The 140,780-nt window shown below is 43.3% G+C and overlaps 4 protein-coding genes, 1 long non-coding RNA gene, 7 other non-coding genes and 2 pseudogenes across 13 annotated transcripts; 11 read left to right on the forward strand and 3 right to left on the reverse strand.

The window, feature by feature from the left end:
- The first annotated feature begins 9,943 nt into the window (after positions 1-9,943).
- On the forward strand, positions 9,944-16,697 carry LOC148669918 (uncharacterized). The gene is made up of 2 exons (XM_088632437.1): positions 9,944-10,552; positions 13,240-16,697. The coding sequence occupies exons 1-2, from the start codon at positions 10,165-10,167 to the stop codon at positions 14,898-14,900; spliced, it is 2,049 nt and encodes a 682-aa protein (XP_088488563.1). The 5' UTR covers positions 9,944-10,164; the 3' UTR covers positions 14,901-16,697.
- A 17,021-nt stretch (positions 16,698-33,718) lies between these two features.
- Positions 33,719-33,812, reverse strand: trnai-uau (transfer RNA isoleucine (anticodon UAU)). The gene is made up of 2 exons: positions 33,775-33,812; positions 33,719-33,754 (listed from the first exon to the last, which is right to left on the reverse strand). It is a non-coding gene; the product is annotated as a tRNA-Ile (tRNA).
- Positions 33,813-34,619: 807 nt separating this feature from the next.
- Positions 34,620-34,692, forward strand: trnae-uuc (transfer RNA glutamic acid (anticodon UUC)). Its single transcript has one exon. It is a non-coding gene; the product is annotated as a tRNA-Glu (tRNA).
- Positions 34,693-45,277: 10,585 nt separating this feature from the next.
- LOC148669921 (uncharacterized) lies at positions 45,278-52,385 on the forward strand (annotated as a pseudogene).
- Positions 52,386-52,649: 264 nt separating this feature from the next.
- Positions 52,650-61,233, forward strand: LOC148669922 (uncharacterized). The gene is made up of 5 exons (XM_088632603.1): positions 52,650-52,807; positions 54,797-55,075; positions 55,191-55,304; positions 55,591-55,647; positions 60,419-61,233. Exons 1-5 carry the CDS (start codon positions 52,750-52,752, stop codon positions 60,580-60,582), a joined length of 672 nt encoding a protein of 223 aa, XP_088488729.1. The 5' UTR covers positions 52,650-52,749; the 3' UTR covers positions 60,583-61,233.
- An 8,369-nt stretch (positions 61,234-69,602) lies between these two features.
- LOC148669923 (uncharacterized) lies at positions 69,603-79,502 on the forward strand. The gene is made up of 4 exons (XR_015937026.1): positions 69,603-69,765; positions 73,501-73,798; positions 77,682-77,990; positions 78,983-79,502. It is a non-coding gene; the product is annotated as an uncharacterized LOC148669923 (long non-coding RNA).
- A 218-nt stretch (positions 79,503-79,720) lies between these two features.
- Positions 79,721-87,699, forward strand: LOC148669924 (antigen WC1.1-like). Its single transcript, XM_088631011.1, has 13 exons — positions 79,721-79,822; positions 79,952-79,990; positions 80,428-80,742; positions 81,669-81,971; positions 82,468-82,779; positions 83,098-83,136; positions 83,487-83,630; positions 84,006-84,104; positions 84,398-84,469; positions 84,928-85,014; positions 85,512-85,598; positions 85,787-85,892; positions 87,603-87,699. Exons 1-13 carry the CDS (start codon positions 79,798-79,800, stop codon positions 87,697-87,699), a joined length of 1,725 nt encoding a protein of 574 aa, XP_088487137.1. The 5' UTR covers positions 79,721-79,797.
- A 2,821-nt stretch (positions 87,700-90,520) lies between these two features.
- Positions 90,521-90,592, reverse strand: trnaa-ugc (transfer RNA alanine (anticodon UGC)). Its single transcript has one exon. It is a non-coding gene; the product is annotated as a tRNA-Ala (tRNA).
- Positions 90,593-101,406: 10,814 nt separating this feature from the next.
- Positions 101,407-101,525, forward strand: LOC148669926 (5S ribosomal RNA; annotated as a pseudogene).
- Positions 101,526-102,062: 537 nt separating this feature from the next.
- Positions 102,063-102,181, forward strand: LOC148669927 (5S ribosomal RNA). Its single transcript, XR_015937773.1, has one exon. It is a non-coding gene; the product is annotated as a 5S ribosomal RNA (ribosomal RNA).
- Positions 102,182-114,464: 12,283 nt separating this feature from the next.
- On the forward strand, positions 114,465-114,536 carry trnae-uuc (transfer RNA glutamic acid (anticodon UUC)). The gene has a single exon. It is a non-coding gene; the product is annotated as a tRNA-Glu (tRNA).
- Positions 114,537-114,981: 445 nt separating this feature from the next.
- trnav-cac (transfer RNA valine (anticodon CAC)) lies at positions 114,982-115,054 on the forward strand. The gene has a single exon. It is a non-coding gene; the product is annotated as a tRNA-Val (tRNA).
- A 4,488-nt stretch (positions 115,055-119,542) lies between these two features.
- Positions 119,543-129,359, forward strand: LOC148669930 (uncharacterized). 2 transcript variants are annotated; one of them, XM_088632516.1, is made up of 3 exons: positions 119,543-120,171; positions 127,164-127,393; positions 127,521-129,359. In XM_088632516.1, the coding sequence occupies exon 3, from the start codon at positions 127,529-127,531 to the stop codon at positions 128,498-128,500; it is 972 nt and encodes a 323-aa protein (XP_088488642.1). In that variant the 5' UTR covers positions 119,543-120,171; positions 127,164-127,393; positions 127,521-127,528; the 3' UTR covers positions 128,501-129,359. The 2 variants fall into 2 exon arrangements, with proteins under 2 accessions (XP_088488642.1, XP_088488641.1); XM_088632515.1 differs by having other exon boundaries at positions 127,164-129,359.
- Positions 129,360-134,538: 5,179 nt separating this feature from the next.
- On the reverse strand, positions 134,539-134,596 carry LOC148669931 (U7 small nuclear RNA). The gene has a single exon (XR_015938920.1). It is a non-coding gene; the product is annotated as a U7 small nuclear RNA (small nuclear RNA).
- Between the last annotated feature and the right edge of the window lie 6,184 nt (positions 134,597-140,780).

Here is a 140,780-nt window from a genome sequence, read left to right on the forward strand (position 1 = left end):
TCTCTTCACAGTCCTGTGTGTTTTTTTTTTTTTAGATGTTATATTTGTATGAAAAGCCCCCCGGGCTCCGGACAGGAGTCTCCTCCAGCTCTGCTCTGTCAGAAAGAGCGCTGTGACGTCACAGACACCAGCCAGAGCGTCGGGATCAGAGAGCGAGACCGCGGGAGACGCGCGGAGGGAACGGAGGAGAATTATCGATCACTTATGTATCGACAACCAATTTATTCAACTGAAGGACCATAGAATAATCGATTAACTTCACTGATTGGTGAGTACTGATTCTTTTCTTGACCTTGTTTAAATATCTAGAAAACAGTCAATAAAGACTGTATCGATCAATTACCATAGTGCGTTTAGTGTTAATAATGTTCAATCCAAAATTAAACAATGATTATTCATATTATTATTTAGGTAACTCTATCCTAGAGCTAGAAAATTATATTCCAAGTTGATAAATGTATGTAAGTAACAGTTTAAATGCATTTTTTCCAGTGTTTATAAATAACAAGTATGGTAACCACGGCAACAGCCGGCAGGTCACTGTATGTGTCTAGGTGTCTCGCATTCGTCACAGAGAGCGTATGTGACGTCACGGGCAGCAACTAATACTACTACTAGTGTATTCATTTTAACATTAGTGAGAGTACAACTGGTAGTTTTAATGGTAGTGTCATGTGAGCATTAATAACAACGCGCTACTGACAGTTTCAGTTTTAATGTTCATATTAATGTTAATATTAATTATAATTATAGTGTTACTGTTAAAGTATTAAGAGTAGTAGTGTCCACTGGTGTGTCTGACAGAAGTGACCCATCAACAGGTGTTGAGGTCCAGAGCTGCTTGCTAATAAAAACACTTTCAAGAGTCCAGACCGACATCCAGAGAGCTGTGAGTCTTCTGTTTTTATCACTATTACTAGTAATGACAGCAGAAATTCCCACGTCAATCATTATTAACCAAAACAGCCATCAGAAAATATCGCATTTGCAATGATGTCACTCCTCTTCTTTATGAATTTTCTTTAATGACAGGACGTTTCTGTGTCTGAGTGCCTGCTGCCAATAGTGTGACAAGCCATTTCTCTCCAATATTTTCCGGTGTGGAAATTTATCACATATAAAACATTGCTCTCATTATGAATACCTGCAAAGTCACAGTGAAACTGCTATTGTGAATTAACTTTTTATTGGTGGAAAATGTTCAGAAGGCTTAATGGCTCCAGGGGAGGCTTGAACTCACAACCTCAGCTAGACTCAACCGTACACAGCTAAGCAAGTACTACACACTGATCGATTGCACCACTTGACCTCTGCAAGTCAGGCTCCTACTCAGATTGTAAAACTGGCACAAACACAGGGTGAAACGGGGTTTCGGATGTGGATACATCTCCACATGGGGGAAAGGGACAGTAAAATAATAAGGAAAATACAAGAGAAGAAACTGAAATAATTGTGTTCACTGAAAAGTAGGAAGAGGAGATCGGACAAGCAAAATAGCTTTGTGGACAATGTGAAGCAATATTGTTTTGTGTCAAATGCACACATATTTCTCTTCATGTGCCTTAAGCTGTGCAATTTGTATGGTCATTGAATGAGATTGATTTCTTCACAAGCCGGTCAATTGCCAGTGGAGGGCTAGCCAGCGCATGCCTTCATGAAGACTCTCGTTAAGATGATCACACCTTTCATTTTCAAGTCGCTTCCTTTGCATACAATAGGAGCACTGACACTAAGAGAAAGGATGAGAAATGGCTTTTATCAAGCGATTGCAGCGTTTGTTTGCCTGAGGATCCTTGTGTGCTGAACTGGCTCCTGCAGAAGTGCAAAGCAGCACCACAGAAGGTTTGTGTCACTCAAGACTGTAACAGAACAGAACTTTCATAATTTCTAACTACGAACATGATTTAAAATGCGACACTTATCATTCAACTAGAGCTCAAAATATCACAAGGATCCTCAAGAGCACAGCAAAGACTGTATTAAAAGATACTTGTATGAGATACATGAGAATCCAGGCTTTTTTTATCGATGTTTTCTTTTCCGTATACCAGATTTTATGGAACCACTTCAGAAGGGTGTCAGCCAGTCAGATTCCAGGAATCGGTACTTTAAAGGAAAAATACACACCGGTATTCCATTTCTCCCTAAACATTTCAAGCATCGAAATATTTAACTAGCATGTGAAATAGCGTGTGAAAAAGTGGTAGTTTTAAGCTTTTCTGCTAATATAATATGGAATCGCGTATCTAAAGAATTTAATAACGATATGATTATATTCGTGTACTGCGACAGGGCTGTGTAGGGCTGTTTCGCCTCTCTCTTCATGCGACTGTACCAGGAAGAGGATTTCTTTCTATTTGAAACGTGTATTTTAAAAGTTTAAGAAGTAAAAACCTTACAGCGTACATAGATTTCTAAACTGATCAGGATCGTTATCTTTGTCTTATGCATAATAATGTTCACCGCTCTGTCCAGCAAATTAATAATAAACTTTATTTTATATAGCGTTTTAAACGAATAAGTAATTAGATTGCTCATAAACCTAATCACTTGCTTTTTCTTTTTATACCAACCAAAAACATAGATAACGACCACAATACAAATATATCAAACCATTATACTCTCGCAAATTCCTCCAATTATCATAATCCCACCCCTTATGCAAAACCAAACCCTCCTCCCATCCCAGTTTATCCTCTTTATCATAAACAAAATCCACATCAATTTTCAAAATAAGGCAGTACTGCTTACTGGGTTTTTGAGGGGTGGGGGAGGTGTCTTTCGCTGGAAATCTCGCCTGCTTCTACTTTACGAGTACAACCCCCTCTCTGCAGGAGTGCTGGCTGTGACGAATTAAACCGGTTTCACAGGTATTTTCAAAGTAGGAAGTACAGTGTTAACTGGTAGCTGGGCTCCTCAATGAAATCGCTTTAACATGCTAATGCGTTGGTGTAACAGTCCGGGAGTGGCAAGCTTCTAATGTCAACTCGACTCGATTGGAAGACAATGAACGTATTTTAGCCCTAAATGAATTAATAGCAAACATGGTTTACATAAAATACATTTTTCCAAGAAAGTTTATAATAATGTGATCTATAGTTGAAATCTTAGCCTAAATATAAAGGAAAAGCATTTTCAGAGAGCAATCACGCTGTGTTTATGTAGAAAAAGCGATTAGGTTTATGAGCAATCTAATTACCTATTCGCCTAAAACGCTATATAAAATAAAGTTTATTTAGAGATGAATGATCAGTGTCGCAGTTTAAATAATTTTCGTAGGAGGGCCTGGACAGATTCCAAGTGCATTTTTGCAATTTACGTTGTAATACAGTTTAGAATACAGTTAGTCTAAGCTTTATCAGCTTTATTTATGGGTTGCAATTTAGAAAAAGTAAAAAACCGCACTCAAAATGCAATTTAGAGCTTTCTGGCAAGGGGAGACACCCAAATTATAATGTAACATGCCACTGTTTGTGCATGAACAAAGTTATACTGCAATTTTCCTTAGATACGTGATTAAAAAAAATAAATTTTTTGAATCCCCGGCGGAACACACTCCATAAGAATCAGCGCTTTTATACAGTATATCGCCTTTAAACACATATATTTAAACACGTGTTTACGATTTAAATCAAAACGCGATTCAAATCAATATAAATGTTTATTTTGTAACGCATAGGTGACTATTCATTGTTATTAAAAAGACTTAAATTCGATCATGTTGTGATATTTAGAAATATAAATTTGTTTGGTGCGAGTGAGGTTTTATTTAATCTCTGACCAAGGGAAACGTTTCATTTTTTCAAAGAAATGTTTGTTAAAATATAAAGTCATACTGTAGTTCCATGGGATTCAATCACAGACCATGTGACATGGGAGTCAGGAAACTAACACACAGCGCCACCAGATTTGATAACGCTATAAAAACGCTATAAAATAATGTGACTAGGCACAGAACAAGTTTACAGCACAGTACAATAATAAATGCTGACCATGACTTTAGAAGCATAAATTACCTTACACTCAATTTAAACACAAGCTGTCTTTAGCCCTCTAAGCTGGTTCATACAGAAATGTAGAGATCCAGGCTCAGAACACACAGCTTCATTAGCGAATACATATGCAGGACAACTAGAGAAGACGTTTTACAGAGGATGGATTTTTAGAAACATCCCATCAGTGACATCACTGAAGTCAACTCCTATTGTAGGTAACTGTCGTGTGGATAGTTTCACAAGAATCAGACAAAGGTTTAAGCATCGCTTGTTCTAGATAAAACTGCAAAAAAAAACAACAACCCATAATACCGCTAGCAAAATAATAGTATCCGGAATTTCCGCAAGGTGGAGCTAATAAAGCTCAACCTCTCATGTTTGAGCTGTAGCCATCAAAGTCTTTAACAAAGATATTACTAATAGTATTAATAATGAATGACCTTGGACAAGCTGTAAACTCAAAGTATTGCCCTGGTCCACATTCCTTTTTTCATTGACCGTCTTTGTAAAAGTAACACCACAGCATTTCGCAATCTCGCATTTGTTACCAATCATGCAAAGTACAGTAATTTTTGAGAATCGATTCACCATGCCTTTCACATGCTCATAAAAGAGATTGATTTAGGAACATAAACATATTACGTATGCAAACTGTACTGTATACAGTAGGTATATGTATATTTAATGTCTTAACTGTGCCCATTTAAGTATTGAATATCTATATGGAATTTTACCACTGAAGGGAAATCTTAGTACCTGAGCATAAAAAGAATAGGAGCATACTGTAACGCGTGTGAAGGCCATAAACGATATTAATTTTGGAACTTAAACATACAGTATATGGCTGGTCTCAGTACTTTAAAGAAAACTGAAAATCTGATCATGTTTCTCTATAACAATAATAAAAAACATTATTTTACATATCACCTTTATGTGATATCAACTTAAGGACAGCACATACAAGGGTTAATTGCACAATGGACCGCGCAAAGAAATTTAAAATAGTCTTCTTTAGGTGTGAGGGCAGGAGTGGATCGCAGAAGGCATAATCAGCAAATTAGGAAACAAAGAACAGGACAGGTGAGACGTTTATCCAGAGAGCGAGTGATCAGAAAAAGGAACAGCTGTTACGCCCAGGTTTTACGCTCTCTCTCTGCTGAATGAATAAAAGCATTTTATTAAAAACGTGTTTGCGTTTGTCTGGGTATTTACTTTGTAATCTTTGGTTTACATCTACTGTATTGCTTTGAGATGCCACTTTTAAAGGTGATATGTAAAATAAAGTTTTTTATTATTGTTATAGAGAAACATGATCAGATTTTCTCTGGTTCAGAAAAAAGATGATTAAAATCTGTAATCTTTCCACTTGTATGTCATCGGAAAATACAAGAAGTTTCTGCTTTGTGTAAGGATGGTATCAAAAAGTAATCTAAGTGGTGAGAAAGCTGTGCTCCTCAAAGCACTTTACAGGATAAAAACAATGACAACAATAGTGTTAGGCTGGGCAAACGATTTTTTAATAGAAATACAAAATGAGATATAATGATGTGTTCCGGCTACATTAACGAGTACAACCCCCCTCTCTGCGGGAGTGCTGGCTGTGATGAATTAAAACCGGTTTCACAGGCATTTTCAAAGTAGAAGGGAGCGAGATTTCCAGTGAAAGACACCTCCTCCCTCCAAAACCAAGGAAGTACAGTACTTACTAGTTAAGAAAGCTAGGCTCCTCAATGAAATCGCTTTAACGTGCTAATGCGTTGGTGTAACAGTCCGGGCGTGGCAAGCTACTAATATCAAGTCGACTCGATTGGAAGACAATGAACATATTCTAGCCCTAAATGAATTAATAGCAAACATGGTTTATGTAAAAGACATTTTTTTCCAAGAAAGTTTATAATAATACGATCTGTAGTTGAAATCTGAGCCTAAATAAAAAGAAAAGGCATTTTCAGAGAACAATTACACTGTGTTTATGTAGAAAAAGTGATTAGGTTTATGAGCAATCTAATTACTTATTCATTTAAAACGCTATATAAAATAAAGTTTATTATTAATTTGCTGGACAGAGCGGTGAACATTATTATGGATAAGACAAAGATAATGATCCTGATCAGTTTAGAAACCTGTGTACGCTTTAAGGTTTTTACTTCTTAAACTTTTAAAATACACGTTTCGAATAGAAAGAAATCATCTTCCTGGTACAGTATGTATAGCAAACCGGCACGTCTTTTTTCTCCAATCAGAGGGGTTATACGCTCGGTTAAAAGCGAAGGAGATTGTCTGTTATAGTTGACATAAAAACAAGGGTTCGCTGGCATTATATCCTAGAAGACACAGACCGGCGCCAGGCCGGGAGAATGCCGGCCAGCGTAAAAGAAAATGCCTGATGAACTAGGGATTGGACAGTTTCCAAGTGCTTGTACAATCGATGGAAATCTTCAAATAAATGTGCAAAAGAAATAAACAAAATAATAATTTATTTCTTTATCATATTGGCTAGCTAATGTCCTCTCTTTGCTAGTTAGTGGCTATGTTTCTGCGTTGGGTAGCGACGGGTGACTGTTCTCAGGCGGAAGATGTAAACAGCTTAATTTTCGTGTTAAATCATTTTTTTAAATTAAAATTCATTCTATACAGCAATCGCATATTTGGGTACCGTTTCATAAAACTTTCATACTTAAAATGTTTAGGGAGAAATGGAAGACTGGTGTGTATTTTTTCTTTAAACTACCAAGACCAGCCATACACAGTACAGTTTACGTACATACAGTAATGTTTATGTTCCTAAATGAATATCGTTTATGACCTTCAGATGCATTATGCTCCTCTTCTTTTTATGCTCAGCTACTAAAATTTCCCTTTAGTGGTAAAATTCCATATAAATATTCAAAACTAAGCGGATTAAAATGTGCACAGTAAAGACATTAAATGATTAAATCTTTTCACTACCAACCAATGCACCACGAGTGCCCCTGTCGGTCATTTTGGCCAGCCAATCACTTGTGGGTAGATTACCGTACCGCGGGTCTGTACCGCGCATTTTTAATGGATGCATCTGTACATATGAGTACAAAATTGCCTACAAACCGGGCAAAGACCACAGCAATGCAGATTTACTTAGTAGACTTCCAGTTCTACAGAAAAAGGTGAGGACGAAGAGTTACAAGGCTAAGATCTAATGTTGGACATGATGTTGGACCAGTAAACATGGCACAAATCAACGTCACACTGTCACAAGTGCATGAATACATCTAACGAGGATGGCCTCGTGTAACAGGTCCCCAACTCACACTGTACTACTCACGACGACTGGCTCTGAGTGTACATGATGCATGTATTCTGTGGGGAGCGAGAGTAGTCATCCCTCCGCAGGGACAGTCTTTTAAAAATGTTACATCAGTCGCATCCAGGGATGTCTAAGATGAAAGGCTTAGCCCGTTCTTACTTGTGGTGGCCACGGATGGATCAAGATATAGAGAGAGAAGTTAATAGATGTAGCAAATGTCAGCAAAATAGGAAAGTGCCACCGAACACACCATTACACCCCTGAGAATGGCCTGAACAGTCATGGTCTCAGATTCATGTGGACTACGCAGGATTATTCCTTGGACATATGTTTCTTGTGATCATCGATGCCCATTCAAAGTGGATGGACGTCTACCCCATGAAGACTTCCACCTCACAGGCAACGATCGAAAAGCTGAGATGAAGCTTCAGTACCCATGGATTACCGCAGATGTTGTGTCAGACAATGGCACATGTTTCACATCATTCAGAGTTTACTACATTCATGAAGCAAAATGGAATCCACCATGTAACATCTACACCCTTCCATCCTTCTTCTAATGGGTTGGCAGAACGAACTGTCCAGACCTTCAAGGAGGGGATGAGAAAAATGCAAGGAGATAGTATGGAGACAAGAGTTTCGAGGTTCTTGTTCAGTTACCGTATCACGCCTCAAGTAACAACAGGATTATCACCTGCAGAAATGCTGATGTCCAGAAGACTAAGATCTGCATTTGATTTACTCAAACCAGACCTTAAGACTAAAATAGAATGGAAGCAAATATAACAAAGATTGAATCATGACAAAACAGCTAAAAAGAGAAGTTTCTCACCAGGAGATCCTGTGTTCGTGCAAAACTTTGCTGAAATGGTTTGGGGCCAAAATGGATACCTGCTTCCATAGAGATGTGCTCAGGCCCTGTGTCATATACAATGATTCTAGGAAATGGACAGAAAATGTGGTGACATGTTGATCAAATAAGAAAATGTTATTTAGATCCCAGTCCATCACCGGATAGATCCTCAGAACGAGATAGAGAATGCCAAGAAGAGCTGGAGCCTCTTCCAGAAGAACTCGTTGGGTCTCAGGAGAGTTCTGATACAGAATGTGGTCCTGCTGGGGCACCGCAGGAACCAGAGAAGGCATTCCCAGAGAGTGGAGACTTACCGGCTGCACTGAATGAGATGTTCTCCCACCTCCTTGAAAGACTATGTTACATTGGAGTGAGATTGTGTTCCGGAAAGGGCAAGAATGTGTTCTGATCTCACGAAGTCAGGCAGTCTACCCTGAACTTCCTAGACTATGGAATTTGCCGTTGTGTAAAAAAAAAATCTGCTATTCCATACTCTGAACATTTATTGAGAAACAAGAGTTGTTAGCTTTAGAAGGAGGGAGCGTAGTAAAGTGATATATATATATAAATTAATGTAAAAGTAATATTGGAATTACAAGTAATAGTTCATCAGATGGCTTTACACCATTTTCCTAAGTTGTAACCTGGCTGTTATAGTTCTGGCGCCAGTTGAAAGTTGAAGTTGAAGAGAACTAGTGTGAGAACTAGTGTGAGAGTAAGATGTCGGATCGGTAGTGTAATGTTCTCTACAACCAAACTTTACTTTAATATATAGTTCATTGTTCCACACCCACCTCTGTGTCATTCTTTGCTTCATGTGAAGATACAAAAATGTGAACTCTTACTCTTCAGATGGAAAGAGATTGCATTTGGAATTGCATGTAATTAGATGGTAATAAGAATATGCTCAGTAGAAGGGGTGTAATTTTTTGTCTGTTAATCATAAAACATAATCAGCAATTATGGACCACAATTTTTATATGCCAAGGTTGTGAATATTATGATACCTCTGAAGTCACATTAAAACTTCCTGTAAAATAAAAAACACAGAAATACAAGAGGGCATTGAACTGTGTCCAGGATACTCTAAGGTAACAAATCCTGCCCCAGAAAGTGCCCCTTCTCCCTTTTGAGCTACTGCCCACCAAAAGGTCTCTGCGCGTCTCTGGGAGATATCAAGAAGCTAAGCTTGTGCTATGCTTCAGTGGCGGGTGTAGAAGACATGCTGCTGTACACAGAGAGCACATTGAGCTCCTTGGACATGAAAACTGCCAGATGGTTAAAACTTCTCTCAGTGAACAGGATATCCTGTGTCCGAAATCCTGAGGTGCCTTTCTTCCTCTCTTGTCATACAGAATTTATCATTAAGGACAATCACATATGGCTTGATTTTGTTAAATGCAAGTATTTATTTCCTTTCTGGAACAACTTGTTTTTTGAGGAATTCATACAATTTGCAAAATATGAAATACAAATCTTGCTTAACGGTGCAGAAGAAATACTGCCAGCTAGCAAGAAAAGGACTTTTTATTTTTCTTTAACCAAAAACCTGCATAGGGAGATGTAGAACAAAAATCCACTTGAGACGTTTTCTCAAAAGGAGGGGAGGAGGGTTGTGGAAGGGCAAAAAAATGAATCTGTTTCGTTACGAAAGGCGCATGTCGCAGGTGATTCACTCCTCTTCACTAGGTGGCGATAGGAGGTGCAGTGAAGTTTATATCCGGCTGAAGAAACTCCTCTTTCTCAGCTCCGCTTCTCGGTTGTCTTGAAGCCGCGGCCGCGCTAACGAATGACGTCATCATACTGCGCGACACTGCGTGTATTTCACCCACGTGTGGGTGAGTGAATCATTTTCTTTAGATAATTTGTTAAATGACTTCAGGTTCTGAATACGTAACGTCTCGTCGGCTGTGTTTATGCTTGAACAGAGCACAGCTCTGACAACAGAGTCTGTGAAGAGTAAAAATAAAGAAGCTGTTCTGTTTAAACTTCGAAAGTCAGCCTTTGTTTCTGACCGACTCTGAAGAAGGATGGCGGAGTGCTTGTTAAATCTGCAAACCCAGCTTGACTCTTTCATGCAGGTTTTGCTCAAATCGATCGTGTATGAAGTTTCAGAAGTTTTCCGAAACAGGATTTCTGACTCTGAGGACGAGTTTCAAGACAAACTCCTCAGCGTCTCCCAGATCCTGGTGAGACGGGCCGTGTTTAAAATCACACAGTGTGTGGAGGACAGTGTCGGGAGTGAAATGGCGCAGCTGAAGAAGGAAAACGAGAGCCTGAAGTGGAGACTGCAGCTGTGGGAGAAGGAGACGGGAACAAGAGGAGATCAGGGACAGACAGATCGTGTTGGACACACGCTTCCCTGTGAAGTCACTGCAGAAATAAAAGAAGAAATGGACACGGAACTGCAGCTCTCAGGTCAGTGTGGTGACTTGTATGAAGTCAGAGTGTGTGTGTGTTAAAAACCAGTGTCTATAACTAACTCACTGGTGAGATTTTTTAAATAACAAACTTTATTTTAAAGAAAACATCTCACAATAGTGAACATTCTCATTATCAGTACGCATTCTAACAAAGTATCAAACTGCCATCAAATAAACTTTCCGAAAGAGGTGAGAATATAGTGGAGAGATGCAGAGTGACGTGGGAAAGACGTGTGATGTAGCAACGGGATTCTTTACTGGAAACTGAACTGTTTTGTCCGGTTACGGTGCTGAAAACACCTCGTTCACATTCAACAATTGTTCCACTGAATCAATTTGTAATCCAACGTCATTAGAAAACAACATGTATAAATATTGTTTTCACGTTGTATCGGTCTAGATTTTATATGTATACTAATGATTGTGTAAATAAAAAAATTTTTGATTGGTTTAGATTTTACCGTCCTCCAGGGTCTGTGTCTGTATTAACTCCTCTGGAATATTAATTCAGTGTGTCTGTATTAACCCCTCTCTCTCTCTAAGTGCATTGTTTATGCACTGCACTGTCCAGTCAGTGTGTCTGTATTAACTCCTGTCTCTTTCAGTGCAGTTTTAATGTACTGTTATGCCCAATCAGTGTCTGTATTTACCCCTCTGTCTTAGTGTAGTGTTAATGTACTGTAGTGTGCAAGCAGTTTGTCTGTTAACCCACCTCTCTCTCTCAGTGCATTGTTAATGTGCTGTAGTGTCCAGTCAGTGTCTGTATTAACCCCTCTCTTTCAGTATAGTGTTAATGCATGGTAGTGTCCAGTCAGTCTGTCTGTATTCACCCCTCTCTCTCAGTGCAGTGTTAATATACTGGAGTGTCCAGTCAGCATGTCTGTATTAACCCCTTTCAGTGCAGTGCTAATATGCTGCAGTGTCCAGTCAGTATGTATCTATTAACACCTCTCTCTCAGTGTAGTTTTAATGTACTGTAGTGTGCAGTCAATTTGTCTGTTAACCCACCTCTATCTCTCAGTGCGTGTTCATGTGCTGTAGTGTTCAGTCAGCATGTCTCTATTAACCCCTCTTTCTTAGTGCAGTGTTAATTTGCTGTAGTGTCCACTAAGCCTGCCTGTATTAACCTCTCTTTCGGTGCAGTGTTAATGTACTGTAGTGTCCAGAAAGTGTCTGTATTAACCTCTCACTTAGTGCAGTGTTAATGTGCTGTAGTGTCCAGTCAGTGTCTGTATTAACCTCTCTCTCTCAGTATAGTGTTAATGCACTGTAGTGTCCAGTTAGTCAGTTTGTCTGTATTAACCCCTTTCTCTGATTGCATTGTTAATGTTCTGTAGTGTCCAGTCAGTCTGTTTGTATTCACCCCTCTCTCTCAGTGCAGTGTTGATGTACTGTTATGTCCAGTGTCTGTATTTACCCCCCTCTGTCAATGCAGTGTTAATATGCTTTTATTTCCAGTTTGTCAGTGTCTGTATAAAGCCCTCTCTCTCACTGTAGTGTTACTATAGTGTCCAGTCAATGTGTCTGTATTAACCCCTCTCTCTCTCTCAGTGCACTGTTAATGTAAATGTAATGTGATTGTGATATTATTACAGTAGACTTACTTTTTACATGGTAGTTAGGTTTCTGACAAAGCTAAATCAGAACACCCCCTTATACCCACATATTCCGCTATGTGTAAACAACCCAAATTGATTGTGAGTGTACTTGTATGCATGTGTGTAGTTTAAAGCTTTTTAGATCACATGGCCTCAGCTATCACTACTATGCTGATGATACTCAAATATACATCCATACCAAACCTGACGCTAATGTGTCTGTCTCTATTCTATTTAGTTGCATCTCCCATATAAAATCTTGGATGACTCAAAATGTCCTTCATCTTAACTATGACAAGACTGAAGTCATGCTTATTGGCACCACCCATCAACTTTGTAAAACCAATGCTGTAACTCTATCTGTAGATAATCTTATACTTGAGCTTCAGTCTATATTGAAAAACTTAGGGATGATATTTGACGTTTGACCCATATGTGCAGCAAAAATATTGCTCCACTACGCCCTATGTTATCACTAACTGTGGCTGAAAAGTGTTGTCTAATCTTGAATCGACTACTGTAATGCTCTACTCTCTCCACATTGATCAAACTTCAGTATGTCTAAAATTCGGCAGCCAGAATCCTGACCAGGTCTAGAAGAAGTGTTCACATTACTCCTATCCTGGAGTCCTTGCACTGGCTTCCTGTCAAGTTGCATGTCTCAGTACCTGTCTGGTTTATCACCCTACTCCCCACGTCACAACCTTCGCTCTTCTAATTGTGTTCTCCTATCTGTCCCCCAGTCTGTCTACAATCAATGTGTGACATGGCCTTCTCCTGTTATGCCCCCAAGCTCTGGAACTCTCTCCCCAAGGATATCACAGAGTCACCTTCTCTAAACTCCTTCAAATCCAGACTCAAAACCTTCTTCTTTAGAAGACCCTTCATTGAACTGTTCTGTACCCCTCTGCTCCTACTGTATTTAGTACCGCCATCTACTGTCTCCTCTAACTATGTGTTCTCATCGTGCTTATTTTGTGTTGGCATTCTGTAAAATGCTTTCAGAAGCCACCTTTAAAGGCACTATATAAAATAAAGTTTTTTATTATTATTATAAAGATTTTGTCTTGTTCTGTGTTTACAGGCTCAGAGGCCCGTGCTCTCTCTGAGGCTGGGGAAAGGGCTCCTCTTGAACAGAAGCACAGTGCGGAGGAGTGGGGCTCCAGTCTGATGCAGGAGACAGCGCTCACTGCTCCAGAAGGGAAAAAGACTCTCAGTGAGCAGCACACAGAGAGCAGACAGATTGTTGAGGTTCTGGACTCTGTGCCCATGATGCAGATGAAGTCTGAGAGTGAGACACCTGGACTCTTAGTATGTGATGATTTTACAGAGAAGATGAATAATCTGGACACAAACAATACTACACAAGGTTGTAATGAACTGGGCTGTATCTCTGTACAAGAGCACAAAGAAGAACTGGGTGAGTTTAATCTTACAGAGCAGGACATGGGTCCCCAGTTGATTGACCCTGCAGAGCAGCAGACTGATGTCCCTGGTGAAGAGAACAGTACTGAGATACAGCACCGAGAGGAGAGTCAGTACAGGGAGGAGCAACAGCAGCTCCTACAGGGCTTGATAATTAGGCCTTGTTCTGTTCAAGTGGAGAGACTGTCATTGCAGAGTCTCAAACAACCATATGATCCCTTAGTATCTGATGACTTTACACACAGGTTTAATAATCTGGTTACTGAGAAACTTGTTGAAAGTTTTAATGAACTGGAGAGTATGTCTGTTCTTGAGCAGAGAGAGGAACAACTGAATGAACTGGACGGTTTTAGTTTCAGAGAGCTGGAGAAGGAGCCCCAGATGATTCACACTGCTGAGCAGCACACTGAAGGTCACGGTGGAGAAAACACAGCTCAGTTTCAGCACACAGAGCAAGGCCATTCCATGGAGCATTTGCAGAATAAGAGACCCCAGCACTATCAGAGGATGAGGAAGAATCACTCAAGGCCTTGCTCAGATGGAGTGGACAAACTGCCATTATGGCACAGGGAGAAGCAGCGTTTCTGTCAGTCTAGAATTTCACAACCCTACCAGCACCTTCACACAGGAGAGAGACCGTTCAGCTGCAGTCAGTGTGGGAAGAGTTTTAGTCACTTGCACCACTTAAAACGACATCAGCACATTCACACAGGAGAGAGACCATTCAGCTGCAGTCAGTGTGGGAAGAGTTTTAGTCATTCAAGTAGCTTAATAGCCCACCAGCACATTCACACAGGAGAGAGACCATTCAGCTGCAGTCAGTGTGGGAAAAGTTTTATTCGGTCAGGTGACTTAAAAACCCACCAGCGCATTCACACAGGAGAGAGACCATTCAGCTGCAGTCAGTGTGGGAAAAGTTTTAGTTGGTCAGGTGACTTAAAAAGGCACCAGCGCATTCACACAGGAGAGAGACCATTCAGCTGCTGTCAGTGTGGGAAGAGTTTTATTCGGTCAGGTGACTTAAAAACCCACCAGCGCATTCACACAGGAGAGAGACCATTCAGCTGCAGTCAGTGTGGGAAGAGTTTTAGTTACTTGCATCTCTTAAAACGACATCAGCACATTCACACAGGAGAGAGACCATTCAGCTGCAGTCAGTGTGGAAAGAGTTTTAGAGAATCACATGATTTAAAAAGGCACCAGCACATTCACAGAGGAGAGAAACCAGTCAGGTGCAGTCAGTGTGGGAGGAGATTTAGTCGGTCAGGTGACTTAAAATCCCATCGGCGCATCCACACAGGAGAGAGACCGTTCAGCTGAAGTCAGCGAGGGAATAGTTTTAGTCAGATAAGCCACTTGCAATCACACCAGCACATTCACATAGGAGAGTAACCATTCAGCTGCAGTTAGAATGTTTTTTCCAGTCAGGTGACTTAAAAACACCAATCTAGTCACCAGGTCAGTTATCAGTCAACTAAAATGTCTTTCAGTTCAAGTAGGCATGTGACATCCGAAGAAGGCTCCACAGCCGAAACGTTTATTTTCTTCTCTTTTCAGCATGGAACAAACCTTTACTTGTTCCTAAAATATCTATTAGTCACAGTCACTTTGTACTCACCCACTTTTGAGTTCGTCTGGTCAATTAAATTATGACTATACTATTATTTACGGTTGACTCAAATAGAAATAGCTCTTGTCACAGAGTTTAATTTATGTGTATAATAAAATGTTTTTAGTTTTATTCAATTTTAAAATGAATTAGGTCTAAACTGAATAAATTTCATTGTCAATTGAATTTAATTCCTTATAGTCTTGGAATGTTAATTTTAGTCTTGTTTAATTTTACAATTAAGACTGTTCTCATTGGATAGGCTTGTAATTGTGTAATAGCTTTCAACTTACCATGTTATACACAGAATGTGTATAAAACAGATTAAGATCCTTAACTGTCACTCTTAAGGAAAAAAAAAGTCACACATCTGATTAAATTCTACAAACAAAAGCTCAAAGTCTTTGTTGCACAATCTAAAGTGTATTTTCCCCAGAGAGGATATATATCAAATACAATAAATATTTATACAATAAAGGGTAAATAATAAAGAACAAGATATTGTATGAATCTCTTTTAATAAGAAAATTTATTTTGGCACCATTAGTAATAATTCCATAATAGTAATTCCATATTTTTATGTTCTTTTTTCAATGCAAACTATTTTTTAAACAAGACAAGCAACATATACAGTGCCTTCAGAAAGTATTCATGCCCCATTGTTTATAATGTTAAAATGAAATTAAATATAGTTCTGAAGTCATCTATTAAATAAAAATGGAAAATTACTTAATTGATAAGTATTCACTCCCTTTGTTTTAACAACCTAATTTGGGTCTATTATCTTGAGGTCAAACTAAATTATGTTAACAAGGTACACCTGTGTTCCTTTCAAATTCACTGGTGTTCACTTGCTCGATAAATTGCACAATAAATATCACTAACTGTAAGGTCTCACAACTAAAACAGCAGATCAGATCAGTCCTTCTGTCATGAGGACCAAGGAGCTGCCTGTGGAGCTTTGAGATAAAGTTGTTAGGAGGAGAAAAGCTGGAGAAGGTTATAAAAAGATTGGCAAAGCTTTGAACCTTCCTAAGAGCCCCGTGAAGTCCATTGTAACTGAAGTGGGACGTATATATCTCACTTATCCAGCATCACAGTATCACCACTTAAGCACACTGTGAGAGGTGTTGATGGGGTCTGTTAATCAAGCCTCAAACAAAAGTTAAACTAAGATGCCATAAAGCTGACCTGCTTTAGCAGCCCCAGTGGCTTAATGCTACATAATAAAAGACAGGAACAACACCCACAAACAGGATAAACCAGACCAATGTCTGCTGCATATCAAAGGACAGAACCTAGAGCAAGACAGAGTAGGACAGAGTAGTACAAGAAGTAATTACAAATTAAGTAATTATCAAATAACAGGACAAGCACTCAGATTGTGAAACTTTCTTTTGATTGTATATATAAGAGCTTGGAAACCCTTGCAGTTTGTCTGTTCTGTGGAGCAGACCCGGTGTGCATTTGTTGGACTTATTGAGCTCAATAAAACTGAATCTGTACAAGACTGTGTCCTGCTTCTCTGATGAAGAATTTCTCACAACAGTTGGCATAGTCGACAGGATTCTCCAGGTCTCCGGTAATTCCCAGACGGCACACAGGGTGAGTATATTAGGTTGCCGTAAGGGAAGGACCGGAAACGGAGAATATAAAGAATCATTTATAGGGAAAAGAGTAAGGACACGTCTCTGTGAGATTCAGGGCAAAATCCCTAAACCAAGACAAGACTCGATTCCTCTGAGCTTGATTTCGAAACCAAGACAAGACGTGGTTCCTCTGAGCTTGGGGCAGGGCTCTAAACCAGGGCGCATTCCCCCTGGGGCGAGGCAAAGTCCCTAAACAGAACAAGGTGAGCTGAGAGACGATATTGTGCCAGCAAGATTCCCTCTGAGTCCGGGTGGGCACCCCTAAGGAAGCTAAGGTTAATGATATTATTAAGATTATATTATTAATAATATGAGTATAGACCAGTTGTGCTAGCAGTTAAATCACCAGTGACTGCTGAGCTGAGTGTTAAGCAAGGAGTTGGCCCTGTATGCTAACACCAGACTCATATTCACTGACTTCTTCACAAGGGTATTTGTAAGTGTGCTGGCAGCACTGATAGATCTGGAGATGGTATCTAGTCCAGATAAAACAGGGTCGGTTCTAGACCACTTAAGGAAGACTATTATAAGGACTAAAGAAAAGATGGTAAAGGGAACATGAAAACAAAAGTTTTGTATTAAGATTGAAATAAAGCAGAATAATAATAATTGCTTACACTTTCTGGACACTCCACTCAAAGTGCTTTACAGGTAATGGGGACTCCCCTCCACCACCACCAATGTGCAACATCCACCTGGATGATGCAACAGCAGCCCTAGTGCACCAGAACACTCACCCCACACTCACTCAGCTATCTGTGGGGAGAAGAGCAAGGACACCAATTCATAGATGGGAATTATTAGGAGGCCATGATTGGTAAGGGCCAATGGGAAATTTGGCCACCCCTACTCTTTTTCAAGAAAGGCCCTGGGATTTTTAATGACCACAGAGAGTCAGGACCTCGCTTTTACATCTCATCTGAAGGACGGCGCCTGTTTACAGTATAGTGTCCCCGTCACTATCCTGGGGCATTAGGACCCACATGGACTGCAGGGTGAGCGCCCCCTGCTGGTCCCACTAACACCACTTCCAGCAGCAACCTTAGTTTTCCCCCAGGAGGTCTCCCATCCAGGTACTGGCCAGACTCACACCTGCTGAGCTTCAGTGGGTTGCCAGTTGTGAGTTGCAGGGTGACATGGCTACTGCTAAATAAATGGCAGTAGGTTATGAGAATATGGAAACGGAATTCATACCAATGTCGTTTAGCAATGCTAAGTCAAGAAAAGAAGTCAAACAACTTAATAACCTTCTGCCTTCCACCTCATAACCCTGGTGAGGCGAGAAAGAACAGTACAGCACACAATGCCACAGAACATGTGCTCAAAAGTACGATAAGTAAAAAAAATGCATTCTAACCTGATTGAAAGTAACAGACATTGCTTGTGGATAATGGAATACATGATACTGTGTTTATTAAAAGTTACACAGCTGTTAAAATAGGTACACTTAAAAGTAAAATGCATACCGCGTTCATGTAATGGGTTGTAATGGACACTGTTATTTCGTATAGTTTTCACTGGGATGTTATTTCGTTCAATCTTTTTATCTGTTATCTACCCGTAGAGTCTACAGTTTTAACCGATAATTTTCTACTTATGTCTGTGAAACAGTGAGAGGGAGCTCCGTTGCCTTTCCTCATTCACACTAAAAGCCACTGATGAGCAAACAATGAGTGGAGTGACTGATTATTAAATCATTTCCCTCTTCAGGTAAAAAGTGTATAAAACACGATTATTTGCAGAAACATTATCAATGATTTGTTATTATGACAAAAGTATTTTCCGGTCTTAGTTGAGTGTATTTGTTAAGTTATATCGAGTTATTAGAACAAAGTTAGTAGCGCGAATCGTCGTGGTTAGCATAAAGGCCATGTATTTGGTATGTTAAATGTGAATGTTTTAGTGATTAGCAATTTAGTTCATGTTCAGTAATAGCCTTAGTTAATTTCACTGTTCCCGGTTTTCTATATTTATTAGTGTTTTTTTATATTAATAACCAAAGTGCAATCACATTTATATTGCTAGTGAACGTTACATTTTTAAAGAAATACTAACGTGGTCTCGCGATATTGATATGGACCTGATCGTACTGTCACTGTTAACTGTTAACCCAGCGCAATTAGATGAACATCCAGTAGAACATAAATGCCAAATTAAACAGACAAAACAAGACATGTGGTCACAACTGAAAAACCTTGGGGAAGACATTGCACAGATCAAAGAGACTATTACAACACAGCAGTCTGGGTCAGCGCCTCAAAAATGCTGTATAGTTTAAAGTAAAGTGAAAAACATACAATTGCAGCAGCCCAGCAGCAGTCACAATATCCAGAACCTGGTTACCAGCCAATGCAGGAACAGTTGTGGAGTCCATACACAGAGAGATATGAGTAGCAAAGGGAGTATGGAACAAGAGCAGCAATCAGGGCTGCAAGGTCACATAATTGACAGAGCTTTGCATCAACAAATACAATGGTAGTCGTATTTATGCTCACCACCGTGTTCAGTACAGCTCCAGCAGTGTCCGGCACCATTGTACTTCCCGGGGAAACCACAGCAATACACAGTAGAGCAGCCATACCTGGCAAAAACTCAAATATAGCAGCGCTCAGCAACGATATACGGTGCCATCTCAGTAGTACACACCACCACCACAGTATGCAGTTCAACCATCACACTATGCTGAACCACGGAATTATTTAGCCCTGCCAAGACAGCTCCACCCAGTACGAGCAAGACAGTGCTTCCATTGTCAACAGACAAGGGCAGTGGATCCTTGTTCAAACTGTTACAGCTGCGGCAGTAGTGAACACTTTTCATCAGGTTGTAGGGTCAGAGGAACTAAACCATACAGAGGCTCCTCTGAATGAGAACAGGCTACCCCCGCGGGACAAGGAGTAACTAATGCTGTAGAAGTGTCAAACCAATACAGATGCAGCCATTCAAAGTGCGCGGTACAGACACCGCAGTACAGATACCGCAGGTAAGATGACACGCGATACCGCGGTGCGTGATTGGTTGACCGACAGGGGCACTCGTGGTCCGTTGGTCTGTCGTAGAAAGACTTACTGTAAACGCCTTTACTGTGCCCGTTGTAGATATTGAATTTTACCACTGAAGGGAAATCTTAGTAGCTGAGCATAAAAAGAATAGGAGCATACTGTAACGCGTGTGAAGGCCATAAACGATATTAATTTTGGAACGTAAACATACAGTATATGGCTGGTCTTGGTACTTTAAAGAAAAAAATACACACCAGTATTCCATTTCTCCCTAAACATTGTAAGCTTCGAAGTCTTTAACTAACGTGATACCGGAGTCAACAAGCATACTTTTAGAATTTGATTAAAAGGGAATATAATATGGAATCGCGTATCTAAAGAATTTAATAACGATATAATTATATTCATGTTGCAAAAGAACTGCAACGGACATAAAAACTCCCTTGCATGGTTTCATTACGACCAGAATCGGTCTTGAGATATTTTTAACTTGATTTACAGTATTTGAGAGGTATGTCTTAACACCGATACTACAGTGCTTAAGTACTGCTCACGTATATGTTTCTAGGTTTATATTATGCATTTCATACGGTCAAATTACTTTTGAGCAATAAGAAGCGAGAAACGGTATGCGTTTTACTTTCGTTTTGTGCTGGGACCCGTGGATTGATTAGAGATATCAAGTACATACAAGTCATTTTTTAAATGTTGTAGTTCGTCTTGAAAAAATGTTACGAGTACATCATCTATCAACAATTACACAGGTTCTGTTTCCATATTGCGGATTTTGGTTACGTAATATTATTTTCTAGATTTCACGTTGTGAATATGATGGGATGTCTGATGGGATGTTCCTAAAAATCCATCCTCTGTAAAACGTCTTCTCTAGTTGTCCCGCATATGTATTCGCTAATGAAGCTGTGTGTTCTGAGCCTAGCCAGCTTAGAGGGCTAAAGACAGCTTGTGTTTAAATTGAGTGTAAGGCAATTTATGCTTCTAAAGTCATGGTCAGCATTTATCTTTGTACTGTGTTGTAAACTTGTTCTGTGCCAAGTCACATTATTTTATAGCGTTTTTAAAGCGTTATCAAATACGGTGTTACCGTAGTTTACCGAGTCCCATGTCACATGGTCTGTGATTGAAACCTGTAAAACCGGTTTGATTCGTCACAGCCAGCACTCTTCAGGTGTGAGGGTCTTCTGCTCAGAATGAAACGCTAAAATGTTTGTGTATATTCTAATGGTAGTGGGGGCGGGGTGTGTGGGAACAGGTTTGGTTGAAACATTTTCTCTGAAAGCATTTTCTTCTTGTAACCGATCTTGTTACAGCATGTTACAGTTTACTATTATTAACCATATTAATTTTAAGTGCTTAATGTAAAATCTTGTAAAAATATATTTTCATTGTTCAAATATACATTAAGTCTGACTATCATATAAGTCATATATATCATATATTTTTGTTTTTTTTTAACCCAATCTCCGGGAAACCATTAGTACGATGGTGAATCGGAGATTCTCAACCCTTGCTGCGTACGACTGGAAAAGAATTCGTGATCGGATCAACGAAATGCTTCGTAGGAGGAGGCGGTCTTTTCCTCTTGTCTAACAGTCTGTCCACAAACAAAACATTCCTGTTAGACAAGAGGAATTGAAAAAAAAACAATGTTGTCAATGAAAACCGGTGTGTGTGTCTCCCTGCTGGATGTCCCTCTCACAAACTGCTGAATTAATAAAATAATTTTATTGAAAACGAGTTTGTGATTGGCACAGAACAAGTTTACAACACAGTACAAAGATAAATGCTGACCATGACTTTAGAAGCATAAATTGCCTTACACTCAATTTAAACACAAGCTGTCTTTAGCCCTCTAAGCTGGCTAGGCTCAGAACACACAGCTTCATTAGCGAATACATATGCGGGACAACTAGAGAAGACGTTTTACAGAGGATGGATTTTTAGGAACATCCCATCAGACATCCCATCATATTCACAACGTGAAATCTAGAAAATAATATTACGTAACCAAAATCCGCAATATGGAAACAGAACCTGTGTAATTGTTGATAGATGATGTACTCGTAACATTTTTTCAAGACGAACTACAACATTTAAAAAATGACTTGTATGTACTTGATATCTCTAATCAATCCACGGGTCCCAGCACAAAACGAAAGTAAAACGCATACCGTTTCTCGCTTCTTATTGCTCAAAAGTAATTTGACCGTATGAAATGCATAATATAAACCTAGAAACATATACGTGAGCAGTACTTAAGCACTGTAGTATCGGTGTTAAGACATACCTCTCAAATACTGTAAATCAAGTTAAAAATATCTCAAGACCGATTCTGGTCGTAATGAAACCATGCAAGGGAGTTTTTATGTCCGTTGCAGTTCTTTTGCAACATGAATATAATTATATCGTTATTAAATTCTTTAGATACGCGATTCCATATTATATTCCCTTTTAATCAAATTCTAAAAGTATGCTTGTTGACTCCAGTATCGCGTTAGTTAAAGACTTCGATGCTTAAAATGTTTAGGGAGAAATGGAATACTGGTGTGTATGTTTTCTTTAAAGTACCGAGACCAGCCATATACTGTATGTTTACGTTCCAAAATTAATATCGTTTATGGGCTTCACACGCGTTGCAGTATGCTCAGGCACTAAGTAAAAGGAGATGCTTCGTATTGCTTGACTAATTTTAAAAACTAAGTTATAAATATAAAAATTGCAGGCGCTGCTCTGGTGCGTCGGCTCCTACACAGTGCCTGTCTGCCGTAAGCGTTACAATATACATACAGTACCCAACACTGCTTGTACCCATCTGTCATGCAAATAAAACACCTTGAACTGAATTGAATTGAGGGGAGAAGGGGGGGATACTAAAGCCAATATTGGCTCAATGGGCTTTGACGTGCTAATGCGTTGGTTTAACGGTCCGGGTGTGGCAGGCTTCCAATGTCAACTCGACTCGATTAGAAGACAATGAACGTATTTTAGCCCTAAATGGATTAATAGCAAACATGGTTTACATAAAATACATTTTTCCAAGAAAGTTTATAATAATACGATCTATAGTTGAAATCTGAGCCTACTTTAAAAATAAAGGAAAAGCATTTTCAGAGAGCAGTCACGCTGTGTTTATGTAGAAAGCGATTAGGTTTATGAGCAATCTAATTACCTATTTGCTTAAAACGCTATATAAAATAAAGTTTATTTAGAGATGAATGATCAGTGTCGCAGTTTAAATAATGTGAGTCAGGAAACTAACACAGCGCCACCGGATTTAATAACGCAATAAAAACGCTATAAAATAATGTGACACAGTACAGCACAGTACAACAATACTGACCATGACTTTAGAAGCATAAATTACCTTACACTCAATTTAAACACAAGCTGTCTTTCTGTATGAACCTCTAAGCTGGTTCATACAGAAAATGTAGAAATGCATTAGCCTGATCATGATTAAAAAACACATAATTAAACACGCGTTTGCGATTTAAATCAGAACACGATTTAAATCAATATAAATGTTTATATTGTAACGCATACTGTCCAGCCTCCATTTCTCTATAAAAATTTACTGTTGCACACACACACACAATAGAAGCAGGAACCGCTGTCAGAAGGGAAGATATATTCAAAATATCGCAAATATCGATCATGTTGCGATATTTTGAAATATAAAAGTCAATTGATTGTCCATAATATCGCTTACCTAGTTTTTCGAAGAAATGTTTGTTAAAATAAAAGTCCAACACCAGCTGGATTCGAACACACAACCTGCCAGCTGATAGTCACGCACCTAGACCAGTAGGCTACAAGACAGCTCGCATGATCAGGTAGGCGAAACAGCCTTACACAGTCCTGCCGCAGTACACGGATATAATCATACCGTTATTAAATTCTTTAGATACGCGATTCCATATTATATTCCCTTTTAATCAAATTCTAAAAGTATGCTTGTTGACTCCGGTATCACGTTAGTTAAAGACTTCGAAGCTTACAATGTTTAGGGAGAAATGGAATACCGGTGTGTATTTTTCCTTGTGATATTTTAAGCTCTAGTTGAATGATAGGTGTCGCATTTTAAATCATTTCGTAGCTAGAAATTATGAAACGCCCTGTTAAAAGCAAGGAAGTTTTTATGCCCCGTTGAAGTAAAACAAAATGCCTGACAAAGTATGGCTTGGACAGATTCCAAGTGCTTGTACAAATGTGCTAAAGAAATTATACTTTGAGTATACAGCTTGTCCAAAGTCATCCATTATCAATACTATTAGTAATATCTTCAGTAAAGGCTTTGATGCATAAATATTTCTGATAAAGGTAGGTTGTGTACTTCTGTCCAACTGAGCAATCTTGCTTTCATAATATATACCAACATTTTAATGACTGATGATTAACATGCTGTAATACACTGTTCAAAATTAAAGGCTCAAATGCTGTACATGAGAGGTTAAGCTCCCCCTGGCGGTTTTACAAGGCGACGCCGGATAGTTAGTCACGTGACACACGTGACACACGTGATACCGCGTGATACTGCGTGATACTGTGACACGCCCACCGGGGTATGCCGCGAAATACCTCACCCATTTTGAATGGCTGCATCTGTATGCTAGCTGCAGTAGAGAGAAAACGACTACCAGATGTTCCAGATGTAAAGTTGTGTACTATTGCTCAAAGAATGCCAGACAGATCACTGGAAAGAGCACCGGAACAGTTGTAAAGCTCAGCTACGAACAGACTTGGGTCCTTCCAGTACAGTTGCAGTTGCTCAATGTCGAGTTAATCAGCATTCCTCTGTGACCTCACTGGTTGGCAGACAGTGCCTCGTGAAGTGCTATTTACTAGGACACGAGAGTGAAGCACTATGGGACACAGGTTCCCAAGTATGTATTATAGATGAGCAGTGGAAAAATAAATACCTGTCTGAGATTTCTTTGAGAGATGTTTCTGACATAATGGAGTCCCCTGACACACTTGACACCAACTGGTGGCTGCTAATGGGATGAATATGCCATATCTGGGATGGGTTGAGATTTCATTCAAGTTGGCGTCACTTGGTAATAACGCAAGAGAACTAGTCATTATTCTTCTTGTTCTACAAGGTAGCCTTTTTGTCCCATCCAGTTATCGGGTTCAATGTTATTGAGCACATTATAAAGCAGACTGACAAGGGAAGATCTTACGATAGAAGTAAGGGACACCTATACAATGTAGTAAGGTTGGCATTTCCAAGCATCAAGAAAAATCAAATTCAAGCTTTCATTCATCTGGTTATTTCTGAGAATCCCTGTGAGTACTGGGTGAGGATGACAAAAGCGAGCCTGAACGTTGCGAAGCGTACCATTATGCAGATCCAGTGCCATGTACAGATTCCATCACTGAGGGAAGACTAAGAGAGGTACCCGTCCCTACATCACTATAGATGTGCAGAACAGAACTGACCATGACATCATTCTGGCAAGAAAAACCACTCTTGGGACAGTACAGCCAGTTAAGTCTGTGTTCCTGGTCACTGCACAAGAAGGCACTAGGCCAGCCTGCGTAGCACAGCTTCAAACCAGGGAAGGTAGAGAAGAAAACAACACTGATGATGCATGGGACCCTACTGTTGATGTGAGCCACCTAGACATACACCAGCAACAAATAGTCAAACAGATGCTGCAAGAAGAGTGCCATGCATTTTCGAAAACAGATGATGATATTGGGTGTATCACAAACCTGCAGCTGAGCATAACTTCAAAAGACAGTGAACCTGTTGCTCGCACTTACATCTCAGTCCCAAAACCATTGTATCAAGAAATGAAAGATTACTTGCATGATTTATTAGATCAGGGTTGGATGGAGAAGTCCACTACTCCTTACACCTCGCCAATAGTGTGTGTCAGAAAAAAAGATGGAAGCTTGTGGCTATGCGTTGACTATTGGAACCTAAATAGAAAGACACTGCCTGACCGTCAACCGAGCCCAAGAGTGCAGGACATTATGGACAGCCTGGGAGGTAATGCCTGGTTCTCATTGCTCGATCAAGGAAAGGCCAACCACCAGGGTTTTATGGCCAATGTCAGCAGGCCGCTGACAGCTTTCATAACTCCCTGGGGCTTGCATGAATGCACCTGCAGCATTCCAACGCTGCATGGAGGAATGCCTTGAAGGGTTGCGAGACAAAGTGTATGTGCCTTACCTAGATGACATCCTTGTCTTTACAAAGACCTTTGATGAGCATGTTGACACTTTGAGAAAAGTGCTTCGGCGGCTGCAGACTCATGGAGTGAAGCTCAAACCCCACAAGTGTGAGTTGTTTAAAGCAGAAGTTCGCTATTTGGGAAAAATTTTATCTGCACTGGGAAGCCGAATGGACCCGGCAGACACGGTAGCAGTAACCGCTCTGAAAGAGAAAAGACCTGGTACAGTTGGCAAGTTAAGAAAGATTATGGGCCTACTCAGCTACTATTGGCAGTATATTAAATATTTATCTCGTATTCCCAGTTCTCTGTATGACCTGTTGAAGCATACACCTGACAGTGAGACAAGTCAACCCAGTAGAGATCGCAGAAGGAAGACATGCAAGAACAGAGACAGTGTGCCCTCCCATCAACCCATCACCTGGACGGAGGGGCATCAACAAGTACTACAGAGGTTAATAAATTGTCTGGTTCAGCCACCTGTATTGGGATTCCCTGATTTCTCTCAGCCATTCATTCTCCACACTGACGCCTCTAACCAAGGTTTAGGAGCTGTATTATACCAAAAGCAAAATGGTAAGTTGCGAGTGATAGGCTATGGCTTGAGAACGTTGACTGCTTCAGAGAAGAATTATCATCTTCACAGTGGAAAACTGGAGTTTCTCGCCTTAAAATGGGCGATCACTGAAAAATGTAGGGATTATCTTTACTATGCTCCAACTTTTACAGTCTTCAGTGACAATAACCCCTTGACCTATGTTTTGTCATCTGCGAAGCTTAACGCCACTGGGTTGTCAGACTTCCATTTCACCATCTGCTACCGCCCAGGTAAAGAAAATGTTGATGCTGACTCCCTATCTAGGATGCCAGTGGACATAGAGACAGCCATGAGAGAGTTTAAAGAAAAGTTATCTTCCAATTCTGTGGGAGCAACAGTACAAGCCATTGAAGTACAACAGACTTCAGAAATACCTTGGTCTATGACAGTACCTGTTCAGTGTGCAGCAGGAGATTTCACTCTGGGGAACACATCCATTACACCACTGTCGAAATCAAAGATACAGCAAGCTCAGAAAGAAGACAGCAACATAAATATGGTTATTGACTACATCAGTTTCGGATCAAAGCCTTTGTTCCAAGAGTTGCAGACAGCAAGTCTCTTAACCAAGTGCCTCTTCAGAGAATGGGATAAGCTGATATTGGATGAGGATGGTATCCTTTGTAGACAAAACACTCAGAGAACACATTTGGTGTTGGCCGAGAAGTTTAAGAGCATAGTTCTGAAAGAGCTACTTGATGAAATGGGGCACCAAGGTGTTGACTGAACAGCAAACCTGATAAGAGATTGCTTTTTCTGGCCTTATATGCAGAGAGATATTGAACACCATGTGCTGAGAACTTGCAGCTGTCTTCAACAGAAGAAGCCGAGTCATGAGACAAGAGCACCACTTAAGAGCTTTGTAACAACACAGCCATTTGAACTTGTTTCAGTTGACTTCTTCCATGTAGACAAATGCAAAGGTGGATACAAATACATTCTTGTAGTTGTTGACCATTTTACAAGGTTTGCTCAGGCTTATGCTACAATCTCTAAGTCAGGAAAAACTGTCGCTGACCGTCTCTTCAATGACTTTGCTATGAAGTTTGGACTTCCATCTCGAATTCACCACAACCAAGGGGGTGAATTTGAAAACCAGCTCTTTATGCAGCTTAGGATATATAGTCGCACAGCAGGATCAAGAACCACACTCTACCACCCACAAGGGAAAGGGCAGGTGGAAAGGTTTAATTGGACATTGCTGCAAATGTTGACAACAGAAAAGCAGAAATCGAACTGGAAAGAGTCTCTCAACAAACTGATCTATGCTTACAATTGCACGAGGTGTGAAGTGACAGGATATTCTCCCTTTTATCTCGCTTAGCAGGTCTCCCAGACTGCCCATCGACATACTCTTTGCTCTTGACACTGACAAGTGCATACATTGGCTCTGCCAATCCAAGTGAATATTTGGGAAGGTGGAAATAAAGAATGCAAGAGGCTTATCTCACCACATACCTGCTGCAAACGGTTGAGAAGATTGAAGGTGTGAAGCAGCGGTGAGAAATATACTATGTGATCAAAGACTGCTGGTCACTACTAGAGGGGCCAAGACACCAGCAAATTACAGGATTTGTTTTCTTTCCCTGAAGATTCCAAATCCAGACGCTTAATCTTTCTCTCGCAGACAATAAGAAGAGGTTAGCTTTCTTTCCTCTAAATTGGGTTGACCACTCAACCTTACCTGAGGATTAGAAAGGTTCCTGTAACTCCCAATGTGGGGTTTGATCCCACCACCTTGAGATTAAGAATCACATGCTCTACCGCCTGAGCAAGGGGGACGCCTAATACTGGGGGTCACTAATCCTTGCTGACGTCAATTTGAAAAGATACTTGCTTGCTTTTAATCATGTGGTGACCGGAGTCTAGTGAAGCACACTGTGTTCTTTGTTGATTACTTAAAGTAGAACAACCGTCAGTAATCACAGCTGATGGTAATTTAAGTAGGTAGCTGCGTCAACGTGCATGGGCTACAAAGGAACAAGTAAAGGTTTATTTCATGCTGAAATGAGAAGGAAACACAACATGTGATACGGAATAAACTTTTACTTGTTTCTTTCATGTTAATTTAGACCTGATCTCCACCTAAACTCAGTTGCTTTCAGTAGGTAAAAACAGAGGCCACACTGCTCCAGGTGAGGTTCAAGCTCACAACCTTGGCATGACTCCGCTGTGCACTGCTGTATAAGTACGGCGCGCTGACCCATTGTCCCGCTGGAGCTCTGTAACCACCTCTCCTCAAACATACTGACGCTGCAGAAACACAGGGTGAAAACAGGGTTTGGGTTGTGGATCCATCTCCACAAGGGGGAAAGGAACAGTAAAAAACGAAGGAAAATACAAGAGACAAAACTGAAAGAACTGTTTTCACTGCAATATAAGAAGGAAAGAGGTGGTCGGACATGTAAAAACAGCCGGTGGATAATTTGTAACGACATTCTTTGGAGTGAATCAGCAGACAGATTTCTTTTCATGTTGTGCTCTGTAGTTTGAACGTTCGTTCTCCCCGACTGGTTGGTTATATGAGGTCAGCTGATATTAAATAGGACTAATGAGAATCAAAACAGAGCTGTTGGACTCCCCCCTCTGGCCGTTTTCCACCAGTTGATTATTTCATCAACCAATGCCCTAATCAAGCTCCCAAGGCACTCTCTATACCCAGTAAACATAGGTCTAACCTCACCCAAGGAGAAAATCAGGCGCTCCAGTCTCTCCAAAACAGGGATGATATCGTCATCAAACCAGCGAACAAAGGAGGCGCTGTTGTGGTGTGACGTAAGGATGTATATATCTTTGAAGCCTCTAGACAACTAACTGACACTTCTGCCTACCTCCCTCTCCAACAGGACCCTACCACTGACTACCAAAAGGAAGTGGTATCCACCATTCCTCTTCTTATCAGCAGTAATGAGCTCCCCCAGGAGGCGAACCGGCTCATCATGGAACATCCACAGGTATCTCAATTTTACCTCCTCCCCAAAATCCACAAACCGGACACCCCTGGACGCCCCATCGTATCAGCATGTAACTGTCCAACTACTTACATCTCAGCCTTTCTTGACAGCCTCATGAGACCGCTGGTTGAATATCTTCCCTCATACATCAAAGACACCAACCACACGCTCCAACTTTTTAATGATTTCCAATTTCAGGGTACTGAATGCTACATTTTTACCATGGACATCACATCTCTGTACACCGTCATTCCCCATAATGACGGCCTTACAGCCCTCAAGCACACGCTGGACAAACGCACAGTGCTTGATCCACCCACCCACACCCTGGTACGCCTTGCAGAATTGGTTCTCACACTGAACGCATTCTCTTTCAATAATCTTTTTTGCCAACAGGTCAGTGGAGTTGCCATGGGCACCAGAATGGGACCCAGCTATGCCAATATTTTTCGCGGCTGGGAAGAAGAACGCTTCTTCGCTTCCTACACTAGCTATGTCCCTGACCTCTACAAATGATATATTGATGACTGCGTCGGTGCCACCACATGCTCCAACGATCAGCTTGAATTCTTCCTGCACCATTTCACCAACTTCCACCCGTCCCTTAAATATACGGTTATAACATATCTTCCACTACTCTTCCGTTTCTAGACATCAACTTCTCCATCAACTACCCCCGACTGTCCACTTCAGTTTATTACAAACCCATGGATTCATACAGCTACCTCCTGTACAGCTCATTTCACCCCAACCACACTAAAAACTCTCTTCCTTTTTCACAGTTCCTTAGGCTACGACGATTATGCAGCAACAACATTGATTTCGAGAACCAAGCCCTCGAAATGTACTCCTTTTTCATCAACAGAGGATACCCCAGCAGTGTGATTGACAGGGCCCTTGCCCGAGCCAAAAACACCCCCTGGACCATCAACCCAATCAGGAACTCCCGCCGTAGCAACCGCATTCCTTTGGTGCTTCCTTACCACCCTAACACACTTCCTATCCCCAGGACCATTAACCACAACTTTTCCATCCTACAGGATGATCCCTCTGTTGGGGCCCTCTTTTCTGATCGCCCTGTCATCTCATATCGCCGACCACCTAATCTGCGTAACCTCCTTGTTCACAGCTCCCTTGATCGTCCCCAACAACCATCCACACCAGGCACTTTCCCTTGCAACAGAGCTCGCTGTATCACCTGTAAGTACACATCCACCACCACACTCATTCAAGGCCCCTCAGGACAATTCCAGATCACCCAGACAGCATCTTGTACCTCCAGCAACCTTATTTACTGTATCTCCTGCAGTGAATGCCCAGCCATCTACATTGGAGAAACAGGAAGGAGACTCGGAGACCGCTTCAGAGAACATGTCAGGGCTGTGAAAATTAAAGATCTCTCCAAGCCCGTTGTTTCTCATTTCACCTCTGATGGCCACGACCACTCTAATCTCTCCGTCTGTGTTCTCAAAGACGGTTTTCCGAACTCATACATCAGAAAGACCACCGAAACCAAAATTATTCTGCAGCTAGGATCACACATTCTCCCTTCTCTTAACGACAGACTACTGTTATTTTTAATTTTCTCGATTCATTGGAAGTTTCATTTCACACCTCTCTGCACCCATTCTGACTTCACACCTCTTGATTGGGCTCTCTTTCTGTCCCCTGCTCCCGCCTCTCACTCCTCTGTTCTCCCGCTACTTTACCTTTGCCTACTGCACTGTCTCTCTCACACCTGAAGAAGGCTCCACGGCCGAAACGTTGTGTTCTCTTTCTTCTTTTTTTCAGCATGGAATAAACCTATTACTTGTTCCTTTGCAGCCTAGGCATGCTGACGCAGCTACCCAACTGAACTAATCAGAATCAATACAATTGATCAAGTAATATGTTTATTCCATGCTGAAAAAAAGAAAAAAACACAGTGTTTTGTTCCAGATCCTGGATAGCTTGATTGGTAGCGCATCAGGCTTTTAATCTGAACGTCCAGGACTCAAGTCCCTGTTTGGCAGGTTGTGCTTTTTTAAATCTATTGTGAATGTCATTATAAATCTGTACTGTGGTTATTTTAAATGTTCTTTTATTTTCTTTAGCGTTTCCTTTCACAAACCGAAAATGTTCAAGGTGATCTTTCTACTGCACTCCATGTAGATAATCTAAATGAAATCACAGTCGAGAAAAGTACACGCAGTGAGGAGCTCATGAATACGCCAAGAAGAAAGGAACACTGCACATATGCTGAACATCATGTTCGAGTTTACAATGACATCAGAAATTGGAAGCTAAGGCGTGTTTTTATTAAAGGTTCAAGGAAACCTGAATACCTTTGGTAGTACGATGATGCACAGATCTGCAGTCTGCAATTAGAATACTGTTTGTACGTTGTGTGAAATACGCCGTTCAAAATTTTTCTAAAACAGGAGATATGTTTTAGAATGCGTCTTCCTGTAAAAATAAAATAACTATAAGGGTGCTATAAGCAGAGTCTGAAGCCTGCTCCACAGAAGAACTATATTCAGAGGGCCAAAGAAGTGAATATTTCACCAAGTGAGAGGAAGCATCTTAGAAAAAGGAGGTGCAGTCACTTCCATGTGTCATAACACCACAAAGTCAGACTACAAGTGCTAAAAAGCTGCTCTCAAGGGTAACCCGGCCAAGTGCTCTAAGGAGCTGAATTAAAGCTCTGTCTCTACGGGGCCGTAAGTTGGAATCCCACTGCTGCCAAATATCTCCTTGTTAAGAATTACGGATTTGTTGTTGTTGCCTCCGTGCGATTTAATCAGTTTCAATAGAATTCATTTGAACAACAATAATAATCATTTTTTTATTCCTCTTCTCATTGCAATGTGTACACAAACATATATATTTTTTTATATATTAAAAACGTGTTATCCTTGATGTTATCCTTATAAACTGGTGATTGAGGGTTCGAGCCCTCTCTGTGCCTGTTTTGTTTTATCATAACTTTGCTTTACCTAAGTTGTCAATTGTCTTGCAATGTAGAAATCTCTGTAATAAGAAGAAAAGAACTATCGGTAGTGGTTAATAATCCTGTTGTTCTAGTACAATCTGCCGTGCTTTTGAGTCGATAAAGCATCAGGTGCATTCAACACACCAACCTCCACTGCTCATCAGGATGGCTGAGTGCTCTAAGGTGCCACACTCATGTGGACTCAATCATGTGTAGTGACAGTTTTATGTGATTCACTACACGGATTTCCCTTCATGTTTATTAGGATGTGTCATTAGTATGTTGGTTGTATGAGAACAGTTTCTTCAAATGTCCTGTCAATTAACAGTGGAGAGGTAGCCGACGTAAGCCTTCATGAAAACTCTCTACAAGTGATTACAAGTGTCTTGAACAAATCTACGTCATATTTTTAAAATAGTTTAGCTCAAGATGCAACGGGAGTATAAATTAATTCTTCCGCCCTCCATTCCAAGATAAAACTCAGTGTGTGAATCTTATTTTCCTGGAAGTTGCTGATGTTGGTCATTATTGGAAATGCCCAGTGATATCGACTCAGGTACTCAGTTGTTACGTGCTGTAATTCGATACATGCGAAGCATTTGCATTCCCTCCAATTATCAATAAAGTCAATAATGTATTAAACATTACATGCCACTTCTTCCCTAGATGATGTTCATGTTGGATCAGTGAGAAAGGCATGCCAGGTTGTGCTTGAACCAGCAACTTACTATCATTTTAGTCCCAACCTGACCACACTAAGCGATTGTACCACAGAGACTCAAACGGGTCGGTTTTCTCCATTTACGGTTTTTGGGAAAAAATAATCTACATTTTTAAGCAAGATTGTATTTCAAATTTCACAAATTGTAAGTATTTCTGGAAAAACGGTGTTTCAGAAAGAAACTGAGTAGATGGGAATAGCCCAGTCAGTAGAATATCGAACTTTTCATCTCAGGGTCCCTATTCAGGCGGCTGATTTTCTTGCAACTACTTATTCCATGCTGAAACGAGCAGGAAACAATGTTTCAGCAGTGGAGCCTTCTTTGGGTGTGATATAGAATAAACCTTTACTTGTTTCTTTCAAATTAATTTAAACCTCATCTCCAGCACCTAAACTCGTCAGTTGCTTTCAGTAGCTAAAGACACAGGCCATACTGCTCCAGGTGAGGTTTGAACTCACAACCTCGGCATAGCTCTGCTGTGTACTGCCGTATAAGTACCACACGCTGACCAATTGCACCACTGGAGCTGTGGAACACCCACTCCTCATACAGACTGACCCTGCAGAAACACAGGGTGAAAACAGGGTTTCGGTTGTGAATCCATCTCCACATGGGGGAAAGGGACAGTACAATAGAAAAGAACATACAAGAGAAGAAACGGAAAGAATTGTGCTCACTGCAAAGTAGGAAGGAAAGAGGTGGCCGGATACATAAAACAGCTCGGTGGATAATTTGTAACAACATTCTTTGCTGACAACCAGCAGTCGGATTTCTTTTCATGTTCCGCTGTGCAGTTTGAACGTTTGTTCTCCCAGATCGGTTGGTTATATGAGATCAGCTGATATAAATGAGAACTAATCAGAATCAATACAATTGATGTCTGGCAAAGGCAAATAACCTTTGTACATGATCTGGAATGTGACTGGTTAAATTTCAGCACAGTTGCAACCCCCTTTATAAAGGGTGTGCACACGTATACAACCAAGGCATTGAAAGTTTTTTGTTGTTTATTGTTCCAAAAAATGTTCCATTTGTTTTCTTTCTTAAATGTTGTTGATTAAAAGATCTTATTAAATGTGAAAAAATCTGATTGTGAAAAGGTCAAAATGTTAGTGAAAAAATGTGTAATGTGAGGAAAGATGAATTGTGGGAGCCCCTTTACTCCTCATGTCGTACTGTATTTCTCTCTCATTCTACTGGGAGTGGTGCCGTCGCTTCTGGATAAAGTCTGTCGGTAGACATTCCAGACGGGTCAGGTACTGTATGACTGCGCTTCGGCACAAGAAGAGACATGTGACTTGTGAGGATCCCGATAGTGTCGACTATCTTCTGGAGCCCAGATAGCTCAGTCGGTAGGGCCTCAGACTTTCAATCTGAGAGTCCAGGGTTCAAGTCCCTGTTCAGGCATTTGTGCTTTAATTAAATATGTTGTGAATGTCATTATAAATCATCTTTTATCTTTCTTCTTCTAGCTGTACTGTGGTTATTTTAAATGTTCATCACTTGTATTTTCTTTAGTTTTTCCTTTCACAAACCAAAAATGTTCAAGGCGATCTTGTCACTGCACTCCACGTAGATAATCTAAATGAAATCACAGTAGAGTACAGAACACGCAGTGAGGAGAGAAAAGCACACTGAACATCTGCGGAACATCACGTCCGAGTTTACAGCGACATCGGAGATTGGAAGCGAAGTCTTTTTTAATTAAAGGTTCAAGGAAACCTGAATATCTTTACTAGAAGTATTTCAGAATCACAGTTAAATCGAGTACGATTGCTGCACAGATCTGCAGTCTGCAATTAGAATACTGTTTGCGTTGTATAAAATATGGCATTCAAGCTTTTCTTAAACTGGAGAGTTACATTTCGGAATGCGTCTTCCTGTAAAAATAAAATCTCTACGCGGACGCTATATATATACACAGAGTCTGAAGCCTGCTTAACAGAAGAACTATATTCAGAGGGCCAAAGAAGTGAATATTTCACCAAGTGAGAGGAAGCATCTCAGAAAAAGGAGGTGCAGTTGCTTCCACGCGTCACAAAGTCGGACTACAAGTGCTGAAAAGCTGCTCTCAAGGATAACCCGGCCGAGCGCTCTAGTAAAAGGCGTGGAACCGACTGCACCTGATTTTTCTGAGATGCTTCCCCTCTCATGGCGAGATCTCGACTTCTTTAACACCTCTTGATTTAGTTCTTCTGTGGAGCAGGCTTCACACCTCTACGTATAGCGCCCGCGTAGAGATTTTATTTTTACTACGTAGCACCTCTACGTATAGTGCCCTTGATGTCATTTTATTTTTACGGAAGCACACACATGGAACGTTTTTGTGTTTTACTTTTTATTTGTACAACAAAATAGATTCAATATAAACAAGATTCAGTAGAATCGTCAGGGACACATAAAATAATAGTTACACTTTCTAAAAAACAATTAAAATAGGTAAATAAAGACAAGGTCCACACAGCTTTAATGTTCTTACATTTCGAAAGAGTCTGTAATTACCTCTTTTCGTCTATTGTGAACTGTTCAAACTTAGGACTCAGACCATTTCACTCTACCTATATCTCATTTCAAAACGAAAATGTATATCCTGTTTTAGAAATGCTCTGGGCGGTCTTACACGATGCACCTAAAGTATTCTAATCGTGGACTGCAGATCTGTGCTATAGCTCAGCTGAATTCTAAGATCCAGCAATCGTACTGGATGTGACTGGGATTCTGAAATGTCTTTTGCAAAGGTATTCAGGTTTTCTTGAACCTTTAATAAAAAAGTGATCTGAGACTTGCTAGCTTCCAGTCTTCCAGTGCCACTGTCAATAAACTAGGATGTGATGTTCCGCAGATGTGCAGTGTGCCTTTACTCTTGTCATGTATTCGTTGCATGAGCTCCTCACTGCGTGTCCTGTACTGTATTGTGATTTCGTCTTATCTACGAGGAGTACAGCGACTAGAATGCCTTGAACTTTTTTTCGGTATATAAAAGAAAACGCTAAAGCATATACAAAGTGACTAACATTTCCTATATGTAGGTTTTCTGATTATGTCTCTACTTCACTTTATTTCCTTAGTGACTGGCCATTTCTTTCTGATATTTGTTCTGGCGCGGTTATTGATCCCATACGAAAGATTATTTTTATAAAGAACATGTCACCTGCAAACTCACAGTAAAACTGGTATTGGGAAAAGTTTTATAATAGTACTTTTTATTAGAAAAAAATGTAAATTTATCATTACCTATAGGGTTTCTTACCAGCGTGGAGCTCAAATTCACAACCCCCAGATTAAGTGTTTGGTACTAGTTGCGCCACAGAAAGTTGAAATCTGTTATTTATATTAAATACTGTGGCTCCTGTCCTTTTCTTCTATTCAGAGAAGAGGTTGGTCTGGTCTCCAGTTTACCAACAATAAGCTCAGACTGTGCTCTTCTATAAAGCAGTGTTTTCTTCACATTGCTTGTATGGGGCAACACATCAATTCGATGACCATTTGCTGTACACATATGTCCCCTCTTCCCTTCACTGAAGTGACATAGACGAAGGAAACTCTCTTGTCTTGGGCTGCTGTCACCCGGATTCAAAGCGCGGGTATTGCGGTCCCAGCACAAAGTACTGACCACTATACCATCGCGGCGAGCTGGGACAGACTATCGTTAATTTTATTCAAATGCTCAGTGTCTTTAATCTGATGGATTCATATACCATGCTCATGAGAAAGTCACTCAGCTACCCACTGTTCCCAGAGCTGGATAGGTGATTCCAGATTCTACAGCTCTCTAGCAATAGAGGGAGTCAGACTACAGAAATGGAGAAAATCTCTTCAAAATGTGGAAATATATTCCAGAGACGAGTCCTTTTTCGAAGGTCAACACTCCTTGCAATTCACCCCTTCCCATGTCGCGCAGTGTAGCGGTTATCACCTTTTCTTAAAACACCAGAAACAAAGCGATCTCTTTTATTATACGTTTTGCACGCCTGACGGGGTTTTACAGTGCTCTTTTCTACACTAAACTGATCATTTGGACACCAAAAGGTAAGAGACACATTTCTATGTTATTAGGAAATCAGGAATCCTAACCGTAAGAGCCCATAGAAAAAAAACCCGAGATAATATGGGACTATAAACACAGTTTTTTCTTTTTCGTAGCGCTTGAGCAAATTTTAATAAAGAAATATATTTTATATTTCTGACACATGACTTAAAAGGCTGGTAGAGTATAGTTCATACAAGAGTGCTGACCAACAATTTTCATCAACCGTACTGTAATGTTTTTTATAAAAGTAAGTTAAATGCATACATAGTAAATGTTTTTTTTAATATTAAAAAACTAATTCACGAATTTTAACTTTTTTACAATAACGTGTTTTATTGTAATCTTGTGCAGCAATATCACCAGACAGTTTAAGGGTCTGTCGTTCTTTTACTGTTCCGGGTTTTATTCTGTCTTCAGATGCACAAGATGTATTTTAAAAATACGTAAATAACAATTCTGGTGCAGTGAGGTATTCTGATTAATTCAGATTCACTCTTCACGTGTGTTATAGATATCATATAATGTTTTTGCATCCACGCAAAACCTCGCTTGAATATGAAGTTGCTAAACTTTACTTGTAACATATTTAACAAGATACAATGCCAAACTATTCAAGTACATCAGAAACATACCCGAACTCTTCTAATTGATGCATTTGAAACGAACAGATGGGGGACTTTAACATGGCTTTCAGGAATCTAGAAATTCACTTTTAGGAGTTTTCGGAAGTCTGGACCCAGATGTGCTCGCTGTCACGACCACCAACCCGCTCAGACCACCCCCTAAGAGAACTAATCAGTACCAGCAGCAGGGCGATAATTACAAGCGCCGCTGCACGTGTTAAACTCAACATCAGACGCCCTACCGTGGGGCAGGGTGCAGTATTTAAGCCCCTCCAGCCCGCATCTGTTTTCTGGGTTAAGAGGGAAGAATAAATGTAGTAAATGTTATTGCCGCTGGGGAGTATGGAGGCGGTGGCGTGTGGAAGGAGGAGACGCACATTCCGCACGGGCAGTGCAGAGCAATGAGTCGCACCTGCTGCGCCCTGAGTCCTGTCCTATTTAACCGCTGAGTCCAGATACACAGAGTCTCTACCCAGTGTTGGAGATGTGAAGGGTTAAACCCAGAAGTTGAGATACATTTGAGTTTGATACATTTGTAATGCTGTTATACAGCAAGAGTGGTGAGGGCTCGGCTCACTCGGGTGATATTTCACGGTTGGACTTTTCAAGGAAGGTGTTAGGGATTAAGGCGTTGGATGTTAACTGTTTAATCACTTTGCAGAAGGGAATTGGTTTTGACATTGGTTTCAAGTTGGTTAAGTTACTGGAAGAGTTTTGGATAAAAGTAGAGGAGAAAAAAGATGTGGGTCTGATTGGAATGTTTGAATGGCAGAAGCTGATGGATCTTTCTAATAGGACTGTGATTGTTTGCATGTTTAATGAGATGTTGATGAAGGAAGATATTGTGACATGGTTGACTAAGTATTGTTTAGTGAAAGGTGAACCTCAGAAAGTCTGGGATGATGATGGCATCTGGAACTGTGCATGGAGAGTAAACTATGGCAGTTTTAAATGCTTTCCTTCTTTGATTGGATTAGGTGGAAAATAGAGGTTTTGTGTTCTACCAAGCACAGACAAAACTGTGCAGGAGTTGTGGGGAGCTGGGTCTCTTTGTGGATGCCTGCACAAATGTAGTGTGTGGTAAGTGCAAGGAAATTGGACATGCATATACTGAATGTACAAGCGTGAGGAAATGCAATCTATGTGAGTGTGAAGGTCATGTGTTTAAAGACTGTCCAAATTTCTTTGCAAATAGAACAAAACTGGGAAGACCGATGCAAAAACAGGAAGAGTTTGAAGAGGTATTTAGGCTGGAGCAGTGGTTCTGGATCAGGAACTGGATGTGGTTGAGGTTTAAGAAATTAGTGAAAAGGAGAGTGAGGGTTCAGAATGGAGTGAAGGGGATAAGGGTGGGGTAGAAGAGAATGATAATGTTGCAAAAAGTGAGGTGGAATCTGAATTGATTGGTAGCATCTCTCCAAATCGCCTGCCACCTGTGGAGACTGAAAGCACTCAAATGGAATGTACAGAACAGAGGGTGCAGTCTAAAGGTCTGCTGAGACATTGGATTTAGAAAATGATTTAACTCTGAGTGGAAAAGTGAGGGAAGAATTTTCAGAGTCCTCAGGTAGGTTCTCCCAGGGGTTTAGATATCTCAGATATGTGATCCTACTGACCAAGCTTTAGAACCAGAGACTCAAGAAGGGCAGGTGGAGAACCATCCTATGGAGTGTGGGGGTGGTGGAGGAGGAGACAAGAAAGCAAATGGTGGGGGGAGGCCTGTATAGCAGGTGTCACCGACTGAATGATAATAGCCAGAGCTTTGTCTACCCTGGTCCTACTATAAGTATGGCTCTTAATATCGTGTCCATAAAAGTGAGAAGCATTCGCTCCAAGTTAAGGGCAAGGACTATACTATCATTTGTGAGTAAGGTAAATTATATAAATGATATTGTGTTGTTACAGAAATGTGGGTTAACCTTTTAAAAACAGCTATAAGGATATGGAGGAACTGTGGACATTGTGCCTATCAATCTGGAGTAGGTCCAATGAGAATAAATCTGATGGTATAGCTGTTTTAATTTAAAATAAGATGGTAGAAGTACGTCCGCACCTTGTAGTGAAACCAGGGAGAGCACTGGTGGTGTATCTGGGTTTCATGAATGTCAAATTTCAACTTTTGAATTGTGTATTGTCCGAGTTGCCCACATTACAAATATGTTCTAATTCAGGAATTGAGAGATTATTTATTGGGATGGGAAACAGTGGGTTTTAGCTGGGGATTTTAATTGCCTTTTAGAAAGAGGGCAGAATGAGGGGCATGAGATGGGTCCAATTTGATAGATCATTAATATTATTGTAAATGGTATGAAAAGATTTTAAACTGAAAGATGCCCTCAAACTTCATAGTCAGGGGAGGGCAGGTTTCACATGGCACAAGTCTAATGGGACCCAAGCCTCAAGCATAGATTTTGTTTTGATATGTGATTTTACTTGCACAACCGCAGGCTTAACTCCTGTTTTTTTTCCTCTGACCATTGTTTACTGTCATGTACAATTTCTATTCCAACAGCTGTTACTGTGGGGAAGGGTGTGTGGAAGCTGAATATTTCACTTCTGGAAGGTGAGGAAGTGACGGGCAGGTTCAGGGAAAGATATAAGGAATGGCGGTCTTTGTACGACCTGTTTGACACAAGAGCACAGTGGTGAGAGGAGGTGAAGGAGCGTACATGTTACGTCCCAGTGTGTGGTCTGTGTGTTTTGTTGTTTGTTCCACACTTCTGACTTTGATTGTTCTCCAGAAGGAGACTAGGAGAATGCTTCAGAGAACATCTTTAACCTTCACAGCCCTAAGATATTTCCAAGTCTGTAGTTTCTCATTTCACCTCAAATGGCCATGATCACACTAAGCTCTCGGTCTCTGTTCTCAAAGAATGGTTTCTCAACTCCATAGCAGAAAGACAACAGAAACTAAACTCATCGTAAAACTAGGTTCACCCTTCTCTCAATGACCGACTTATTTTCATGTAATCTACACTAACCTCTTGCAGGTTTCGACTTCACACCTTTCTTCACCCTCTCCACTTTACACTTCCTGAGTGGCATCTCTGCCCCTCCTGCCTCCTTCCCTCTCCCAGCTTTTGTTCTTCTGTGCTGTTTAGTCTTTGCTTTCTTCCTCGTCTTTCTCGCACCTGAAAAAAAGTTGTATTTTCTATCTTCTCTTTTTAGCATGGAATAAACCTATTATTACTTGTTCCATTTCAGATTACACATGCTGATGCAGCTCCCCACCTGAATCAAACTACTTCAATATACATTTGTATATGTTAATTTAAAACTGTAAAAATAGTAAGATTGTAATTTCAGTTTAAAACTTTGCAAGCAGTAGACGCATGGCAGGATGCACCCAGGAAAGGACACCAGTCCATCACAGGGCAACGACACAAACACACTAACTCGAGGTCCAGATTTACCTGAAGCCAACTAATCTACCAGTATGTTTTTGGACTGTGGGAGGAAACTGGAGCTCCCAGATGAAACCCACTTGAACACAGGGAGAACAAAACTAAGTACTAAGAATTCAGACAGCTTCCTAAGACTCCTCTAAACAGACACAAAATTCCAGATAAAATCTTCTTCAAATGAAGAGCCACAGCATATATACGAGAGTCCCAAGCATCTGTGATCAGTCTTCAGCTGATGCCTCAAATTGAACCCAGGGCCCCAAGGCTGAGGCAGTAATACTGACCTCTGCACCACTGTGCAAGAGTGCTGCCAATAACCATATAGGCAGCACATATCAAGATCACAAATTGCACTTTTCAAGAAATCATTAACGCCCACAACACACAACAGGTCCATTAAATTCAAATACACCAAGCATGACAGCCAGATAGGCTTCCTAGACACCACCACACAAGGGTTTCTCCTTCAACAACAGACAAACAGGATTTTTATATAATGTTTTATAATATATATATATTATTTTATATTTTATTTTTTTTACAAAGTATTTTTAAAAGATACAGACACACATGGCTTACTGCACAAGGATAGCTTCCACCCAAAGCATACTTTCAAAGGACTGGTAAAATCACAACTCCTACACTTCCACAAAATCTGTACACAACAACAAGACTTTGAGGAAGCCAAATACACACTCTTCCAAGCTCTACACCCGAGCGGATACACACAAAGTTTCCTCAAAAATGTGGCCCAAATATTTCTAAACAGAAAAACTCCAGATGACAGAAAAATCCCCCTCATCACATCATATTCACAACTCAGCATAAATACCAACCAAAAACTGAAGTCTACAATCACCATGATATTAGAAAACACAAAAGGGAGCACAAAATCATATCTGCATACAAAAAATACCAAAAAACTTCAGCTTTATTTAGTCCAAAGCAAGCTAAAACCTGTACAAAACAGATCATATACACCAAGAGCTGAACATTTCATAAACAGAAAACAATGATCCAAAACAACAAAACTAAAGAAATTTAAGTTTTGCAAGTTGCAACAGCATCCAGTGCAAAAAGTGCAGGGTGACTATATGGGGGAAACGGGTAACTCCATCTGAACCCGACTGGCACAACACAGGTACATCAGAAACCACGGGACTGGAAAGCAACCCCAACTGGATGGAGACAGAAAGAAAGAAAAAGGAAAGGATATTCAGAAGAAAAACAGTAAGAATGTTGCTAAGAGATTACTAGAAATAGGTCATTTTCATTTTAATACTTCTTTCAGTTGTACTTTTAATTTGAATACAAAAAAAAGTTTATGAGCATTAATCTCTCCCACAGATATAGACAGTTGCAGAGTCCAGAACCAAGTACGAAAGATTGCTGGAAGGTGTTGATAGTTGCAAAGAGAGATGTGTTGCACAGACTGGGCAAGACATCACCTTGCCTGAGCAGCTTCTTGTACTGTATTACCTGCAGGCCTTTCTCCAGCTGAAGCACCTGCAGCACCCAGGGGTGGTAAAGAACATGACAGTAAGGATACTTTCATACAACAAAAGTAATAAATTACATATATGGGATTTTTACAGTTTGGTGTATTCATTTTTATTTTCTCGCTATTACAGGTCTAGGAATGAATGTAAAGAAAGTGTCGTTTCAACAAGTGGGCACAAAAATGGTCATAATTGCTGTTAAAGAGCACAAAACCTCAAACAGCAGCTGGCTTCCTTTGCATTGAGTGAAGAAGAGGAACATGCAAGTTGATGGGTACATTAATATACCCCTCCACTCGATTCAGGGTTGTGGTGGAACTGGAACAATCCTGGCAAGCAGTGGGTGCAAAGCACTGTATCACCCATAATGTGACACCAGTCCATCACAGGACTCACTCACACCACAGCCAATTTCATAGAAGCCCATTAAAATCCATGTCAATACAGAGCAAAAGACCTCCACCTCCATAGCTTCCATCATGAACAGTATTTAAGAAAATCTGGAATGCGCCTTAATTGCATTTTATTTGTGTTTTATCAGATGTTTCATCTTTACTTCACTAAACTGCGCTGTAATGCCCAGGTCAGCAGCTGTGTAAGGAGACGGAGAAGTTTTTCAGTTCATCTGCGGGAGGGCCAATTCACAGTCCTTCCAACGACTTGAGAAGACTGCATGAGAAGTAAGCAGAATAATATATTACTTCAATTTCTGTGGGTTGGAAACAATCACAGATGCTTGCTTGTTTATTTTGTAGATGCCACCTGCCATTCATTACCAGCCCTGAGGTAGAGATGGCAGCAAAAAACGTGGGATGGATAGCCGCAAGACAGTGCATCCCTGGAGAAAACGGGCAGACCTTCATTCACAAGGAAAGGCACTGCAACAGCTCAAAGCAGATGAGCCTTGGGACATGGTGGCCTCATCAGAGGAAGAAGAATGCTGTGAAGAGCTGGGAGCTCAACCTAGAGTCACCTCTCAATAAGTAACAGGTGTAAGACATGCGTCCAAGACAGAATGTCAAGGGGAGATGGTGAGCCTGCTCCAAGACTTTCAGTCTGGGCAAAAAAGAGAGAGGAGGGATTGTTTGAAGACTATGTAAGTGTGTGTGTTTACATTTCTATCCGTCATTCTCAAAAGATGGTTTTGTTTTCTTTTCTTAATTGCTCTTGATTACTAGAGATTATTTGGCATGATACATTTGTGATTAATTTTTCATATATCTTTTATTTTTAGATAACATTTTCTTTGTGAATAGTCTTATTTTGATTTACATAATGTCAATGAGTTAGTACCTTAAAGAACAAGCAGTAAAAAAAAAGACATTTCAGGCAGTTTATTAGCTAAAGTTTTTATAAGTGAACTGAGATTCCTGTGCACTGCAGAGACCCATCTTTAATATGCTGCATGTGTTCGTGGTGGATTTGAAATTTGTTTGTCACGATGTAAAAGTATAGTAAATAGATAATATACTCTACTTATCAAGACTTGACTTTTTTAATTACATACTTCCATTGACTGCTTTGGAATACATTCCTCAGGTTTTCCTGAATAATCATTGTCCCACAGTGAAGACCTGGGTGACACTACAGGGATCAGGGCTGTGCTGACTGGAGGTTTGTGCAGACTGGCCATTGTCTATGTAAGACTGTGAGATCACTGGGGTTCCCCCCCGCCAACACCTGTAACACTGTCAAGTGGTATAATAACCTACAAAAGCTAAAGTTTCCTCCATTAAGGGATCACAATTTGTCACATTCTGGCTGAACAAGAGACAAGATAAACCAGTGGAACAAGTCTGGAGCAGCAGAACAGAGGTTTTTGTTTGTTTGTTGTAAAACAAGTCAGCCCTTGGGAATAAAAACTCTCCCTCCAGGCTGGTTGGTTGGTTGGTTGGTATCTCCTGTATTTGCCCCATATTCTCAGGGCTTCTCAGCTGAGTGATCAAAAGCTGAACTGCAAGGAGCTGAATTTCACACTAGGTTACAACAGACCCTACTGGGAGAATGGGCAGGGGAGGGGCGGTTGTGCTCCTGAACTAGTCCCCACCTTTCCTACTCTTATATTTGCATCACAGTCTATAAACTCCAGCCCTATTGCTTTTCTTTCAGTTCATTTTTTTTTAATACAGCTCGTGAGGTATGTATACTCTTGTGAAGTATCAAGAAAGCACTCATCTTTATTTCACGTATACAGCAGACTGTTTGGCAGAAAAAAATAAATAAAAGCCCTATTCCCAACAGTCTAGCACAGTAACCACAACTCCAATAACTTTAATTAGAGGAAGAAACCCAGCTTCTGCTCAAAAGAAAAATCATTGAAATCATGAAACTCCAACACTGGCTGGAGAGGCTGTGTGTGTCCGGCCTCTGCGGTTATATAGGACAAGACTCGGCGAGCTGCAGGTGCGGCTCATTGCTCTACGCTCCCCGTGCGGAATGCGCGTCTCCTCCTTCCAGACTCCTAACACCGGTGCATACATCCCTCTTAAATCCCAGAAACACAGAAACTCCGGGGTGTTTCTGTGAGTCAGTACTGGGTTTCTCTGTTCGAGGTTTCAAGCAAAAACAAAAACGGCACTGAAAGCAGGAAGTTATTTCTGCTTGTAGGCATAAACGTGTAAAAATAAATTTTCTGATTCCTAAAACCTAATAAAATCCATCTAAGTCTCCCTTTCGTTCCCAATGCACATAACTGAATATAAACCAGTCAAGTTCAGGTACTTTTCTGATGTATCTGAATAGTTCTGGCGCAGCTGTTACAACAAAGATACTTAAGAACTTTTTTTTCATACGAGATCTTGCCGTTTATAAATTGAATTTTTTTTTCAATTCGGTAAATCACACGAAACACCAACAGCACTCATCGTAAGCATCTGACCAATCACATTCCTGAATTTTAAACCCATTTAGAATGTATTTTTAATTTGTTTTATTTATTTTAATTTTACACACCTGTTTTAAGTATTCTTGCCATTTTTAGCATACTGTAAGTGGATTTTTTATTATTTTTGCATTTTACAGAGCTTTTTTCCAATATATTGTGAGCATTTTAGTGTCATTTTAAAATAGGACTATCAATGCTCCTGACTTTTAAACCTGTATTTATTCTGACATTATTCTCTCCACCTGCAGATGAGGGAGGTATTTGATTTTAATTTTTTTGATTTTGGGGGAAAATGTACATTCATTTCCTTGTATGTATCACCAGTGGAAAACTTGGCATTTTTGGATGAATTGCAATCCTTACTTCAAGGCCTTCAGACTGATATAGAAATGACTGGAGATTTAAGTGACACATTTGATAAATCAGACAGGAACAGCATAACGTCTAAAATGGTAGAACCCTCTAAAGTACTGATAAATTTCAGGCACATTCATAATAAATAAAATTTATTTAATTTAAAGCATAAAATTTGCTTTAAAAAGAAAAGCACAATTTGTATGATATTGTAACGCCCTCGCCTGGTGGTGAGGAGGAAGCGCCCCTAGGCGCTCGTAGAAACCGCTGGGGATGCTGGGAGTGGTAGCCGTGGAGAGTCTGAGGGTCAGCACGATGACCAGCGGCTGACCCTACCTGTGTAAATAATGTCCTAGTAGTTCTAGTGCCCTGTGTAGTCCTGTAAAAGTATAGTGTGTTGTTAGGTAATTACCACCCTAAATATGTGTACGTGTTCCGTCAGTCTCCTCATGTGTGTAGATCCTGTGTTTGGTTTGGTGTGGTTGTAAATGAATAAAGCTAATGCTTGTTTGTTAATTGCGTCTCCACTTGTCCTTGTTCTGAAAAGAACCTGCAAACGCTACATTGGTGTCAGAAGCGGGCAGAATGGACAACTCGTGGCAGACAGTACCCGATTCTATTAAGTGCCGGCTGACGCTGGAAGAAACAAAACCCATCGGCAGCGCACATAGGGAGCCTGAGCAACACCTGGGTGCGACAGGTGGCCACAGCCCTTACCAGGGGTATTCAATAGTGGTTCCGCAGGTAGAAGTGGGGCGACTGGCCGCTACTCCTGGTCAGCGAGCACCCCAGAGAGAGGATACTCTCCCTGCCGGAGCTGATCAGCGATTCCCACACCCATCGGCGCGGGTGAGACCAGGTCGCTACAATGGGGAAGCGCCGTGGGAAATCTACGAGGTGCAGTTCCAGCTCGCGGCCCGGACGAATGGCTGGAGCCGGGCGGAGATGGTCGGCCACCTGGCGGCGGCGCTGGAAGGAGCGGCCTGCCAGGCACTCCTGGATGTCCCGGAGGAGGACAGAGGCGAATACACGGCGCTGGCGGCGGCTCTCCAGCTGCGCTTCGGTGTGGAGGAGGCGCCGGACTTGATGCGGGAGAGGCTGGCCCTGCGGCGGCTCCAACCAGGAGAGCGACTGGGCCCGGTTGCTACTGATGTCGCTTTCCTCGCCCGCTGAGGATACCCAACTTTCCCCCGGGAGGCGCAGCGGGAGATGGCTCTCCAGGCCTTTCTCAAGGCCCTCTCACCCGAGGAGCTGCGGCGCCACGTGCAGCTGGCCGCGCCAACATGACTGGAGCAGGCCTTGGCCCTTGCTACACGGGCTAAGGCCGTGTTCGGGGTGACTGGAAGCGCCAGCAGACGCAGTGCGCCCTGCCGGCTGACCGAGGCGGCGACGGAGGAATCCAGCGAGGGGGAAGAGGAGCCAGCCCGGGCAGCGACCCCCGCGGAACAGCCCCGCACGCTGATTTGCAACCGCTGCGGGAAGAGAGGACACCGAGCCCGGTTCTGCCGGGCACCCGAACCTCTCACTTCTCGATCGGCGTAGGGAAACGGGAATGGGGCGACTCAGCTTGGGGAAGGCCGCCCCTCGAATACCTCAACCCCCGCTCCGGAGAGCGCTGTTAAGACCGGCGCCCCTCACGCCACCGTGGGGCGAGTCGGCTGTAGCCGGGGCCTGTACCTCCACTGCAAAATCGAGGACCAACCCTGCCTGGCCTTACTCGACACCGGTTCATCGGTAACCCTACTCCGGCCGGGCGTCCTCCCCAACACCGAGGGCACCAACCCCCCAGGATGGGAGGCCTCCGGCCTGCGGCTGAGGACCGTGACGGGACAGCTCGCTGCAGTCCGGGGGAAACAGGTGCTTGCCTTCCGTCTGGGTGCAGCGACGGTGCGCCACCCCTGCTACCTTGCATCCATCCAGGAGGACTGCATTCTGGGGCTGGACCTACTGCAGCGAGTGGGGGCCAGTTTGGACTTGAGCCGGCAGGAGTTGGTGCGGCAGGGGGAGCGACTTCACCTGGTGGAGGGCAGGCCCGGCGAAGGCCGAGGGACGCGGGCTTGCCGGAGACGGGAGAAAAAGAGGCAGTGGCGGTGGCGGCGGCAGCGGCAGCGGCGGCGGCGGCGGCAGTCGCCGGGGCAGACCAGGCCTGTGAGCCGGGGAGCGAGCGTGCTGGATCCTGCTCCCGAGTCAGCCGAGTCAGACAAGGCGGCGGCGGCGGGAGCCGAGCGTTGCGTGGAAGCGAGGCGCGCCGTTGAGGATCTCTACCAGCGGAGCTGCGAGGGCCTCGATCAGGACCAGCGGCAGCGGCTCCAGGAGCTACTCGCCCAGAACAAGGATCTCTTTGCGGTGAGAGATGAGGACTGCACCCGCACTGCCCTGGTCCAACACAAAATCAACACCGGCGACGCTCGGCCCATCCACATCCCACCGGGACGCATGGTTCACGCCAAGCGGACCGCCGCCGAGGAAAAGATCCGGGAGATGGCCGCAGCGGGGGTGATTGAGCCCTCCGCGAGCCCGTGGTCGGCGCCAGCTGTACTGGTCAAAAAAAAAGACGGCTCGTGGAGGTTCTGCGTCAACTACCGCAAGGTGAACGAGGTCACCCGGAAAGATTCCTACCCCCTGCCGAGGATAGATGACACCCTAGACTACATCACCGGGTCGACCTGGTTCAGCTCCCTGGACCTCCGCTGCGGCTACTGGCAGGTACCGCTTGCTCCCGATGCTCGCCCGAAGACGGCCTTTTCCATCGGCCAGGGCCTCTGGCAGTTTACTGTCATGCCTTTTGGCCAGTGCAATGCCCCAGCGACGTTCGAGAGGCTGATGGAGAGGGTGCTGGCATCTGTCCCGCGGAACCAGTGTGTGCTGTATCTGGACAATCTGCTGGTTCATGCGCGGGGTTTCAACCAGGCCTTGACAAACCTCCAGGCGGCTCAACCCCCGCAAAGTGCGAGCTCCTGCGGCGGGAGGTGAGCTTCCTGGGACATGTTGTTGGACCGCGAGGGGAGGCTACGGACCCAGGTAAGGTCGCCGCAGTGAGGGGCTGGCCGACTCCACGCACCGTAGCGGAGCTGCGCAGCTTTCTGGGGTTGGCCTCGTACTACTGGAGGTTCGTCCGGGACTTTGCCAGCATCGCTGCCCCGCTGCACCGCCTCACCGACAAGGGCCGCCGTTTTGACTGGGACTCGGGCTGTGAGACTGCCTTTGGCCGGTTGCGTGAAGCTCTGGTGGGGGCCCCCGTGCTGGCCTACCCCGACCCGCGGTTGCCGTATGTTCTCGATACCGACGCGAGTAACTCGGGGGTGGGTGCGGTGTTGGCGCAGGAGGGGCCGGATGGGGAGTGCGCAGTGGCTTACTATAGTTGGGCTTTGACTAGAGTTGAACGGAACTACTGCGTGACCCGTCGCGAGCTGCTGGCGGTGATGGCGGCGGTCCACCACTTCAGGCCGTATCTGTTCGGGACCCGGTTCCGGCTGAGGACCGACCATGCGTCCCTCACCTGGCTGCTCCACTTTAAGGAGCCGGAGGGGCAGATGGCACGATGGATAGAGGTCCTGCAGGAGTACGACTTCACTGTCGAACACTGTGCGGGATCTCGCCATCTCAATGCGAGGCCGCGGACTGCTGCTACTGCGCCCAGCGGGAGCAGTGTGAGGGGGCCGCCTGCACCGTGGTGGAGTCGAGCGCCATGGCCACGGCCCGGGAGGGGCAGCTGGGGGTGGGCCTGCCAGACCTGACACAGCGTCAGGCAGCTGATCCTGACGTGGGGCCGGTGCTCCGCTGGAGGGCAGCAGGAGTGCGGCCTACACGAGACGAGCTCGCCCCGCAGCCAAAGTCCGTCAAGGCCCTCTGCGCCCTGTGGGAGGCCTTGAAGGTAAAGGACGGGGTGCTGCGCCAGGGGTGGCGGGTACCCTCCAGTGGCGAGGTACGGTGGCAGCTGGTAGTGCCTCGGTCGCTCCGCGGGGCGGTGCTCCGAGCGGTGCACGGCCAGCCGGGCGTGGGGCACTTCGGTGGTAAAAAAACCCTGCAGCGTCTCCGAGGCCATTTTTATTGGGGTCTTTGCCACCGGGACGTGGAGCGGTACTGCTGAACGTGTGCGGTGTGCGTGGTGCAGAAGGGTCCCCCCGAGCGCTCTCGGGCCCCCCTCCAACAACACCAGGTGGGGGCTCCTATGGAGCGGGTGGGGGTGGACGTTTTGGGCCCGTTTCCGCGCACTGAGGCCGGGAACCGCTACGTCTTGGTGGCCATGGATTATTTTACGAAGTGGCCAGAGGTCTACGCCCTCCCGGACCAGAGTGCCCCCACGGTGGCCGATGCACTGCTGGAGGGGATGTTTGCCAGGCTGGGGGTGCCGGAGGAGTTACACAGTGACCAGGGGCGTAACTTCGAGTCCCAGGTCTTTGCCAGAGTGTGCCAGCGCCTGGGGATCACTAAGACGCGGACCACACCGCTGCATCCCCAGAGCGACGGGTTGGTGGAGCGGTATAATCGGACGCTCGCCACCCAGCTGGCCACCCTGGTGTCCCGGCACCAACGGGACTGGGACTGGGACTGGGACTGGGACCGCCACCTCCCCCTTGCGCTCTGGGCGTATAGGTCCAGGAATCCACCGGGTGTATCCCGGCCTCGCTCATGCTGGGCCGGAAAATGCGAACACCGGTGGACCTGGTCTTCGGCCCGCCGCCCAGAGACGGGTCGGCACCGCCGGCTGGACCGGACTACGAGTGGGACCTGCGGCAGCGGACCCACCTGACACAGGCGGGGGTCCGGCAGAAGCGGTACTACCACCTGCGCTGCAGGGGGCTTGCCTTCCAGCCCGGGGACTCGGTTTGGGTGTACAACCCGTGCCGCCGCAAAGGCCTCAGCCATAAGCTGGTGGTGGGTGAGGTCTGCACCGAGACCGCCTGGCCCCTACCGAGGTACTCGGCGTGGTGGGTGAGGTCTGCTACCGTGTCCTGTTGCGAACACGGGGGAGAGTGGTGGTCCTGCACCGAGACTGCCTGGCCCCCTACCGGGCCCGGGAGGAGGAGCCGTGTGGGGAGGCTCCAGAGGAGCAGCCGGTGCTGGAGCCGGCCGATAGTGGGGCGTCCGTGGGTCGCCAGCCGTCACCGCGGCGCAGCGGCCGCTCACGCAGGGTTCTGCAGCAGTTGGCCAAGTACGAGTACAGCCTGAAGGGGGTGTTCGACGTCGGCGAGACGCCAGATGCTTCAGGTGGGGGCAGTGTAACGCCCTCGCCTGGTGGTGAGGAGGAAGCGCCCCTAGGCGCTCGTAGTACCGCTGGGCATGCTGGGAGTGGTAGCCGGGGAGAGTCTGAGGGTCAGCACGATGACCAGCGGCTGACCCTACCTGTGTAAATAATGTCCTAGTAATTCTAGTGCCCTGTGTAGTCCTGTAAAAGTGTAGTGTGTTGTTAGGTAATTACCACCCTAAATATGTGTACGTGTTCCGTCAGTCTCCACATGTGTGTGTAGATCCTGTTTAAGGTTTTGTGTGGTTGAAAATGACTAAAGCTAATGCTTATTTGTTAATTGCGTCTCCACTCGTCCTTGTTCTGAAAAGAACCTGCAAACGCTACAATATGTTAGCAGTCAAGAAGAACCTGTTGTGGTAATAGCTCTATACAGACTGGTAATTGGCTGCCAGACCTGGGACATGATAATATACAGGAATTCAGGCAGAGAGTCTTTGTCTATTTTAACAGAGCAGTGGTTTGCTATTGTGAAGACTGAGTCTGTCCAGAGACTATTATATCCATTGACACAGTAAAGCTCTGCGGTATCAGATGAATGTTCGACTAGCAACACTATAAAAACAATGCAGTGTCGACCATGAAAATGTCTGAACAGCCGAAATGTTGTTTCTCTTTCTCTCCCGTTCCTTTGCGGGATCAACATGCTGTAAACGAGTCTCATGTTCGCGGTGCTCCGGGATTTCCGTACGTCAGCTTGTTCATTTGATAAAGTTATTTTAGACACGTTCCACCCTTTTCTGAATACGAATACGCAAACAAATACACAATTAAAATTAGGAAAAGCCACTGACAGGACAAACCGTGATAAGTAAAACATTCTGATTACAGAACACGTAACGTAACGTAAAAGGCTAAAACCGACGCGAGACCTACTCGGGTAAATTACATTCACTCACTAAAACACAGTGAGTTCGGGGTTCCCAGTCCTGGTCCCTGGGTCACCTGGCTCTAGGTGAACTCTGTCCCAGGCTGATGGTTCAAGCTGTCTGTGTGCCCAGGTGTGTCGCCTGCTGTCACTCAGAGCTGTCTGTCCCGCGCGCACAGGTCTGAAATAACCCTGCCAAAGAGTATCAGTGCTTTATCAACAAACTGTAATAACTTTTATTTTATACAGTATCTTTCCTGGGGCCTCTCATGACACCAGTTTGTATAGAATTTCTCTATGTCGGATTTTTTACCAGTAAAAACAGTATCTGCGACACACACAAGCAAATACACAGGCTTTCTGAGCACCGCCCGCGTGTAAAACGAGTCTTAACAGGTTAAGTTAAGGCGGAGTGTCCAGTCGAAACCAAAAGTACTTGAGTGTTACAAAACACTGGCGTCCTCACCTGCACAATCACCTTCGCTTTGGTGTTTTAAGGGCTCTTTTTCTTTTCTTTTTCTTTTTTAAGAGCTCGAATCAAACAGAGCAGGGGCATGATGATGCTGTTCGCGGTTCTGGTGGGTTTGGGTCTTCCAGGCTGGGTCGCTGGAGGTGAGTCCTGCTGGTGCGTTTCCAGATGCACGAGTAGTAAACTCGTGATAAGGGTTCGCTATGTTTGTTTATGTATCGCTAAAGCTATACTTTAATCATTATTTTATTGTCGTCACTTAGTTTGCATCTGTACATTTCGGTTACAGCCTTGGGGGTCATTAATTATGATAATTATGATACGCTTTCCGTAAACAACAACAAAAACATAATTTCCTCTTCACGTCTCAATTCCATAGATTTAACGAACTGTAACGCAACGGGGGCTCAGGCGGGTGCCCTTGCGGCATCTGTTCGGCCCCATCCCGACTGGAGGCTCGAACCCGGGACTTCCGCGTCTCTCTGCAGCGACCTAGCCCCGTGAGCTAAAGAGAGATCTCTCTACGGCCCAGTAGCTGTGGTCCTGCTATCACAGGGAAGGGCGGTGACGTCACCCGCTCTGGTACGCCGGCTCTTACACACAGTGCTTGTCGGCCGTAAGCGTTACAGTACAAACAGGCCTGTTGTCATGACTGAGTGATTTCTAGCAATTGGTGTCTTGCCAGACTCACCTAGCTGGGTAATTACATAAAGGTCCAAGGAAAGTGTGCTCATATTTGGAGCAAAAGTGTCTGCAGCGCTGAAAATTGACGGACCTGAAAAGCTGGGAGAGGCAGTGACAAAAAGGCTGAACTGATACACATGAACTGATTTATGTTAAATCAGCTGATTTGGTATGAAAAAAAAATGCAAACAAACCATCTCTCCAGGACCACTGTTAATATAATATAATATTATATTATATTATATTATATTATATTATATTATATTATATTATATTATATAATACATTATATTATGTATTATATTATACATAATATAATGTATTATATTACATATAATACTGAATACACACCTGAAGAAGGCTCCACGGCCAAAACGTTGTGTTCTCTTTCTTCTTTTTTTTCAGCATGGAATAAACCTATTACTTGTTCCTTTGCAATATAATATAATGTTGAGTGTGTCTGTATTAACCTCTCTTAATGCAGTGTAATGTCCAGTCAGTGTGTCTGTATTAACCCCTCTCTCTCTCAGTGCAGTGTTCATGTACTGGAGTGTCCAGTCAGTGTGTCTGTATTAACCCCTCTCTCTCTCAGTGCAGTGTTCATGTACTGGAGTGTCCAGTCAGTGTGTCTGTATTAACCCCCCTCTCTCTCAGTGCAGTGTTCATGTACTGGAGTGTCCAGTCAGTGTGTCTGTATGAACCTCTCTCTCTCTCAGTGCAGTGTTCATGTACTGGAGTGTCCAGTCAGTGTGTCTGTATGAACCCCTCTCTCTCTCAGTGCAGTGTTAATGTACTGGAGTGTCCAGTCAGTGTGTCTGTATTAACCCCCCTCTCTCTCAGTGCAGTGTTCATGTACTGGAGTGTCCAGTCAGTGTGTCTGTATTAACCCCTCTCTCTCAGTGCAGTGTTAATGTACTGGAGTGTCCAGTCAGTGTGTCTGTATGAACCCCTCTCTCTCAGTGCAGTGTTAATGTACTGGAGTGTCCAGTCAGTGTGTCTGTATTAACCCCCCTCTCTCTCAGTGCAGTGTTAATGTACTGGAGTGTCCAGTCAGTTTGTCTGTATGAACCCCTCTCTCTCGGTGCAGTGTTAATGTACTGGAGTGTCCAGTCAGTGTGTCTGTATGAACCCCTCTCTCTCTCAGTGCAGTGTTCATGTACTGGAGTGTCCAGTCAGTGTGTCTGTATGAACCCCTCCCTCTCTCAGTGCAGTGTTAATGTACTGGAGTGTCCAGTCAGTGTGTCTGTATGAACCCCTCTCTCTCAGTGCAGTTTTAATGTACTGGAGTGTCCAGTCAGTGTGTCTGTATTAACCCCTCTCTCTCTCAGTGCAGTGTTCATGTACTGGAGTGTCCAGTCAGTGTGTCTGTATTAACCCCCTCCCTCTCAGTGCAGTGTTAATGTACTGGAGTGTCCAGGCAGTGGGTCTCATTAATCCATGTCTTTCAGTCTCTCCTCAGGTGTTTGTCTCTGCCAAGCAAATGGGATTCTTTCAGACTCTCTATCTCTCCTGTCTGGTCACTGGTTTCTACCCTGGAGACATAGTGGTCAGTCTGTCCAGGAATGGAGAGAACGAGACAGAGGAGGTGCAGTCTAGTGGGATCAGACCCAACGGTGACGCCACCTTCCAGCTGAGGAAGAGTGTGGAGATCAGAGCCAGTGAGAGAGAGGAGTACAGATGTACTGTTATTCACCGTGGCTCCAACTACAATGTTACATTGACATGGGGTACGTCACTGGAACTCTTCAGATTATATTGTACTAATTCTACACTGAAGCTCTCCAGTCTCCTATGCTATAGACATTGACACACTGTATAACTCTGTGCTGTGTGTGTTGTCAGGTGGATCCGAGTCCCAAGATCCCAGAGTTGCCATCAGTGTAGCTGCAACTGCAGTTTGCTTGGTACTTCTGGCATCAGGAGCTGTTTGCATTCTTCTCTGGAAGAGGAAGATGGGTAAGAGTTCATTGCCAGTTTACACATAGCAAGTACTGCACTGTCTCTTCACATTACAGTATCTGTCACTAATACTGTCAGTGCTGTCTCTCTGTATTCTGGATGTGTAGTTCAGTATTATAGAATGGTCTAGGGTCACACATGAGAAGTGCCTCTCTGTATGACAGTGATATTGGACTATATTAATATAGTACACAAATATGAATTTAGAGATTCAAAGTTAAAAAACTCCTGGTGACTGTGTTGTCTGCAGACTAAATAACATGACTTACTGCTTCATTCCCAGGGAGAGAGATGCTGAGTAAAAAAGTCTCAGTCCCCTCAGTGGACAGTGGAGACTCAGGTGTGACTCTGCCGAAAGGGGGAGGGTGATGGGAAGGGTCTGTGGGAGCGGTGATGGCCAGTGTGTGTCTGTATTTGTTGGTGGTCAGGAGCAGGTGGCTGTAGGAGCAACGATGTTCAGTGTGTGTCTGTTGTTGGTGGTGGTCAGTAGTCGGTGGCTGTGGGAGCAGTGATGGTCAGTGTGTCGGTTGTTGGTGGTGGTCAGTAGTCGGTGTCTGTGGGAGCAGTGATGGCCAGTGTGTCTGTTGTTGTTGTTCGGTAGTCAGAGTGTGTAAGCAGTGATGGCCAGTGTGTGTCTGTTATTGTTCAGTAGTCAGTGTGTGTGGGATCTGTGATGGCCGGTGTGTCTGTTGTTGTTGTTGGTCAGTAAACAATGGCTGTGGGAGCAGTGATGGTCAATGTATCTGTTGTTGTTGGTCAGTATTCAATGGCTGTGGGAGTGGTGATGGACAGTGTGTCTGTTGTTGGTGGTCAGTAGTCGATGGCTGTGGGAGCAGTGATGGTCAGTGTGTCTGTCGTTGTTGTTGGTCAGTAGTCAGTGTCTGTGGGAGTGGTGATGGTCATTGTGTCTGTTGTTGTTGTTGGTCAGTAGTCAGTGTCTGTGGGAGTTGTGATGGTCAGAGTGTCTGTTGTTTTTGGTCAGTAGTCGATGGCTGTGGGAGCAGTGATGGTCAGTGTGTCTGTTGTTGGTGGTCAGTAGTCAATGGCTGTGGGAGCAGTGATGGTCAGTGTATCTGTTGTTGTTGTTCAGTAGTCAGTGTGTGTGGGATCGGTGATGGCCAGTGTGTCTGTTCTTGTTGTTGGTCAGTAGTCAGTGTCTGTGGGAGTGGTGATGGTCAGTGTGTCTGGTGTTGTTGTTCAGTAGTCAGTGTGTGTGGGATCGGTGATGGCCAATGTGTCTGGTGTTGTTGTTGGTCAGTAGTCAGTGTGTGTGGGATCGGTGATGGCCAGTGTGTCTGGTGTTGTTGTTGGTCAGTAGTCAGTGTCTGTGGGAGTGGTGATGGTCAGTGTGTCTGTTGTTGTTGTTGGTTAGTAGTCAGTGGCTGTGGGAGCAGTGATGGCCAGTGTGTCTGTTGTTGTTGTTCGGTAGTCAGAGTGTGTAAGCAGTGATGGCCAGTGTGTGTCTGTTGTTGTTCAGTAGTCAGTGTGTGGGATCGGTAATGGCCGGTGTGTCTGTTGTTGTTGTTCAGTAGTCAGTGTCTGTGGGAGTGGTGATGGTCAGTGTGTCTGGTGTTGTTGTTCAGTAGTCAGTGTGTGTGGGATCGGTGATGGCCAGTGTGTCTGTTGTTGTTGTTGGTCAGTAGTCAGTGTCTGTGGGAGTGGTGATGGCCAGTGTGTCTGTTGTTGTTGTTGGTCAGTAGTCAGTGTCTGTGGGAGTGGTGATGGTCAGTGTGTCTGGTGTTGTTGTTCAGAAGTCAGTGTGTGTGGGATCGGTGATGGCCAGTGTGTCTGGTGTTGTTGTTGGTCAGTAGTCAGTGTTTGTGGGATTGTTGATGGGCAGTGTGTCTGTTGTTGTTGTTGGTCAGTAGTCAGTGTCTGTGGGAGTGGTGATGGCCAGTGTGTCTGTTGTTGTTGTTGTTGGTCAGTAGTCAGTGTCTGTGGGAGTGGTGATGGCCGGTGTTTCTGTTGTTGTTGTTCGGTAGTCAGAGTTTGTAAGCAGTGATGGCCAGTGTGTGTCTGTTATTGTTCAGTAGTCAGTGTATGTGGGATCGGTGATGGCCGGTGTGTCTGTTGTTGTTGGTCAGTAGTCGATGGCTGTGGGAGTGGTGATGGTCAGTGTGTCTGGTGTTGTTGTTCAGTAGTCGGTGGCTGTGTGAGTGGTGATGGCCAGTGTGTCTGTTGTTGTTCAGTAGTCGGTGGCTGTGGGAGTGGTGATGGTCATTGTGTCTGTTGTTGTTATTGGTCAATAGTCAGTGTCTGTGGGAGTGGTGATGGCCAGTGTGTCTGTTGTTGTTGTTCAGTAGTCAGTGGCTGTGGGAGCAGTGATGGTCAATGTGTCTGTTGTTGTTGGTCAGTATTCGATGGCTGTGGGAGTGGTGATGGACAGTGTGTCTGTCGTTGTAGGTCAGTAGTCGGTGTCTGTGGGAGTGGTGATAGCCTGTGTGTCTGTTGTTGTTGGTCAAAAGTCAGTGGCTGTGCTGTGGGAGTGGTGATGGTCAGTGTGTCTGTTATTGTTGGTCAGTTGTTGATGGCTGTGGGAGCAGTGATGGTCAATGTGTCTATTGTTGTTGGTCAGTAGTCGATGGCTGTGGGAGCAGTGATGGTCAGTGTGTCTGTTGTTGGTGGTCAGTAGTCAATGGCTGTGGGAGCAGTGATGGTCATTGTGTCTGTTATTGTTGTTGGTCAGTAGTCAGTGTCTGTGGGAGCAGTGATGGCCAGTGTGTCTGTTGTTGTTGTTCAGTAGTCAGTGTGTGTGGGATCGGTGATGGCCAGTGTGTCTGTTCTTGTTGTTGGTCAGTAGTCAGTGTCTGTGGGAGTGGTGATGGTCAGTGTGTCTGGTGTTGTTGTTCAGTAGTCAGTGTGTGTGGGATCGGTGATGGCCAGTGTGTCTGGTGTTGTTGTTGGTCAGTAGTCAGTGTCTGTGGGAGCAGTGATGGCCAGTGTGTCTGTTGTTGTTGTTGGTCAGTAGTCAGTGTCTGTGGGATTGGTGATGGGCAGTGTGTCTGTTGTTGTTCTTGGTCAGTAGTCGGTGTCTGTGAGAGTGGTGATGGCCAGTATTTTTTGATGTTGTTGTTGGTGGTCAGTAGTCAGTGTCTGTGGGAGTGGTGATGGCTAGTGTGTCTGTTGTTGTTGTTTAGTAGTCTGTGGCTGTGGGAGCAGTGATGGTCAGAGTGTCTGTTGTTGGTGGTCAGTAGTCGATGGCTGTGGGAGCAGTGATGGTCAATGTGTCTATTGTTGTTGGTCAGTAGTCGATGGCTGTGGGAGCAGTGATGGTCAGTGTGTCTGTTGTTGGTGGTCAGTAGTCAATGGCTGTGGGAGCAGTGATGGTCATTGTGTCTGTTGTTGTTGTTGGTCAGTAGTCAGTGTCTGTGGGAGCAGTGATGGCCAGTGTGTCTGTTGTTGTTGTTGGTCAGTAGTCAGTTTCTGTGGGAGCAGTGATGGCCAGTGTGTGTCTGTTGTTGTTGGTCAGTAGTTATGGCTGTGGGAGCAGTGATGGCCAGTGTGTCTGTTGTTGTTGTTGGTCAGTAGTCAGTGTCTGTGGGAGCAGTGATGGCTAGTGTGTCTGTTGTTGTTGGTCAGTAGTTGTGGCTGTGGGAGCAGTGATGGCCAGTGTGTCTGTTGTTGTTGTTCAGTAGTCAGTGTGTGTGGGATCGGTGATGGCCAGTGTGTCTGTTCTTGTTGTTGGTCAGTAGTCAGTGTCTGTGGGAGTGGTGATGGTCAGTGTGTCTGGTGTTGTTGTTGGTCAGTAGTCAGTGTGTGTGGGATCGGTGATGGCCAGTGTGTCTGGTGTTGTTGTTGGTCAGTAGTCAGTGTCTGTGGGACTGGTGATGGCCAGTGTTTTTTGTTGTTGTTGTTGGTGGTCAGTAGTCAGTGTCTGTGGGAGTGGTGATGGCCAGTGTGTCTGTTGTTGTTGGTCAGTAGTCAGTGTCTGTGGGAGCAGTGATGGCCAGTGTGTCTATTGTTGTTGGTCAGTAGTCGATGGCTGTGGGAGCAGTGATGGTCATTGTGTCTGTTGTTGTTGGTCAGTAGTCGATGGCTGTGGGAGCAGTGATGGTCATTGTGTCTGTTGTTGTTGGTCAGTAGTCAGTGTCTGTGGGAGCAGTGATGGCCAGTGTGTCTGTTGTTGTTGGTCAGTAGTTGTGGCTGTGGGAGCAGTGATGGCCAGTGTGTCTGTTGTTGTTGTTGGTCAGTAGTCAGTGTCTGTGGGAGTGGTGATGGTCAATGTGTGTGTTGTTGTTGTTGGTCAGTAGTTGTGGCTGTGGGAGCTGTGATGGCCAGTGTGTCTGTTGTTGTTGTTGGTCAGTAGTCAGTGTCTGTGGGAGTTGTGATGGTCAGTGTGTCTGGTGTTGTTGTTCAGTAGTCAGTGTGTGTGGGATCGGTGATGGTCAGTGTGTCTGGTGTTGTTGTTCAGTAGTCAGTGTGTGTGGGATCGGTGATGGCCAGTGCGTCTGGTGTTGTTGTTGGTTAGTAGTCAGTGTCTGTGGGATTGGTGATGGGCAGTGTGTCTGTCGTTGTTGTTGGTCAGTAGTCAGTGTCTGTGGGAGTGGTGATGGCCAGTGTGTCTGTTGTTGTTGTTGGTCAGTAGTCAGTGTCTGTGGGAGTGGTGATGGCCAGTGTGTCTGTTGTTGTTGTTTGTCAGTAGTCAGTGTCTGTGGGAGTGGTGATGGCCAGTGTGTCATTTGTTGTTGTTGGTCAGTAGTCTGTGGGTGTGGGATCAGTGACGACCGGTGTGTCTGTTGTTATTGTTGTTGGCAGTGGTCAGGAGTCGGTGGCTGTGGGATTGGTGATGGCCAGTGTGTCTGTTGTTGTTGGCGGTCAGTAGTCGGTGGGTGTGGGATCAGTGACGACCGGTGTGTCTGTTGTTATTGTTGTTGGCAGTGGTCAGGAGTCGGTGGCTGTGGGAGTGGTGATGGTCAGTGTGTCTGGTGTTCTTGTTCAGTAGTCAGTGTGTTTGGGATTGGTGATGGCCAGTGTGTCTGTTGTTGGTGGTGGTCAGTAGTCGTTGGCTGTGGGAGCAGTGATGGTCAGTGTGTCTGATGTTGTTGTTGTTGGTCAGTAGTCTGTGGCTATGGGAGTGGTGATGGCCAGTGTGTCTGTTGTTGGTCTTTCAGGTGTTTCTTCACACATCAGTTCGGAGGGGAGTACCAGTTCCAGTGTGACAGATAGAGGAGCTTGCGATCAGGCTGAAGAATTTGACCCCATGCTGCAACCTAAAAGCCAGAAGCTAAACAGTGATGTTGAGACAAAGCAAATAATTCTGGAATATAATTTGTGACCCCTAGTTCACACAATATAATGTCACAAGTGTTTTATACACACTGACCTACACAGTTTCACCAGTGTCTTGACTGCAGCATCAAGAAGCAGTGAAACACAATGCTTAAACACACACTCAGCTCCTCCAGCACTGAGAGAAATGTGTGCCAGAGCAGAGAAGCAGGTTTAAAGTCAGCTGTGCCAAGACATTTTCACCAGTAATCTTTCATGCCCTCCTTCACTTATTCTGCTTGTTCTTTAATGTTTGTTTTTTTAGGCCTGTGATTGTATCTAGGTTTCTGGGTTGTATTGTATCTGGGTGACTGTCTCAATGAGATATGAAACTGGCATAGTTGCTTCAGGCTAATTATCCTGATATATCTGAGACACTGCGCTGTTCAGGGCTCTTCCTCTTGGAGGCACTGTTGTGACAGGAAGCGGTCAATAATCTGGGAACTGAGACAAGACAGGACTAGGGGAACAATCTCCCCGTCTTCCCTGCACCCCAAGAGGAGGACATGAGGATCAGAGGATTTACAAACCAGCCAACAGCTGATGATACTGGAATCCAGCTACAGTGAGACTTGAGTACTGGGACTTGGTCATTGTTGCACTACTGAAATTTGAATTTAAAATCAAAATATTAAATTTTCTCTTTTCTTTCTGGGTATTATTTGGAATACGTACTGTATTTGAACATGTTTGAAGATAATTTGCGATAAATTGACAATGGTATAGTGAGTGTAACATTGGAAAAACATGTTTGCACCTGGATATGCTTTTCATTTTATATTAATTAAATCACATTAAATGCACCAAATGCACATTAAATGCACCAAGAAGAGAATCTGAGAACTAAATGCATGTTTCTCAGCTCTAAAAAGCCTTTCTAGTCTGTCTGTTTGAGAATTTTGCAGGAATATGTTTTGAAACTTTTATTGTAATACTTTTTCTAACCAAGGTCTTCAATAAAATAAATCAGACTTTAATATTTGAGGCTTGCAAGCAATGCTACATGTTAATGACTGAGTAATGGTTTACTAGATGCTTCTCTACTTGCACTATGAACCTCAGGGGTGAAGACTTGATTTAAAGTGTTTGCTGTCGAAAGGGAACAGTTTAAAGTGAAGAGTGAACAGGGTGCACAGTGTTTTGTTTGATATGGAAGGTTGGTGATGGGAGAGAGGTGGAGGTGGGGCTGGACAGGAGATGTCAGAATGGCGGGAAGTTTGGGTGAGGCTGTGCAAGTACTGAGTGCCCTGTAAACAGATATCTGAGATAGCTACTGCCGTGGAATTTTATCAAAGAAGAGCCAGGATAGGTGTTCTCATTCACTCAGTAAGGTCTTTATTCATATTGCAATATGGGAAAAAGCAATCACTGGTCTGTGCAGAGAAGTGAAGGCTGATTCAAAAGCAAGCAAGGAGAACCCCTTGTTTTGTATCTTTTTTTTAAGCTGACGCAACACTTCAAGGACAGGCGAAGCAGTAATTTTCCATTCCTTATAGGTTTCTGCTTTAAGCAAAGAAGAGCAGTTAATAAAATAGTTTATCATAATCCCTTCTTCAAGCAACAGAGATAAACATTATTAAAACATCCAGTGCCCTTGATGAGTTTGGTGCTATCACACTTTGTTCTAAGTATCTAGCTCTCTGTCCCTAAACAACATTTTTAGGATAAAACACTTTTTCTCAGTAACCTTCCATTACACTACAGCATGCAACTGGGAGAGAGTCACTGTGCCAGGGCTCTGGGATTTAATACAGGTCTCAATCACATTTTACCAGGTGAGAGAGTCATTGTCTCAAGGTGAAACTGTCTTCGAGGGTAGTTGCATCCAAAATACAATGGAAACTATCACATTTAAGCTTTTTTTTTGGATCGAGAAGACGATCATGGTGAGACTCAAAACATACCTGTGTTTTCTTCTTTCGAGAATGAGTGGATTATTGAGGTGCAAAAGTATTGGTTCCAAATAAAAAATCCACTCCTGTCACTGTTTATCCTTTGATAGATTCTTCAAATCCTTCCTCTGAACGTTGATATTTAGTGATAATATCATACAAATTGTGGTTTTCTCTTATTCGCCAATTTTATTACAATAACAGCCTATTTTACAATTGTATTCTTATATTTTCTTATATTTTGCCTTTTAAAATTGTATTGTATTGTTACAAAATATTGAATAGCATTTGTCTTTAGATTCACATTAAAAGTAAGATAAATATGCCAAAAGATTATAATAGAACTCTACAGTCCTAACCTAATGACACCAGCGATCTGTCGTTTTTACTTGTCAAGTTCTCTAACAAATCTGCACTGTATTTTTAAAATATCTTAGCTGAGGAGACAAAAGGAGTATAAATGAATTCTTCCGCCACCCACTCAATGAATATTTGCATTAAACTATGACCTATGTTGTCCATGATGATAAATTCTGTACAACAAGACGGAAAGAAAGGCACCACTGTGAGTGGAGTTTCACTTCATGACATCATCAGTAGGCAGTGAGTCAATAGAGGGGGAGTCATCCCACTGTTATCCTTATCCATGATCAAGAGTCTCACCCCCTGCTTTACGCTGTCCCTAGTGGTGATCTGTAGACAGTGTGTCTTCCACCTCACCCACCTCCTGAGGCAATAATCTTGAATAAACAGAGGGCTGGAGGCCCAGCCCGGCTCCTGTCTCTCTCCCCTTGGGGACGGGAGATTTTCTCAGAACCATGTTGAGGTGAAATGGGAGTGGGATGACGCAGGTGTCTTGGAGAGGTGAGTCGCCCCAGCCCCTGCGTACCTCAGTGTGATTCAAGCAAGGGGGAGGGGTTTAAGGGATTTACCAATCCCGCGTATGCACCCTCTGATTCAAAGTCAGGCAGGACTTCATTGTACAGCGCCAGGCAGTCCAGCTGGATAGATGATATCATGTTCTGAGCCCAGGTCCGCACCCGTATCTCCTCCTCCTGGAGCAGCCCCTCCAGCTCGACCTGCAGGCCCTCCCTGAGCCACCACAGGGCCGCTGGGGTCAGGCCCGGGTGAGCAGGTGTACCAGGGGGTGTGTGAGAGGGCGAGCAATGGGGTATGTGGGCTGCCAAGGAGGAGGTCCATGCCCTGTCCTTCTGCAGATCCCTCTCCGGGCCCTTAGGGTAGTTCCACAGCTGGGTCTCGGTCTCCTGCCTGGTGATTGGCTGGCTGGCCTGAGGGGACAGGGGCACAGAGAGGGCATGAGGAGGACAGAGAGAAAACTGAGAGGGTCTCCAGGAGGACCAAGCCCTGCCCCTGGTCTCCCAGCAATCACAGTCACCATCATTGCAGCTGAAACCAAACTTTTGACAGACGTCACAGACATATCAGGCTCACAGACTTGCAGCTCTCGGCTGCTCGGGGTGAGACGCAGGGGGAGTCTGCTCCCTCTTCCTCTGACAGTCCTATCAGATGACAGCGAGCTGACCTGATCCAACCCCACCTTCCCTTTCACACTCAGCCACACACAGGCATGACTGTGTCACCATCATCAACACCTCCACCATTATAATCTCCACTATCTTCGTCACCATCATCTTCATCATGACAATCATCATGTCCACCATCATCATCATCAACACCTTTCCATCAACATCATCATAATAACCACCTTCATTATCTACAATACGATCTGCATCACCATCATCATCCTGAGCAGAACACACTGCTCAGAGCCTCAGTATCGGTTGCCCCTCTCCGGCCTTTCAGGGTCACGTCCACCTCTGTCAAGACCTGTCAGCAAGTTGACTGCTTTAGTCTCACCAGCAGAAGCCAACCAAGTTTGTGTCTCAGTACAGGTTTATTCTTAGTCTAACAGTATTAATACAGTATTCTTTACATAGAGGAGGGTGGGGGTGTGGAACCAGCTGTCTAGCCATGTTGTTGAAGCCGATAGGGTGGCTTATCTTAAGAGAGAGCTGGATGAGACCCTACAGTCAGGACAGGAGGCACTACTGTATGTAGAGGGTGGTGGGTGTGTGGAACAAGCTATCCAACCATGTTGTTGAAGCCAATACTCACGTTCCTGTGGGATCTGCCCCAGGTCTCGGTGTGACACCCTTCTCTCTGCTTGGCCATTCCTCTCTCGACTTGAGCGAGTTTCTCCAGGCGGTGCTGGGGAGGAGAAAACAAAGTTACCAGCCAGTCACACAAACACACATCATCATCATGGGCCAAGATGACCCTACATGACAGTGGCCTCGATCCAGAAGCAGTGTCCAGCCCTCAGCTATCCAGCTTCATGATCCCCAACATCCCTGTCGAGACCTGTTGAGGGGCCAGTTCTGCTAGACCAGGGGTCTCAAGCCCAATCACAATCCCTGGAGAGCCAGGTGCATCTCTAGGTTTTCTTTCCAAACGGGGCTAGCCAATTAAACAATTAATCTAATTATTTTCATAAGAAGATGTGGAAATAATGTGTTTAATAATATATTTTGATGTCTCTCACTGTTGAAGACTCAAAATATTCAAGGCACAGTTGGATATTTAAGGTCTGGATAAAGGTACAGTATTAGAATATGTTTTGTTTAATTAAAAAATGAGATCAACTTTGTAACCAAGACCTCTGGGCAGGAAACCAGATGATGCACCAGACCCTCTAGGAATGGAGTTTGAGACATGCTCACCCTCTCTCACACACAACCTCACACACACTCACCCTCTCACTACTACTACTACTAATAATAATAATAATAATAATAATAATAATAATAATGCAGACTTGCTTTTCTTGGGGTCTTGGGTCTGGCTCCTGTGTTGGCTGAGTCTGCTGTTACCTCCTTCCTGATCTGGGGATGTCAGACACAGTTCTGTTACAGACACGGGCTGGACTAGACTCACAAGCACACACACCCACAGACACACACTCCCACACACTAACATACACGCAGATGCACACACTGTCAGGTAGAGTCTTTCTCCTCCTCAAGAGAAGACAACAGAGCCCTGCTACTGCGATGAGCTTTAATTTCAGAAGGAGAAAGAAGAGGAAGAATCACAATATGAAGAAGACCAGCAGTGGACTCACAGCTCTCTGGGTCCGGGGCCTGACTCTCAAACTTGTCTCCAGTCTCTGGTGGGTTCTTCTCTGTTTACCTCTGTTGACATCTGTGGACAGGACAGTTCAGTTAGACAAACAAGTTCGACCAGACTTCACTCTCATAGTCAATCAATCAATCAATCAATCAATTTTTTTCTTATATTTTGCCTTTTAATCCAGAACATCAAAGCACTTTACAAAACATACTGTATACTGTATTCTAAGTATCATATAAAAACAGAGCACTCACAGCTCTCTGGACGTTGGTCTGGAATCTAGAAAGTGGTTCCATTCTCAGGCGACTCTGGACCTCAACACCTGTTGATGGGTCACTTCTGTCAGACACACAAGTGGAGCCCAAGCCCACCTACACACACACTCACACACACTGACAGATATACACCCACACAATCACACACATTATCACACACTGACAGACACCCACCCACACATATTCACACACAGACATTACACACACACAGACATTACACACACTCACAGACACACATTCACACACTGACAGACACACACACAGACACAACACACACTCACAGACACGACATACATTTATACACACAATCAGACACTCACACACATACTCGCACACATTCACAGACACACACATAGACTACAAATACTTATAGACACACACCAACACACACACACAAAAACACACACACTCATAACTACAAATACAGTATAACTAACACTAACACAAATGCCACTAACATTAAAACAGTAACACTATCACTAAGAGTTACACTATCATTATCACTGACACAAACTACTACTACACTACTAATACTAATAATAACAGTAATGCTATCACTAAAACTAACATGACTACTAGTGTAAATACTCTAACAGTAACTCTATAATTATAACTAATATTAACATGAATACTGGCATCAAAACTATCAGGAGCGCAATCACCATTAATACTGACATGAACACTAGCATTAATATTAAAGCTACCGATTGTACTCTCACTAATATTAAATATGAATACACTCGCATTAGTATTAGTCCGTGACGTCAAACCACTCTTTGTGACGAAGGTGAGACACCTAGTCGGACACAGTGATGTGGCACGTGTCGCCGTGGTTACCATACTTATAATTTATAAACGGTGGGAAAAATGCATTTAAACTGTTACCTACACAAATTTATCAACTTGGAATATAATTTTCAAGCTCTAGAATACAATTTCTAAACAATCATTTGAATAATCATTCTTTAATTTGGGATTGAACATTATGAACACTAAACGCACAATGGTATTTGATCGATACAGGCTGTATTGACTGTTTTCTAGATATTTAAATAATTTAAAGAAAGAAAAGAATCAGTACTCACCAATCGGTGAAGTTAATTGATGATTCTAAGGTTTTTTAGTTGAATTAATTGGTTGTCGATGGATAAGTGATCAATATCTCTCCTCCGTGCTCTCATTGCTCCTCCCGCGGTCTCGCTCTCTGATCCCGGCGCTCTGGCTGGTGTCTGTGACGTCTTTCTGACAGATCAGAGCGCATCTCCGCTGGAGGAGACTCCTGTCCAGAGGCCGGGGGGCTTTTCTTACAGATATACTGTAACATCTCCAAAAGAAAAAACACCAGGCTGTGTAGAGGGGCGATTCATAACAGCTGGAGAAGGAGACCGACAAACCTAGGAATACAATTTATTAAACAAAAAATAGTTTACTTCACAGATTAATGCGTTGTAAAGCATACTCCCGTAGAGCAGAACAGAAAGGGCACAAATCCCTGTAAAAAGCGCTTTTAAGCGTTTTACACGAATCTCCACAAAACAGAAGCCAGGAGGATCAGACTCCTGATCCTGGAGGTTGAAGAGTATCTCCTGGTTTTATTTCCACTCGAGCTCTCAGTTCCTCAGCCAGTTTGGTGATTTAATTAACTGTATAACTGTTATCAGACTCTGTTTAACTGTATATACGACTCCGTGAGAGACGTGTGGGAGACGCTGGAATCATACACAGACAGGTCTTCTGTGTGATCTGAGTCCCACTGCTCAGAGGTACAGACTGGTCAACTGGTCACTATTGTAGACAAGACCATCGGTCTGCTGCTGCTGATAATCATATTACACTTATAAGAGTAGCAATACTGCTGTTCATTAAATCAGTAAAAATAATAATAAGAGATAAACACATATTGCTCAATTTTCAGTCAAACACTTCTGACAGAGGGATGGAGGCTGACTTACAGTAAAGACAATGAATCAGGGCAGTAATACTGAGGGGCTGGAGGTTCTGGAAAGGGTTAATAGAAGCTTCTTGATTCTGATCTGGAACAGAGCCCACAGCTGCCAGATCAGTGACCCCTGAGCCCAGTTCACAGAGAGGAGAACCAGGAGCTCTTCTCTGTCTCTAAGAGGCTGTGAGGAAGGAGAAAAGGGGGAGATGTGACCTGAGTCCAGGCTGTTCTGTCTGATATTATTCATGTAGCAGCACTGATTGTCTGAATGTCCTCTGGTTCTGGATTGTCATGATAAAGAGAAGGATGGAGATGAGCTTCTGTCTGTTCAGGAGGTAAAAGTTTGGGTAAAGTACTAAGGGACTCAGAGCTCTGTGTGTGAGTCTGAGCTGTGAATCTGACTGAGAGGAGATACTTTTTTTTATTCTGCCTCTGAGAAGTCTTTTCCTTTGCCAAGCAATGTTCCATCCCCTTCAGATACTCTGCACAGACTGTCAGAGTAAGCAGAGAGGAGAGAGAGATAGACAGTTAAGAGCACACACTGCGAGAGAGACAGGAAGGGGGAGAGAGAGGAGAAGGAGCAGGAAGACAGTGCAGGTGTTCAACCACACTGTGACCACAGGAGACAGGAGGCTTTTCTCAGCTGCTGAGGAGCTCAGTGCTCATGGCCACTCAGGCTCAGAGGCTCTCGCAGCAGTCAGGTCTGAGAGCGTCTCCTCATACTGACACTGGAGCTCTGAGAGTCAGCCTCCATTCTGACAGGAACAGACCCTCCTATTCAGCCCTGAGAGACACACTGAGAGAGCTGTGTGGGGAGAAGACCTGTCACCCTGTAGAGCTCTGAACACTGGACTCTCCTGTGTCTCCCTGTGCAGCACTAGAGCTATGAACACTGGACTCCCTGTGTGTCTCCCTGTACAGCTCAGCTCTCAGCTGCCTCATCACACTGACACCCACAGCCTCACAGTACAGCCTGGCTTCCTGTGCTGGAAGAGCTCGGAGGAGCAAAAACCACAGACTCACTGCAGAGCCTGACCTGTAGCTCCAGTGAAGCTCTACCTTAAATCGCCGCTGTATTAACAAGGACTGAACTTTTTTTTCATAATTTTGTTGCTTTTTCAAATTTGAAACTGACTCCTGCTGCTGCAGCTATTATGGTGAAGCTGTAACACAAGAACTCTGCTATATTGAACAGGAGAGTTTAAATACAGCATAACTGCTAATACTACTACTGCTACCACAACTGCTGCTGCCACTGATACTACCATATTCAGGACACCAGTCACTGGACACTGCCTGACACAGACAGCAAGACAGGACCATATTCAGGACACCAGTCACTGGACACTGCCTGACACAGACAGCAAGACAGAACCACGTTCTAGACACTTCCTGATACAGACAGCAAGAATTACAGGACCATATATACATAATTGATTATCTTGATACTGATTTTCAATTATAATACTTGTCTAGAACTGCAAAGATTTTTTTTTGTTTAATATCTGATCTCTTCCTGCCCCTGTAGCACCTGCGGCCCTGCTGTCTGTATCTGTATCTGTGTTTCCTCTAGTGAGACAGGAGAGCTGCTCCTGTCTCTCCTCTCCTCCGCGCTGCTGGGAGTGTCTTCAGGGAGAGGAAACAGTGATGTGTCTCTGATATATATGGAGAAGACTGAAAGGGCCCTGTGTGATTGGCGTCCCGCCTGTGTGAGAGGTTCCTGCTGTCAGTCTGAAAAGGCAGTGCTGTGTGTGATTGGCGGGGCGGGGGGCTGTGTTGTTACTGGGGGTCCGGGGTGTGGAGCAGCAGCTCAGTTGCCCTGTGGGCTCAGGGGTGAAGACAGGGGTCTCAGCTGCACTCTGTCCTGATGACAATGGAGAGCTGCCTGTCCATCTTCTCTCTCGCTGTCCTGGTGCTGCACAGCTCAGCCAGTAAGTGACCAGTCTTCTCCTGTCCAGACAGACAGACAACAACTGGAATTAAATTAAGTAAAGTTTTGATGTAAATGGAGCAATAAGTGGGTTGAACAATTTTTAAAAGTTAATTTTACATTCAGTTTGTGGGTATTCATAAAAAATATTATAACTGTATTTTATCTTGGTCTGTAAGTAAGGAAATATAATTAGTTGTGTCTAAATATAATTAGTTGCTTTTAATTTTTATTGGATTTTATTAAAATATTCTTAAGATTTCTAAACATTATACAATAATAATGTTATAGATGGATAGAGCAGAAGCTGGCCATTATCACCCTCTATTGATAATTTGTGAAAACATGGAGTGTATAAAATCTTTAAAAAGTTATTTAACTTACTTGTTACTGTAATAATAAACTTTATATATAAGTGATAATTTGAGTGATATGCTGTGACATGTGAAAAAGTCTTCATCTATTCGAAAACAAAAAAAGTGTGAGCAATAAAAAATGTTTCTAGAATAATATCATATTATACAGGATGATTCAGAAATACCCTGGGTTGTTTATTATTTTATTGTGTTCAATTCTGACTCCTCTGTATTGTCTTATTACAGACTGGTGCATTAATAGAGATACACGTGTTTTTAAATAGTGAATTATATTTGTGACTCATATTAAATTATTACAGACTGATGAATTAATAGATATACAGTAAATGTGTTATTACCACCTAAAGTGTTTATGCTAGAGAAATAAGACTGGAGTTTTAATGCTGCCATTATATCTTTGGTGTATTCAGACAGTCCAGGTTTCTATCGTTAGGCTGTGTGATATTCAGTTGCTGTGAAAACAAGTAGTTCCTCTAGGTGTTATAAGAATATGTGTTCCAATATGATAGGAAGTTATGAGTGTGAATTCTTCATTTTAAAGACTTACAATTACATGTTGAAAATGTAAAACATTTTCAGTCATAGGACAATTAGCTCTTGTATTTTTATAGTATTAAAATAAAACTGATATATGTATTACCTGGTTCATAAAGACCAGGTTTGCTTGTTTTCACATTGAAAAGGACAGGCTGATAAAAGTTACATTCTTTATTGCTTTATAAGTTATAAAATGAAAAATATTAACACAATTGTGAAAATTCTTAGTATTGTAGGTGTATTATTATTAACTGGGGTCTCATCAGAAACTGAGGTGTAACATTAATAATTTAACAACTACAAGACATTGTGGCATTACAGCAAGAATTAAAAAATGGTAGTTGTGTTTTGTGTTTATACAGGATTTGTCTATTATTTAACAGCTAAATAACTTATTTTGTGTTTTTAGGTTAGTTATCTAATGACAGGTTTTTTTTTGTAAATTGTGAAGTTTTAATAAGAATGCTTTATTGTTTTTGACTACATTCGAAATCTGAAATTATTATCAAATGCAATTATATAAGTATGAGTTATACAAATTAAATATTTAATTACATGTTATCATACAAATGCAATATTTAAAAATTAATTCGTAATCACAGGACTCAAGTTTAGATTTTTGAGCAGTTGCTCAGGACAACATCATAATAAATGTATCTGTGCCTATATGTTAAACCTGTCTGGTATTTTTGAAAAATGTTGTTCTTTAATATAATTTAATCTGATGATCATGTGTTAAGTTTAGATGTTGGCAGGTAAAGGCTAGAAAATCATTGTCAATAATTCATATACAGACAATGGGAATATACACCTCACACACATTTCAGCACAACATGTGAAGTACCTGTCAGCCTCTGACAACTGTTGTGACCACAGGTCCCAGTAACACAGAAACACTGGTCCCAGGACTTGGAAGCCACAGAGTTAGTACAGTGTCCAGTACAGTGACCACAGTCTCCTGGAACCCAGGACCAGCCATCTGAGGTTCTACAGTTATTACAGCCACTGCCCGCCGTAGTGACCACAGCATGCAGAAGTGCTTTTCTGTTTAATTTAAAACTCAGCTTTATGGATATTCCTTAAAATTATAATTGATTTTATTCTGGTGCTATAAATAAGGAAAAATAATAAACAATTTGCAGTATTAACAAGAATTTCACCTCTACAATTAATCATAATATTAATTCAGCTTATATGTTTTTTAAACTATTTTCTATTAATGCTGTATTAATAGTTTTATATGCAGTTATACACTATTACACACAACACAGACTAAGGATAATGTTTTTTAAGTACTAACATATAATTATTATAACTATTAATATTGTAGATATTTAGCAACCTTATCACAAATGTTGTACAACTTGACAATCCCTTATCTATTACCACAATAATAAAATACAAAATTTTGGTTGTAATTTGGGTCATGTGCTAGGAAATTTTCCCATTTGCAAACAAAATGGAATATAAATGTTTTAACAATAATACAACATCTTCAAAATATTTACCAGGGGTTGTTTATTTCATTGTGCTCAATTCTGCCCTCTCTAACAGGTATAATAACAGACTAGTGTATTAACAGAGATCAGTGTGTTTTTAAACACTGTTACTCCCTGATCATTCAAACTCTGAAAGAGCTCAAAGTCCCGCGCCTGGGTTTCAATTATATCTCCTGCTGCAGATTTTCCATCTTTCTGCAGCATTACACTTCACATATTGCAGCACAAGTTGTGAAGCATCCATCTATTAAGAAAATATTTTTATTGATTCTGTTTTGGATTTTATAACTTATTTTCAATGTAGACCATTAAAAAGACTTATCAGTGTTTAAATCAGTGTCTGATACAGACATGTGGTCAGTGTGCACTGCTAAGTACATGTGGGGCCTGAGACCCAGATACACCAGATACACCAAACCTGGTTTCAGTCATTCAGCCTTCTGACACCACAGCCACTGTCCACTGTACTGACCACAGCTTCCAGAAACCCAGAACACCATCATTACAGTCATTGTCCACTATACTGACCACAGCTCCCAGAAACACAGGAACATCGTCATTACAACCACTGTCCACTCTGACCACAGCTTCTAGAAACACAGGAACACAGTAATTACAGCCACTGACCACTGTACTGACCACAGCTTCTAGAAACACAGGAGCACAGTCATTACAGCAACTGACCAATATACTGACCAATATACTGACCACAGCTTCTAGAAACTGAAGGACATGGTCTTTACAGGTCTTTACAGCCATTGTACACTTTACAGCCATTGTCCACTCTACTGACCACAGCTTCCTCAAACACAGGAAGACCATCATTACAGCCAACTGACCACTTCCAGAAACACAGGAGCACAATCATTACAGCCACTGTCCTGACCACATTTTCCAGAAACACAGGAACACCGTAATTACAGCTACTGACCACTGTACTGACCACAACTCCCAGAAACACAGGAACACACTCATTACAGCCACTGACCACTGTACTAACCACAGCTTTTAGAAACACATGAGCACAGTCTTTACAGCCACTGTCCACTGTAGTAACCATAGCAGAACAGCCCTCTGCAGTCACACAGTGATATGGACAGAGAGATATATAACAGGATCTGGACACAGGTGTGTGGAGGGAGAGGTAAGATGGCTGCTGGTGGACTTAATGTCACTCCACTGTCTCTTGTTCCCCATGGGAGAGACTAGCAATCCAATCAAACAGGTAAAACCAAATAAAAATTCCAGGTGTATTTCTAAAATGTCTTAATATAAAAATATCCTGTAGACATGGTGATAGGGATTGTTTCTCTCTCTCCGCAGGCAGTGCTGATGTGAGGCTGATGAATGGTGCCAGTCCCTGTGAGGGGACAGTGGAGGTGTATCATGATGGAGAGTGGGGGACAGTAGCTGACTTTGGCTGGGATCTGGATGATGCTGCAGTGGTGTGCAGACAGCTGGGCTGTGGATCTGCTGTATCAGCACCAGGAGGAGCTCACTTCGGACCAGGGTCTGGATCAGTCCTGTTGGGTGGGGTTTCCTGCGCTGAGGGACTGTCGAAACATTGAAGTGAAAGACTGGGGCTTGAGTCATGACTCTGATGCTGGAGTGAGGTGTTCAGGTAAGAGACAGAGACTCTCTCCAGTCTCCAGCTTGAGGACAATGAAAACTCCTCCACTGATCTAGAGTCCATCATCATGATCCATTTAATTAAAACTAAATAAATTAAAATCTAGTATTGATAATATGATGATAATAATAATTAAAAGCAATATACGTTATAAACATATTATATTAAATTTATATATTAATTTAAGTGTGTCTTTTTTCTGTGTTTCCTCTGTGTTTATGTAGCAGGACAACAGGAAGTGTCTTCCTGTAGCTCATCCTCTCTCTCCAGGCACTTCAGTGTTGTTCAGTGTTGTTCAGTTTAAACAGGCAGGCTGTGCTCAGTGAGTCTGTATCTACTTCACTTTGTCTTTACTGTTTTAGCACTGGTGAAGTGACAATCTGCTGTGGTTCCACTGTGCTGTTGGGTGAAATGCCTTTTCATTTTCAGGTGTTTTAATGGTATTTTGGTGTCAGTGTCAGTGGATCTGGTCATTTTCAGGTGTGTTTAAATGGTATGTTGGTGTCAGTGTCAGTGGATCTGGTCAGTTTCAGATGTGTTTTAATGGTATGTTGGTGTCAGTGTCAGTGGATCTGGTCAGTTTCAGGTGTGTTTAAATGGTATGTTGGTGTCAGTGTCAGTGGATCTGGTCAGTTTCAGGTGTGTTTAAATGGTATGTTGGTGTCAGTGTCAGTGGATCTGGTCAGTTTCAGGTGTGTTTAAATGGTATGTTGGTGTCAGTGTCAGTGGATCTGGTCAGTTTCAGGTGTCTTTAAATGGTATGTTGGTGTCAGTGTCAGTGGATCTGGTCAGTTTCGGGTGTGTTTTAATGGTATGTCAGTGTCAGTGTCAGTAGATCTGGTAAGTCTCAGGTGTGTTTAAATGGTATGTCGGTCTCAGTGTCAGTGGATCTGGTCAGTCTCAGGTGTGTTTAAATGGTATGTTGGTGTCAGTGTCAGTGGATCTGGTCAGTTTCAGGTGTGTTTTAATGGTATGTTGGTGTCAGTGTCAGTGGATCTGGTCAGTTTCAGGTGTGTTTAAATGGTATGTTGGTGTCAGTGTCAGTGGATCTGGTCAGTTTCAGGTGTGTTTAAATGGTGTGTTGGTGTCGGTGTCAGTGGATCTGGTCAGTCTCAGGTGTGTTTTAATGGTATGTTGGTGTCAGTGTCAGTGGATCTGGTCAGTCTCAGGTGTGTTTTAATGGTATGTTGGTGTCAGTGTCAGTGGATCTGGTCAGTTTCAGGTGTGTTTAAATGGTGTGTTGGTGTCAGTGTCAGTGGATATGGTCAGTCTCAGGTGTGTTTTAATGGTATGTTGGTGTCAGTGTCAGTGGATCTGGTCAGTCTCAGGTGTGTTTTAATGGTATGTTGGTGTCAGTGTCAGTGGATCTGGTCAGTTTCAGGTGTATTTAAATGGTGTGTTGGTGTCAGTGTCAGTGGATCTGGTCAGTCTCAGGTGTGTTTTAATGGTATGTTGGTGTCAGTGTCAGTGGATCTGGTCAGTTTCAGGTGTGTTTAAATGGTATTTTGGTGTCAGTGTCAGTGGATCTGGTCAGTCTCAGGTGTGTTTAAATGGTATGTTGGTGTCAGTGTCAGTGGATCTGGACAGTCTCAGGTGTGTTTTAATGGTACGTTGGTGTCAGTGTCAGTGGATCTGGTCAGTCTCAGGTGTGTTTTAATGGTATGTTGGTGTCAGTGTCAGTGGATCTGGACAGTCTCAGGTGTCTTTTAATGGTCTTGTGGGGCTCAGTGCTGTAGTGGAGTTCAGCTGCACTACCAGCTGTCCAAAAGGCTGATCCTTGGTGGTGGAGTGACTGTCGGTCTGATTCTGATGAGCCCAGAATTTAAGAATCCAAGAAACCAATGCAGCTTTTGATATAAATAGAGAAGAAACAGTTCTGTTGGCTCATTTATGTAAATTAATGATTTCAGGTTTGATATTTCAGACTAGACATCTAACATCTAAACTGCTCTGCCATATTTTGACTTCTTTACGGCACTGGTGGTCATGTATTTTCTTGTGATGCACTGTAGCCTGTTCCGATCCCTGCCTCCCGGCAACGGAGGAGACAGAAGAAGGCGTAGCCTTACTCCATCAGTTTACCTATCAGTTTACTTATTCACCACTACACCCCCGTCTCATCCTGTACTTAAACACCTGTCTGTTCCTACCTCCTGGCTCAGTATTGGTTTTCCTTTCGAGCTTCCTAGTTGCGCTACTCCTTCTTCTACTTTGTGTCTTTCTTGGTTTTCGGATTACGCTTTTTCCCCCTTTGACAGCGGTTTTTCGGATCACGGCTTGGCTTCGGTACTCACTCTCTGTTTTGAATCTCTGGCTTCCCCTGGACTCCCGGATTGCTCTATTGTCTACGGTTTCGGATCACAGTTTGGCTTCGCTAACTTGTTCCCTGTTTGGATCTCTGGCTTCCCCTGGACTCTCGGCTCGTTTCTTCGACTACGGCTTTCTTCGGATCACGGCTAGGCTTTATCAGCTCCTCCAAGTGGGTTCATTCACTGGTTTCGGTTTCTCTTACCGAATCCCTAACATAGCCAGGAGCTGACTGCTAGACCCAGCTGTGCGTACGTGGAGCTGAACTCCATGAGAGTGTGTCATTCTCTGAGATCTGCTTTCATGTGGAGAAGCACAACCCTGGATGTGTCCAGAGCGTCTGTCAGTGCCCAGGTCAGACAGTCCTGCTCCAGCAGTGCCAGACTGTGACAGTCCTGGTCTTGTCCAGAGTGTGTGTCAGTGCCCAGGTCTGACTGTCCTGTTCCAGCAGTGTCAGGCTGTGACAGTCCTGGTCTTGTCCAGACTGTCTGTCAGTGCCCAGGTCAGACAGTCCTGCTCCAGCAGTGCCAGGCTGTGACAGTCCTGGTCTTGTCCAGAGTGTGTGTCAGTGCCCAGGTCAGACAGTCCTGTTTCAGCAGTGCCAGGCAATGGGGAATCTTTTCTTTGAGTATATGACATGCCATTCTGCTTCTGTGAATTTGGTGATATCGATCCGTTTTTTTTCTTCTGTATTTATTAAGTCTACATCCCTGGCTACACTGGGAATCATGAATTGTAAGAAGCAGTTTGAAAATGGATGGATGGATTCGTGATCAGTTTCTATTTTTACTTATTGTACAGTTGAATGTGTTCCACAGGTGGCATCTTCAGCACTGTGGTTATTGCTATGAACATGTGGAACAGCTGGAATTATGGTGATAGTTTGATTTGTAGTATTACACAAACTGATTAATTTAGTGTCTCTGATTTTCATATCTTGTATTTGCCCCAGCGTACAGGTAATGATGCACTGAACACCTTATTTAGAGGCACATGTTAGGGCACAGAGGTGGAGATTGATGATTTAGAGTCTTTGATCTTAACAGAGTTTAACATTCATCTACAATTATTAGATGTACATGTATCTACATTATTTCTGGAGGAAAACAATCAATTTTACATTCAGTAAAAACATTCAGCCCTAAAATATGTTTTGGTTTAACTATCTGACGTTGACCTTTCAGATTTTCTTCTGACTCTCCTCTCTTTCATTTCATTTTTATTTATTTCCTATTATCTACTTTTTTTATCTATATCTATCCTATTATCTATATTCTTATTGAAAGCACTCTGCATTATTGTACAATTGATTGTAATAGTGTATGTATTTCTAAAATTTAATTTTCTATGCCAAATTGTAGGTGTAAATCTGTTTATGAATGGAACAATAAGAAGTCAAGATTTAAATTGAGAATCTATTATATTTATTTTTTCACATGAAGTTGGTTTATTTTCATAGGGTAGTAAGTTTAATTCTCACAGGCACCAGGTTCAGCGACAGTGAGCAATGAGCTGCACTATGAGAGATTACCTGCTCAGACTGACAGCCTGTAGTTCTCTATTGCAGGTTTCCTGAGGCTGGTGAACGGACACAGTCTCTGCTCTGGGAGAGTGGAGGTGAATCTCAAGAACACCTGGACCTCAGTGTGCGACTCTGACTTTGACTGGCAGGATGCAGAGGTTGTCTGTCGGGAGCTGGACTGTGGGGCTCCTTCAGTGATACACAGATGGGCTCATTACGGACAGGGCCAGGGTGCAGTCAGGTCAAAGCAGTTCCAGTGTAGAGGACAAGAGTCCAAACTACTGCACTGCCCCACTGCAGCCAGGCCAGAGCACAGCTGCTCCCAGAGTAGAGCTGTAAGTCTGACTTGTACAGGTAAGATTGTCACAACGTTTTCACTCATGGAAACAATTGTTATAGAGTCATAAATTATACATATTTTGATTGGGTGATCTCTGATGTAGACTGAGTGATCTCCAGGGGAGAGTGGGTGATCTCCTGAGGAGTGTCGAGTGGGGCAGCACGTAATCGGCATGTTCTAGGCAGGGTCCCAAGCACACACCCCACACACCAGACTTAATTTAAAACAGTGATTTATTAGCTGGAACTTACAGTATATGACCTGGACCGGGCACACTAGACATAGCTGAATGGGCTGTTTTGTGAAACGTATATCTACAGCCTGTCCAATTGCCAAAACTATCCTTCAGCCTTGAGGCTGGGAAAACTTATCAGCCTATGCTGTGTCAAAGCCTGTTTTAATATCAGAAACCTATCCTTCAGCTCTCAGACTGTGTGGGGAAAAAAGTACAGTTAGCAGGTAGTAGGTAGATTTTTCAATTGTAACAAAGCTGCTCACTGATGAAGCTAGGAAAAGTAAGGTAAACAGCCAGTGTGATGGCAAGGACAGTTACAGAAATATCAACGCTATTCTTCAGGCCTAAGACTGGAATTGTAGAGATGAAAAATGTAAGTGAAAACTTTCATCTTGGGGATGATTTATTAATACTTTATTTCAATATGTGCCAGGCTGAGGCAATTATCGGGGAATTTTTCTGTCTTCTCCAAATCCTTCCTGGTTTCATGTGGCCTAGAGCAGGGTGCTAATTGTCTCCTATGAGCTGCACATCGTTATCTTACGTATGGGGAAAACTTGGAAAAATGAGTCCCCAGGGAAAGTAGCACCCTTTGAGGAAACAATCACTTATGGCATCACAATATCTGTTCTTATTATATGCCTGCTATTGGTTTCTCACTCACTATGTGCTGAATCTTATAGTTTTTTTCACTGTATTGGTACTTTAATTTGTTGTATTTCTTGTAGCCTGCTGTGGTGTCATGCTGGTGAAGTTCTCTCCTATCTGCAGGATACACAGGGTTCAGGCTGGCGAACGGCTCTGACTCCTGCTCTGGCCGAGTGGAGTTACAGTGGCTCTTCAAGGACTGGGGGACAGTGTGTGACCTGTACTGGGACCTGAGAGATGCCAGTGTTCTCTGTCAGCAGCTGGACTGTGGGGAGGCTGTAGCAGCACCAGGACAGGCCTGGTTTGGACAGGGCAGTGGACCAGTAAGGGCTGATGTGTTTGAGTGCCGGGGCAATGAGAGCCGTCTCTCACACTGCGCTGTCTCTACATGGGGGAGAGCAGGGTGCTCTCATGGACAGGACGCAGGAGTCATCTGCTCTGGTGAGAATTATGTTTAAAAATCATGTGCTTACACACAGCAGCACACTGTCTTCATGATTTACTGAATACCTGCTCTGTTACACGCTGCCAGTAAAAATATATTCCTTAAAGCATGTGAGCATATTTGAATCATATCATATATAACTCAAATATTAACTAAAGGGGTAATCATTTTCATTGTCATTTTTTTTCAGATGATTAGGTACAACAATTCACTGTGGACATAAATCTGTTTTACATTTATATTGAGATCACTGTCCTAAAAATGAAAGAAAGTATTGGATCTCAGTATCCCGTAATTAACACCTGAACTGTTTAATTAGTTTAATTAATGGAGCCCAATTTAACAGGAGGCTGAAAAAAAAGTGAGTCTCAGAAAGTCAATAATTACAGATGTTATGTACAGTTGAGCCCCACACACAGCTGACCCTGCACTGGTGAAACATCACTCCTGTGGACAGAAATGAGCTCCTTTCTTCTGTTTTACAGACTCAAATATGACCAGAGATTCACCTGGAGCAGGTAAAGAGAGATTGAAGACTGTCTTAATCACATCAGTGCTGTTTTAATTCTAGTTTCATTTCTGGTGCTAAACTGCACCTCTCACACATGGTTCACAGTCTGTTTTCTCTCTCTCTGTTTGTTTCACAGGTTTCCCTTCTTCAGCTGTTCCCTTTTCCAAAACACCAGGTATGAATTAGCCCCTGTTCTGTATCTCCAGGGCTCTCAGTGTGTGTTGATGTCTCTGTTGCTCAGTGGAATCCCAGATCAGTCAGTGAGGCAACAGCTGTGTGTGTGCAGTTTTTTCTCTGTGTCACAAACACACTAGGGTCTTTGGGATCTACAGCAAACGCATCTATCTGAATACTGCAATTTGTCACCGGTGGAGCTATTGTCTCTGTGCCCAGCAGTGGGTCAGAAAAGTAACTTATCTGGTATACTGCTTATGAACAATCTGTTACAATAAGTATATATTAAATTAATCAAAAGTCAAGAAACATTGTACTTGAACTGTATCTGCTGTGCCTAGTGGGCCGAGATAATCTTCAACTTGTAACAGCAGGTCATGGTGATCTCTTAGTACTGCACTGACCTCTGACCCCTAACCTCTAATTCTCTGCTCCTAGATCAGCTGTCCCTCAGGCTGGTTGGTGCAGGAGGTGACTGTGCTGGGAGGCTGGAGGTATATCACAATGGTTCCTGGGGGACAGTCTGCGATGACTCCTGGGACCTGGCAGACTCTCAGGTGGTGTGCAGACAGCTCCAGTGTGGGACGGCCCTCAGTGCCCCAGTGCCGGCCTCCTTCAGCCAGGGAACTGGACCCATCTGGCTGGACGAGGTGGGCTGTCTGGGGAACGAGTCGTCTCTGTGGGAGTGTCCTTCAGCAGGGTGGGGACGGCATGACTGTGGACACAAGGAGGATGTGAGAATCCTGTGTTCAGGTAGGGGAGATAATTAAAATTACAATGATTCAGATTCTTTAATCCCACATTGTGGATATGGCTTGCATCTAGAGTGCCTAAATATGTTTGACTTGTGAGAATGTGAGAATCTTGTGTTCAGTAAGTTAACTAAATAAAATAATCCACATACTGGAATTCCACATTGTGGATATGGTTTGCATCTGGAGTGCTTAAATGCATCTTGTTGAGGAAAAGACTGAGCTGGATGCAGAATTAATTTTAAAATAAATATTTATATTTATGATACAGTTGTGAATGCACATATTCACATCCCAGCAAAAATAAATAAAGAGAGAAAGAAACTCAAGAGAAATTCCCCTCCACTAGTGAATGGGGATATATTCATCTCAGTCCTCCAGTAAAATCTAGGGTCCAAACTTTAAACTTCTCACATCAATAAGACCTGTTGTCTGTTTGGGTGTATTTGTCTTGGCCATTATCTTTCATGATTTTCTGCCTCAAATGTTTCATTTTGATTTGTTCCAAGAATGGCTTCTGGTCAGATCCTGATGACCCACACAATGTTAAATGTCACCCTGAGCCACGTTTTCTCCATTCATAACGCTGCACCGCTCATCCTGAGCCAAGAGTTCTACTTTCATGCCTCAGTCTCTTAGTTGTGCTGCTGCTGAATAGCCAAGCTGATCAGAATGATGTTTTGGGTCAGAACCTGATCATGTAATGGGATTTAAAGTTCTGTGTGATGTACTGTCCAGGTTCTGAATGAACAGAACCACACAGTCCTGCCTGTCACCTTCATGTCAACTGTGTTATTGTACAGCTGTCATTGTTTCATTACATGTTCATTTCATTTCATTGCTAGTTGTTTCTTACCAGTTCAGAATGAAGCGTTGGGCTGTCTTGTCAGGGTTTGTTTCCTTTAACTTTCCCTGCTGTCTTGACAGATTACACTCTGCTGAGACTGTCTGCAGGCTGTTCAGGACAGGCAGAGGTTTACTACAATGGCACCTGGGGCAGTGTGTGTCAGAACGGCATGACTGACTCCACAGCCGCAGTGATCTGTAAACAGCTGGGCTGTGGAGACAAGGGCACCATCAGAGAGACAAACTCCAGGCTGAGCCCAGATCCCAAATGGCTGGACTTTGTCTCCTGTCGCAAACATGACTCTTCCCTGTGGCAGTGTCCCTCCTCCCCCTGGGGTCAGAATGACTGCACAGACCAAGAAGTGGCTAATATCACCTGCTCAGGTAGAGAGTGAAGAGTAATGCTGCCTTCCTCTTAAACAGCTCTGCAGTGATTGTCTTTATCTCGAGCAGCTCTGTGGATTAGTGTTTTGCCAAGTTCAGAACATAATAAGAGCTTTCAATTGAATTATTATAAATTTATATCCAAACATGTATAAAAATGAAAGCAATGTCATTGTTATTCATTTTATAATAATAATGTTTTTATATGACTATTAATCTTTGAAGGTCCTAGAAAAGAAGCTGACAGAAGCACTCCAGCCCCTCAGGAAGAGCAGCCTCAGCAGCACTGCCCAGGTGAGTTCAGTGTGTAAAACAGTCAGAGACACTGCAGCCCTGAGCTGAGGAACAGTAACCATACAGCTCTCTTCTAGAGCCACTCAATACCTCACTAACCTCTACTACAGTCACTGAGCTGAAGTAACTCTCAGTAACCTCTCTGCTCTCATCTACAGTCACAGATCTAATGACACTGAATAACCTTTCTGTTGACTTTCAGTCCCACTGGCTCTGCGCCTGGTTGGAGGCACTAACTGCTCTGGCCAGGTGGAGTTGCGGTATGAGGGCTCCTGGGGGACAGTCTGTGACGACTCCTGGGACCTGCAGGATGCCCAGGTGGTCTGCAGACAGCTGGGCTGTGGGGATGCAGTGAGTGCAGCAATAGAGGCCTCATTCGGACCAGGAAACGGCGCCATCTGGCTGGACGAGGTGAACTGCACAGGCAGTGAACTTCACCTGTGGGACTGCTGTCACTCTGGACTGAATCAGAGTGACTGTCGACACAAGGAGGATGCGGGGGTTACCTGTACAGGTGAGGATAGTCTTAGAACTGTAGATGAACAAGGTAGCAGATCAATGGAGAAGTTAGACTGATGTCACCCATACTCTATCACTGCTTTATATCTAACTAATCCAACTAAGATCATCAGTCACAAGATTGGGATGTTTTGTAGCCCTGTGTATGTGAACAACACTAAGCTTTAATTCCGAACAAGACACCATTCATCCAGCAATCCTAGATTTGACCTCAAGGAACAAATGTAAAGATTTTCTTTTTAAGACCACTGTGGATATAACCTGCTGTAAAACCAAAGGCAATATATTGACAGCTCTCCTATCTCTTTTACAGGTTTGTCAGAGACAACAGCCAGTCCAACAACAGCTACAGGTGAACATAAATCCTCCTTGTCATTGATAACTCCTGTCTTTCTGTCTCTTCAGATTCCCAGTGTTGCTGTAGTGTCTCCTCTCCTCCCTCATTGTGAAGATCAGTGTTTTCAGTTTCCCGGTGTAGATCTAGTGCTAGTGTCCTCTCTTTCATCACTGATTTACTGACAGTCCTGGTGGTTTAGATTTGGAATTCTTAACTATTCTTCGTTGATCTTGGGTTCACCCTGAAGCCATGATAGCCCCATATGGGAACATGAGGAGAACAGGACATTCCATCTGTCGAAGCATATATGAGCCCAAGAGCACCTCTCCTGATCCCTGTTCATCCATTGTCTCCCCCTCTCTCAGGCAGAACCAGGACAACACCCCAGACACAGCCGCTGGGAGGCCTGTCTGCCTCGCCCCTGGTCCTCCTGCTGCTGGGGGCTCTGCTCTTCGTGGTGCTGGCTCTGTTAGTGGGGCAGCTGATCCAGAACAGGAAGCTGAGGAAAGGTAGGGAGGGAACTCTCCATCCACATAGTGACCTCTAGTGGTCAGTTCTGTCACTCACATGGAACTTATATTTACATAATTACCTTGAGGAATAAACCTGCTTTAAAATCACAATTGCCTGAGGTAAAACCTGTCTAATTTAAAGGTGTGCTGTATGTGAGCAATTTTAATAGGGTAGAGAAATCCATTTGTAGTTTAAGAAAGATTATTTGAAAAAGATTAGCAACAATTACAGGTGGAGATATCAGGAAATTTGCAAATCCAGAATCATAACATTTGTGTGCTCAAATGTCCAAAATAGGTTTAGGAGTGACATTTTTTATCTTGTACTCCTCTCCCTGCATGTTAACCCTGAGTGTCTGTTTCCTCACACAGCCCTATCTAAGGGAGCACTCGCCTCCAATCATGATGCCGTCTACGAGGAAATAGAGTACAAACTTGCCAGAGAGGGAACCTACAGCGCCCCCAGGAGAGGTGAGTGGAGACAGTCTTCAGGTGTGATTAAACTCCACCCTCTAAGGAAAATCTGAGGACTTACACTTGTAGAAAATCTCACTCAACTGGTTTCTGACAAAAAGGGTATTTTTTAGTTTTAAACCTGTAGGGTTTTTTCTCAACTGGTGTCAAACTAAGTGAAGAAAATCAACACAGCACGATTCTGGATCTGCCTTATAAACACAAACTCACACACTGGCTTCTCTTCCAGTAGAGGACAGTGAGGCTGCTGTCTGACTGCAGGTAATACTGATCTGTCCTCCTGTTCACAGGGAGATTCCTCTCTGATGAGCTGCCCTCTGGATATGATGATGTGGAGGACAGTGAGGGAGACCCAGTACCAGGTGAGGGGAGGTTGAGTCAGGGGGCTCAGTGTGGGAGTGAGGAGGTCTTCAGTTCAGTACTCACTCTCACCTCAAACCACGCTGACATTTAGAGAATTTATGTAGAAAATCCTGAATTATATAAATATAACCACACGTGTTTGATACTTTATAAAGTCTGTTTTTCAGTGTTGCCTCACACTAGCATTATCTCAGCAAATCATAGATGCTGAGCAAAACTAGACCTGGTCAATACTGGGGTGGTAAACAGGGTGCTGCTCTCATTGGTTTTGATAGAAAAGGAGACTGCGGAACAGCATGCTGCCTTTCAGATCAGATAAATCAGCGACCCTAGAGTTTTGGCTTAACTATACACCATAAAACATTTAAAATCACACTTTCCAATTACTTTGCAGCTCTATGGTCAAAGTAAGTCTGAGTCCTGAAGTGTAAATTCTCTGTCTCTCTGTGTGGTTCAGGAGACTCGATAACTCCTCTGAAAGAAGAGATCCCAGAGTACTATGATGATGCTGTAACTGTACCTCAGAGTCCAGATGCCTTGTCAGGTGGGTTATTTCAGTCCAATCACATGGGGAAACTCTGCACCAATCCCACAGAGTCTGAATCTCTCTACTTTCTTGGATCTCAGCCTCTGAATACGGAGTCTGTACTACTCTGCACCAGTTACATGAATCTGACTCTCTCCCTGTGATCTCAGCCCTGCACACTCACTCTGGGTCACTGCTGCCAGTGTCCGGCTCCTCTTCAGTATCTCATAGGGTTCACATCACCACCCTCACTGTCCAAATACAGCCAAACTTTCTCTGCCTTGTTTTCCTTCAACATCTTATTTGAAAATCTAGGAATTGTTTTACATTTATTACAGTTGTGAATAGGACTGGAAATCAGGTTCCCCCTGATCTCCTGTACTTAGAGCCTGGAGTTTTAGATCCTGTGTGATGTTCAGTTAATCAGTGTGTTCTGATGAGCTCCAGCAGTCCTGCGCTCTAGATAACTCAGTGTGCTGATGTGTGACAGTGAAGCTGTGCTCTGTGTGCTTTAGGAAAGCTGATGTCCTCTGTGAAAGAAGAGGCCCCTGAGTACTATGATGATGCCATCACTGTGCCCCAGAGTCCAGACACTGTGTCAGGTGAGTTATTATAAAAAAGACTAAGGAGTACCCCCAGTACCAGCCCACAGTAGCCTTTGTCATTAGAAATTAGTCTCAACCTAATTTCATATCTGCAAATAAACACTACCTGGAAGAGAAAAGGTCTCTGACAGGTCAGTCTGTGTCAGAATGACAGAGCCATTACTGACCTGCTCTTCTGTTCACAGGGAAACTCCTCTCTGATGAGACAACCTCTGGGTACAGTGATGTGTTCAGCAGTGAGGAAGACCCCACTTCAGGTAAAAGGGGCTACAGCCAGGGGGCTCAGTGTGGGTTAGGTAGTTCAGGGATGGGAAAGATAACCTCAAGTAATCCATCTCTGTTGCACTGTCATCCAAGACAGGGGGGAATCAGGCATTTTGAAGTAGCGGTAGCTTCACTCTATCATGTCCTACAAGGATCAATAACAGCCAATAAAGACTGAGTGACCTGAATTGTACAAAGTTAGATCACAAAGATCACAGTGTCACTGAAACCCACCTACTGACACACCTAGCCAATCAGATTTAAATTGATTTAAATTGATCAGCAGCTGATTAATGATGAGTGAATGAGGTCTGGGCAGAACAAAGCTTTAGATTCCCGAAGACCAGGAATTCTGTTCTCTGACTGCAGAGAGAATTACTAGGTCTTCCTCACTGTGGTTTTAGAGCATTGATACTTCATAAGTATAAGTGAATTCTACACTGAATCATCAATTCTTCCAAAAAGATACAATTCAATTTAAAAAACCTATTAAACGCTTTTTGAGTACAATATTGTTACATCTATTCTGTATACTATAACTGTTAGTCCACTAATAGCCATTGATATCAAAGCAGAGTACTTCTCAGATACAGTATGTTCTATTATGCTTATTGTTTGTTATGCAAATTATGATTATATCAATAAATTGTATATTGTCTGGTTAGAATACATGTGTGAGACTATAGATAATTATGTTTGATTAGTTTCTAAAAGTCTACAAGTACTCTCAAAATATACTGCTATAATTTCTTATTGTTACAGAAAATTAAAATCCCCATTCACTACACTATTGTGACTATGTAAGTGTTTTAAAAAATCTAGGTACACCTGGGTAATGTCATCAATTCCAATTCCAATTACAGTACATGGCTAGTGGCTGCAAAGCAAGGCGATGTTTGCTGAGATGCTGAGGTGTGAGATTCAGAGATCAAAGCAACCATAAAGTTCTGGGTAAATGATTGTCAATCAACTGTCCAGGAATGATAGAAGGCGAGAGCTACTTCTTGCTTCTACTACTTGTCCAGATCAACTGGAAAGACCAGACTGGAGTTTAGTCTTTGACCCTCATAAAGAGAGCTTGCCTTTCTGTTGTTTTTAGAAACTTTTATTTCTTATTTAGAGAATCCCTTAGTTAAAGAGTGCCTCTCCTGGCTAGTGGGAGCATCTTTAGAACAGGGAGATAGGCTCCCATTCATTTTGTAACAATTGGGTTCACAAAGAGAGATTTAACTGTAGGTTGTAATATCTTAGGTTTAGAAGGTTTGGTTTCTCTTTCTTTCATAAAGGTGTTCTGTAAAAGCTGAATACTTGGTAGCAGTTTGAGGATTTTCTGGGTGGTTAGGATGTAGGTGTCTAAAACACCTTGTTAGCAAATTTGTAATTGTGTGCTGTATATTTATGTTGTGTGTAATTTCGTGTGTGTAGTGTTGTTAATAACAAATATTTAATTAACAAATCTCTTATGTGCCTTTAACTATACCAAATGCTTGGGTATATTCTTGGCAAAATCTTTAAAAGTAGGGGGTTATGATTAATTTATTTTTTAATTTATCTACTCAGTCATTTTTGTTATTCACAATTTTCATAATCCTAATATGTAACAATATTATTTCAATAACTGGCTCATTTGACAAATCATGAGTCTGTCTCTCTGTCAGGTGTCCTCCAGCCTGGCCCTGGAGTGGACAGGGTCCTGCCCACACTGCCCTCTGAAGAAGGAGCCCCTGCCCCTGCTAGGACTGACTACGATGATGTTGGGGACGAGTCTCAGGGAGAGGATGGGCGCTGTGAGACTGACAGAGCTGTCTGGGAGAACCTCCTCCAGCAGGTCTAGACACAGAAGAGCTTCACCAACAGAGTCACACAGTCTTACAACAGTTCTGAGCACTGAGACTGTCTGTGACCTGAGTCCACTTCACTCCACTGCTTCCACACTGACACTGTCTGTCACCTGAGAGCTCTGACAAGTGAGTCACTGTCCTCATTGACTTTGTCTACAGGACCTGCAGTTTGTGTTTTAAAACAGGGAGACCTTAAAGTTCCCTATTCCATTCAGTCTTTTTTTCTTGTACAATATGATATGTTTCTGAAATAAAACTATTAATTGATATAGAATTCTGAATGTAAGATTTCTGATGTGCAGAAATGTATAGACATTTTCTTAACGTTTCCTTTTTAAAAATAAACTTTTTAAAACCATTTGTCATTCATTTGTAATTTCTTAATTTTGTACAATTAAAGACTTTTAATTAAATATATAAGGAACCTTTGGCCACTCACAATGATAAAATCAACCCCAGAAGGAGAGAATGCCTAAATGTTTGTGATCAATTCATAAGTATGATTTAATCCACACAAGGAACAAAAGGCACTGTCGACAGAACCAGATACAACACAACCAAAGAGACAACCTGGCTGTTATTTACATTCCCTTCAAATCAAAAGGTTAAGATAGATAGATACTTTCTTGATCCAATGAGAAGAAATTGCATCTATCTATCTAAGACTCCTTGTCCTGCCTTCAGGAGCTGCTCAATTTAAAACGCAGCATCCCACAGCACTAGAGACACCCCAATATTCACTTTATACTGCACCTCAAACCATAGGTATTTTATAGCACCCAGATTGACCAGTACAGAGCACTAGATACAGTAAAACATCTTCATATTTGAAAGAAATGTGAGTGTTTTGCACATTTCAAGCTACACCAAGTAAACATTTGAGTACCTAAGTCAATATCACCTGGAATGATCAATAATGACCAACATCGGCAACTTCCAAGAAAATCATTTTCACTCATTGAATTTGATCTTCATACTCACCTTGCATTCTCAGCTATAATACTTCAAAATTACACTGCAGATTTGGTGGAAAACTTCACAAATCTGTACAATTGTATTTTAATATCTTGGTATATGTACCTTCATTTTAATATACATGTAAGCATAAATGCTGTTCAGTATATTGTACTTTTGTTGTACTTTTTAAAACATTTTACCTGAAGATGCAAGGACTGTTATATCTTGTGAAACATGCAAGACATCTGTAAAAGAAGGTGACATTTTAATAAAATTGGTGATTAAAAGAAAACCACAACTTGTATGATATTATCCCTCGATATGGAAGATCAATTGAAGGATTTGAAGAAACTATCAAAGAAACAACAGCGATACCAGATGATTTGGGTTTTGAACCAATGATTACACCTCAATAATCAATTCGTCCTCAAAAAAAGAAGAGACAGGCATGTTTTGAGCCTCATAATGATCCTCTTCTGGATCCACAAGAAACGTGTTTTGGATGTACTTATAACTTTCATCGAAAAGAGATCTCATCAGTTGCATGCAATTGAAACTTTTGACTTTTTGGATGGTATTGAAAATATTTGTTTTAAATAAAATAAACAATTTTCCAACGAAGATCTCACGAAGGATTGCCAGGATCTATTCTTAGCGTTTGGTAGTGATAACACTGCTGATATTGATGGAGTAGAAACGTACGAGTGGAGTAGAAACGTACGATGCGTTGACAGGATTTCTGAAGCGAGAAGTCCTAGAATGCCGCCTATAAATGAGCTAGGATTCATACCAAGAAATACTTTTTGTTTTCCACCCAGAAGGCTGCTATTGCATTACACATCTTGTGAACATTACCAGTTTTGGTAGCTTCTAGGCGCGATTTTCCAAAACCGAAACTAATAAAATTATTTAAGATGCACAATGTCCAAAAATTGTAAATCGAGACTTGTATTACTACAGAAGAAAATATTTAACTGAAATATTAATAAGACTATGTAAGTATAAAAAGTAGAACAATTCAATTTATATAACTTATTTTTTATTCTTATTAGAAATGGGCTCACACACCGGAAGACACTAACGTTTATCTTCGTTAGAGTGTGTGAATAACAGTTTAACCCAAAATGTTTGTAATTGTGATTTTGTTAAAATGCAATAAATCGTCTATCAGCAGTAAGAAATTATTAAGAAAGTAAGAAATTGTTTTATTTCACAAACGGTAAGACGTGAAGAGAGTTTACAGTTCGTATCCTTCGCTTTGTCTTAACTTAAGCGTTCAGGATCCAACCCCGTGTGTGGATGGTTGTGTTTCTTGAATCTCTTGTAATCATCAAAAGTTGTTGTTTAGTCCTTCAGTACTTTCTCGAGTTGTACCATGGATATTTTAAACGATTAATACTATTCATGCTCTTTTGCCTTTTCCTTCACATATGGAAAAAGTTCAAAGTGTCCTTATGGCTGTGCTCCACATCTACACGACAGCACCTGTAACAGTACAGGACACGCAGTGAGGAATTCGCGCAGCTTTCAGTTTAGTGCGGAGTCCAGAGGGAGGACTCACTCGCTGAATGATTTCTCAAGAAATCCCGGGTGAGATTTAACAGGTGATTTCTTCAACAGCCACGACAAGTGTGGAGACGTTCTCTGGATTTCCTGAATATGACGTTAAATTAGTTCAAATCATTTGGTAGTTAACAGAACTAAATGCTTTGGAGGTACATTTAAAACAGCAGAGCAACACTGTAGCACTTTGTGTGTGACTGAACTTCATTGTGTAAACCTGGCTCTCTATGAACACCGACAAAGAGTTCTCACTCAACAGAAGATTGCGATGTGAGCACAATAATGTAAAGCACATGGAGATGCCAGGGATTGAACCCGGGACCTCATACATGCAAAGCATGCGCTCTACCACTGAGCTACATCCCCACTGGTGTGTGCTCAGGGAGAATGCCTGCAATTTCCCACTTTCGTGTTTCCTCTACTACAGAGTAAATTCATGGGAATGAAGAAATAAGGAAGGAAAAATAATCGCATTGAAGCTTCCAGAGACTGGGCAAAAACGAATCAGTTATTTTTATATCCAGTCACACGGGCGACAGTGGTTAATTCCTCGACGGGGAAGTGCTTTTTTACCTCCTTACTCTGCTGTCTTTTAATTCTGTTTTCTTTGAAAGCTTTTTGCATCTTTTAAGTGCTCTCGGTTAAACTATGCATAGAACAACAGCAGTACTGATGATTTTCATGGACCGATGCACACTTCTTCTGTACAACTCCAGTGATAAAGCCCTGTCTGTAAATATTGTAGAAGAACGAAAAAGGGTGAAACAACGCTCCAACCACAGGAATGGTAACCAGAAGGATCGTGTTCTTATTTAATATGTCATTTTGAGATGCCTTGTCAACGCAGACAGGTGTTAGAGCTGAACAAATAATTTATAGTGGTGGTTGTAAACATGGAACATGTTTCTATACCAGGAAGAAAGGAGCAGACTCTTAAACTCTTTAACTCTTAAGTTAAAAGAGACAAAAACGACACCTAATCACAGCTAACATTAATTAAAATGACATCACAACAAAAGAGCAGAGCCTTAAGTGAATCAAATTCGTTTTCATTAAATGTCTGTGTCTTCATCACTTTGACCGGGGTAAAGTTAGCTTGAAGTTCGAAAACGATTTTGGCATGCCTGTAGCGTTTTTATGAAACAATTGCTTTGTATATACAATTGTTTTGTGTATAAAGTACATTGTGAATGTTCTCACAGCCTTCAGTTTGTCTTTTTATTCCACACGAATATTCTTGTGCCATATCACATATCATATAACACAGAACGCCTTCAAACCAAATGCATTTTAAAGACCACGACTTTGAAAATTTTCACAACCCCTCCATAAACATATCAGTGAGCTAATTATCCTTTTCTGACAGTCGGGGTTTTGATTGATGCGCAATTACGCACCATCTGGAACACTGGGGGACCGCTGTATACATACATACGTTCACAACGCAGAAATACTGCTCAATAGAGTTTCATGCGAAAAACCCATATATGACCATAGGAAGCAGATCAGCAGTTTCCAATTACCCAGACTGTCAGCACGGGAATAAAGCTTTGTTTTATTTCTGAAACCCTTTATTTCCTGTTTTCATTCTGCATGAAAATTCCTATTCTTAACTCAACAGCTTTTTAAAAACAGCACCCATGATGTTCAAATCATGATGTCCATGATTGTTTACACAGAAGACTGGGAGAGCTTTGGGTTGTGAATCTCTTTTTCTCATGGTTTTATTGAATGTGGCACTGTGCACTAGGATAGGGGGATGCTGTTCACAAGCCAATAGCATTTAAACCACAGCACCCACAATGCTGCAAGTAAGTGTTTTACACACTAAGCAGGTCCTCTGACCTTTCCCAGCCTTGCTTTGGGTTGTGAAACCTCTTTCAGTTTTTTTATGATTTTTTCAATACGGCACCATTTAGACATGCAATACACTGGGATAGGGAGGTCCTCTTCATGACTCAATAGCATTTGAAGCACAACATTCACAATGCTACAACCAAGTGTTTTACACACCAGACAGCCCCCCTCACCTTATACAACCTTGTGTTGGGTTGTGAAAGTGTTCTTTCTTTTTTATGATTTTTTTTTAATATGGGGGTCTTCTTAATACATGGGGTACATGCGGATAGAGCCTTAAAAGGTGGCTTCTCAAAGCTCTTTACAGAATGACAACAATAAATAAAAATACACAAGATAAAACACAATTACAATATATAGAGGAGACCGTGGATGGTGGTACTAAGAAAAGCAGAGGGGTGAAGAATGGAACCAGTTCAGTAAAGGCTTTTCTAAAGAAGAGGGTTTTGAGTCTGGATTTGAAGTAGTTTAGAGAAGGTGACTCTGTGATATCCTTGGGGAGAGAGTTCCAGGGCTTGGGGCATAACAGGAGAAGGCCCTGTCACCCACAGAATGTAGATGGGCTTGGGGAACAGTTAGGAGAGCAAAATTAGAAGAGAGAAGGTTGCGAGGTGGGGAGTAGGGCGATAATAGTTCAGACAGGTAATGAGGTGCCAAGCCATGCAGAGCCTTATAGGTGAGCATGAGAAATTTCATGTGCATTTTTTCCCCTCTGTAACAAGAAACATGTGCACTCTGAATTGAGTAGGTGTCAAATTTGTAAACCTGAAATTATTTTTTGGTCATATAGTCATTAAGATCCAAAAGACTTGGACAGAGATTCAACGAGCCCAGGCATAGAGACTGAGTGTCAAGCGAGCAGGAGCGGTGAGGAAGGAGACTGCGAGAGCATAGATATATCTAGATATACAGTACATTTAGGACTCAGTACCGATAACACTGCTGCTATTGATGGAGTAGAAATAAGTGTATTGGTAGTTTTATCTGAGGCAAGAAGTACTAGAACACCTCCTATACAAATGTTAGGATTCAGAGCAAGAAATATTTTTCCACCTCACCCAATGGTATTGCATTAACGAAGCTGAATCTGGCTTCTTATTCGCCAGCTTCTTCTGCCTTAAATGCTGCTGCTGTGATGTTATGCCGCCTTTCACCTGTAGATGGCTCTTTACAGTAATTTTTAAAAGTACTAATCGGGATGGATTACTGTATTTATCCTCAGCAAAGGGGAATATGTAAGTAGTGAATATCTAAATAGAATTTTTGTGTGAAACACATTTCAGAAAATTGTAAACCAATTTTCAAAACTCACAATAACACAAACACAATAAGTAAATAAGACAAAGGCAAAACATAAGTTCACAGGCACTTTCTGCATATTTACCACGACCTTACCTTCTGATCATAAAAAAAGTCTTAAAATCTTGCATTTTACAAGAAATTCCAATATAAATGGGACATTTAGAACATGGCATATGAGAATATATGGTTAACCGAGGATGAGCAACAGGTGATGGCACTTTCTGCTTCTTGCTATAAACCTACCCCCTGGTTATAAAAATATCTAAAAAGTCTGACATTGAGGTGTGAGAGACAATTGAACAGACTATCAAAATTCTGAACTTTAGGAAATTTTACTGTGCCGTTTTTAAATATGACCCTGTGAACATGGCATGTCCCTCCTTCCTCATTACCAAAACATCTCAATGTTCCGACACTATGTACATTACAACACTTCACTGTTGCATTTCAGTTGTGACATTGTGAACATGGCATGTTAAAGTATATAGAAAATCTAGATCAGTACAGGCTAAATGCAATTCATAGTGATTTATCATTTTCTTACTTTCTAAATAAAAAAAATTCAGTGATTATGACACTTCGGTATGACATAAAATATGCTTCAATGACAGAATAAATAACCATGGAAAAAATACCCACAGTGGACATTCATATTTGTGATTATAGGAATGTTAAATATCAGGTGAGTAGCTGCGTCAGCATGCCTAGGCTGCAAAGGAACAAGTAAAAGGTTATTCCATGCTGAAAAGAGAAGAAAGGAAACAACGTGTTGGCCGTGGAGCCTTCTTCAGGTGTTAGAAAGACAGGGCAGTATGCAAAGATACATTTCTTTTTAGCTTTGCTTACTGCAGTTTTTCTTTGATGACAACATCAAAGACATTAAGGAATTCTTACAGCTAACAGCTCCACATCAACTTCCTTTTATAACTAACCTCATCAGATCTCTCAACTCCCAACTCTTCCAGTTTCTCACTTCAGAGAAGGATAAAAAACTCAATCATCCTCTACAGAGAAAAACCATCAACACCTCCACCAATCCTAACCTTGTTGTTACTGTACCCTCTGGCCTTTCCCTTTCACCCCTTTGCATCCTCAGCTAACATTTTAATATTACAACACAATTACAATAGATTGTACAGTGTTTACAGTTTAAAATTAAGGTAAATGTCAAAATATTAAAATCCAACTGCACAGTGCTAACAAAACAATGCTTGTCAAGTTCTCAAACAAATCTGCATTGTATTTTTAAAATATTTCAGCAGAGGATGTGACGGGAGTATAAATGACGATTCAACGATCATTTTTCTTGGGTGAATATGGTTTTCTGGGGAGTTGCGATGTTGGGCATTATTGGACATTTTTGACACGTGTTGAACAGTCGCATTTTCTACAAATATTAAAATAGCTGTGATTTAGCTGAGAAATCCAATCGACCTATGCGAAAACAATGTTTACATCACAAAAGAAACCCATCCCTGGTTGGACTTGAACCACCAACCTTTTGGATAACAACCAAATGCACTAACCGATCGGGCCACAGACACTGACTGGTGGAGAATTTTCTCGAATCCCCCCCCAAAAAAAAAAAAATCTCTTACCGTTCTTTTTGCCGGCCGGTAATATTTCTTCTGCACTGATAACCAAGAACTGAATTTCATGTTTCGCAAGCTGTGTGAATTTAATCAAAAACAAGTTTTCCAGAAAGGAAATGAACACATGCATTTAACGAAATCAAGCCCTTTGTGAGTGCCCAAAATGGTACGTTCTGTACTACAAGATAGGAAGAAATACACAGCTGGGATTCAAACCGCAGTTCTTTTGTTTAATAAAGAGGGACTTTAACCAACTTGTTAGGAATCCCTGGTGAGAAGATACACGGATCCTGTGCAGACGCAGGCACGGGTGATAGATGAGGCAGGCGAACAAACCAGAACGAGAGGCAAGGTCGTAGTCAAAAGGCGAAAGGCAAGTCGTAATCCAGGAAGTTCACCGGTAGCAGACAGTCCGAGTCGAGAGGCGAGGTGCAAAGTCGAAAAGGCAGAAGGGGAATCCAAAATCCAGAATAAACGAGGTACGGGGGAAAACCGCCAGGTAGAGCTCTCAAGGAGTAGACTCAATACCGAGCAGTGGGAAGCAGGTGAAGATGGTTTAAATAGCAGTGCGCACCGCAATGAGTGTGCGCAGGTGGTTTAACTCGTGCGGCGGCGTTTGTTAATAATCACCCGCTGCTGGGTCTGATTAGCTCGCTTACGCTTTGGTCTTGACTGCCTGGTGGTCGTGACACAACTAAGCTACGGTGACATGACATCCAACCCCTTTTACAGCCACTTGGACACATCGCTCTGAGACATCTGCATTCAGAAAGCGCTGAACCTGCTCTCAGAGCAAATGGCCTCTTTTACATACAGTAGCAGCCCCGACAACGAGAAACTAAGAGAATTGGCTTTTATCTGGCATTTTTCATGTCCAATGCGTTTGACATCTCCCAAGGGCAACAGAGTTCTTTTGCAACACTATTTCTTCTTCTTTTTTATTTCTGTCCGCTTTGATAAAAAATGAGAAATCGTGCAAGGGAAAAATGTCTTTTTTTCATAGAGAAAACGTGGACCGGGAAATGTTGTGTTGAGAAGAAGTGATTTAACATGATACGTGACCTGATTTATAGGAGCAAATGCTCACCCAGCAAGGTCTGGAGAAGTTGAAGAGTCTGGTGGATGTGATAAATATACGGTGTTGTGGAAGAAAACAGTCTTTCTTTGAATTCTCAATCAATTGGAATTTCAGTGCGAAACATAAACCCTTTGTCTGATTTAAAGAGATTATATTTTAAAACTCATAAAAAATCAGAAAACACATGTTTCTCACTTTGAAATTTTAGACAGGGCGTTATATTACTAGTAGCGACGCTGAGCACACTATGGGGGAATTCAGGTTATGTGAAATACCAGCAGTTTAATAAATAACACATCTGATTTTAGATCATAAGATTGTAGGTTCGACTTCTACCTTGCTTGTGTAAATTTTATTCAAGCTCCTCAGTAATAGATGTCTATTATGTAATGAACCGCACCTGAAAGCAAACATTGGGTCTGTTTCCTCTGTTTTCCAGCATGAAATAGCAAATCGTTACAAAAAGTACCTGCTAATGTCCAATAGCGTTTTTTTTTCAAATTACATTTTCAGGCTTCAGACACTTTTTAATAAAACAAAAGTGTCCAGAAACTCCCTAACTTTCAGGTTTGCTTGAACCTGTATTAAAAGAAGTTATTTGAAACTTCCGGGATTCCATTCTCTGATGTAGCTGTCTCTAAAGACAGATGTGATGTTTCGCAGATGTGAACTGTGCCTTCTCTCTTGTGTTCAAGGGTATTCGCTGAGTGAGATCCTAACTGTATGTCCAGTAGGGCTCTATTTTGTTTAGATTATCTATGTGGTGTACAGATAGAACTCAACTACATGGTGTGAATTCCGTGTTCAGGACGAGCAGAACCTGAAAAACTAAAAGCAGACCTCGACGTAATTTGAACACACAGCCTTCTGATGTGGAGTCAGGCATGCTACATTTGCACCACAAGGTCACAGCTATAACCACAGAAACCAAAATAGTTAGAAATATGGAACACAACTGTTGTTCCCCAAGAAGGAAAGCTGTTTTGTACTGATGTCACTCCTGTTTATGTAACCCAGATTGTGAAGACGACTCTGCCCTATCAAAGACAAATGTTAAACAAAAGTTGGAAAGCACACTCTGAACCCATCTGTATATTTGATTCCCGCGATCCTTTCAAAGCTGCTCAGTACTTTGCAAGCAAATCAAATCATTTCAGGGAAGAAACTCAGTTTAATGAACTACTTTCGTATTTTCACTCGTTGATTTTGATCTTTGTATTCTCTTTCCATTCTCAGCAATAATATTTCAAAATTACAGTTCAGATTTATTGGAAAACTTCACAAGCATTATGAGATTAGGACTGTACAATTGTTTTTTTAATATCTTGGTATATTTACCTTCATTTTAATATAGATATAACCATAAATGTTGTTAAGCATATTGTACTTTTGTTGTACTTTTTAAAACATTTTAGCTGAGGACACACGGCGACTATTATACCTTGTGATACATGCAAGACATCTGTAAACGAAGATGTAATTACAATAAAATTGGCAATTAACAGAAAACCACAATTTGTATAATATTATTCCTCAATATCAATGATCAAAATGTATAAATTGATTGCTTCCTTAGTATTGCCAGGATCTATATTTAGCGTTCGGTAGCGATAACACTGCTGATATTGATTGAGTAAAAATCTATGATGTAGTGACAGCTTTATCTGAAGCGAGAAATCCTCGAACACCGCTTATGAAGTGTTAGGATTAATACCAAGAAATACCTTTTGTTTTCCCACCCAAAATGCTACTATTGCATTACACATTATGCAAACATTACCAGTTTTAGTAGCTTCTGGGCACGATTTTCCAAAACTGAAACTAAATACAAATGATTTAAGATGAACCATGTCCAAAAATTGTAAATCAGGACTAATACAATATCAAATGAAATTACTACAGAAGAAAAGGTTTAACTGAAATATGAATAAGACTATGCAAGCCTACAAAATAGAATAATTCAATTTATATAACTTATTTTTTTCTTATTTGAGAAATGGGCTCACACACCGGAAGACACTAACGTTTCTCTTCGTTAGAATATGTGAATAACAGTTTAACCCCAAATTTCTGTAATTGTGATTCTGTTAAAATTAAAAAAAGCATCTATCAATAGTAAGAAATTATCAAGAAAGTAAGAAATTGTGTTATTTCATAAACTGTAAGACATGAAGACATTTACAGGTTATATCCTTTGCTTTGTCTTTTAACACAAGCGTTCAGGATCCAAGCCCATATTCGGACGGTTGTGTTTCTCTTGTAATCATCAAATGGCATTGTTTTGTCCGTCAGTTCTTTCTCGAGTTGTACCATGGATATTTTATTCCATCAATACTTTTCATGCTCTTTTGCATTTTCCTTCACATACGGAAAAGAACTCAAGGCATTCTTCTCATTGTGCTACACAGTACAGGACACGCAGTGAGGAATTCGCGCAGCTTTCAGCTCAGTGCGGAATCCAGAGGGAGGACTCGCTCGGTGAATGATCTCTCAGGAAATCCCGGGTGAGGTTTTTCTGCAACAGCCACGACAAGTGTGAAGACGTTCTCTGGATTTCCTGAATGTGACTTTAAATTAGTTCACATTCTTTGGTAGTTAACAGAACTAAATGCTTTGGAGGTACATCTAAAACTGCAGAGAACACTGTAGCACTTTGAGTTTAATTGTGTAAACCTGGCTCTCTATGAACACGAGCAAAGAGTTCTCACTTGACAGAAGACTGCGATGTGAGCACAGTAACATAAAGCACTTGAAGATGCTAGGGATTGAACCTGGGACCTCATACATGTAAGACAAGTACTCTACCACTAAGCTACACCCCCGACATAGAGAACTTCCGAAGATGTGCAGGTGCTCACAGACCACAATCCATCTTTTGCATCTTTTAAGTGCTCTTGATTAAACTATGCATAGAAAAACAGCAGTACTGATGATTTTCATGGACTGATGCACACTTGTTCTGTACAACTCCAGTGATAAAACCTTGTCTGTAAATATTGTAGAACGTAAAAGGGTGAAACAACGCTCCAACCACAGGAATGGTAACAGAAAGGATCATTTTCTTATTTAATACCTCCTTTTGAGATGCCTTGTCAACGCACACAGACGTTAGAGCTGAACAAATATTTTGTACACAAGACGGCAATATTAGAATTCCTGTCTTCTTGATGGATTCAGACTGGTAGCCAGAGGACGCCGGGACAACGCCCATTGGACAACTGCTGGAACAGAGGCTGCAACAGAGCTTGTCAGCTGGTTTGGTGTTCGTGCCGGGAGATTCCAAATCCATACACAGTGGATAAGTAAACCCCATGTTCTACATTCTGTCTCGAGAATTCAGTTGTACCTCAAAAAAAGTTGTTATCAATTTAATTCATGAGTAATGTATTTACTTCCGAGTTTAGAGTAACAGTGGGTAATAACACTGATTAGCGATTTGGTAACCGAACGATATATATTGACATATATTCTCTGCTGTGTATCTTTGTGTTTGCATCTCTTCGAGATTATATACCTTGTATATTGATAACCCTCACAGTAAGGTCTGCCGCTCATATCCAGGCAGACTAGTATATGTTTGGTGCACAATTTATGTTAATAAATGTATCTCGTGTATTGAACCCGTGTGTGTGCGTTGTTAGTTGTTCTGACGATTGATTTTCTAAAAGCCACAACGAACAACCTCGTGATTACTGCTACAATTAATAATTGTCTCAGTAAACCCATCAAACCTCTACAACCACGATACACCACTATAAACTATATTAATTTAGGAACATAAACATATAGTGTAAACTGTATATGGCTGGTATTGGTAGTTTAAAGAAAAAATACACACCAGTATTCCACTTTCTTCCTAAACATTTTAAGCATCAAAGTCTTACATGTAGTAAGATTTTACCACGTTTCGGAAACGTTTTTACATGCTCCTTCTGACCATCTTAACTTTATATACTTTGTGAAAAGTCATAAGATATTCACATTTTCTGTGAATGTGCTCTTATCGGAGTAAACAAAAGCATACTTTTAGAATTTGATTAATAGGGAATATAATATGGAATCACGTACCTAAAGAAATTAATAACGATATAATTATTTTTATGTACTGTAGCTCAAATAGTAGTATAATACACTTTCTATGGATACATGTGCTTCTACGCAACGCAGAAGCACATCCACAAGTAACATTACCTAGCTAAGAGAGGACATTGGCTAGCCATTATGATAAATACAGTGGAAAAAAGCAATTGGGAAAATAAGACCTGCTGATCTGTTATACATACCAGGAAGAGAACAGAATATGATTTTTTTCTGTTCGAAACGTGTGTTGTCTTTATGAAATTCATGTATTTTAAACGTTTAATTAAGAAGAAAAAAACTTACAGAAAGATACTAAGCTGATCACGAGATAGAAAGATCACCCGTTTTTCGCGCATAAAAAGTGGCTATTAACTGGGTGAACTGTTATTAACTGGAGTCAACTGGGTGAAAACACATAATATGAACATGAAACAAAACAAAAAATAAAAATAAGATACAATCTACAGACATTAAAACCGGTGTCATGGAAATATAACTATCAAGGAAGCCACAAGAGAGAGTTCTCACCTGAGTAAGGTCTTTATTTCAATATTGGGAGCAACCAGAGACTCAATTTGTTACAAGCAGTACAGGGTTTTCATAAGACGTTGCGCTGTAAAAAAGCTCAGCGCTTTGTCCATTCTAAAACTTCCACTTTCCCTAAGAGAAAACAGATTACATCAAAAAGCGAAAGAAGAAGCACTAGATATGTTATTCAAAGCTTATCAGTTACTTTCAGCTAATTCTAACGACCCAGACAGCATATATTGTTTTGGTACATTGTCTTCTAACGTAACCTAAACAGTGTACGTTGTTGACGCACTGTTTTCTAAAATTCTGCACGTACTGTAGCACAGCAATTACATCCTTGAAATATATTATCTAAAAGCCCCAATATATTTCTTTGCAAAGCTCTCTACATTTTAAGAATCAATTTACTTATTAGATTTCCACTTAAAGACTTGTTCGGCTGGCGTTCGGGGAGTCGCGTTTTTCAGAATTGTATTGAGATCGTTTTCCACAGAGCTCAGATGTCAAAGCACAGCAGCAGCTCTCCACAGCGATCCTCTATAGCGCCCTTTCTCCCGCAGCTCCGTCCTCATTGGAAGGAAGCAAGAGTGAAAGGCTGAAGTGAAATAGAGCGGGGACGAAGGCAGTGAAGAGAGAGAACGTGGGAAGAAGAGAAAAACGCAAGGGAAAAAAAGCAGCGTCGTAAAAGAGGTGACGGAGCTGTCCTCTCAATAAGAAGGGTGCCAGCGAGCCTTGCTCTCCCTTACGGCCACACCCCCTTGAGCACGCCTGATCTCGTCTGATCTCGGAAGCTAAACAGGGATGGGCCTGGTTAGTACTTAGATGGGAGACCGCCTGGGAATACCAGGTGCTGTAAGCTTTTAAGCGCAGGAGGCGCCCTATCCCCGCTCGCTCGCTCATTCCCCTGTTCACACGTGCAGAGCGGCTTGTCCGTCTGTTTATTTGTCAGCTTTGGCGAGACACGGGTGCTTGTGTATTAGCGTGAGCGTTTTTTATTCTGATCATGAACAGTTTAACAAGTCCGCAAAGGATCGAGGAAAGGTTTATCGCCAGCTGAAAAGAGACACAGCGCTTCGGCTGTGGAGATTTGTTCGGTTCGCGTTCGGAGAGTCGCGTTTTTCAGAATTGTATTGAGATCGTTTTCCACAGAGCTCAGATGTCAAAGCACAGCAGCAGCTCTCCACAGCGATCCTCTATAGCGCCCTTTCTCCCGCAGCTCCGTCCTCATTGGAAGGAAGCAAGAGTGAAAGGCTGAAGTGAAATAGAGCGGGGACGAAGGCAGTGAAGAGAGAGAACGTGGGAAGAAGAGAAAAACGCAAGGGAAAAAAAGCAGCGTCGTAAAAGAGGTGACGGAGCTGTCCTCTCAATAAGAAGGGTGCCAGCGAGCCTTGCTCTCGCTTACGGCCACACCCCCTTGAGCACGCCTGATCTCGTCTGATCTCGGAAGCTAAACAGGGATGGGCCTGGTTAGTACTTGGATGGGAGACCGCCTGGGAATACCAGGTGCTGTAAGCTTTTAAGCGCAGGAGGCGCCCTATCCCCGCTCGCTCGCTCATTCCCCTGTTCACACGTGCAGTGCGGCTTGTCCGTCTGTTTATTTCTCAGCTTTGGCGAGACACGGGTGCTTGTGTATTAGCGTGAGCGTTTTTTATTCTGATCATGAACAGTTTTACAAGTCCGCAAAGGATCAAGGAAAGGTTTATCGCCAGCTGAAAAGAGACACAGCGCTTCGGCTGTGGAGACTTTATTAATAAGGCCCCTCAGTAGTTGAGATCTCTGTTATACCCATCTAGAAACATGCAATCAGCATGTTATTGCTGAAGCAATAGTCACAACATTATTCCACACCTGGGTGAGAAGCGGGTTATGATGACAGTCATGCTTTCTACACCTTATACTGAGCTCAGAAATGGACCAAGCGGACATCTCACGAGCAGATCCCTCCGCGTATAAGAAAGGCAACTTGTCTCAGCAAAAATACCACGGATTCACATCCAAAATATGATAAAAAGGCAAAAACCCCACACTTGGAATGCAAACGTACCCTAAAAAGGAAACACGGTTTTAAAACGAACTTTATTTTCCCCTGGAGAAACCTTTTTATGGACACACATCGCATCTATTACACATGTAGAACTAAATATAAAGATAAAACTTAATATAAGAAGTCATGACATATCACACATGATGAAGTCTGGTCCAGAATAAACAGTTTACACTGACCCACCTTTATTTACCCTGGTCACTCACTTCTATTAACTGTTTAACTGGGTAACAAATTAATATTTCAATTTGGGATCTACACCTGGGAGCCCTGAAATGTTGGCCAGAGGGGAGAAGCTGATATTCAGACGTGTGAATATATTAAAAAAAAGGATCTGATGTTGTTTTTCACCTGTCTAATCAAAGCTTGTTCAAAAATTATCTGATTATAGGACACACGAGTTTATAATCATACTCATTCCACTTTTTAACCCCGTATATATGCACAATATGAAACGTATATACACTAAATCTCACGTGTGTCTCCCATAATATACATTTCTTTACGAAAAATAGGAACACTTACTACAATTATCAACCCCCCATGACGAGGCAATATTTCATACCTTTGTTTCTTTGTGGGTTCAAAGTTCTGTCCTGTCGTTTCACACGTAATGTTTTGGTAGTTATCTCAATTTTCCTTTGCAATTATCTCCAAGATCATCATCAACTTTTTGTAAAACGCTATGCACAACTGATATTTAAAGAAAGTCCTGTACCAAAACGTCTTCGTAGGGAAAGACAACTTTTTTTCCTTACGTTAGTTGCTACACGGTTACTCAGAAAATCCATTAACCGCCTTTAAAAAAAAGTTTCGTTTTTTATTGTGGTTCACTGACATTTCTGTCACAATTCTGAGGGACCTCAAATAAAATTCACTTGCTGACGTTTAAAATAAAAAAAATGGCGTGTAATGTTGCGAAGGGCTACTGTTTTTTTTATAGTTTGTCGATTGTAAGGGACGTGGGCCGCGATAGAAATACTGGACGGGGTGGGAAAAGGTTTATTGATGGTTTATTGTACCGCAACGGTCACAATTGACTCACCAGCAAAGATGGCGCCGAGGCCACATCGACTCCCTCCCGCCCTGCCTCGCACCGAAGCTCGAGCTGCGGAGCGCGACGCCAAACCGCCGGTCCACGGGCGCGGGCGCCGGACATAGACGTCATAAACCCTTCCGAGGCGCAGGAATTATAGATCACTGTAGTTTCTTCTGGACCCGGGTTAGGGACAGTGTGCCCTCCGTGAGAGTCTTCTGAGGAAGCCAGTGTCTCATGGGTGTCCAGGCTTGGTACCATCTGTCCATCACAGGACACACAGACACACACACCCTGGACAGGACACCAGTCACTCACAGGACACACACACACACTCACACACCCTGAACAGGACACCAGTCCTTCACAGGACACACACACACAACCTGGATAGGACACCAGTCCCTCACAGGACACTCAGACACACACACTCACTCACACCCAGGACAGGAACCAGTCCATCACATGACAAACACACACTCACTCACACACCCTGGACAGGACAGCACTCCATCACAGGACACACACACACCAGGGCCAGTTTTCCCAGAAGCCAATTAGCCCAAAAGCCTGTCTTTGGACCCGGAGAACACAGAGAGAACATGCAGACTCCACACAGACAGCCCCCCGGGTCCAGACCCGAGCCCGGAGCCCCCCCGCGCTGAACCCCTCCGTACAGACGGCCGCACACAGCTCCGTTGTTCCCGATTCCCGAGGTGATCTGTTAAAAGAAGCCGGTGTGTTGCCTCCAGGTGACATTTCCTACTGTAGTCAGGACAGGAGGCTCTTCTGTACACAGAAGGGGGTGGGGGTGAGGAACAAGCCGCCCAGCCCTGTGGTTGAAGCCGATACCCCGGCTTCTCTCCAGACACAGCTGGGTGAGCTCCTCCAGTCAGTACAGGGGGCTCTACTGTACACAGAGGGTGGCGGGGGTGTGGAACAACTCCTTTGTTCGGGGCCTTGGGGCATTCTTGTTGTGAAAGGCGCTATATAAAAAACTGAATTGAAATTGAATCTTACAGGTTTGGGTTTTTCGGAGATCTTGTCAGAGATCTTGTCTGACGTGCCATTTCAAAAACGTAACGACACTCCTCACGTCTGAGCGCCGCCTGTCTGTGACGTAACGTATGCTTACACAACCATGACGGTTTCATCATGGACAGCACGAAAGCCCGAAAAGTGGTTGACGTTTTAATTTGGCAACGCCACGATGGATCCCAGTTTTTTTTTTTATTTTGGGGGCCAAAGAGGACAAAAAAGGAAACGTCCGGAGGTGGATCGATGGTAATCTCTGCGGTTGTTCTGATGTTCTGGAAAAAACAAAACAAAAAAAAAACGGCTCGCTTGCCCGGTCGTGTAGTGTTTCCACACCCCACGCAAATCAACTTCTCTTCGCCCCCGGGGGCTCGTCGCCCGCCGCACCCCTCTCACGTGATAGGGGCTTCCCCCGGCTTTGACGTACTTACCCCACCCCCTTCGGCCAACATCATACCGAAGGTCGCGCTTCGGGCCGCGGCGATGTTGACGGACTGTCTTGTAGCGTGAGAAGGGTTTAAATTTCGACTTAAGGAGTTGCCCATCGTTATATTTCGCGAGGTATCATACGGGGGGAAAAAGAACATTTATATTTATCAACCTACTAGTAATACTGGGTGGATGTCACGTTCCCCAAAGTTCAGTGCCTCTCTCTAATAAAGTAGAAACGCGACATTAAACTCCGTTCGAAACGGGAGAAATCACCAGGACACGATACAACGTCCGGAAAAGAAAAAAAGAACTCCTATTCCCATTTGTAATGACCCCGTCGTGTTTTTCCCGGTGTGCGCTTACCTTTCGGAGACCGTTTCTCTCTGGTGTTGTTTTGCTGTTGGAATAAATGCCGAGGTGACCCTTCTGTGTGGAGTCTGCGTGTTCTCTCCAGCGGGTCGTTTCCTCCACCGCAGGGGCTGGTCGAACCGGGGTCTCCCAATCGTCACAGAAGTGTGTGTCGTTTTGGGTGGTGGTGGGGGGGTGCATCGGGGATACTGCGCCCCGAGGGGGTGACCTCTCACCTTACTCCGGACGAAGGGAGAAGACCTGTACCTTCACGAGTCCGGGTTGTGAAAACTTCTTCTGGCAGTTCAAAACGTTTCGAAGGGACTACAGCGCTACCCTGTTTTCCATTCCTATCGTGTATTATTAGACAGTCATAAGTATCTGTACTGATCACAGAGTCCCCCTCTCACTGCCAGGACAGGAGCCCAGTGCAGCACGAATAAAAATAATAATTAATAAGTCTGGACTCTCCACTCAGAGCTCCTCCCAGGTCAGGGGGATCCCCTCCAGCCCCCCCAGTGTGCAGCCCCTACCTGGATGATGCTCCAGTCCGCTCAGCACACAGCAGCTCTCAGTGGGGAGGAGAGCAGAGGGATGGAGCCAGTTCAGAGAGGGGGGTGATTAGGAGGCCATGATGGGTCAAGACCAGGGGGGGAATCAGGCCAGGACACTGGGATAACACCCCTACTCTTCTCCAGAAACACCCCGGGATTGTTAACGAGCACAGAGAGTCAGGACCTCGGTTTTACGTCTCATCCTAAGGACGGCGCCTGTTTACAGTCCAGTGTCCCCCGTCACTATACTGGGGCATCAGGACCCACACAGACTGCAGGGTGAGAGCGCCCCCTGCTGGCCCCACTCACACCTCTCCCAGCAGCAACCTTAGGGGGGGGGAGGAAAAAAACAAAAGCTAAACAGATTGATGCTTAACAAAAGGTCATCAGTCCAGTCTGGGGCCCCTCAGCTTCAGTCCAGACCAGTCTGGGGCCCCTCAGCTTCAGTCCAGTCTGGGGCCCCTCAGCTTCAGTCCAGTGCAGTCTGGGGTCCCTCAGCTTCAGTCCAGACTGGGGTCCCTCAGCATCGGTCCAGCACAGTCTGGGGTCCCTCAGCTTCAGTCCAGCACAGACTGGGGTCCCTCAGCTTCGGTCCAGTCTGGGGTCCCTCAGCTTTGGTCCAGCACAGACTGGGGTCCCTCAGCTTCGGTCCAGTCTGGGGTCCCTCAGCTTCGGTCCAGCACAGCCTGAGGTCCCTCAGCTTTGGTCCAGTCCAGTCTGGGGCCTCTCAGCTCCAGTCTAGTCCAGTCTGGGGCCCCTCAGCTCCAGTCCAGTCCAGTCTGGTGTCCCTCAGCTCCAGTGCTGTCCAGTCTGGGGTCCCTCAGCTTCAGACCAGCACAGTCTGGGGTCCCTCAGCTTCGGTCCAGCATAGACTGGGGTCCCTCAGCTTCGGTCCAGCACAGTCTGGGGTCCCTCAGCTTCAGTCCAGACTGGGGTCCCTCAGCTTCGGTCCAGCACAGTCTGGTGTCCCTCAGCTCCTGTCCAGTCCAGTCTGGGGTCCCTCAGCTTCGGTCCAGCACAGTCTGGGGTCCCTCAGCTTCGGTCCAGTCTGGTGTCTCTCAGCTCCGGTCCAGTCCAGTCTGGGGTCCCTAGGCTGCAGTCCAGTCGTCTGGGTCCCTCAGCTCCGGTCCAGTCCAATTCAGTCCAGTCCAGTCCAGATCTTAGCAGGCACAGAACCAGGAAAGGAACCTGGAAAGAATATTGTTATTGCAGGTGTGAGGGACACAGACACAGACGTCACCATGACATCAAACAGCAAGAGGAGACTCCTCCTTGAATCACAGACACGACCGGGCGGCGCCCCCCTGTCTGCTCACCTGCACCTCCTCTTCCTCTTCTTGTCCTTCCCGGCAGCCTGCTCCTCCTCTCCCTCGCTCTTCCTCTCCTGACCCACGGTCTCCGCCGCCTCCATCGGCTCGTCCTGATCATCTGTCTCCACCGACACGCAGCTCAGAGAGTTTAAAAAGACGCACCAGCGCTTCTGAAGCAGAGACAGGAGAGTCACATTAAGAGTCGGACTGGACACTCCAGTACATGAACACTGCACTGGGAGAGAAGGGTTGATACAGACACACTGACTGGACACTCCAGGACATGAACACTGCACTGAGAGAGAGAGGGGTTCATACACACACACTGACTGGACACTCCAGTACATGAACACTGCACTGAGAGAGAGAGAGGTTCATACAGACACACTGACTGGACACTCCAGTACATGAACACTACACTGAGAGAGAGAGGGGTTCATACAGACACACTGACTGGACACTGGACAGGAGTAAAGAGAGGATCAGAGCATTACCCACCTTCTTTTTCTTCTGTCTCACAGGAGGTGGTGATTGGACCTCCTCCAGCTGGAGTCCGAGGAGGGAGAGAGGGGGCAGGAGAGGGACAGCACAGGGAGAGAAAGAGAGAGACAGGTGAGTCAAGTGTCCCAAGAGTACAGAGACTCTGCTGAGATCACACTCGCAGTGAGTGACACCGACACTAACCAGCCTCAGGACAGCACTGCTAGAGCACCACAACCCAGACTCAACCACATCACAGCACAGATCAAACAGCAATATCTCACACATTGGGACACACACACACAAATACAACATAAACTGGAATGCTACAGAACCTTAAACAGACAATACACACTAGCTGAATATTTGACCAAAATAAAAAATAACAAACAGAAACAGACCCTGACGAAGTACAGGCTCAGTGACCACAACTTGGCCATAGAAACTGGGCGACACAGGCAGACCTGGCTGCCCAGAGAGGACAGGCTGTGCTCCCACTGCCAGCGGGGAGAAATAGAGACAGAGGTGCACTTCCTACTGCACTGTGACAGATACTCTGGGATTAGAGAAACATTCTTCCCGAAATTCAGAAATCTAATCCCAGAGTTCCCACACCTGCCAGAATCACAACGGGTCCCAATCCTACTGGGAGAGGGAGGAGGGAACTCAGTTGATCTGGCAGCCCAGTATGTGATCTCCTGTCACAGCCTGAGGAACAGTGAGTCTGTCTCCCAATAATGCTCCAGCCGCCTACAGTATATGTCAATATTTTATAATATGTCTTTGTTGTAAATGTCTGTAACATGTCTGCTTTACGCAGAGAGTGGCGGGGGTTGGATATCAAGGCCTGACGATACCGCATTATGCAGAGAGTGGAGGGGTGGGATGTCAGGGCCTGACGACACTGCTTTATGCAGAGAATGGAGGGGTGGGTGTCAGGGCCATACGACACTTCTTTATTCAGAGAGTGGAGGGGGTGGGATGTCAGGGCTAGATGACACTGCTTTACACAGAGAGTGGAGAGGTGGGTGTCAAGGCTATACGACAGTGCTTTCCGCAGAGAGTGGTGGGGGTGTGATGTCAGGGCCATAGGACAGTGCTTTACACAGAGAGTGGTGGGGGTGGGATGTCAGGGCCATATGACACTGCTTTACACAGAGAGTGGCGGGGCTAGGATGTCAGTGCCATATGACACTGCTTTACACAGAGAGTGGTGGGGGTGGGATGTCAGGGCTTGACGACACTGCTTTATGCAGAGAGTGGAGGGGTGGGATGTCAGGGCTATACGACATTTCTTTACGCAGGGAGTGGCAGGGGTGGGATGTCAGGGCCTGACGATACTACTTTACACAGTTAGTGGTGGGGATGGGATGTCAGGGCCATACGACACTTCTTTACGCAGAGAGTGGCAGGGCTTGACGACACTGCTTTATGCAAAAAATGGAGGGGTGGGTGTCAGGGCTATATGACAGTGCTTTCCGCAGAGAGTGGTGGGGGTGTGATGTCAGGGCCATACAGCAGTGCTTTACACAGAGAGTGGTGGGGGTGTGATGTCAGGGCTTGACAACACTGCTTCATGTAGAGAGTGGAGGGGAGGGTTTCAGGGCCATAAAACACTGCTTTATGCAGAGAGTGGAGGGATTGGTGTCAGGGCCATATGACACTACTTTACACAGAGAGTGGTGGGAGTGGGATGTCAGGCCCTGACGACACTGCTTTATTCAAAGAGTGGAGGGGTGGGTGTCAGGGCTATACGACAGTGCTTAATGCAGAGAGTGGAGGGTTGGGTGTCAGGGCTATACGACAGTGCTTTCCGCAGAGAGTGGTGGGGGTGTGATGTCAGAGCCATACGACACTTCTTTACGCAGGGAGTGGCAGGGGTGGGATGTCAGGGCCTGACGATACTTATTTACGCAGAGAGTGGCAGGGGTGGGATGTCAGGGCCTGAAGATACTGCTTTTCTCAGAGAGCGGAGGAGGTGGGATACGACCTCTCAGTGGGGCCAGCAGGGGGCACTCACCCTGCGGTCTGTGTGGGTCTTAATGCCCCAGTGTAGAGACGGGTGACACGATCTGGCCCACCAGCGACGAGCAGGTTACCAGATCTAGACAAAGGGAGCAACTCTTAGTCGTATGAGCTTAGTCACACATCGCAGCGATTAAAAAAACAAAACAAACATATTATGTCTGTTACTAACGACTTTTTTTTCCTACATTGAAAGTCACTTTCCCGGGTGATTTTCTAGCACGACTGGGGCTCTTCATTTCTCCTCGGTGTCTCATCGCGGGCGGATTTGAAACAGACCACAGAAGGTGGTCACACACTATATTATTATTTAGAGACAGGCTCACTGTCTGTATCTCAGGCTGGGACAGTAAATCACACTGTATTATTATTATTATTAATATTATTGAGAGTCTGGCTCACTGTTCCCCAGGCTGGGACAGGAGATCACATACTGTATTATTATTGAGAGACAGGCTCACTGTTCCTCAGGCTGGGACAGGAGATCCCACACTGTATTATTATTATTGAGAGACAGGCTTACTCTCTGTTCCTCAAGCTGAGACAGGACATCACATACTATATTATTATTGATTGACAGGCTCACTGTTCCTCAGGCTGGGACAGGAGATAACACACTGTATTATTATTATTGAGAGACGGGCTCACTGTCTGTTCCTCAGGCTGGGACAGGAGATCACACACTGTATTATTATTATTGAGAGACAGGCTCACTGTCTGTTCCTCAGGCTGGGACAGAGGATCACACACTGTATTATTATTATTTAGAGAGAGGCTCACTGTCTGTTCCTCAGAGTTGGACAGGAGATCCCACACTGAATTATTATTATTGAGAGACAGGCTCACTGTCTGTTCCTCAGGCTGGGACAGAGGATCACACACTGTATTATTATTATAGAGAGACAAGCTCACTGTATGTTCCCCAGGCTGGGTCAGGAGCTCACACAGTATTATTATAATTATTGAGAGACAGTCTCACTGTCTGTTCCTCAGTCTGGGACAGGAGATTACACACTGTATTATTAGTATTGAGAGACAGGCTCACTGTCTGTTCCCCAGGCTGGGACAGGAGATAACACTGTATTATTATTGAGAGACAAACTCACTGTCTGTTCCTCAGGCTGGGACAGTAGGTCACACTGTATTATTATTATTGAGAGTGTGGCTCACTGTTCCCCAGGCTGGGACAGGAGATCCCACACTGTATTATTATTATTTAGAGACAGGCTCACTGTCTTTTCCTCGGTCTGGGACAGATGGTCACACACTGTATTATTATTGAGACAGGCTCACTGTCTGTTCCTCAGGCTGGGACAGTAGATCACATTGTATTATTATTATTAATATTATTGAGAGTCTGGCACACTGTTCCCCAGGCTGGGACAGGAGATCCCACACTGTATTATTATTATTGAGAGACAGGCTTACTCTCTGTTCCTCAAGCTGAGACAGGACATCACATACTATATTATTATTGATTGACAGGCTCACTGTTCCTCAGGCTGGGACAGGAGATCACACACTGTATTATTATTATTGAGAGACAGTCTCACTGTCTGTTCCTCAGTCTGGGACAGGAGATTACACACTGTATTATTATTATTGAGAGACAAACTCACTGTCTGTTCCTCAGGCTGGGACAGTAGGTCACACTGTATTATTATTATTGAGAGTCTGGCTCACTGTTCCCCAGGCTGGAACAGGATATCCCACACTGTATTATTATTATTTAGAGACAGACTCACTGTCTTTTCCTCGGTCTGGGACAGATGGTCACACACTGTATTATTATTGAGACAGGCTCACTGTCTGTTCCTCAGGCTGGGACAGTAGATCACGTTGTATTATTATAATTAATATTATTGAGAGTCTGGCACACTGTTCCCCAGGCTGGGACAGGAGATCCCACACTGTATTATTATTATTTTGAGACAGGCTCACTGTTTGTTCCTCAGGCTGGGACAGGAGATCAGACACTGTATTATTATTATAGTGAGACAGGCTCACTGTATATTCCCCAGGCTGGGACAGGAGGTCATATATTATATTATTATTATAGAGAGACAGGCTCACTGTATGTTCCACAAGCTGAGACAGGAATTCACACTGTATTATTATTATTGAGAGACAGACTCACTATCTTTTCCTCAGTCTGGGACAGTTGGTCACATACTGTATTATTATTACTGAGAGTCTGGCTCACTGTTCCCCTGGCTGGGACAGGAGATCACACACTGTATTATTATTATTGAGAGACAGGCTTACTCTCTGTTCCACAGGCTGAGACAGGACATCACATATTGTATTATTATTATTGATTGACAGGCTCACTGTTCCTCAGGCTGGGGCAGGAGATAACACACTGTATTATTATTATTGAGAGACGGGCTCACTGTCTGTTCCTCTGGCTGGGACAGGGGATCACACACTGTATTATTTTTATTGAGAGACAGGCTCACTGTCTGTTCCTCAGGCTGGGACAGAGGATCACACACTGTATTATTTTTATTGAGAGACAGGCTCACTGTCTGTTCCTCAGGCTGGGACAGAGGATCACACACTGTATTATTATTGAGAGACAGGCTGGCTGACTGTCTGTTCCTCAGGCTGGGACAGGACATCCCACACTGTATTACTATTATTGACAGATAGGCTCACTGTGTCTTCGCTTGGGCTTGAACAGGAGATCACACACTGGATTATTATTATTGAGAGACAGGCTCACTGTCTTTTCCTCAGGCTGGGACAGGAGGACATACACTGTATTATTATTATTGAGAGACAGTCTCACTGTCTGTTCCTCAGGCTGGAGCAGGAGATCACATACTGTAATATTATTATTGATTGACAGGCACACTGTTCCTCAGGCTGGGACAGGAGATAACACACTGTATTATTATTATTGAGAGACGGGCTCACTGTCTGTTCCTCTGGCTGGGACAGGGGATCACACACTGTATTATTTTTATTGAGAGACAGGCTCACTGTCTGTTCCTCAGGCTGGGACAGAGGATCACACACTGTATTATTTTTATTGAGAGACAGGCTCACTGTCTGTTCCTCAGGCTGGGACAGAGGATCACACACTGTATTATTATTGAGAGACAGGCTGGCTGACTGTCTGTTCCTCAGGCTGGGACAGGACATCCCACACTGTATTACTATTATTGACAGATAGGCTCACTGTGTCTTCGCTTGGGCTTGAACAGGAGATCACACACTGGATTATTATTATTGAGAGACAGGCTCACTGTCTTTTCCTCAGGCTGGGACAGGAGGACATACACTGTATTATTATTATTGAGAGACAGTCTCACTGTCTGTTCCTCAGGCTGGAGCAGGAGATCACATACTGTAATATTATTATTGATTGACAGGCACACTGTTCCTCAGGCTGGGACAGGAGATCGCACCCTGTATTATTATTATTGACAGATAGGCACACTGTGTCGTCGTTTGGGCTGGGACAGGAGATCACACACTGTATTATTATTACTGAGAGAGAGGCTCACTGTCTGTTCCTCAGGCTGGGACAGGAGATCACACACTGTATTATTAGTATTGAGAGACAGGCTCTCTGTCTGTTCCTCAGGCTGGGACAAGAGATCACACACTGTATTATTATTATTGTGAAACAGGCTCACGGTTTTTTTTCCCGGGCTGGGAGAGAAGATCACACTGTATTATTATTATTATTGAGAGACATGCTCACTGTTTGTTCCTCAGACTGGGACAGGACATCCCACACTGTATTACTATTATTGACAGATAGGCTCACTGTGTCTTCGCTTGGGCTTGAACAGGAGATCACACACTGGACGCGGAGCCGATCATTTGCAATTGGGCTGTGCCGACAGACCAGGACGAGCTCTGTCGGCTCAAAAGCAGCGCAGGACCTGCAAGAACAACAGAAAGATTAGCATCCAGCGGGGGCTTCATAGTGAGCCCAAGATCTCATCAAGAATCGGCTCCAGCAACAGGGCTGGGCGCATTGTTCCATTCTCCGACCACTCTCGGTGTAAACAAGTCCCTCCTGGTCTCTGCTTGAATTGCACTTTCCTGCGTTTGCTTTGGTGTAACTGGCTTCCCCTGCATGGGCGAATGTGTAGAAGATCCTTAGTAAGTCATTGAAGAAAACCGAGAAGAGGTCGGAGTGGCCTCTGTCGTTCATCAACAATCCAGTCAGGCAGTACTCCTCTGTAAAGCGCCGTTCGTTCACATCGATTGGCTTTTTTTTGCCTTCATTCGTACAAGTAGTAAAAGCAGACGCCCCTATTCTGCCGTGACTCGGTTGCGGCTACAACGCAAAGTACTGACCACTATACGATCACGGCGAGTTACCGAGACACACGTGGCAGGGCGGAAAAGGTGTGCTCTCTTCGTGTGACATAATTCGGAAAAGTCCTGACGTTGCATTTCAACTGAGCCCCAGTATACATCGACCCTTCGACACTCTGAGTGACAACTCTCTTGCGTGTTTTCTCATATTTATGTAGTTTGCTTGCATGATGCCCGGAACAGCGGGGTTGTGTGTTCCCATATGGTCTAGCGGTTAGGATTCCTGATTTTCACCCAGGCGGCCCGGGTTCGACTCCCGGTATGGGAACGTGTCCGTTCTGCCTCCTGCTTTCCAAAAGATCAGCACCGTGTACGAAAGAGCCGCATTAAAACCGCTCGAACGTGCAAAACGTGCGAGAAGAGGGGGCGCTTGTTTCCAACCGAAACTTCTCGCGTGTGAGACGAGCTGATCATCGCTGTGGGAGTGTTACTCTGGTAGACAGGGCTGACCTTCGGCAATAGGATTTATACTCTCCAAGATGATATTTGCACTTTCTGGAGAGGCGATTTTCTCCACTTCAGTAGCCCGATTTCGTCGATTGCGTGGAGAGGGCTGTAGAATGTGGCGCCGCCTTTCCTGCTCCATCCATGACAGGCGTGCTGGTCTCTGGAGAGAGAGCACGGTCCATCAGCGCACTCCAATAAAGGCACTGGAAGCAGCTGAATCGCATTGGCGAAGCTCAGCACTGGGCCGCTGGGCACGTCTTACCACCGTTTCCGTAGTGTAGTGGTTATCACGTTCGCCTCACACGCAAAAGGTCCCCGGTTCGAAACCGGGCGGGAACAGTCTTCTTTTGTCGCCACGCACAAAAGGGGATTGGGGATTCGCCTAGCGCTGTGATCGAACAGACCCACTCACCTCTTAGTGTGGCGGGATCTGCACAGTGCATGTCGCAGCGCATCCTGCTTTCACTTCAATGCGCGTCCTGATGTACCCCGGTCTCCCGCGTGACAGGTGGGGACACGTGACAGGTCCTATACTAACGAGGAAGACATCGCTCTCTCCGACCCCCGGCATCATGTCCCGACCCACCGTGCTGGAAGCCGACGCGTGCTGTGATTCCTTTACGGAGCAGAAATGACAACCGAGGAGCCGAGAGATCATTTCAGCATTTCGCGTCTGAACGGAAAACACAGACGACCAACTCGGAATGACTTGCCTTTGACGCTTATCAAAGCGTTCTTTGTGCATCGAACAGACCCACTCACCTCTTATTGTGGCGGGATCTGCACAGTGCATGTCGCAGCGCTTCCTGCTTTCACTTCAATGTGCTTCCTGATGTCGAGTCGTGTGCCGTGCGGAGGCTCTGAAAGCGCGAGCAATGAAAAGGTGCACGGCGCTGTGGAAAGAAACACAGAGAAGTGAAAGCAAAAGGAGGTAGAAAGCTCCTGACAGCCGCTTCCTCTTCCCCCCCTTGCATTTTTCCCGTCTTGTTGTGCTAGCTGACAACGGCATGAAGAGGAAAACGGAGAAACCGTTTTTTATTTGAACAACAAAAATAAATATTATACAAAAAAGAGCACATGTGACGTATCAATAACATCGTCAGGGGCACGTGCTATAATCCAACTACACTTTCTGAAAATTCTACTGTCCAGACAAATGTACATGCTGATCTGCACTGAGCTGCTCAATTGAAATCCAGAAGGCAACACAGCCGCGCTCCTATACCAAGAGCCAAACCTGGACCGCCTGGGTAAAAAAACAGGAAACCTAAGCACTTATCCATAGTGACAGCTTTTGAAAAGGAGCTCTAATATTCACAAATACGAAGACAAGGTTTAAAATACTCCATAGGTTTAAAATTCAGGAATATGAATGGTCAATTGTTTACAATTGGAGCTTTTATGTTTCGTATGATTTAGTGACTTTTTTTACAACATGTAGAAAAAAACAGCACACCTAAATGACAAAGCCTTAGAACTACAGAGAAAAACAAATTGCGTTTAAAGTAAGTTTAAAGGCTCGAGATAACAGTGCAATATAAACGCAAATGTTTGTCGTCTTTGTGGCGCTTACTTTTTGTTGCTTTATCGAATTTCATGCAGTTTATTTCTGACATAAGACATAACAAGCTTGTGTATTTATGAAAAAAAAGCAGGGCAACAATTTACGTTAAATGCACATATAGTAAATGTATTTTCTCATATAATGGTGTGCTTTTTTGTCTAAAAATCGTTCATGAATGGTTTAACAGACACTTTGCATGATTAAAAAAATATATTTATGAATCTTAATGTTTTATACAATAACGTTTTATTGTGAACATCGGCCCTGTTTATCAATATCACCAGTACAGTTCTGGATTTTATTCTGCCTTCCTACGCACATATGAATTTCCTTTCACTCAACAGCTCGCATGTGTGGTACTGTAGCTTATTAGCGCCAGGGAGAAAAAGAACGTCGTTGGCTTTTAAATGATGAACCATTTGCGTTTATACAAAATGACAAAACGTTGTCGCTGACATTTGGCCATACTCTGTTTAAACACCTGTTGTTTTCTCTAATATTGGCTCCTGTGCTTCGGACCATTTATGAGAGGAGAAGACACTGAAAAAGTCGTGAGAAAGTGGATTTTACACCTGTGCCAGTGCTGTAGTGGTATCATACAGACGCCCATACAAATCCATCACAAGCTGGAAGCTCTGGAAGGCAACATAAAAGATTGCTCTGTCCGTTGGTGGATGAGGTATGCTCGTTTTTTTCAATGTAAAATGTAATGTACAAAGATCAAATTTGATTCAAAATCCACGAGAGGAAGGGAAGATATCACTTAAAAAAATAAGAACTGAATATTTGGATCCGGGACCTCATACTTATCAAATTATTAAAATAATACTTATTAAAATATCAGATTGTGTTTCTGCAACATTTCGTGCACAGGACGCCGTATTTAACAATAAAAAAACAGTCACAACGAGGGCTTTACACGCAGTCCGGGGTATTTTCCCCTTTTATATTTTTGCCACTTTATATCGAACCTGTTACACTCCCAAAAGTGCAGAGTAGCTTGTAAATAAAAATGTACAATTCACGGCTGGTATAAACAGATGTGGGCCTTGTTTGCCTTTGTAAGCATTTGTTTAAAAAATAAGTTCACAATACGTTAAAAACACAAAAAAACACAAATTTAATCATATAACGATACAAACTCAATACCAAATCATTATGCCAATTAAGTACCTATCCTTTGAAAACAGAGAACACCTTTATATCTACAAAAAAAAACGTGACATTTGTGTATACTTTTGAATTACAATGCAGGCAGAGTAGTCCTCTGAATTCAAAGATCAGATTTTGGCCAAAACAAGACAATCAGACGGGAGTTGAATTCGGAACAAGAGCCTCTGCTTCGTGGTTTATTGAGCTTTTGATCAACGTCTGAGTTAAAAAAAATTGCTATTTCAACTCTTTGATTGAAGTACACAAGAAACACATTCCTCCAAGCCAGAGTCAAACCAGCAACCTAAGGATTCTTCATTATTGCCACTACAGTCCTCTGCTCTATCAACTGAGCTATCTGTTTCTGGCACATACTGCCCAATGTTGTGCAATGTTTTGGGTGATTTAAATCACAGTTCGACATCAGGTTTTCAACTCGTTTCCTTAGTCTTGTTTACCTTGAATTTAAGCCACGAATCAGGTTTCTACAGTATGAGCTTCTGGAGATATTACAAAATGTTTGATGGGGCATCAATCATTCCAGGCGGATATTGACACCTTTTTTTCTCGAGGGATCATATTAAACATTTCATTAGGATCGAGAGGAGGATCGCCATGAGACACAAAACAGTTTCTTTCTGTCTTTCTTAGAAAGTAGCATTTGTGCTACATTAATAATATTTTCGTGGAAATATAGAAGTTGTCATTTTTAAAACTTATATTTGAATCAAAATGTGGTTTTGAGTTAAATATTAGCGTGTTCATGGAATTAGTTTGTGTTTGTCATTACTATATATATATTGCCATGTTACCAGAATTTGTAGCTGAAGTTTAATACTTGTGTTTTTTATGATGATTAGCCATTTGTTTATTACAATATTGTATAAAATGCATAATTTGAACTATATATTTTTCAGGGGTGAATAATTGTATATTCTCAGAATAAATTTCTAGACCAAATCATTGGCTTGATTTACTAGTTTCTACAACTATGAGACCTATCTTTGATGTATAATAGACCTTTAACTATATAGGTATAATAGTCCTCTAAATGTTTCCGTATAATAAAACTCCAACCATTTATGTATAATGGACATACTGTATAATCAGAGATGTGTAATTGACGTATAATGATATACGTATATTAAAATTTCATTCTAGACCAATTACGGACCACATTTATACATCTAAGGTATGTGTTTAATCAATGTACTGTACATCAGGAAAATAAAGCATATGCTCAGTAGAGGGGTTGTCATATTTTGTCTGTTAATCAAACATAAACAACAATTATGGACAACCATTTTTTGCCAAGGTTGTGAATATTATAATGCCTTTAAAGTCACGTTTAAACTTTCTGTAAAATTAAAAAAAAACACAGAAATACAAGCGGGCACTGATTTGTGTTCACGATACTCAAATGTAACAAATCCTGCTCTGGAAATTGTCTCTTCTCCCCTTGTGAGCCACAATCCCACCAAAAGGTCTCTGTGTGTCTCTGTTTGGGAGATGTCAAGATGCTGAGCCTGTGCTGTGCTTCAGTGGCAGGTGTAGAAGACACGCTGTTGTACACGGAATGCAAATTGAGCTCCTTGGACATGAAAACTGACAGATGGTTAAACCTTCTCTCAATAAACAGGAGATCCTGTGTCCGAAGTCCTGAGGTGTCTTTCTTCCTGTCTTGTCATACAGAATGTATCATTAAGGACGACCACATATGGCTTGATTTTGTTAAATGCAAGTATTTATTTCCTTTCTTGGAACCACTTGTTTTTCGAGAATTTCTAACAATTTGTGAAATATGAAATAGAAATCTTGCTTATAAGTGCAGAAGAAATACTGCCAGTTGGCAAGAGAACGACACCATTTTTTTTTCTTTAACCAAAAACCTGCATAGGGAGATAAAAATCCAATTGAAAAAATCCACTTGAGAAGTTTTCGTTGGGGAAGATGGTTGTGGAAGGGCAAAAAAATCGCAGGTGATTCACTCCTCTTGACTAGGTGGCGCTAGGAAGTGCAGAGTTTATATCCGGCTGAAGAAACTCCTCTTTCTCAGCTCCGCTTCTCTATTGTTTTGAAGTTGCGGCCGCGCTAACGAATGACGTCATTATACTACGCGACCCTGCATGTACTTCAACTACGTGTGGGTGACTGAATAATTTTCTTTAGATAACGAAAGTTGTTGTTTTTCTTTAAAATAACTTCAGGTTCTGAATACGTAACGTCTTGTCGACTGTGTTTATGCTTGAACAGAGCACAGCCCTGACAACAGGATCTGTGAAGAATAAAAAATAAGTTGTTCTGTTTAAACTTCGGAAGTCAGTCTTTGTTTCTGACCGACTCTGAAGAAGGATGGCGGAGTGCTTGTTAAATCTGCAAACCCAGCTTGACTCTTTCATGCACGTTTTGCTCAAATCGATCGTGTATGAAGTGTCAGAAGTTTTTGGAAACAGGATGTCTGACTCCGAGAACGAGTTTCAAGACAAACTCCGCAATATCTCCCAGATCCTGGTGAGACGGGCCGTGTTTAAAATCACACAGTGTGTGGAGGACAGTGTCGGGAGTGAAATGGCGCAACTGAAGAAGGAAAACGAGAGCTTGAAGTGGAGATTGAAGCTGTGGGAGAAGGAGTCGGGAGCAGAAGGATATCAGGGACCGACAGATCATGTTGGATACACGCTTCCCTGTGAAGTGACTGCAGGAATAAAAGAAGAAATGGACACGAAACTAGAGCTGTCAGGTCAGTGTGGTGACTTGTATGTAGTCGGGATCTGTGCGAGTTTAAAAAAAGTGTCTTTAACTTCCTCACTGGTGAGAGTATAGTGGAGAGATGCAGAGTGAAGTGGGAAAGACTTGTGTGTTGTAGCAACGGGATTCTTTACTGGAAACTAAACTGTTTTGTCTGGTTACGGTAATAAACACCTCGTTCAGATTCAGCAATTGTTTCACTGAATCAGTGAATAAATACAACGTCATTAGGAAAGAAAACGTATAGATATTGATTTTACGTCGTATTGGCTTTTTATATATTTACTGATGAATGTGTATATAACAATAATTTTAATCGGTTTAAGTATTTCAGTCCTCCGGTCCTCCTCTTCTCAATGCAGTCTTAATCTTAATGTACTGTAGTGTCCAGTCGGTCAGTGAGTCTGCATTAACCCCTCTCTCTCAGTGCTGTGTTATTGTACTACAGTGTCCAGTCATTGTGTCTGTATTAACTCCTCTCTCTCTCAGTGCAATGTAAGTGTACTTTAGTGTCCAGTCAGTGTGTCTCTATTAACCTCTCAGTGTCAGTGCAGTGTTAAATGTAGTGTGCAGCATTATGTGTAATGTTGTTGTGATATTATTCCAGTAGACTCGCATTTTATACAGCAGTTTTGGTCCTGACAAAGCCTGTATATCCAAAATTGCATATAATCAGAACACCATCCTTAAATGGAGCGGAGGGGCGGAGCAGTGGCTCTGTGGCTAAGGATCTGCGCCTGTGGCTGGAAGGTCGCAGGTTCAAATCCTGCGGCTGGCAGAGGAATCCTACTCCATTGGGCCCCTGAGTAAGGCCCTTAACCCTAACTGCTCCAGAGGTGCTATACAATGGCTGACCCTGCGTTCTGACCCCAAGCCTCTCTCCCTATCTGCTTGTCTCATGGAGAACAAGCTAGTGTATGTGAAAAGATAAATTCCTAATGCAAGAAATTGTATAGGGCTAATAAAGTAATCTTATCTTATCTTAAACAACTCATCTGTCACTGTACTAGCATGTCCATGTATATAGTGTAAATTACAATAAAAACAGTGATACAATTTAACTTTTCTTGTCTTGCTTTTTTTCCTCTTTGTACTTATATTGATGTTCATGCTGCATAACTAGTGACTAGTTCCCAAAGAGCACCTCAGCTGCGTGCTGTTAAGACTTGAATTTTTGGGGATTCCCACATCATTTACATTTTTATTTATAGTATTTGATTTTTTTTTCACAGCTGACTGGCTATACATGAATTTGTGTAAAAATACGTAACGTAAAATATGAGTCTGCTGTATTTTAAATCCTTTTTCAAGTTATGTGTTCAGAGATGAAGTGTGTTTGAATCTGATGTATATCAAGTTCTGAAAATGAGTTTTGAAAAGTTAATTTACTTACTACTGATGTGTCATACAAATGACAAAGTTCAGGTGTCAGTGAAGCAGAAGTCTCTTTATTTCATATGCATATGGAAGTCTGGCTTCCAACCACCGGACTTAAAAATAAGTAGCTAAAGATGTTCTTTTATACCTTTAAACAAACAAGTTACTATGACGCATTCTAAACAAATGATAAGACAGCAACACATGCCGATTAATTATATCTAAGTTGCAGACTAGACAACAGTTAGTTCTTTTCACGTTCTGGGCGTACAGCCAGCTTACCAAATACATGCCCTTTACCTTACTGACCAAGAACAGGCAGCATCTTTAAATATTTGGGCACAAAGCTAACTTCAAGACACTAGACTGCATAGTTTGCAAAATACAAAAGAATACAAAAACAAAAAAATGATATTTTCATCTCCCTTCCCAGGTCTCTCCCTTATCTCTTCATTGCTAAATAACGTCTTTGCTATCTGAAATTTAAATTTTAAGCTAGTACTTTTTGTGTGGATATTACTTCCTGAGCACTACTCGAAGCTCCTGTTAAAACTCAGGGCTCAATACTCGACCCTTTACTTTTCAGCATTTACATGTGTCCACTTGGTCAGCTTTTAAGGTCACATGGCCTCAACTGTCATTTCTATGCTGATGATTTTCACCTAGACGTCCATACCAAACCTGACACTGATGTGGCTTTCTCTATTTTATCGAATTGCATCTCCGACATAAAAAACTGTGACTCAGAATTTCCTTCATCTTAACTGTGACAAGACTAGAGTCATGCTTATTGGCACCACCCACAAACTTTGTAAAACCAATGCTCTAGACCTATCCGTAGATAGTTCTGTACTTGAGCTTCAGTCTAAATTGAAAACCCGAAGATATTTAACTCAGACCTGACATTGGACCCATATGTGCAGCATATTGTCAAAGCATCTTCCTTTCACATACTATACAGCCACCTTTGAAGGTTCTATATACAGATGCAGCCATTCAAAACGCGTGAGGTACACCATGGTACAACATGGTGGGCGTGTCGCATCAAAACACGGTATGATGCAGTGTAACGTGTCATATGACGTCATATCGGAAAGTATCCGGAATCACCTTGTAAAACCGCCAGGAGGAGCTATTAAAGGTTAACTCTCATGTACAGCATTTGAGCTTTTAAATTTAAACTGTGTATTACAGCATGTTAATCATCAGTCATTAAAAAGTTAATATATTTTTTGAATGCAAGATTGTTCAGTTGGGCAAAAGTACACAACACAACCTTTATCATAAATATTTTAATTATGCAGAAATATTTTATGCACAAAGCCTTTACCGAAGATATCACTAATAGTATTAATGAATGACCTTGGATAAGCTGTAAACTCAAAGTATTACGCTGGTCCACATTATTTGTAACCGTCATTTTAAATGAAAATACTTTTATTTTTTCATCGACAAAAAGTAACACCACAGCTTTTCGTTGATCTAACTAACAAGAATGGGACATTAGCTAGACAATATGATAAAGGAATAAATTACTTTTTTGGTTTATTTCTTTAGCACATTTATTTGAACATTTCCATCGATTGTACAAGCACTGAAAAACTGCCAAATCCCTAGTTCGTCTGGCATTTTCTTTTACTATAACAGACATAAAAACTCCCTTGCTTTTAACAGAGCATTTCAGAATTTCTAACAACGAAAATGATTTAAACTGCGACACTTTTATATCAAGAGCTCAAAATATCACAAGGATCCTCAAGAGATCAACAAAGACAACAGAAAAAGATATGTGTATCAGATACTGTACATGAGAATCCAAGCTTTTTTTATCTACGCTAAGAAGTAGTCTTTAAAATTTCTTCATCACACAGTGAAGTCAAAATTCCGGGATGTGCGTATATTAGAAAATATAGGACTTCTTCGAATGTGTGTCAGGCAATCAGACTTTGGGACCAGAATTATCAGTTTTATTAAATGTCTTTTTGATACAATCAGACAAATGCAACATAAATTGTTATCTTTGTCTTTTAAGTATCTTAATAAACTACCAGCATAGCTTTCTCCCCGTTTAGATTTATTTTTCTTGGGATTTTGGGATCAAACGTGGGAAGATTAGATTGTAATCATTTTTATTTTTTAAATACATTTTAGGAAAGTGTAATCTATACTAAAAAGCTGTATTTATTTTAATGATTCCCTCTCGCACTCCAAAACATACTGGTAGGTTAATTGGCTTATGGGAAAACTGGTTATGTGTGTTTGTGTCTGTCTGTCCTGTGATGGACTTGCGCTATGTCCAAGGTGTATTCTGCCTTGTGTCCGTTGCTTACTGGGATAGGCTCCAAATCCTCTGTACTGGATAAAGAGATTAGAAAATGGATGGAAGTAAAGGCACTGTGTGGATGGAACTATACACAGTGTTAGAAACCCACTGTGAGATGGCAGCATCTCACTGAGGATACATTATTTTATAGGGCTGGCTTAAGGAAACAGCCTTTCCACCTCTCTTGCACATCAATAGCCATACCTAGTTAGTTATTTCAACAAATCTTAAGATGCTGGCTCTGTGGATCCGCATCAGCTATGTTTGTCCATTCCTTCAATTCATGTGCATCAAACACACAGTTCAATGCTAGCAACTACACAAAATCTAAAATACAATCCTCATTTCAGTATCTATGTAAACATATAGTCTGTTAACTTCATCATCTTCATCAAAAGTATGCCTAACCCCATCAGGTTGTGTTCTTGTTATCAGTGTATTCCTCAACTTTCCTCAAATTATCTTTTTCCTACCAACATCTCTAGTCTTATATCCTGCAATAACTCAGCCAACACTTAACCCCTCAAAAGCTGCATGTGTTAATTTCTTTAAATCACAAATATCATATGTAAATACTGGCCATGTAATACTCTGCATGGTGGAATAATAGTTTATTTTAAAGGGAACTAGAGAAACTAGGAACTAGAGAAATCAAGAAAGCCATTTCTTTCTAGAATTAATAAATGCACATCCTGTTCACTGGGGAAATTAAATCCACACTGAGCATCTTTAATATGTTCAGAATTTGACAGCGAGAATCCTGATCGGGATGCATTACGCCTGTCCTTGCACTGGCTTCCTATCAGGTTTCGAGTCAACTTCAAAATCCTCATCCTCATTCAGTACCTATCTGGCTTATTATCTGTCTACTCCCCACCTTTGTCCGTCTGACTCTGGTCTTCTAGCTGTCCTCAAGAACATCTACATTCTTTGGGTGACAGGACCTTCTCTAGCTGCACCCCAGAGCTCTGGATTTGTATCCCCAGTGATATCAGTCACCTACCCTGAGTGCATTTAAATCTAACCTCAAAACCTTTTTCAGAAGACTTAGTGTCTGTATCTGCTTCATTTTCTAATTGTGGTAGCACTTCTAACTGCATGTCTTTCTTTTATGTATTTACTTTGTAATCTGTGGTCCTTATAACTGTTTTTACATCTACTGTATTGCTTTATTGCTTTGTCACTCTTCTCATTCGCTCTTTGCTAAATGACTTTTCATACTAATCTGATCAATCTAACTGCTTATTTTCTGTGCTTTCTCTATCCTGTTAGATTTACAATTATTCTGAAAATTTTCTTCTTGAAATGACTCATTTTTAAATACCTTTTTTCACTGTTAATATCTTGCAGCAACTATGCGACAAAATATACACTTAGCTCAACCTGACAGTTCATCCTGCTACCAACATTGAATAAAAAAATCTTTAGATTTCTATATTTGTCTTTATCTAATTGTTTCATTAGTGACACAGGCTAAACTTTCTTGGAAAAATGTATTTTATGTGTTGCGAAAAACTGACTTGCTTTAACAAAATATATTTACAGATCCTTTCGCCTGGCAATCTACCTGAATGCCCAACTATCTGTGAAGCCCTCCATGAAACCATGTTTGCTATTAATTCATTTGGATCTCACTGACAGAATTGCTGTTTTTTATGCATGCTAAGTTTCTGATTCCTCACTCTGTTTCATGTGTAGAGATGGATAAGACTTTATTGATCCCAAAGGGAAATGGACGTACATGTTCATGAACATGTTTGCATGTTCTTTTGTAATATACACTTTTTGTGATTTTTTTGTATATCTAAGCAAGTGTTCCTGCATCCCTCTTCTGCACTATGTATAGTCATGGCTTTTTTCTGTTTGCTTATTTCAAAGTAACACCTGCTCCATTTCTAAAACTTTTTGCTCTTGTGCATTTTTGTATTTTTTACACCTCTAGCACTTTAACGTCCTGAATTTATATTTGCCTTAATTTGTAGGACGAATTTTAGTTTTAGCCTTAAAAAGCTTCAGTTTTCACTATCTTTTGTTTCTTGTCCTTCAACTGTTATTATTGATCACCGAAGTATTGTACTTGACATGACTTCATTCACCCTTTCCTGAACGTCTGTGAGTGGCAGAGATAGTGCTGTCTCTGGTGCGATCTTTTGCAGCTGACATTTCACTGTTTTAAACGAATAAGAAATTAGATTGCTCATAAATCACTTATTCTAAATAAACATAGCGTAATTGCTCTCTGAAAATGTTTTCTTGTTCATTTTGGAGACCTTGATCGAAACTGATTTTAGATGAGAGAAAGGATTTATTTTCTCTGTGTGTTTCTGTGTGCGTATTTCCTACATTGCTTTGTCGAGATTTTAACTTAATATTTAGGCTCAGATTTCAACTATAAATCTCACACTAATTACTAGCGGTAAATACTGATGTTTTGCTCCCTCTTACCACAAAAATCTATATGTATTGTATCTGGGATGACCTAATTTTTGTACGTGTACCTACTGTGATTCGGAAACGGAACGGTTAAAGATGGCGACAAGTCAGGCACTCAGAGGGAGGGGGAGGGGGGGTGCGTCTTCCTGTCTCCATAACTAAAATGCCAAATAGGAGTGGCTTAAGCGATGTACACAGTCATGTAACTGACAGTTTGAGGTAGCCTATCGTATAGATTTCGCTTTGTTGCTGATAGATTAAGCTTTCGAAACTCAGCCCCAAAGTCATGTGACTGATTTTTCACCCTTCATTGGTTAAACGCAATGATCACATGCACCACCATGGTAACTGGGATGTGTAGTTTTTAATTCAGTTTGAATTATAACTGTACGTACTGTCTTCATATTTGGCCAGGGCTTTAAAGAGAGGGCGCGCCAAAAATTTTCGATGCCGTCGTCCTGGAAGAATTTGACCTCAGAACGTTTGACTAGCCTACTGTATGCTCCTAAATTAATATCATTTATGACCTTCTATCTATCTATATACCTTCTTCTGCTCCTCTTCTTTTTATGCTCAGCTACTAAAATTTCCCTTTAGCGGTAAAATTTCCTATAAATATTCAATACTAAGCGGATTAAAATGTGCACAGTAAAGAGATTAAATTATTAAATCTTTTCACTACCGACTAATGCACCATGAGTGCCCGTCGGTACCGTGCATTTTGAATGGCTGCATCTGTATAATAAAGTTTATTATTATTATTATTATTATTATTATTATTATTATTATTATTATTATTATTATTATTATTATTATAATAAAGGTCTTGTCTTCTTGTCCTGTGTTTTCAGGCTAAGAGGCCAGTGTTCTCCCTGATGCTGGGGAAAGGGCACCTCTTGAACAGCAGCACAGTGAGGAGGAGGAGTGGAGCTCCAGTCTGATGCAGGAGACAGAGATCACTGCTGCAGAAGGGAAAGAGACACTCAGTGAGCAGCACACAGAGAGCAGACAGAGTGTGGAGGATCTGGACTCTGTGCCCATGATGAAGACGGAGCCTGAGAGTGGGACACCTGGACTCTTAGTATGTGATGCTTTTACAGAGAAGATTAATAATCAGGACACGAACAATATGTCACAAGGTTGTAATGAACTTTACTGTGTCTCTGTACAAGAGCTCAAAGAAGAACTGAGTGAGTTTAATCTTACAGATAAGGACATGGAGCCCCAGTTGATTGACCCCGCAGAGCTGAAGAAGGAGCCCCAGGTGATTCAGACTGCTGAGCTGCACACTGAAGGACACGATGGAGAAAACAAATCGCAGTTTCAGAACAGAGAGCAAAATCATTCCATGAAGGATTTGCAGAATAAGAAACCCCAGCATGATCAGACAATGAGGAAGAATCACTCAAAACCTTGCTCAGATGGAGTGGACAAACTGCCATTACAACACAGGGATGAGCAGCGTTTTTGTCAGTCTAGCATTTCAAAAAACCTTCGCACAGGAGAGAAATCTTTCACTTGCCGTCAGTGTGGGAAGAGTTTTAGTCAGTCACACAACTTAAAAAGACACCAGGGTATTCACACAGGAGAGAGACCATTCAGCTGCAATCAGTGTGGGAAGAGTTTTAGAGACTCAAGTGCCTTAATAGTCCACCAGCGCATTCACACAGGAGAGAGACCATTCAGCTGCAGTCAGTGTGGGAAAAGTTTTAGTCAGTCAAGAACCTTAATAGTCCACCAGGGCATTCATACAGGAGAGAAATTATTCAGCTGCTGTCAGTGTGGGAAGCATTTTAGTCAGTCACACTACTTAAAAAGACACCAGCGTATTCACACAGGAGAGAGACCATTCAGTTGCAGTCAGTGTGGGAAGAGTTTTAGAGTCTCAACTGCCTTATTAGCCCACAATCGCACTCACACTGGAGAGAGACTGTTCAGCTGCAGTCAGTGTGGGAAGAGTTTTAGTAAATCAAGTAACTTAAGAGCCCACCAGCGCACTCACACAGGAGAGAAACCATTCAGCTGCAGTCAGTGTGGGAAGAGTTTTAGTCAATCACATGACTTAAAAAGGCACCAGCTTGTTCACACAGGAGAGAGACCGTTCAGCTGCAGTCAGTGTGGGAAATGTTTTAGTCTTTCAAGTAACTTAAGAGCCCATCAGCGCATTCACACAGGAGAGAGACAATAGAAAACACTAGGGAGGAGATCACACACCTATCTACATCAGTGGAACTGCAGTGGAGAGGGTCAGCAGTTTCAAGATCCTGGGAGTTAACATCTCAGAGGACTTAACCTGGACCCACCACACTAAAACCATGGTCAAAACAGCACGGCAGCGCCTATTCTTTCTCCGTAGGCTAAAGAGGTTTGGCATGCCATCACATATCCAGGCCAACGTCTACAGGTGCACTGTTGAGAGCATCCTGACTGGTTGCATCACTGCCTGGTATGGGAACTGCTCTGCCCGGGATCGCAAAGTACTGCAGAGGGTGGTGAAGTCAGCACAGCTCATCACGGCTGTGAGCTACAAAACATCCAGGATATCTACTCAGCTAGATGTCTGAAGAAGGCCAGGTCCGTTCTCAAGGACCGCAGTCATCGCAGTCACAAACTATTTTCCCTCCTACCATCCGGTTAACGGTACCAAAGTATTCGGTCCAAGTCCAACAGACTACGGAACAGCTTCTACCTCCAGGCAATCAGACTGCTAAATAGCCAACCTCCAGCTCCTTTAGCAAATCACCTGTAATGGCTACATGGACACACAGTTTTCACTGTATTCGGCATAACCGCACTACTTGTATATATTGCATACACCATGGACACATAGCAGCTCTACTCATATTGAGTTTTATTCAATTTCTATTACATCTGTTATTATGTAACCTTATTTTCATAATCTCAATTTTGTGATTTTTGTGTTTTTGTGATTTCTGTGATTCTTGTGATTTTTGTGAGCTTGCAGAAAAGACATTTCATTGCCAGCAACTACTGCTGCATGCTCTGTTGTTGTGCATTTGATAAATAAACTTTGAAAATAAATTGTTGCAGTCAGCGTGGGAAGAGTTTTAGTGACTGAATCACCTTAAGACACCACCAGCGCATAAGATAAGATCACTTTCTCACATTAGGATTTTGTCTTCTCACAACACTCTCACTATGAGGCCCACAGATAGGAAGAGAAGCTAGGGGTCAGCATCTCTGGTGTAGTTGTGGTTAAGGGCCTTGCTCAGGGGCCCACCAGCATAGGATTTCTCTGCCAGCTGTGGGATTTGAACCAGCAACTTTCCACCCACAGGTATACATCCTTAGCTATAGAGCCACTGCACCTAATCACACCAGAGAGGGACCTTCCAGCTGCAGTCAGTGTGGAAATGGTTTTATCCAGTCAGGTGACTTAAAAATACACCGCTTTAGTCACCACTTTAGTTTTTGATTTAATCATAGTCTTAGTCAAGTCAATTGAAATGTCTATTAGTTGAAGTAGGTAACTGCGTCAGTATGTGACATCTGTTAAAGGTTCCTCAGCTGACACTTTGCGTTTTCTTCTCTTTTCAGCATGGAACAAACCTGTACTTGTTCCTAAAATGTCTATTAGTTACTTTGTAGTCACCCACTTTTGATTTAGTCTAGTCAACTAAATGTTGACTATAATTACTCTTACTTATGGTTGATTAGAACAGAATTGGTTCTAGTCATGCAGTTTACTTTATGTGTATAATAACATGTATAAAGATTTACATGTTAGGATGAGCGATTATATGAGCGATTACATTAGGATGAGCGATCCCTCCTCAGCAAAGGGCTCAGTTTTGTACCAGTTCCAAGGAAGCTGGACATCCCCCAGACCAATGTCGACCTTAACCACTTTTACCGCAGGATCCGTCTCAGAGCACATTTTGCCGACAATTCCTCTTCACAGGCAGCTGATAACAACCCGGTTATTGATGTCATTAACAACATTAATCCCAAACAGAGCTGTTGGACTCCCTCCTCTGGCCGTTTTCCACCAGTTGATTATTTCATCAACCAATGCACTAATCAAGCTCCCAAGGCACTCTCTATACCCAGTAAACATAGGTCTAACCTCACCCAAGGAGAAAATCAGGCGCTCCAGTCTCTCCGCAACAGGGATGATATCGTCATCAAACCAGCGGACAAAGGAGGTGCTGTTGTGGTGTGGCATAAGGATCTATATGTCTTTGAAGCCTCTAGACAACTAACTGACACTTCTGCCTACCTCCGTCTCCAACAGGACCCTACCACTGACTACCAAAAGGAAGTGGTATCCACCATTTCCCTTCTTATCAGCGGTAACGAGCTCCCCCAGGAGGCGAACCGGCTCATCATGGAACATCCACAGGTATCTCAATTTTACCTCCTCCCCAAAATCCACAAACCGGACACCCCTGGACGGCCCATCGTATCAGCATGTAACTGTCCAACTACTTACATCTCAGCCTTTCTCGACAGCCTCATGAGACCGCTGGTTGAAGATCTTCCCTCATACATCAAAGACACCAACCACGCGCTCCAACTTTTCAATGGTTTCCAATTTCAGGGTACCGAATGCCACATTTTTACCATGGATATCACATCTCTGTACACCGTCATTCCCCATAATGACGGCCTTACAGCCCTCAAGCACACGCTGGACAAACGCACAGTGCTTGATCCACCCACCCACACCATGGTACGCCTTGCAGAATTGGTCCTCACACTGAACGCATTCTCTTTCAATAATCTTTTTTACCAAAAGGTCAGTGGAGTTGCCATGGGCACCAGAATGGGACCCAGCTATGCCAACATTTTTGTCGGCTGGGTAGAAGAACGCTTCTTCGCTTCCTACACTGGCTATGTCCCTGACTTCTACAAACAATATATTGATGACTGCGTTGGTGCCGCCACATGCTCCAACGATCAGCTTGAGTTCTTCCTGCACCATTTCACCAACTTCCACCCGTCCCTCAAATATACGGTTAACATATCTTCCACCACTCTTCCGTTTCTAGACATCCACTTGTCTATCAACTACCCCCGTAGACATACACTTGTCTACCAACTGTCCACTCAAAGCCCTCGAAATGTACTCATTTTTTATCAACAGAGGATACCCCAGCAGTGTGATTGACAGGGCCCTTGCCCGAGCCAAAAACACCCCCAGACCATCAACCTGATCAGGAACTCTCGCCGTAACAACCGCATTCCTCTGGTGCTTCCTTACCACCCTAACACACTTCCTATCCCCAGGACCATTAACCACAACTTTTCCATCCTACAGGATGATCCCTCCATTGGGGCCCTCTTTTCTGATCGCCCTATCATCTCATATCCGCTGACCACCTAATCTGCGTAACCTCCTTGTTCACAGCTCCCTTGACCGCCCTCAACAACCATCCACACCAGGCACTTTCCGTTGCAACAGAGCTTGCTGTATTAGTTGCAAGTACACAGCCACCACCACACTCATTCAAGGCCCTTCAGGACAATTCCGGATCACCCAGACAGCATCTTGTATCTCCAGCAACCTTATTTACTGTATCTCTTGCAGTAAATGCCCAGCCATCTACATTGGAGAAACAGGAAGGAGACTCGGAGACCGCTTCAGAGAACACGTCAGGGCTGTGAAGATTAAAGATCTCTCCAAGCCCATTGTTTCTCATTTCACCTCTGACGGCCACGACCACTCTAATCTCTCCGTCTGTGTTCTCAAAGACAGTTTTCCGAACTCATACATCAGAAAGACCACAGAAACTAAAATTATTCTGCAGCTAGGATCACACATTCTCCCTTCCCTTAACGACAGACTACTGTTCTTTTAAATTTTCTCCATTCATTGGAAGTTTCATTTCACACCTCTCTGCACCCATTCTGACTTCACACCTCTTGATTGGCCTCTCTTTCTGTCCCCTGCTCCCGCCTCTCACTCCTCCTCCCTCCCAACCTTTGTTCTCCCGCTACTTTACCTTTGCCTACTGCCCTGTCTCTCTCACACCTGAAGAAGGCTCCACGGCCGAAACATTGTGTTCTCTTTCTTCTTTTTTTCAGCATGGAATAAACCTATAACTTGTTCCTATTTTAATCAAAATAATATTAAGACCTGTATGTATTCAAATAGTATTATCATTATTTATACTTACGCATCAAAAGACGATTGCTGAGAAAAACATGACAGTATTTAACCTAAATGGCAAACAACAAATATCAGCAATGCATTGTGGTATATAACCAGAAAAGATGCTGTGTTAGATGTGTTTTCAATTTCAATTATATATGCATTTATTAATGTTGTCAATATTATTACGGTTGCAATTTAACCATGGTGAGAATCCCTGCCTGTCATACAGGAGAGTGGGGTTTGATTCCCGACAGGGAGCTAAGGAGCTTTTTCTATGACCTGTTTACAATTTAAACTGTAGTGTGAGACACCTTTCTTCTACAGAAATCTATTTTTTTTAAAGGAGATGAATTAGTTATAACAACACAAAACATCAAAGTGAAGTTGCTTTTCAGCAACTCCTTGGCTACATGGGAATTTTGATTTTTTGACAGTAGGGTAATTTGCAAAATTAAACAAGGAATTGATTCACTCCTGTGGAATACTGTATAAAATGGAAGACAGGTTTGATATGGAAACAACTACACACATTTTAGTTTTTTTTCCAATTGTACTCCTATCAAAGTGACATAAGAAAAGTCATTGTCAGAAGTGGGATATGAAAACAAGCCACCAGGGGAGACGGCTGTAATAACGTCACCAGAAATATATTGAAAACAAATGGGCTGTCACTAAGGAAATTCATAGAGAAATACAGGTCCCACCATAAAACACCATAAGGAGTGCAAAACATGTTAAGTTATTTCTGTACTTCATCACTTTTCGGTAAAAGAGGGACTCAAGGACACAAAGACTCTAGTTTGGGATTCAGGCTGAGAAAGGGAAGTGTGACTTTGGACACAGGGTATTGCAGAGAGGAGCAAATGGCGCAACGAAACAAAATGCCAAAACCCCAGATTAAACCAGGGACCTTTAGAGCATCAGTCTAAGGCTTTCTCAGCTGAGCTATTTCAACCTCTGTGTACGATCCAACCTCTGCTGTCTGCAGTAGCCTCCCAAAGTTCCAGCATGAGTGCACGAAGAGGAGTGGTAGAGTGTTACTGCAATGTCATTCAGAAGGGTAGTGATCCAGCTCAGCTCTCTGAGGTTTGGTAGATACATCTTCTTCATGAGTAATGTAGGATCAACGTCTTCAGGCTGGAGGAAGGGCTTGCATTTTGGCAGTAGTAACTGACTGAGTAGTGACTTCTAGGACCTGGTCTTATCAGGTTGCTTTGCCACGTTTGTCAGTTCTGCTGAAAAGACCTGTCTCTAGGAAATTTAGGAAGCAGAAGAATGACTATCTGAAAGGTGACATGATCTGCTGGCTGTTTGATGTGATCATGAATGACACAGGAAATTCGAATTCTTGCAATAAAACAAAACAAGATCCATAAAACACTGGCGGGAGTGCAAAATGTGAGAAGATAAAAAGACACCTGTTTCTGTCCAATTTCAAACAGGGGATCTTGCGCATGTGTGATGAACGTGATAATCACAATATTACAGAAATGACAGCAGCATTGAACATGGCGAGACGTAAAAGATTGTTAATTCCCTTCAAATACTCACAGTGTGTTTATTCTGCTGTATTAATTTACTGTGCTCATCCGGCAGTAACACACTGCTCCCAGAGCTGGATAGGTGACTCCACATTCTACAGCTCTCTAGCAAAAGAGGAAGTCAGACTACAGAAATGGAGAAAATCTCCTCTTCAGAATGTGGTAATATATTCCTGAGGGAAGTCGTTTCTTGAAGTTCAACACTCTCTGCAAGTCACCCATTCCCACCTTGCGCAGTGCAGTGGTTATCACATTCTCTTAACACACCAAAGGGTTTCAGTTTGAAAGCGGGCGAAAACAAGTGATCACTTTTTGCACATTTGTCACTGCTGAGGTTACTTTATGGGTCTATTTTCTATACTGTGCTGATCAATTGGAAATCAAATGGCAAAAAAGACCCATTCCCACACCTAAGGTCAAATATTAGGAATCAAAACTGCTCGATTGTATGGAAGCACACAGCTTTATTAAGATGTCCAAGTGCAAGATCTTTTTATTCATAGAAGACCCTATTTATGTTATATGAGAAATATTAATATTAATACAGAATCTTTTTTCACCAAATAAATGGGCTTCCTGACTTCAGAAAGCCTTCTAGACAAATACTAAAAGAGCAAAAATTCCATTTGGTCAAAGAAATGAAAACACATACCCTACCAAACCGTGAGTACAGGCCATTCAGGGTGATAATACAGAAACATTTATAATTCAACAAATAAAACCTGTCAACTGGTAATCACCACTTATCATAAAAAATAAGTAGCAATACACAGTAGGGGACTCTTGAGTGCAAGTTAAATCCATGCAAGAAGGGGGTTTAGTGTTGTATTTCCAAATCAGATATGCAAATGAGAGATCTGGCCCAGCCAATCTCAAAGCTCCCTTGGTCTGGAATGGAGCTGCTCCCCTCTTCTAGTTATTCACACTGGAGTTAGGTTACATATTAGCACATTTCATCTAACAGTTGCTCCAGAAACAAAAACGTAAACAAATGACCTGGAATGTGACCACACCTATTAGAATGTAGTTCAACAGATAACTTGTAAACCTTGGCATAAGATTTTTTTTGTTCTACAAAATATACTTTATTCCGCAAAAAAAACATCTCAAAAGGAACATCTCACACATATTAACACTCCATGTAATAAAAAACAACGGCGGAACGGAGATTGATTGTCCGTTATCAATCTTTGCAAGTGGGGGCGAATTTGCGCAATTAACAGAGTCCCTCCAAACCTAGCACTTGCTATTGTCCTTTAATCCCTGTATAGGGCCCAAAGTCCTTTCCAGCGCTCCCTCGCCGTGGGGAAACCCCATTTGGCGACTAGGCGCTTCGTCCTCCTCCTGAGGTCTGATGGGCTCCCGCAGCGCCCGACAGAGGTTGCAGTAGAAGATGCAGTCGAGTTTCATGGGGAAATGTGGGACATCTCGACCCCCTTCCTCGACCGGCTGACACATCCGTGATGTACTCATACTTGCCGTCCCAGACGAAGCCGAAGATCATCCCTTGCAGCGCTCGTCTGAGTCTGGCCGGCAGCATGTACACCACCGCCAGGTAAACCAAAGCCGGCAGGATGTCTGCTTTCAACACCATCACTTTCCCTGTGTAGGACAGCGACCGCGTTTTCCACAGACCCAGCTTCGCGTTCACCTTGGCGATCCTCTTGGTCTAGTTGTTGGTCTCGTTGTCCTGGCTCTGGAAGGAAACCCCCAGTATTTTGAGGGGCTCCGTGCAGAGCACGAGACCCTCCGGCGCCGTCGTCCTGTACTTCCAGGGCCCGAAGAACTTCAGTTTGCTCTTTTGGTGGTTGAGTTTCGACCCCGAGGCTCTGGAGTATTGCTCCATGACCTGCAGGGCCCTCCTCAACCCCCTGTCCGACCTCAGGAACAGCGTCGTGTCGTCGGCGTACTGGGAGATCTTCTGGGTTTCCCCCGCGCCTCCCGGTATCTCCAGGGTCCCGTCACACCGTCTCTGCTAAGGGCTCTTGAAGAGCAGGGAGATGATGCCCTCCCTCATGGTGTCTCCGAGTTTCACCCAGCGGAAAATCTCCTGCGCCACTTCCACCAGATCTGCCGCCAGGGTGTCCCAGAAGCAGGTGTAGAATTCCTTGGGGATTCCGTCCGGCCCTGGCACCTTGCCATTCTCCATGGACAAGAGCGCCGCCTTCAGCTCCTCGGCCGCGATCGGACCCTCCAAGTCCTCCCTCACCTCCTCAGGTACTCGTGCCTTCAGCTCCTCCAGAAAAGCATCGCCTGCCTCCACCTCCGTCTGCTTTTCTGAAAAGAGCTGTAGAAAGCGGTGGCCGCTTCTACCTTGTCGCTCTCGTCCAGCACTTCCTCTCCATCTCCCCGTCTCAGGCCGTGGATCACCCTCTTTTTCTGGGCTCCTCGGACCTGATTGAGTTTGCGGAGCCTCTCCTTCAGGTCCCGTGCCCGGGCTGAATTGAAGGCTCCTCCCCCGTTAACCGAGCTGTACTCCTCCTCTAGTTGTCTCTGGAGTCGTGCAGCTTCCTTCCTCTCCCTGGCCGCCTTCCGTCTGCAGTACGTCTGCGCCAGGGTTCGGGTCCTGTCTTTCACTGACTCCCACCATTCCACCACGGAGCTGTAGCCGTCTCTCAGATCGCCCCAGCTCGCGTAGTCTTTCCGGAACAGTGCCCTGAAGTCGTCTTCCTCCAGTATCTCCCGGTTCAGCTTCCAGTACCCACGACCGAATGCCGGCAGGCTGGTGTTAGCCACCACCGTCAAGCGCTCGTGGTCGGAATACCACGCCGGGGACACCGTCGCCGACTCCAGGGAGCAGGTCGTGTGCAGGAAGATGTAGTCCAGGCGGCTGCACACTCCCCGGGAGTTTTTCCAGGTTGTTCCGGCGTCGTTAGGGCGACACCGTCTGAAGCCGTCTACTAGGGAGAACTGCTTAAGTAGCGATTCCAGCTCTGCTGAGCTAGCGTCGCTCCCCTTCTCCCGGTCGACGTTGAAGTCCCCGCCAAGCACCACCTGTCTGTTGGTGGTGCAGCAGCTGGCCAGGTCAGCAAACACTTCCTTCAGGATAGAGGGTTCTGTTGGAGCATAGACGTTAATTGCTCTCAACTTCTGCCCCCTCCAGTCGATGTGTGCGACCAGGATCCGGCCCTGCACCACCGGGAAGGAGGAAACCAGCGTCATCTCTGGGTTTCCGAGGAGGATTCCCACTCCGGAAGAGTGGACCCCTCCTACACTCCAGCATGATTCTCCCTTCATCCATTCCCTGGTGAATGTCAGCTTGTCGCTTTCATCCTTCAGGTGGACCTCCTGTAAGAAACAAACTGAGAGGCCAGATCATGAAAGACTCCCCGTCTTTTCAACGGGTCTATTAGCCCTCTCACGTTAGTTGTTAGAAAGGTAAGTTTCACAATCATGATTAAACAAGTGAAAGTTGAACCTCCTCTCTTTGTGCTTACAGTGGAAAACTTGGGAGTCTACATCTGGGCACTGTTTAGCCTAGATGTAGCTCCTCTTGTCTGGGTCCTGGGGGGAATATGCTGGGCTCCCTCCAGGTCTCGCTGGGGACTGAAAGGTAAACATGCTGGACAGGTCCAGCCCTACCATCAGTCCCGGCTCCAGGGCGGCTTCAAAGTAATCCTCGTCTTCCTCGAGGATACTCTCCGCCACCGCTTTGGGAAGGGTTTTTTCTTCCCTTTCTCCAGGAGTTTCGGGGACCTCCAGTTGCTCCTGGGCCTCGGGGGAAGGGGGCTCCACTTCCTGGGCTGCCTCTTCCTGTTGTTCCTGGGCCTCGGGGGAGGGGGTTCCGACATCCTGGGCTGCCTCTTCCTGTTGTCCCTGGGCCTCGGGGGAGGGGGTTACCTCTTCCTGGGCTGCCTCCTCCTGTTGTCCGTGGGACTCGGGGGAGGGGGGTTCTGTTTCCTGGGCTGTCACTTCCTGTCGTCTTTGGGCCTTGGGGGGGAGGGTTTCCATTTCCTGGGCTGCCTCCTCCGGTTGTTACTGGGCCTCGGGGGAAGAAAGTTCCGTTTCCTCTAGGACGAGGAAACGGTTCTCCCTTACCACTCTTTTCTTTTGTCCTTCCGAAGGTGGATCCGCCCTGCATCTCTTCTCCCGCTTTCTCTTTCCCTTCTTGCTGGGAGTTATTAGGGCCCTTTCTCCGGTCGGCCATTTTGTCCGTCGTCCTGGCAGCCATCTTGTGGCACTGGTGCAGCTGGGGGTGTGGCCTCGGCAGTTTCGGTTCTCTGCGGGGGAGGTGCGGGTTCTTTGTTCTCACCTCTCTCCCTTTGTCTTGAGACCGGTTTCTGCCCGCCGGCTTCCACCACCTGCGCAAATGAAGGTTTGCTTACCTTGCATTGGTGAAGGAGGTGCCCCTCTTTGTTACAGTTGTGACATCTGACGATGTCACACGTGTTCTCCTTGTGGCATCCTGGGGTAGTAAAGGTACCCCCTGTCGGCTCCGATGTTGAAGCGGGCCGGGGGGTGCTGGAAACCGTCGACGCCCTCTGGGTCCTCTTTCAGGAGGACTCGGTACTGGCGTTTGCCATACCAGACGCCGCAACTGTCCCTGATCTCCGTCGGTTTGCCCACCACAGTTACATACCTCCCTAGGTACGCTGTTACCAGTTCCATTGGTTCATAGGGGTTGTATGTGAGGACTGTGATGGTCCTCTGGTTTGTCTTCCTCATAGGCTCTGGCCTGAAATCAGAGAAACCGGGGTGCTTACCTTTTTCTCTGATCATTTTCGTTGCCTTTTCATATGAGGCGTCCGTGGCCATGTAGGCCTCCATGTATCTCTCTGCCTTGTTGTCTTGCAGGCAGTAGAGATCTCCGGCCACCAACTGCAGGATCCCTCTCAGGAAGGTAATGAAAAAGGATTTCACAGTTGGCATCGTCTCTGTTTTCTTGGTCCAGTGGAACCGGATCAGTGTCTTCTTGTCTGCCATCTGGAAAGGAGAAAAAAGAAAAAAGGAGAGAAAGAGAGAGAGCAAGGTCCTGTGGAGAGGAGGGTTTAGCTGCTAAAGGAGCAGCGAGGGAGCCCTGGCCTTTGTCCTTGTGGGCAAAGCCCAGCTAGGTGCAGGCGCAGGAGGAGAGAGAGAGAGGGAGCGGATAATGCTTCCGAGTCTCCAGGAAGAAACTAAGAACTGCGGGCAGGCCACGAGTACCTACTCCCCGCCAAGAGGCCAAGGAGGCAGAGAGAGAGAGAAGAAGCGGATAGCGCTTCCGAGTCTCGAGGAAGAAAGCAAGCACTGCGGGCAGGCCACGAGTACCTACTCCCAGCCAAGAGGCCAAGGAGGCGGAGCAAGAGAAAGGGGGAGGGGAGAGGAGAGAGCAGAGAGAGAGAACGTTGCTGCCGGATCCCACCCAGCTCAGCTGCTGCTTGGCCTTAACCCCCTAGGCTCAACCTAGGGCGATACCAGCTCAAGCACTCTTCAGGATCTTCGATCGCCTTCTAGAACTTTGGAAAGACAGGAACTGCGGGCATGCCACTTGAACTTGATCTTAGCCAAAAGGCCGATAAAATTGGATTCCAGCTCACTGGCCCTGCAAAACTTAGTTCAAGACTTAAAACTCTCAGACACATATAGATGTATATATCCCACAACAGCAGGATATACATGGTCAGGGAGGAATAGCAGCTCCAGAACTGACTATTGCTTTGCCTCAGAGAGAGTGAAAGTTGTTGGGGTCACTCTTCAGCCTGTCTTCTTCTCAGATCATCAAGCTTTAGGGTGTAGAGTGGAACTCCAGGGCGGGACTTTCTTTGGCCCAGGCCTCTGGAAACTCAACACAAAGCTGCTAGAGAATGACGGGGTAGTATCCTGCTACAAGGAGAAACTATCACAGTGGCTGTCCTTGCAGTGTCTGTATGGGTCAGTAGGAGAGTGGTGGGAGGAGGTGAAGGTGAGGACGAGGGTCTTTTTCATGGCTGAGGGAAGGAAGGCTGCCAGACGGAGAGGAGTGTTAGCCAGGAAACAGAGGCAGCTGCAGCGTCTCTACACGATGCTGCACAGTGGCTTCGATGTGCTCGAGGATATCACCCTTTTAAAAAAGGATGTCTGGAGCATAGCGGAAGAAAGTAGTCGAGGAGTGCTGTTAAGAAGCTGAGTGCAGTTCTTGGAAGAAAATGAGAAGTGTACTCGCTTCTTTTTCAGGAAAGTGGTAGGCTCCAAGTCTGTCATGGAAAGTGTAGTTGATGAGGAGGGAAGAGAGAGTACAGAGCTGAGTGCTATCCTCTCCTGCATTGAGGCCTTCTTGTCACGGACGTCCAAGGGGCCTAACCGTAGGTAGCAGGAGGGCGGAAAAAGACCCATATGCGTAGCGGCGAGACGGGAAAAAGGCCCGGGCTCATTAGTGCAAATAGTTCAGGAATGCCGTATAGAAACCTGTGCCCTCAGGGAGCGGATGTGGGGCGCTCTGGTGCTAGGCGGGTCTCAGGACATCCAAACGTCAGTGCTGAGCGAGGACAGAGTGCAAGACCCGGAAATATTTAGCCAAAGGGAAAGAGAGGGACAGGAAAGACAGCAGACCAGAAACAAGGGACAGGACAGGGAAGGACCGCCCTCTGGCTGCATAGGGCGTGACACTTCTACACAAGACTGTACAGCTCTACAGAGGTAAAGGATGAAGAAATTCATTTTTTTACCTCAAAGCTAGAAAACATTTTGAGTGAAGAAGATAGGGAAGTACTTGAGGAGGATTTGACAGTAGAAGAGCTGAGAGGCTATTTGGAGCTTACAGAAGGGGAAAACTCCGGGTACTGACAGGCTCCCTAGAGGGGCGTCTGCTTTTACTACTTGCATGAATGAAGGCAAAAAAAAACCAATCGATG

This window comes from Lepisosteus platostomus, chromosome 5, assembly GCF_059453375.1.
Source record: "Lepisosteus platostomus isolate fLepPlt1 chromosome 5, fLepPlt1.hap1, whole genome shotgun sequence".
NCBI classification, from domain to species: domain Eukaryota; kingdom Metazoa; phylum Chordata; class Actinopteri; order Semionotiformes; family Lepisosteidae; genus Lepisosteus; species Lepisosteus platostomus.

What these genes read in the sequence shown, in the direction of transcription:
- LOC148669918 (XM_088632437.1), top strand. Translation starts at nt 10,165, where the DNA reads ATGGCGGAGTGCTTGTTAAATCTGCAAACCCAGCTTGACTCTTTCATG. An exon ending in CACGGAACTGCAGCTCTCAG is followed by an intron (nt 10,553 to 13,239) that starts GTCAGTGTGGTG and finishes CTGTGTTTACAG; the next exon opens with GCTCAGAGGCCCGTGCTCTC.
- LOC148669922 (XM_088632603.1), top strand. Translation starts at nt 52,750, where the DNA reads ATGATGATGCTGTTCGCGGTTCTGGTGGGTTTGGGTCTTCCAGGCTGG. An exon ending in CAATGTTACATTGACATGGG is followed by an intron (nt 55,076 to 55,190) that starts GTACGTCACTGG and finishes GTGTGTTGTCAG; the next exon opens with GTGGATCCGAGTCCCAAGAT. An exon ending in AGTGGACAGTGGAGACTCAG is followed by an intron (nt 55,648 to 60,418) that starts GTGTGACTCTGC and finishes TTGGTCTTTCAG; the next exon opens with GTGTTTCTTCACACATCAGT.
- LOC148669924 (XM_088631011.1), top strand. Translation starts at nt 79,798, where the DNA reads ATGACCAGAGATTCACCTGGAGCAG. An exon ending in GGCTAATATCACCTGCTCAG is followed by an intron (nt 81,972 to 82,467) that starts GTAGAGAGTGAA and finishes GTTGACTTTCAG; the next exon opens with TCCCACTGGCTCTGCGCCTG. An exon ending in CTACAGCGCCCCCAGGAGAG is followed by an intron (nt 84,105 to 84,397) that starts GTGAGTGGAGAC and finishes TCCTGTTCACAG; the next exon opens with GGAGATTCCTCTCTGATGAG.
- LOC148669930 (XM_088632515.1), top strand. Translation starts at nt 127,253, where the DNA reads ATGCAGGAGACAGAGATCACTGCTGCAGAAGGGAAAGAGACACTCAGT.